This window comes from Silene latifolia, chromosome Y (genome assembly GCF_048544455.1).
Source record: "Silene latifolia isolate original U9 population chromosome Y, ASM4854445v1, whole genome shotgun sequence".
In the NCBI taxonomy this organism is placed as follows: Eukaryota; Viridiplantae; Streptophyta; class Magnoliopsida; order Caryophyllales; family Caryophyllaceae; genus Silene; species Silene latifolia.
In genome coordinates this window covers 401,262,408-401,406,586 of record NC_133538.1, presented here as the reverse complement: position 1 = coordinate 401,406,586, position 144,179 = coordinate 401,262,408, and the positions used below count along the sequence as shown (strand labels likewise).

The 144,179-nt window shown below is 36.6% G+C and overlaps 6 protein-coding genes across 6 annotated transcripts; 3 read left to right on the top strand and 3 right to left on the bottom strand.

Annotated features, from left to right (window-relative positions):
- Positions 1 to 2,080: 2,080 nt before the first annotated feature.
- LOC141632199 (uncharacterized) lies at positions 2,081 to 2,593 on the bottom strand. Its single transcript, XM_074444765.1, has one exon. It carries the CDS (start codon positions 2,591 to 2,593, stop codon positions 2,081 to 2,083), a length of 513 nt encoding a protein of 170 aa, XP_074300866.1.
- Positions 2,594 to 33,610: 31,017 nt separating this feature from the next.
- On the bottom strand, positions 33,611 to 92,417 carry LOC141632198 (uncharacterized). Its single transcript, XM_074444764.1, has 5 exons — positions 91,723 to 92,417; positions 90,517 to 91,564; positions 90,300 to 90,398; positions 90,059 to 90,186; positions 33,611 to 33,956 (listed from the first exon to the last, which is right to left on the bottom strand). Exons 1-5 carry the CDS (start codon positions 92,415 to 92,417, stop codon positions 33,611 to 33,613), a joined length of 2,316 nt encoding a protein of 771 aa, XP_074300865.1.
- A 13,627-nt stretch (positions 92,418 to 106,044) lies between these two features.
- On the top strand, positions 106,045 to 106,889 carry LOC141632197 (uncharacterized). Its single transcript, XM_074444762.1, has 2 exons — positions 106,045 to 106,401; positions 106,794 to 106,889. The coding sequence occupies exons 1-2, from the start codon at positions 106,045 to 106,047 to the stop codon at positions 106,887 to 106,889; spliced, it is 453 nt and encodes a 150-aa protein (XP_074300863.1).
- A 5,421-nt stretch (positions 106,890 to 112,310) lies between these two features.
- On the bottom strand, positions 112,311 to 112,943 carry LOC141632195 (uncharacterized). The gene has a single exon (XM_074444761.1). It carries the CDS (start codon positions 112,941 to 112,943, stop codon positions 112,311 to 112,313), a length of 633 nt encoding a protein of 210 aa, XP_074300862.1.
- A 1,249-nt stretch (positions 112,944 to 114,192) lies between these two features.
- Positions 114,193 to 115,293, top strand: LOC141626231 (mannan endo-1,4-beta-mannosidase 2-like). The gene is made up of 2 exons (XM_074440159.1): positions 114,193 to 114,398; positions 114,737 to 115,293. The coding sequence occupies exons 1-2, from the start codon at positions 114,205 to 114,207 to the stop codon at positions 114,924 to 114,926; spliced, it is 384 nt and encodes a 127-aa protein (XP_074296260.1). The 5' UTR covers positions 114,193 to 114,204; the 3' UTR covers positions 114,927 to 115,293.
- Positions 115,294 to 122,904: 7,611 nt separating this feature from the next.
- Positions 122,905 to 126,831, top strand: LOC141632194 (protein FAR1-RELATED SEQUENCE 5-like). The gene is made up of 4 exons (XM_074444760.1): positions 122,905 to 122,938; positions 123,292 to 123,842; positions 124,392 to 125,544; positions 125,787 to 126,831. Exons 1-4 carry the CDS (start codon positions 122,905 to 122,907, stop codon positions 126,395 to 126,397), a joined length of 2,349 nt encoding a protein of 782 aa, XP_074300861.1. The 3' UTR covers positions 126,398 to 126,831.
- The last annotated feature ends 17,348 nt before the right edge of the window (positions 126,832 to 144,179 follow it).

Sequence of the window (144,179 nt, the reverse complement as noted above, 5' to 3'; positions counted from 1 at the left end):
TTCAAGAGCGGAGAGTTGAATTGGAAGAGATGCGGGCTTCTCTGGATGTTGATCCATAGACACTTAGATTTTTTTTTTTTTTTTTTTAAGATTATCTAGATTTCATCCTTTTTTTTGTAGCCTAATGGACCAAATGCTTCTAAGATGTTTGTTTGTCTTAATCGTTTTCTGCGCAATAACACCCTTTCAGCGTGTTACATTTTATTATATTTATTTATACAAACAAATATTTACAATACTGTTTATTTAGCCGTTCACAGTTTAAACTCTTGCGGGCCAGGAGTAATTATTTTGATGTAATTTTTTTTTTGGTGTGGCTGCACTTGAACAAAGTGTTTGCTCAAACTGCCTACGTACTTGCAAAGCTACCAAGATGACAACTTGCAAGATCAAGCCAACGTAGTTCAAGAGAGGGATCTTTTTTGTTTGGAGGTGTGGCTGCACTTGAGCTACATGTTCACCCAAGTTGCCTACGTACTTGTGAAGCACAAAGTGTATTTCACAAGATCAAGCCGACGTAGTTCATAAAAGGAAGAAAGGAGTATTTTTTTTTTGTTTTTTTTGTTTGTTTGTTTGTTTGTTTTTTTGTTTTTTTGTTTTTTTTGTTTGTATACAGTTTAACCTCTTGCTTAGGAGCTTGGACTTGCAGTTTACGCTCTTGCTTAGGAGCCTTCACTGTTGGGATTTAAGAATAGTAACGCTTCAAAAACTTCCCATTGATTGGGCCTACTCGAACGCCGTCTTCATCCACGATTTTGTAAGCACCATTTGTATAGACCTCCTGTACCACGTATGGACCATCCCACTTAGAGGTGAACTTGCCAACTGGCTTGTGAGAGGTGATGATTGGTCTTCGCATCTTTGCAAGGACGAGGTCTCCTACTTGGAAAGAACGAGGGCGCACCTTTTTGTTGAATGCGCGTGACAACCTTGCTTGATAGCACTGGAGCTTTTGTTGAGCCTCTAATCTCTTTTCATCGAGAGCTTCCAACTCTGCTAATCGCAATTTGTCATTCTCATCATCTGTGAGTCCCTCCTGAATAGCAATGCGTAAGGAAGGAATTTGCAACTCCAAAGGCAACACGGCCTCCACTCCATACACCAACGCATACGGGGTTGCCTGAGTAGGTGTTTTGTATGTGGTACGATATGCCCACAACGCCTCTCCAATTCTTTCATGCCAATCTCGCTTTGACTTTGCTACTACTTTTCTCAACAAGTTGCAAAGAGTTTTATTAAAGGCTTGAGCCAAACCATTTAGAGAGGCATTGTACATGGATGACTTGTATTGTTTGAACTTGAATTTTCTCCCGGACTTGTCATCGGATGGTTGAAAAATTGTTTCCCATTATCGATTGTGATACGTTGAGATACACCATATCTGTAGATGATTTGGGTTCTAATGAAGTCCACAACATTTTCTTTCTTCACTTCCCGTAGTGTGATGGCTTCTGCCCATTTTGAGAAGTAGTCAGTGGCAGCGAGGATATACTCGTGTCCATTTGAGGCCTTTGGAGTAAGAGGTCCCACAACATCAAGTCCCCAAGCTTCAAAGGGCCATGAAGAAACTTGATGAGGATGCAACGGCTCCGGTGGTTGGTGTATGAAGTTTGCGTAGAACTGACAGGGTTCACATTTTTTTGCAAAGTCCATACAATCTTGCACCATGGTTGGCCAGTAATATCCCATTCTCTTTACGCGATCATGAAGTTTAGGCCCAGATTGATGAGCACCACAAATGCCAGAATGAGCTTCATGCATTGCTTGATGAGTTTCGTCCTTGCTTAGACACCTCAACCATTGGCCGAGAAAAGAACGTCGTAGAGTGTCCCTTTATAGTGAATGAACTTTGGAGCACGTCGACGTATTTCTACCTTGTGTCTGGGATCATCGGGTAGTCTTTGGTGGTCCAAAAAATCAATGATAGGTTGACGCCTTGATCATCTTCATCAATCTGTGTAGACGCATATCATGTTGGTTGTATCTACATTTTCCTCTTCTTCAAGCAATGATACTACCCAACGATTGCGGTAGGACTTGCATAGACTCTTCTCGCCCCAGTGCCAAAGTGGTCGCAAGATTAGCAAGCGCGTCTACCCAACTTATTGGCACTCCTTGGTACATGACCAACATGGATGTCGTCAAGTTGATTCAGCAGTTGTAATGCCTGTTGATGGTAGGGAATCAAGTCTTCCTTTTTTACTTCATATTCACCAAGGACTTGGTTGACCACCAGCTTCGAGTCGCCGTAGATGTCCATATCTCTAACACCTATTTCGATCGCCATTTGGAGGCCGAGTATGAGAGCTTGGTATTCTGCCATATTATTTGAGCACAACTGAGTGAGCGTAAAGGAGTATGGCATGAGATGATTTTGTGGAGTTACGAATACAACTCCGGCTCCAGCTCCGTCCTTCCTTGCAGCACCGTCAAAGTACATTTGCCATGGAGGTAGGACGTCCACATAGAAAATTTCTTCTCCTGGGAGGTCATCTGAAATTTCCCACTCTGCTTGGCACTTTGGATGATCAAGCAAAGAAGTCGGCGATAGCTTGGCCTTTTTGACCTTTTGAGGCACGAACAAGCAAGTCATCATCGCTTAAGTAACATTGCCCATTTCGCAAGTCTTCCAGACAAGACTGGTCTTGAGAGTATGTACTTGATTGGATCAGCTTTTGAGACCACGTGTATGGTATGCGCCTGCATGTAGTGTCTCAACTTCTGGATGGCGAACACCAAAGCAAGACATATCTTCTCTATGGGCAAGTAATTCAACTCGGCTCCAACCAAGGTACGACTCAAGTAATAGAGTGCTCTCTCTTTACGGTCTTCAATTTCTTGAGCACACATTGCCCCAAGTGAGCGTTCTTGTCTTTGCGATGTAGAGGACAAGTGGCTTTCCGGAATTGGTGCCCCAAAGATCGGTGCAATCGCCAAGTACTTCTTGATGCTATCAAAAGCATTTTTGCATTTTTCATCCCATTGGAATGGAGCATCCTTTTTCATGAGATGGCTGAATGGTTGGCAACGTCCAGCTAGGTTAGATATGAACCTTCGAATGTATGCCAAACGTCCTTGCAATCCGCGCAACTCTTTTAACGTCTTTGGTTCCGGCATTTCGTTGATGGCTTTAATTTTTGTTTGGTCAATTTCAATGCCTCTATGCCTGACCACAAACCCCAAGAACTTCCCAGATGTGACACCGAACGCACACTTGAGTGGATTCATCTTGGTGACATTTTCTAAGTCTTTCAAAGACGGTTCGAAGGTCTTTGATATGGTCTTCTCTTTTCTTTGATTTGACAACCACGTCATCAACATAACACTCTATTATTTTATGCAGCATGTCATCAAAGATCTTTTGCATTGCGCGTTGGTACGTAGCGCCAGCATTCTTCAATCCAAACGGCATGTTGTGCAGCGAAGATCCCTTTTGGGGTTCGAAAACCTGTTGCTTCTTGATCTTTAGGTGCCATATGTATTTGATTGTAACCAGCAGTACAATCCATGAATGAGAGGGCTTCATGACCAGTGGTTGCATCAATCATCAACTCTGTAACTGGCAAAGGGAAGTCATCCTTCGGGCATGCATCATTAAGGTCTCTGAAGTCGACACATATGCGCAGTTGTCCATTCTTCTTTCTGACTGGGACAATGTTTGCTATCCAAGTAGAATATTTGACTTCTCGAATGAAACCTGCTTCAATGAGTTTATTGACTTCCTTTTCAATTTCAGGTACAAGCTCCGGCCAAAACGCGTTGAGGTTGCTTTTTGGGATTGGTGCCTTTCTTGATTGCTAGACGATGAAGCGCAATTTTTGGGCTGAGTCCAGGCATCTCTTTATAGCTCCAAGCGAAGACATCTTTGTACTCGACCAATAACTTGTAGTACTCCTCTTCTTCTTCCTTAGTCAGCAAAGCACTGACATAAATGGGGCGAGGATCTTCAGTAGTTCCCAAATTGAGTTCCTTGAGTTCATCCACAGTCGATTGCCCCCCGTCTTCAAGTGTTTCAGGGGCCTCATCGGCCTCAACTTCTTCATTCTCGTCGGTATCTCTTCTTTGTGATATGATATGATGACGTTGTAACTTCTAAATATCTTGGCTTCTTTACATCAGAGGGACGTGAAGAGGAAGGAATAGGCTCAACATTTTTGACCGGCTGTGAGGACTAGTACGCGCCTCCTTGCTTTGAGTGGCTCATCTTTGGATGATATCCACTACTTGCATACGCTTCATGCGAGATGGTATTAGGCTTCTCAAATCATCACTTACTCTTACTTCTTCTTCATTTTGTGTTGCAAAAGTTGAGAGAGGACGACCCTCACCACTATTCCTCTTGAGAGCCCCTAGTCGACTGAAGACTGTTTTTGATGGACCACCCAAGCGTTCATGTATTGCGCCCTTTTTGTTTATGCGCAACGAAGGTGTTGACACTTTGACCTTACTTTCTCCTTGATTGCCAAGCCTAGCAAAGACAGAAATGTGTTTGGTTGAAGAATTTGGTCTCCCTAACCTTGTAAATATAGAAGGACGACACTTCTCTGCGGGTGGACTTATTCGATCAAGACGAAGATGGATGCATCTTTTCCTCTCCTTCTTCATTTTCTTCGACCTCTTCTACTGTGATGTGCTGAGAAGATGCAGTAGCCCCTTTTCTACGAGCACCAATCTTCACAGGCGCAGGAGACTCATATCCGAGGCCGGCCCTGGTCACCATGAAGCTCCCATCTTGCTTGAACACTTCATGTTGCGCTTTGTTAAGACCGTACGGCTCAACTTCTATGACTTTGCCGAGAGGAGTCGGATTTGTAAAGTCATATCCAGCCTTCGCAAGTAGCTTGTAAGCATTGGAATCAAATATCCCCTTGTTTCTTTCACTTGATGATTGACTGGATGAACAGACAAAGCCATTCGGAGGAGGTCTCACAATCTTCGTTTGAGATGAACTTGGTAGAGGTGTAACGACTTTGGCTACCCATTCCTGCTTGAACACCAGACTTGACTTTTTATCCTTAGGCTCTATCTTTGGTGTTAGACACTCTGCAAAAGGACTCTCCCCATCTTTGCGGCGAGACTTCGGGATGTAGCGTAGATCTGGTGGTGGTGTAGTTTTTCGCGGCGTCTCTTGCTTCTTGGGTGACGCAACAGAGTAGCTGTGTTTTGTTGACCTTGTCTACATCTTTCTTAACATCATTTTCTTTAGCAGGACTTGCAGCTTCATCCTCTTTGATGATGTTCTTTTCCCGCTTACCTCCTTTTCCTGTTGAAGAGATGGTGGTTGGCATGAATTCACTGGAAGTACCATTTTCTTCAAAGAATTTTGCATCAGCGAAGAAAGAGTCGACCTTAGAGAAAGGTTTGGCGTCTCCGTCTATTTTCCTTTCGCCACCACGATAATATTTCAAGCATTGATGGAGGGTTGAGGCGACAACTCCGTTTTCGTGCTTCCAAGGTCGTCCCAGCAATAGTTTGAACGATGTCTTGCCATCCATGACATGGAACAATGTGTCGGAAGAAAGATCACCCATGGTAAGGTTCACACGGATCATGCCAACCGCACGCTCCCCATTCAAGTTGAAACCATGAATCATTGTTCGACTACTCGAGAGTTCATCCATTGTGATCCCTAATTCATTCATGGTGGATTTTGGCATGAGATTGACTCCTGAGCCTCCATCTATTAAGATGCGCTTGACCTTTGCCCCCGGATGTACCCCGACACATAAAGTGGCCTGTTGTGAGGCTTGGATCCAAGAAGTAAATCCTCATCTGAGAAACTCAAAGTCGCATTGCAGAGACACATCCAGTTGATTGCTCGGGAGGCTCGCATTTTTCCTTCATCTTGCCTCGCGTACAACCCCGGCTTCTCAAGTCCTTGAATTATCGCCTTACGCTTATCTTTAGGTAGATGAAAGATTTGTTTCCACCCCATGTTTGTAGGAAGGGCATCGAGAGCAGCCACTATTTCGTTCTCTTTTTAGAATGAGACCTGTTGTGGTGATACCGCATCATCTAGGCCCCTTTCCTCATTCTTCTTTTCATCGTCGCCACCTTGATGGCGAGATGGTGCACGCAGATAACCTTGTTCATGAAATCTCGCGGGAAGAATTCTTCTAAGGTGACGGGACTTGGTGGTTCTTGTTCCAGCAATTCAATTGGCAAGACATGTGGTTTGACCACTATTTTGGACTTTTTCTTTCCCTTCGTCTTGCGAGGTTTCGTCTTCTTTGATTGTTTTCTTCGACGGTGAACAGGTTGCGTCATTTGCGCCTTGTTTGTTTCTTTGACTTCTTGCGCGTAACCAAAGTCCAACCTCCATCGTCATCTTCATGCTTCTTTTCCTCATTCTTATCCTGAGGAGGTAGTATTTCTTCCAATGACGTTGGAGGTAGTGACGGCAATGACCCTTGGATCTGTAATGCCACAGGCTCAAAACTTCCGAACTGCAACATATACACACATTGTCCTTGCCGTATAATCGGCTCGTCAAGTTGCTCCAGGACTACAGTAGTTTGATTTGTGGTTACTGTGTCCTCCAAGTCAAGAATGATCTTCCCCTCCTTGGAGAGCCGCATGATCTTCTCCTTGAGTGTTATACACTTTTCAATAGGGTGACTCACCAGACTGTGATAACGACATGAATTGGGATCGTTTGTCTTGTTTGCTTGCTCGGGCGCCGACTCGGGCAATTGTATAACCTTCTTCTCTAAGAGGTCATCGAGCATTCCAGACATAAGTCGAACTGGGAATGGATATTTCTTAGCCTGCAACTCTTTCAATGTAGGCTTGTCTCGTTGGTAGTTGTAAGAGAATGACTCTTTCTTCTTTTCATACTTAGGCTTTGACGAGATTTTGACAGTGCAATTCGCTGGTTTCGACGACCATTGTTTCCTTTGTCGACGATTTGGAGTTCTTATCAGTTTTCTTTAACTCCTTCTTTTCACTTGGCACCTTAGAAGAACTTGGTCGAGCACTACCATGTTCTTTGATTGTGATCTCCATGTCATGGGCGCGGGTAGCCAGGTCTTGGAAGCTCTTTGGCATGATCCCTTTCAGGATGTAAAGAATGTCCCATTTCATCCCGTTGACGCACATTTCAACTGCTGACGCTTCACTTAAGCGATCCTTACATTCCAGACTCAGCGCACGCCACCTGTTGATGTAATCGGCGATGGCTCATCTTGCCATTGAGATGTCTTTGTCAATTCGCTCATCGACGCACACGCCTGGTGTCTTTGTAGAATCTGTTGAGGAATTCATCTTCCATGTGACCCCAGCTGTCAATTGACTCAGAGTCCAGATCTGTGTACCAGTCGAACGCGATCCCTTTGAGCGAACGAACGAACTGCTTCACCAAACGATCACCTTCTGTTCCAGCATTGTTGCATGTCTCGACGAAGTGGGCGATGTGTTGCTTTGGGTTCCCCTTCCCGTCGAACTGTTGAAATTTTGGAGGCGATAGCCGAGATGGCATGCGCAGATCGTCAATCCTCTTAGTGTAAGGCTTGATGTAGCGTCCACTACTTGTCGAGCTATCATCCAACTGACACTTGATCGTCTTGGCTATTAACTCCTGCACTTCTCTTGTGAAGTTCTGATCTCATTCTTTGGCTTTTCCCTATCCTCGCCAACTTCTCTATCGCTATCAACATCCCTATCGGTGTCACCATGCTCGCTCTCGGCCTTCCTGTCACGGAGTGCCACCACCTCTTTTTGGAGCTCATCAATTTTCTTGTTCTTTTCTTCACTCTCCTTTATCATCTTTTCAAGGAGATCATTCATTTTCTGCATTCGATCCTCAAGAGTATCACCACTTATCACCATGACTGAAGCGACGCTAGGAGTTGATGTTTCTTTCTTCTTTGGCGACGCCTTGGATTTGCAGGGGGAAGCCTTTTTGTCAGCCTTAACACTTCTACCCTCCTCGCGTGAAGGAGATGAGGCAGCCAAGAGTGCTGTAGCGGCAGCAGCTATGGAGGCGGAGAAATTGCGCGGCCTAGTTGGGACGTGTGCGGAGCGTAGATCGGGCAAGCAGCAGCAGCGGCATTTGCAGGCCTTCTTCGCCATTCTTCTTGTGGAGATGCTAAACCGATCGCGTAGCAGGGGAGGTAGCAGCAATGGGGGTACCCTGCAGGATATCTGCGTAGGTCTTCTTGGATGGACTGGAGGAGGTGCTTTGCTTGGTAGACATCTTCTTGTTTTGGTAGACTTGAATAAAACGGCAGTAGAGATGAGAGGTAGAGATTTTCACGTCGGGTTCACCAAAATTTGTAACAACAAATTTTGTATTGCGATAACTTGTTCTCTCTAGCTCCTTTGCAATTATGAATTTCCAACCCTTTGAATGAATGAGGAGAGCTCTATTTATAGAGTTTCAAATCCCCTTGTTGGACTTTGATGGTCACAGGCCCATTTGTGGGATTATTAGCAACCTTGGCCCAAGTTTGATTCTTTCTGGGTTTAGTGATCCGAATAACCCTTTTTGTAATCCGAATCGACCCACATTTCATTTAAACGGGACAAATTAATTAAATTAAGTTAAAATTTAGTATTAACTCAAAATAATTAATTTATTTTATTTATTCGGCACATTAATAAATTTTCCGTGCCTACAACTTGTACTACCCAATTCCATATAATCCAAAGATAACTTGGAGTTACAATCACTGTGAGCTAACGTAGGTGGGTGAGTCTTACTTCCGGTGTCGTGATCCATGTTTACGTTTGAATTAGTGCCAGGTCCGTCTTGAACACAACCTGCATCCACATTCAAAGCTTTACAAGAGGCTTCACCCATTATTTTCGAAGAAATAGAACTTTCATCCTTAATAACCGATCCTACCACCCCAACTTCCAAGACTGGCTGGGAAGGAGCTGACCGTTTACCCTTTATAACATCAAAATCCAAAGACTTCTCCACAACCCGCTTACCATTCAGGTTAATTGCTTGTATATTCCTAACATCATTCAGCTCTTTTATTATGTCTTTATTTCGAGGTTCAAGGGAAGCTGCTGCCTCTAAAGAACGCAGTGCCTCCGGGAGTCTTTTTAAACCTTTAAGAGCAACGGCGTTACGAAAAAGAGCTTTAACATTATGAGGGAAAAACTGCAGTACCATAGAGTAGAAGATCAATGCCCTATCAAACGCTTGTAATTTAATGGCATAGGCTGTTAAATTCAAGCATAATGAGATGGCAAGGTTTAAAACAGAATTTAATTCTAACTCAAACAATTCTTTGAAAGCAAAACACAAGAGTCGACACGCATAACTGTAGCAATCACCAGCATGGATGTATTGATGCTGTTTGAATAGGCCATTACCTAAATATTTAAGGATATGAATCTTATGAAGTGTAGGACAATCCATATTGTCAACGAAGTTCTCGAACTCATCATTAATATCCGACAACCCATTACAATTGTGAACAAATGTAAACAACTCAAAAAATTCTTCTACGGCAGAAGCAGGTTCCATGAGATGGAAGGCGATTCAAGGAAAACGAGAGAGTAACAAAACCACACAATAAACCACTATAGACTAGCAACTATGTGGATGAAGGGAAACCAACAAAAGGCAGAGGCCAAGTAATTGGCAGAAACCACAAGTGAAGAAAAAGTTACCAGGTCAAGGTAGTACCTCCAGGTAGTACCTCCGTGCAACCCCGGACGACAGAAAATTCCCTGCAGGACTCGGAGAAACCAAAGGTTGCTGGAGCTAGCGAGACCGCCACAACAACTACACAATTTACGATTAATTCGGTTTTGGAGAGGAAATGAGACTCTCGCCGGCGACCCGTGGGGACTCGGTGAGGCCGCCAGCGAGATAAGTTGAAAAGGGTTGGTGGTGGGAAGCGAAATTAATTAGGTTTTCTATTTAGAGAGGTTTTTTTTTTCCGATTTCATTCTTTGTTTGCAAATTCGCATTTGTGACGGACTCTTTTTCGTCACAAATCATGACAGACCCAAATATGACTATTTTAATGAAAAAATGTGACCATTATTTAATAGGTAACATTTTTATAAATGGTTTCTTTTTATCTTAATATGGTCACATTTTGAGCCATCACAATTTGTAACCGTCACAAGAGAGACTAACTGTTCTTTTTTTAATGTAATAATTTGGTTGTTTGATCCACCATTTTTGGATGATGATTATATTTGTATTAGTAGTTATCTTAGGGTTAATTTATACTTATTTCTGCCTGTGTTTTTCACTATATTTTAGTTTGACATAAAAAAGTTAGTGGCTTAATAATGTTGATCATGTGTGGCATCTCTCTTAGTTTTATGTACAATAATTTGAATAGGGAACATGCAGATTTTTATTGAGGCCTTCGTTAGTATTCGAGTTCTCGTATAGTGAATTCAAGACATTATATACGATGGTTGATACTCCCTCCCAATATTTTACCCGAAACTGACCCGAACAAATTCGATATACCTAAATTAACCTGACTTGAAGTACACAAAATGACCCAATGGACCCGAAATGATTTATTTTAAACAAAATCCTGACTCGAAGTGACCCTAAATGACCTGACCTGGAGTGACGCAACCCAAACCTGACCCGAATGAGCCATTTGCCAGATCTAGTACCGCGTAAAAAGATGTAAACATCAGCATTACCATGTAATACTTTCCCGTCGAAAATTTCAATGATTTTAAATAAGATAAATAAATTCATGATTCACTTAAGCAAAACTATGCACTCTAATATTGAGATATTCATCCGACCATTAAAATTAAGCGTCAATGTGAAGGCGACTCTAATAGTGACTTACTAATTTGAATTTTTTTTTGGTATTTTCACATGTTATAAATAATGAAAATTATTAACCATGACGATAATTTTAAATCATGACCACAAGCAATAATTAGGCACGATGTCATTTAATTCTTGGAAGAATAAAATAACTAGCCACAGACGTGGCTAAACACAATTATTTGCCACGGAAGTGGCTGAGTTCGTGGCTAAAACAATTATTAGCCACGGTCGTGGCTTAATGCGTGGCTAAAAGCAATTATAGCCACAATCGTGGGTTAATTCGTGGCTAAAAACAATTATTTGACACAGACATATATTTTCCGTGACTAGTTTTTCATACCCATTCCCGTGGCATATTTTTCCCGTGGCAAAGCAAATTTTTGCCACGAATTACAAATTCCCGTGGCATATTTCGTGGCTCAAGTGCCAATTTGTTGTAGTGCCTGTTTTTCGAGCCCAAACCCGATACCCAAACCACCACCCAACCCAGCCTAGACCACACCATCACCTAACCCATTAACCCAACATCTATTCCAACCCAAACCCGCAACCACAACCCGCGCCTGTGCCCTGCTTTGCCGCGTCAAAACAGGGACTTCCCAAGTCTCTTTTTGAGCCCCCATCCCAACCATTCCCTTCCCTCATTTCTCTTACTTATTCCCCAAGTAAGAAAAGATATTTCCCCTATTCCAACCAGCTCACACAATCTCCCCAAAACCGAAACATAATCTCCTTCCATATCCTTTCCAAAACCGAATTATCCTCTCCACCTTCCATATTTCGACCAAACTCTCTTACCTCTTCCACAAGCCAACTCCTAAGTATCCAAATAACCTAACCCTAGCATCCCCATTCTCGTTTCCTATATAAACCACACACATGAACACCGAAAAGAGGGACGAAACAACACGGCTTTGAGAGCTCTCGAAATCCTAACAATTGCCTTCCTTTCTCATGTGAAAAAAAAACCCTAAACTTCTCTAATACCCAGAAACAAAGTACAAAGTTCACAAAAGAGATTAGACAACATTAGAGCATCGATTTGCTCTCTTATTCGTGTTCTCTCGCGTTCTAGACAGCACATGTTCTCGTTCATTTTGAGTCGTGCTTTAACCATGTTTTACCTCTATTTTTTGCTAAAGTTTGAATCTTTAGATTCTAAGGATTCCAGAACATCTTTCGGATTTAAATTTGAGTAAGAAACGAAGTCATAATTTTCGTTTGAAAATCGGTGCACGAAGTGCCTTTTATGCGAGAAATTGTTTTTGTTTTTCAAAATTGATTTTGTTAAATTGTTTCGATATTTTTTTTACAATCGTCGAAGACGCGCATTTTAAGCAACACTTGCATACGGGATCCCGAGCGGTGTCCAAGTCTACATGTAAGTTGAGGGTGCACAAAATCCCGTCTCTTTTCTCCTCTTTTTTCTCATGTATGCCACGGCCTCATGGCCTTTTTGTCTCGTTTTTTCATCGTTCGTTAATTATAGTTTCATTAGTTAATGTTTCGTAATTATAATGTTAATGATGGTTTAATTGCTGTTAGAATAATAGTATATTAATCATATGTTTCTTTTCAGTTTAGGACGATAACATGTTAGTTAGAATAATTATCATGTTCAAATTATAGAATGAAACAATTTGTTAATTGTATGACGATAACATGTTTTAAATTAATTAAAATGAAATTTTGGTTAGTTTAATTCATTCTCACATGTTTCACACTTGTTTACGAAGTAATTAGATCGTTTCCACATGTTTTAATGACTTGTTTTAATTTTAATTATGAAATAGTTAAGATTAGTTCACATGTTAGATTTGCTTTATTTGATTTATGATATATGTATGTTTATTTGTATCGTTTATCGTTGTTAAATCACAACTTGGCCAAATCAATATGTAGAAAGCATGTTAATTGAATTAGACATTCATAGGTCATAAAAAACCCGACATAGGATTTTAAATGGATTTCTTTAAAAGTTTAAATGAATTCATCTCATCTTATGACGATTTCTCGCTAGTTGAATCCCGCATGCTTAGCATCCGATTCATGACACTCGATGACTATAATAGTCAACATTGACCACCCGTATTGGCCGTGTAATGCCTCGGCCTCCGTGCCCATTTGTCTTGGCCTTCGTGCCACTTTGGTTCAGTTTGTTTGGTTTTATTTAATTATTGCGGTTTTATTTCAATTGTTATTGTTATTAGTCGTTGTAATTATTGTAATTCATTTCAAGCAATGTAATTTGTACTTTAAATATGGGTCAAGTTAGTCCTTTATTTTGAGTCAAAGGATTTTACAAAACCTTTGTATTAGTTGGTTAAATTGAAGTATTTAATCAATTAAGTCGAAGTGGGTGCGCAAAACGATGATGAGGCTAAGGACGAAGTCCTATGTGAGCCGTGGACTCATCATTGGCACGTTTTTCAAGGCGCCTAGATAGGCGTGTCAAGCGTGTGTCAAGTGTCATGTTTTAGCAATTGTATTTAGATCGAGTTGTATCTTTAATTCAATTGTTTACAAATCGAGTCGACGAGAATCGTCTGGGTTGTAATAGTTTAGCCCCCCAACGGCTCCCCCACTCTCATCTAAGCCATGTTTGTGAATGCTTGTTAGTATAGTTCAAACCAACCTCACATGCTAAATCACTTGGACAAAGTAGATTAGATGCATTAAACGATTTGAAACCAAGATCACATGATAGGTTTAAAATGGTGTTTTGCACTCTCATACAACAATCGTAGTCTGGTCCAATTAGCCATCATAGTCCCAAGTAGAGGCCGTTATTGCAACGGGCGGGGGTGGGTGTTTTATTAACGAACTTCCCACCACGTACTTTCAACAACGAACTCAAATCTCGTTTTTCAAAATGGTTCCCAAATTTCCTAAAATTTGGTGGCGGCTCCAAACGATTTTCAACCCGTGGATTACATTCAATTTCCCACATCCACAACATAACAACTGTTTTATGAGATTTGGACATGTTGATGAAGATGAACAAGGCAAAGTAGTCTTTTTCATTTGGTAAAACACTTGGTGAAGATATGATTGAAAAAAATGGAAGGAGATGACAAAGAAATGAAAAAGAAGAAAGAAGGTTAATGATGAAAAGTTACCGATGGAAAGAGAAGAAAGAAAGAACAAAGAAGGTTAATAAATAAGAAGAAATCAATAAACCTGCTGATAATTAATCTTCATCGGATACAACAGGTGAACATTTAAGGTTGGTCTAATAAGAGATAAATGAATGCAAAGATCGGATTAATATGAGATAAATCATAGGTTGGATTAATTTGAGAAGAGGATGCATATGATGGATTAATCCCATTAGATTACCCAAAAATTAAAACAAGTTTATACAAATATTCCTTTAATTAAGAAAATGTGTCAAAGGTAGAAGTTAAGAAGGAGAAACAAAATAAATTAAATTAAATGAGGAAAAAGTAAGTGTCTTTATGGTAATATTGGGCTTGATGCACACACATTTGCAAAATAAGATGGGATTGTCAGTGTATTATTTTTTGGGCCACAAGTGATGGTTCTTTTCCTTCTACACATTAAAGAGCTGGACACAAATTTCGGGGCCCTTTTTCTTATGGGCCCTGTTGCGGCGAGCTGAATCGAACTATCTATTAACTAACTATGTTATCAATTGATTCGTTGTAATATGAAATTGATGTAATTTTAATTGTTCTTATTAATGGAAAAAGCTCACATTTTACCAAAAAAAAAGTTACTCCCTCCGTCCTGGTCAATTGTTGTCCTTTAGTTTTGGCACAAAGACCAAAGAAAGAGGAGGGAGTCAATTATCAAATGACAAGTTGACCAAATTGAGTGTAAATGATCAAATTGCTCATAAAATGTATTCCTAAAATAGAAAGGACAACAATTGACTGAGACACCCTAAAGTGGAATAGGACAACAAATGACCGGAAATCTTATTTGTTTTGAAAATATTTATATATTAGTTAGAGTCAAAAGGCAAGAAAATAAAAAGAATATAATGACAAAACGAGCTTGATTCCAACTCGAGCCGAGCTCGAATTTCAATTTTTTTGGCTCGACGAGCTTTGAGTCGAGTTCGAACTCGAACTCAAAATTCTGAGCCAAGCCTAATCGCACATGAATCCGAGTTCAAACCTGCTCGTTTACAGCCCTAGCTGTAGTCAATTTATTTTTACTTGGAAGTCATAGGTTTCAATTCCTCCCCTAAAGTTTTTATAAATTGCTACCTCTTGTTTATTATCCCTCCATTATTTTTTAGGGTTATTTAATGACAATAATCCAACCTAAGCCTCATCTTTCCTATTTAATCCAACCTATTAATTATTCTCTATTAATCTGATCTTTCACATCATTTAACTTATTTCTGTGTTAATTAATTGAATTGGTATTGAATAGTTTTTCGTTTCATTCAAGAAGTAAAAAAACCCTTATTTCTATTGAAGGAGTTGGTATGAGGTTAAATGGGGAAATTATGGAAGAAGATGAAGAATTGAAAATCAATTGATTTGTTTTTTCCCAGAAAGTCTAGTTTGAGTATGCTTTGAGAGTGGAGAAGAAAGAGAGTTTCTTACAACCTGAATTTTGGGATTATTGTTAGGTATCAATTACATGGTTATACATTCTTTTTCACTCTTTCTTTTATCTAATTAGATTGATTTAAAACTACCAGATTAACCCATTTCAATGGATTGGTGTTTGTGATAGTGTGGTGGTCACAACATTTATTTGATGATTTGGTGACAATGTTTGGTGATGGAGTAAGGGAGGTAGGGGATGAAGTAAATTTCAGATTTAAGAATGACTATATTCCCCAAAACGAAATCAATCAAAGTAAATGTACCTTATCCATGTTATAACTGCAGAGAGAGCTGTGGAGGATGAAAAAGGAAGGTGGAAGAAGGTGAAGAAAGGTGGAAACTGTGAGAATGAAAGGTGAAAAAATAAACAAACTCTAAAGAAAAAGATGATAAAGGTGTTTTAACATAGAAGTGTAACCTGTTTAATAGGTTGCCCTCCCAAAGTATCAAAATAAGTTAAATAATAGAAAAAATCATATTAATATAGAATAATCAATAGGTTGCATTAAATGGGGAAGATGAGGCTTAGTTTGGATTATTATCATTAAATAACCCTATTTTTTATAGGCGATTTTAGCATATTGCACATGAATTAAATGGAACATTGGAAAAGTTAAAACTAGCACTTATTATGCATAATTATTGACACGTACATCGATTCGTCACCCAAATTAAGAATCCAAGTTTGACCTATAATTAGACTTGACAAACGGGTCAACCGGGTCGAGTTAGGATCAAACCAATTCGGATCGGTCAATTTCGGGTTGGTAAGAGTTCGGGTCAGGTCGGGTGGGTCTGGTCATTTCGGGTTCGGGTTATTTATGAATAGTAATTAGTTTGCAACAACAAACATTCGGGCCGGGTTATATTAAGTTTGATTAACTCGGGTTCGGGTCAAACCCGGGTCTTGAGTTCGGGTCAATGTCAGGATTAATTAACTCGAACCCAAATTACCTAACCCGATTTGGCTCGAATTCTTGTAAACCCAAAATGACCCGATTCTACCCGACTTATACGTGACCCAACCCAAATTGACTCGACTTACTGCTGATCTAACATGACTGATCCGTTTGTCATGTCTACCTTGACTCCACCACCTAAGTTGGCGGTGTAATACTACGGTTTTATGAGTCTCTAGGTACTCTATCGAGTGGGGCTTACTCTGTCGAGTAAGCATGTTTTGATTTACGAAACAATGTTCTGCCTGTAGGGTACTCGATCGAGTAGGCTTGGTACTCGATCGAGTAAGTGGCACTCGATCGAGTATGTTAGTTACTCGATCGAGTAAGTCGGTTAACGGCTTATATCTCGACGGTCTTTGTTAATAATGCAAATTAGTATTTATATTACGCCGTCATCTTTCATAAACACTTTTTATAAACCTAATACACTCAAAAGAGATTGCAAACTACGTTGGTCTTCCTATTCGCATTATTGGCAAATCCCGGAGCTAGAGAGGTCGGTTTCATCGGTATCATTGTGATCCTTGCGTCAAGGGTAAGTCCTACGTACCATTTTTATAGCATTTGGTTAAGGTTGTTTAAACCTTAATTTTGGGATTGGGGGTTTTCTATGTTTATGTTGATGTGGTAGTGATTGTATGATTATGTGTATAGGAGGAGGGTTCGTAGAGGAAAGGTTTTGTGACAGCTGCTAGATCGTCTGCTATTTGTGTTGCATTCCAGGTAGGGTTTCCCTACTCAGTATTAGTTACATGATTGTGTGGTGATTGTTATTGAGTAATTATCGTACTGGAATTGGCTGTTGGTAATTGTTGGTGTTGTGACCGTTGTTGTTTATTGTCGTTGACTGTTGTTGTATCTGTCTGTGTTCTTCGGGGTGCATCCCTGGCTGAGTGGAGTCACTTGCGGGAGTGGCTTCACGCCCTTGATTCGCCTCTTGTGGAACCCGCCACAGGAGGGATGTGCACATTAATGAACATGGGTTTATCGCTCGATGGAGATAAGCGGGGCTTAGATGGGAACGGATGCGGTCCCCCACTGGCGGCGAGGAGTATCTGTTGCGATGGGTACTCTGGCAGGGCTACACACTTTAGTGTGTATTCAGTTATGAGGTGATTGGAGATGGAGACTTGGATTGTGTGTGAGCTGTTTGTATGATTGTTTCGGTGTGACTTTGATTGTGTAATTAATCGACCCCATTTAATGTTTTAAAATCGTGGTGATCCATTCGGGGTGGTGAGCGGTATTGAGCGGGTATGATATGACGCGTATGGGATAGCTGGGATGAGTCATAACATGGCGATTAGAAGTCATCCGTGTCGACGATGTTTTTCTGATTTTGTGATTTTATCGATGGCGTCCGAGAACCTTGTATTTCATTTAACAGTTTTGGTTTTGATCATGTAATCACTTTAAACTATATTGTTATTTAAATTATGTTTCTTCATTGTCATTTGATTATCATTGCCTCGGGTAACCGAGATGGTGACGTTCTTATACCTTAAGTGGTCCTGGTAAGGCACTTGGAGTATGTGGGTGTCACAAAGTGGCATCAGAGAGACGATCCGGAAACCTGTAACCAATGAATCTAATGAACATAGGGAGTCAATTAAAATAAACCCGGGGTAGAAGTTGTAGGAGCTAATGCAAAGGCTTGGGAGACATCTTAAAGTCGCGAACTCGCCCTACAATTTTGAACCGGTCACCATGAGATATGAGTCGGGATCGCTATGTATTTATCTTGTGAATTGTGCATCTTTGTAGCAAAGTGTGGTATGAATCGGCGGATGTATGTATGTGGAGAATGGGGAATGTATAGAGAAAGATGATAATGAAGTGATTTTATACATTATTGATTGAAAGCATGACAAGTTGTTTTACGATATGGCATTATAGAAATATGGAAAGGAAGTTTGTTTGGTTTGAGTTATACATAGAGTATGTATATATATGTTGTTGGTAGTGTTGTACGAGTTTATATAGCTGAAAGTTTGAGTAAGAGCATGAATAATTGGTGGAAAAAGATGAATAATTCTTGCATGATAATATGATTTATGATTAAGCATGTTATGTAATGGAAGTTATTTCATAATGTTGTTATGCTAGTAACATGTGAATAGGGGACTTGATGTCATATTTTTGTGATTTTGTTCACGTAAAGTTATATAATAAAAACATGCGGGTAATATGTGATTGGTAAGTTGAATGATATACGTGGATTGAGTTATTTGTTGCTTGGCTTTTGAAGATAGTAACATGTGGTTAGGGATAGAGGCTTTATGAGTATTGAGTTGTTTTTGTTTACCTTGTTGTTGTTTAAGTTGTTTGGAAGTAAAAGTCAAATAGTTATGTCGTCTGATTTCAACAAAGTTATCTTTAAACTGTTATAACTTGAGATTCATAAATGATTTTGAGGTGATTACAATTGAAGGTGAGAGCTTGTTCTTTTAATATTCTAACAATAGGTCACACGCCCAAAACGACCAAGAAACGAGTGAGTTATGACCGTTTTACGAAAATTGGACAGTGCTGAGAAATGCGTGGGGTACTCGATCGAGTAGCCCCCACTCGATCGAGTGCACCTCTTGTTACTCGATCGAGTAGTCCTGGTAATTTGTTTTACGTGATTCTGACCTTCACCCACTCGATCGAGTAAGTCACTCACTCGATCGAGTGGCCTGTACTCGATCTAGTGACCCCTGTTTTGGGTCATATGCTTATCATTTGACTTCGTTGCATATTATGTTTGATTCAAATGTGTTATTTTACTTCGTTATGCATTGTTTTACGTATTTAATGATCCTGATGCGTAAGTTACCCAATCCTATGATGTAAAGAGTGGCACTTGTGGCGAGTGTGAGTTCGGTGGGGAGTACATGAGTGATATGCGGTTGTGATAGGCAGTGGAAAAGAAAAGAAGGATTGGTAAGGCTTATTAAGGCATGAAGCAGGTTTTATGAGAAGAGATGAGTGATATGATTTTGTATTGAGTAATGTAAAAGTAAGTAAATATGGACAAGGGATGATGGGAGTCTAAGGAACGCGAGAATGAAAAGATTGAAAGGAAGGATGTGGATGGTGACAACTTGAGATGTGTAAGGAATTATGGAGGGAGATGGTTAGGAAATCGTGTGGGTTAAGAATATATGTAGTGAAAGGTCATTTTAGAGGAATTGAGAAGAGTGGTATATAGTGAACTTAATGGAGACATGTCGCGACGTGGATTTGCAGATAGTGAGTGAGTTTGGGAATTTGTGTTATCAAGAGGTGAAACTAATGTGTAATTTCCTTGGGCAATTAACGGTATAAAATGAATTTTGATTTCCAGAGATGTAAAAAGGGAGATGCAATTGTTTGAACAAGTAAACGTTGATTCTATGGATGGATTAGTGGCAAGGGTGAATGATAGCATAATAAGAGAATATCTATGGTAAGAAAGAGTGAGATGATATCGATATGAAATAGTGAGATGTTAGTTTTGGAGCAATGAGAATGTAATGGGAGCACTAAAGAGTTAGGTAGAAGTGATAAGGAGTTGAATGGTTAATTGCATTTGTCGAGTGTAAAAAGAAAAGAATGAGGGGAGTAAAACTAGGAAAATGTTCACCGGAGTTATGTGGTATAAAATTAAGGAATCGTCGAGATGTATGATACTATCATGAGGATTTGAGTTAACAGTTATATAGGAGTTCCAGGACGACATGATAATCATGAGTTTCGAGAAATTAAGTAAAGTAAAAGTTGGGTAATTGCACGATATGAGATCTTGGTGGTGAGTCGGGTGACGATACAATTAAGGATGGAATTGGAAATAGTGTTGAGGTGATTTTTGTTGATGTATTTGATATTCGTTATTTGGGATGATAACCAAAGATAGGAAAGAAACTGTGATGTTTCGAGATGAGTGTAAGAGGTTTGATGTATGAACGGTGGTAGTGTGGGGGTGTTGTCACTAGTGGTTAAGGGTGATGATAAATATGAAAGATGTATGGCCAATCTAAAGAGGTTGATTTAGTAGAGACCGGATTGATATGTATGGCTGTGAGGAAGTATAAGACGTAGTCTTAGGAGGCGGTTCCTGGTAGTGAGTGTTAGCTGTATGGTTATGTATGGCAGAAGGTGCTGGTTATGTGAATGGAAGAATGTGTTATGAGGGGCATACGAGTTAAGCTCAAGCAAGAGGTAACCTTTATCAGGTGGTAACTTACGTGATCAGGATTAACTAGTTGGATGTGATTACGGGTCTATGATGTGTATAAATGTTTGTGTGAGGTTCTGACCTCACAAGAAGTAGTATGGTGTGATAATTATAAAGTTGTTATCTGAATTTTCTATATGTTGAGTACGGTACCCTAATTGAATAAAAAAAAATGGTAATAATTTGATTGATCTGGCATGGCTAGTTATAATTGTATGTGTATTTATAATACATGTGTATTCCGTGAAATGGTAAGGATGATGTTCATGAGATTCTTGTCTGTTTATTCCGCATAATATGTTGTGTTGTGATTTAGTAAAGCAGTTTTGAGTAAGTTTTCTAGTCCGGAAAGTTATACTAAATCAATGTTTGTGGGAATTGTATGTGATTGTGATGTCTATCGATGTGGTTGTTGTGCCTCGGGTGGTGATCCGGGCATGGTACTTCGTGTTGTGATGTGGGTATTTTTGTGCTACGGTGCGGCTGTTGGTGGCGGTGTTGCGATGCCGTCACCGGTTGTGGTGGAGTAGGTGGGATGATTACGATACGATTTTTCGAAAGTACATACCAGTTATACATAGATTGTTGTTTATTTACTGTTGTTCCTTGTGAGTTTCGGTTAGACATATAGACTGTTATTTTGTTTGTTGATGTTTCTTGCTAGTTTCAGCTTGGGAGTGAGGGTAGAATATGGTATGAAAGATAGTTGTATATGTTTTCGTTGTTGTCATAGTATAGTGATATTCTGTTGATGGGGACACGGTTTGAGAAGTTGTTCTGAAGAGAGTTGATCTTGTTGTAGATGAGGCATTGGTGCACATAGTCATGACAAGTGATTCGTAGAACATGTGTGGTAATGATCCAAAGTGCAGGTGGTTCATAATCTTTCGTTGAGACAGTGAGTGTAGGGTGTTGGGAATTAGTGTCATGTTAAGTTATGTATGAGTTTTGCGGTAATGAAAGAAAAGAACTTGAGGATCTAGTGTGAGTGCATGTAATTGTTGGGGCTGGTGTCCTCCACAGTTAGTGCAATGACATATAAATCTCTAAAAGGATCAAAGGGTATACTTTTGTATTATTATCAGTTAGTCCACGTTTATCAATAACGGTTGGCTTGCTAGATAAGTTTGACGTTATTGTCATACAAGATGGCGGTGATCAACTGTCCCTAAAAGTCACACCTATAGGATACGTTTGAGAGATGTGACGGTATAAAAAATACAGTCATGTTGATGCCTAATATGACTAAGCGGTTAGTCGGAGTTATTGACTAATAATTAGTCAAACGCGATGTTGAGATATTTATTTAATACGGATTAAATAATACTGGCTAAGGTGAATTAAGCGGTTAATTCGCAAATTGAATATAAACGGTTATATTTAATTAATGTATATTGAGTTGATTAATTATACAATATTGTCATTGTCGGACAAGTATTAATATGTCGACTGATTCATGTTATTAGTCGATATTTTAATATCCGATAACGAGTGACGATTTATAATTAAAACCCGTCATATACATTTAGCAAGACCACGAGTTGAATAAGGAGAAAGTGGAAAGCCCACTCCCTCCCCTAGCAACCTCACGGCCGAACAAAAGGAGAGTCCCTCTCTCCTTTTGACCTAATGATTCTCATTTGCACAAAAATTAGGGTTTTGGAGCATTTTTTTCTCTCTGAAATTCTAGATCTCACATCAGAAAACTCACAAATAGCTCTCTCAATATTGCAAGGCAATTAGAGAGTAATTTCTAGCACAAGGGGCATAGTCTCAGACGATCTTGGGTGCAACAATTAGGAGGAAATCTAATTTGATTTCTGTTCTTAGGCCGCGTTTTTACATAGGACCCAAGGTTGATTCTTATTCTTTTATCGTTTCTTTTGTTTTTCGTTTATGACAATTAATCACATGATAAAATTGCGTTATAGTCCTTAATTTTAAGGGAATTTTACGGATATTTCCCCACAAGTGGTATCAGAGCTAGGCCACGTAAATTTTTCATCGTGATTTTCATAAAACGATTTGAATCGATATTTTTTTGCCTTGAAAACCGTGCCATACGGCTCACGGCTGATCAGTCGTTGGTTTTGTTTTCAATTTGTTTTTGCATATTGTTATTATAATCCGTCTTCAAAGCAATATGTTTAGGTTTTGTCAATTGTAGATTTATTTTAATACGGATTAGGTTTAAATTGCAATTGGTTTTTTGTCAAATCGATTTTGTTTGGGTTTGTTGTTGCTCTCGGTTGAGCTGCTGAAAAAAAAAAAAAAAAAAATTTCGAGGGTTTCCATGCTCACGGTTTTGGCCGCTGAAATTTGTTTTTTTCGTGTTTAGCTCTCGGTCCAGCCGTGAAAGAAAAAAAAAATATTTTCGTGTTTTATTTTTTTTCGGCCATATTTTGTACACAATACGAATTTTGTAATTACAGTTTTAATTTAGAATGTAAATAGGTTTATATTTTGTAAATTTTTAATTGTAATTTTGAGAAGACCAAAGATGGAGATCGGATGCTCACTCCCGCTGCATGGATCAAGATGGAACATCAAGACAAGCTTCTCGGGTCCAACGGTGGATTCCAAAGTTGTATTATGTTCTTTTTGCTAGGATAGGTCACACTAGGACTTTTATTTACGTTTTGCATTCTTTTATGTTTTTCATCGTAACGATAGTTTGCATCATATTCCGCCTAAAACCAAACCACCTAATATTTGCATGAAAACTGACTCATATAGAGGTTACGCGTTAGTTTTCTATGACATACAGATGTCACACGGTCTTTCTAAGCCATCACCTAAGTTAATTCATTCACGTAATGCTAGATTTTCGTTCACTTTATATGAATTAAAACTAAGTTGATGGGATCTTCCTCGTATAACCAAAAATTGAGAATAGTTGACAGGCTAAAGTCGTATGCCTCAAATTAACAATTTATATCACTTAAATCCAAATACTAAACAGTAGTAAAGCGGAAATAAGGGTCGAACCCAAGGGAATCAGATTAACAATTTATGCAATTTATAATGTAGGAACAGTCGATCTTAAATGTAATTAAAGATCGTAGTAACAAAAAGGGGGGATTTGAGTTGATTTTCTAACAAACTAAGATTAAAAGCTAATGCAATTTGAGTAATAAAACTAATGATTTTTGGTGTATCAAATGGTTTAAAAGGGTCTTAGAGCCAAGCATATATCCACACTCAATAACAATTGATCACTGTAAGACGGTTTCAATTACTAATCTTGATTACTCTATCGTGAATGACAAATTCCAATTCTCCTTAAGAATAGTTAATTAAAACGAATCCCGTTCTTAATCAACCCTAACTGTTAAACAACCTTAACAATCCAGTTCAAGATTTAATTTAACAGCAGCAATATAATTTAGAGAACTCGATAGAGAATAAATAATGCATACAATCCAGTTGCACTTTAGATATTTATGTGAATCGCTTCTAAGTACTAATATCAACGTATCCCGTTCAATATTAAGTCCTAGTTGTTACTAGCGTAGAGTTAATCAATAAATCCTATTCAATTAACAATACTAACAATAGAATGAAGAAATCAATCACTAGTTGTACACCTAGCAATAATCAATCGACATTCATAAAATTAATAACTAAGCAATTCACAATAATCAAGACGAGAAACTAAAACATTCAAACTCACAATCGTATTATGAGCGCTTCAATTGCTTGAATCCAAGAAGAAAGATTAGTTACACATAAATGCTAAAAACAATAATAGGGTTTCTCTTCTCAAAGTTCTCATCAATCTTTTCTAAAACTAAAAATAATAAGTTATATAGTAATAAGGTAAATAATTAAAGTAGGAAATAAAGTACTAAAAATAATAATAATAATAATAAAATTCATCGGAACAAACCGAGTCAAATAAGGAAACAAAACACAAGCCTTTAACTGGACGCAAAACTCGACGCTGAAACAAAGCACGCGCACAGGTCGCGCCTCGGTCGCGCACAAGTCGCGCACAGCTCAAATGTAGGTTGAACGCAGGGTCACGCATAGCTGCTGCCGCTGCCCTTTTCTTTTGATTTATGCGCGCTCAATTAGCGCACTTTAAGCGCACACGTCTCATGTATCTCCATAGGTATCCGGGCCTATCTCTCCTCGGACTTGGACTCCGTTCTAAACTTGTAAAACCGGCCCAATAGCTAACCAAAGCTCACTAACAAATAACCTGCAATTAAGCTTCATAATACTACTCCAAGCCATTAAAACCATACTAAATCGCTCCAAATAACTACGACTAAATGAGTCGTATCAAATTCCCCATGCTTGAACTTTTACTCGTCCTCGATGTAAAACCAAAGAACACAATGAAAAAGCATACCAACACCAGCTCAAACTCAGCACATGGTAGAAAAATGACAGACAACAAGACCGCTCACTTCCCTCTCACGCCCTCCAAAACACCCTCAAAAGTGTAATCATTTCCACCGCCTAGCAAAGAGTAACAAACCCACATCCTCAAAAGACAAAAGAGCAAAGTAACAATAATTAGTGACGGTAGTCACCACAAAACAGCAATAGAAAACAATGCTACGCCCCTTATCGCTCCATCCTAACCAAAAATTCACATGGCTCACAACAAAAACCAACTAGCCATGTGTATAATCCTAGACACCTCTACTCCACTCACTAGCACAAAACCAACAACAACATAGCACCGCGGTTCTCCTCACCTTAGCCACTAGTCCTACCCAACCGACCTTCTTTAACACCCTTCTTATGACGCCACACCAAAAACAGGACACAAAAATTAGTGTGAAATGGATTATTTTTTTTTTTCCTAAATCTCTCATTTTGCCTAGAGCGCCCGCCCTTGCGGGTTTTCACTCTAGCTATTTTCCTCACACTACTCTCGTGGCACGCATCTCAATTCTTCATTTTACCCGGAGCGCCCTTTCGGGTTTTCACTCCGTCCTCGGCCACTTTTCCCATTTTTGCCTAGGCGCCCTTTCGGGTTTTCACCTAGCCGGGTACTTCTTTTTTTGTTTTTCCATTTTTTTCATTTTTTTCGTTTTTTCTGTTTTTTTTTTTTTTTTTTTCAAACTCAAAGCAAATTAAATTACAAGTGACGGACTAAAATATGTACAATAGTGAATATACCCCTCCCCATGCTTGAACTCAACATTGTCCCCAATGTTGTACGGGAACACAAAAGAAAAGGGAAGGGACATACCACTAGCTAGGAAGGAGGAGACCCGAAGCGACGGGTCTGTCGGGCTCTAGCACGAGCCTCTCTGTCAAGACGTCTCTTAGCCAACTCCGCATAGAAAGAGGCCCCAGGGGCTTTGTAAGACCCCGGATACATGGCCTGAAACATGTCACTCATCGCCCGATGAAGTGCCAAACACTCACTGGTCGCATCATGAACACGCTCAATCTCATCCCGCAATTCCTCTAACTCAAGCTCTACATGGTCTCTCCAAGCAAAGATCACCAAACGCCTCCCTACCACTACTACCTTCACCATCAGGAGCCTCCTCGTCGTCATCATGCTCAGGTTCCTCCGAACCATCAGCCTCCGCCATCACCAAATCCGTACTAGCAACTCCAGTAGTACTCTTCTTTTTTGAGGTGACTAGAACAAGCAGCTCCGGAGGGTCCATGGGAATGAATAGATCGCTGTGACGCGGTCCCACTTTGGAATCGCATTCCCTCCGGCGAGGTAGTCTCAAGTAAGTTGTCTTCTCAACGGTGCCTCAATCGTAAAGCATATGCCTCCTCCTCACAAGCAATGCGTCCCAACATCTGCATATGGCGACACATGGACTCAATGTTCATAGAAGAGATCCCGCGGACTTGATCTCTAGGGTCCATCTCATACCCCAAATGAGTAGCAATTAGTGTCACCATTCCTCCCATAGCAATCTTACCGGTCTTCGCCCCGAATATCAATGCACATTTGAACAAATTCACCCACCCAATCTGGCCGACCCACTCCTTAGGGCCCATACCCCACAACATTTCAATCTCGGGTAGGGTAATATTGGTAGGTTCCCTTGGCACAAGAATGTCATGGCGAGGACACGGTGAGTAAAGCGGAATGCCGGGTGAGGTATCCTAGAACTCTTCTGAGTGTGACCATCATTACACTGATGAGTAAGTGCATACCAAAACTCATTCGTAGCTGCCCAAGAACACCTGCCCAACTCTCCGTATCGCTCTTGGGGCTACACCAAATATTTCCCTCAAAGTAGGATAGGATAAAACGGTTTCTTTGTTCACTAACTGAAATTTAATGCTAGGGGGTCACTCTCGGGCACCCGCTCAACGGTGGATAAGAATTCCGGGGTTAATCTCTTATACGTGTCGGCCTTCTTATTCAAAAATTCACTCAACCCGACCCGTTCTAACAATACCTCCACCGCCTCAAGGACTCCCAACTGTCTCAATGCCTCTCTGTCAAGAAATTTGGTTACGCGGGTGGTTCTTTTGGGAAGTATAAGGGCTCTCCAGTATTTTTGTTGAACCTCGGTCAGTACATCCCATATAATCGACGACTAGACGGTTAGCACTAGCACGTGAGGTACTAGTGCTTGGCCTTTGGGGTAGTTTTTGTAGCTTTTCGAGGTGGGTTTTTTCGTTTTGTGGTCATTTTACTAAGACCTTTGTCAGGAACCCGCAACAAAAATACAGCAATAATAACACACTCCCAACACTAATTCAGCGGCTCCAACACAAAGAACTCCACGATACAACAAAGTAATAACGCAGAACAAATTCACAACAACTCAATCTAACAAAGACTCACGACAACTCCTTGTAATTCCAGAAATTCACGACCTATCAATAACACAAAGAACCCAAGAAACACACTCGGCGACTCCAACAACAACTCACGACAGACCACTACCTTACTCGCGACAAAACCCGACACCTAAACCTTACGACGGTTCAACAACAAGATTCATCAAAAAAGGACTCACAATGCTCGACTTAAACAATGAAACCAGAATTTATGCAAAGAGGTAGAGCATGAAATTATGAGGACTTACAGACCAATCAAAGCCGCTTGAAATCGACGCACAAGACCCAACTCAAAGACCCCAAAATCGTCAATTGAAGCATCAATTTTCGAGTTCAAAAATTAGGGTTTGTGAAACCCAGATTTCGCCCCAAATTCAAGAAAACACAGACGAAAATTCAGCAATAATGGACCAAACTTACACGAATTGGGGAAGAATTTGTTGGGTTTGTTTCAATTCCAGAAGTAGGGTTAGAAAACCCCCAAATTTTCGGACAAATTGCAGCAATTAAGGATGAAATCTCAGCAAAATAGGAGTGAACAATCACGTTTTGGGAAGAATTGCAGTAAGAATCCCCAATTGTTTCAGAAATTAGGGTTATAAACCCCAATTTTTCGCACCAAATTTAAGTAGTATAGAGATGAATTTGGAATTTGAACAATGAATGAACACGAAGCAACGATATTGTGCGGATTATATTTTTTTTTTGATTTATTGAGCATCAATTTGTGGGAGAGATTTGGAAATAAGAAGGATTTATGTTTGAGTAATTTGAGTTTTAGGAAACAGGAAGAAGAAAGGGAGGGGATTTGTCGAAGGAAAGGGTTAATACCTGATATGAATGTAAAGTGTGTCTTGAGTGGGAGTCGCGCGCGTCGGATGCGCATAGGGTGAATGCGAGAGCGCAATAGAGACCGCCTCGTGTGTTTTTTATCTGCGTATGCGCGACCAATTAATGCGCCGAGGCACACTTTACATTCACGACTTGTATGTCTTTCTTTCTCCGTCTCGAAGCATTGTTCGTCATTCCTATTACATATAATAAACCGTCAAAATAAAATTAATTAAAACAAGTAATAAAAAGAAACATAATAAAATTTCTAACTACTAATTAAACCAAATAAATTAACTAATTATAAAAACTAAAGAAATATTACAAAGAAAAAGGATACAAAACCCCGGGTTGCCTCCCGTTAGCGCTTTTGTTTATAGTCGTTTGCTCGACTTAGTGGTGAAATTAATCTTCATAAATGGGGTCGTAGAGATCCAGTGACTCTACCACCTCAATCTCGACACCATCATGATAGGGCTTCAGTCTTTGCCCATTTACTTTTAGCACTTTATCCGTCGTCGGATCTCGTACCTCAACTGCACCATGAGGATAAACATTAGTAATTATAAGTGGACCGATCCAACGGGATTTCAACTTACCTGGAAATAGACGAAAGCGGGATTGGAACAAAAGGACTTTTTGACCAACTTTAAAGTCCCGTCGCAATATCATCTTGTCATGCCAAGCTTTCGTTCTTTCTTTGTAAGTAGCTGCATTATCATATGATTCAAGTCGGAGCTCTTCCAACTCTTGCAATTGCAACTTACGATGCAACCCCGCGTCATCCAAGCTCATATTAAAGCTTTTTATTGCCCAATATGCTTTATGCTCCAATTCTACAGGTAAATGACACGCTTTCCCAAACACAAGTCGATAAGGTGACATACCAATTGGGGTTTTATAGGCCGTTCGATATGCCCATAATGCATCATCTAATCTCAAGCTCCAATCCTTCCGATTAGGATTCACCGTCTTCTCAAGGATAGACTTGACTTCTCTATTGGACACTTGACTTGTCCATTGGTGCGGATGATATGCCGTGGAAACTTTATGAGTAACGCAATACTTTTTGAGCAAAGCACTAATTGTCTTGTTGACAAAATGAGTTCCACGGTCACTTATCAAGGCCTTTGGAATTCCAAATCGAGCAAATATGTTAGCCTTGATAAAATCCGCCACCACCTTGGAGTCATCGGTCTTAGTGGGAATAGCCTCCACCCACATAGACACATAATCTACCGCCAACAATATGTAAAGATTTCCATATGAACTTGGAAAAGGACCCATGAAATCGATCCCCCAAACATCAAAAATCTCACAGTTAAGCATGTAACTTTGCGGCATCTCATTCTTTCGGGAAATATTGCCTACTCTTTGGCAATTGTCACAAGTTTGACAAAATCCATGAGCATCTCTAAACAAAGAAGGCCAATAAAACCCACAATCTAGCACTTTTCTCGCAGTTCTTCTTGCACCAAAGTGGCCACCGCAAGCATGTGAGTGGCAAAATGTAAGGATAGAGGCCATCTCATTCTCCGGTATACACCTCCTTATGATTTGGTCGGAACAATGCTTCCACAAATAAGGCTCATCCCACACATAATACTTCGCATCACTACGAAGCTTGTCTTTTTGAGATTTGGAAAAACCTTGTGGAAATTTCGAAGAGCAAAGAAAATTTACAAGATTGGCATACCATGGCTCTACGGATCGAATAGCGAACAAGCTCTCATCAGGAAATAATCCTTTCACCGGATTTTTCTCATGTGGATTTGCATCAACATCCACTAACCTGCTCAAATGGTCCGCTACAACATTTTCTGCTCCCTTCTTATCTTTCACCTCCAAATCAAATTCACTAAGCAATAGAATCCATCTTATCAATCTCGGCTTAGATTCTTTCTTCGCCATCAAGTGGCGTAGCGCGCATGATCGAAAACACCACCACTTTTGTACCAAGTAAATAGGACCGGAATTTTTCCAAGGCAAAAACAATTGCTAGAAGTTCCTTCTCAGTTGTGGTGTAATTTCGTTGTGCTTCATTTAGGGTCATGGATGCATAATGAATAACATGGGAAGCCCTCCCATTCTTTTGACCCAACACCGCTCCCAAAGCATAATCACTCGCGTCACACATGATCTCAAAGGGAAGAGACCAATCCGGTGCTTGAATAATTGGAGCGGAAGTAAGCCTACCTTTCAACTCATCAAAAGCCTCCTTACAAGCCTTGTCAAAGATGAAATCTGTCTCCTTTTGCAGCAGCTTGCATAAGGGTGAAGCGATCTTAGAAAAATCTTTAATGAACCTGCGGTAAAAACCTGCATGACCAAGAAAAGATCGAACTTCGCGAACATTAGTAGGGTAAGGTAGAGAAGAAATAGTATCAATCTTAGCTTTATCTACCTCAATACCTCTCGAAGACACAACATGTCCAAGTACTATACCTTGTTCCACCATAAACCGACACTTCTCGAATTCAAAACAAGGTTAGTATCAATACAACGCTTAAGAACAAGAGATAAATGATGTAAACAAGTATCAAAAGAATCACCATGCACCGTAAAATCATCCATAAATACCTCAATGAAGCGTTCAACATACTCAGAAAATATGCTAACCATACATCGCTGAAAGGTAGCAGGTGCATTACAAAGACCAAAAGGCATACGTCGATACGCAAAGGTACCAAAAGGACAAGTAAATGTGGTTTTCTCTTGATCCTCAGGGCAATAGCTACTTGAAAATACCCCGAATACCCATCTAGAAAGCAATAATAAGCCTTACCCGCTAGTCTTTCGAGCATTTGGTCAATAAAGGGAAGAGGAAAGTGGTCTTTTCTAGTTACCGCATTCAACCTACGATAATCTATACAAACCCTCCACCCGTTTTGGATCCTAGTAGGTACAAGCTCACCATCTTTGTTCTCAACTACGGTCACCCCAGACTTTTTAGGGACTACTTGGGTAGGACTCACCCATTTACTATCAGAAATAGGATAAATCATACCTACTTGAAGCAATTTGAGAACTTCTTTCTTCACTACCTCCATCATAGGAGGATTCAATCGACGTTGTGGTTGCCTTACCGGTTTAGCATCATCCTCTAGCAAAATCCGGTGCATACAAGTACTTGGACTAATGCCCTTGATGTCGGCAATAGTCCAACCAATAGCTAATTTGTTCTCCACAAGTACATCTTTCAACCTTGCTTCTTGTTCCTCGGTGAGCTTACTAGAGATGATAACAGGAAGTGTTTTCCCCTCACCAAGGAAGATATACTTCAAATGCTCGGGTAGAGCCTTAAGTTCTACCACAGGTGCCTGCAAAACAGATGGCAACAATTTCTCCGAAGGAACAGTTAATGGCAATTTAGTATTAAAATCCAAAGGAAGCTCCTCCAACTTATGTAAATCGGCCACAACCTCCTTCAAGTTAGCGGAAAAAAACATATTCTATCTCTTGACCATCCACACTATTTTCCAAAGCTACCTGCAACTCATCATCACCATTAAAACCAAAGAAATCTTGGGCCAAAGGGTCAATAATGTCAATAAAATTCAAAGAGTGGTAATCATCAAGATATTTCATAGCATCATAGATGTTAAAACGCACCACTTGACCACTAGACTCCATAGTCATAGACCCACTAGATACATCAATCTTAGTGCTAGCAGTTTTCAAGAATGGCCTACCTAACAGAATAGGAGCCGCATGTTTATCATGTTCCATGTCTAGCACATAAAAATCAGCAGGAAAGATAAGATTATCAACCAAAACAAGCACATCCTCGACAATCCCTTTCGGGTAGACATTCGATCTATCACTAATCGGATAACAACACTAGTAGCATGTAGAGGACCAAGTTTCATAGATTCATATAAGGAGTAAGGCATCACATTAATAGAAGCTCCTAAATCTAGCATGGCCTTTTGAATCTTAGTGTTTCCAATGATGCAAGGGATAGTGAACATGCCCGGATCGCTACACTTAGTGGGTAATTTTCTTTGAAACATAGCGGATACATGTTCACTAACCTTCACTTTCTTCACCCCTTTCAACTTGTTATTCCTTTTAATAGTACACAACTCCTTTAAGAATTTTGCATATTTAGGAATACTTTTCAAAAGATTAAGAAGGGGAATATTTACCTCACACTTCTGGAATACCTCATAAATGTCCTTGTCGTGCTCAAAGTGGTGAGTCCTCTTAAGTGCATCAGGAAAGGGTACCTCCGGTTCGACCACCGATATAGAAGAGGGAATATGCTCCTTCTCCTTAACAATAGAAGCTTCTTCACCTTCCTTGATCACTATCTCTTCCTCTATTTCATGAATCACCGGTTCCTTGGCTTTTCTTTTCACTTTCTCAGCCTCCACTAATTGTCTCCCATTTCTCAAAGAGACTGCGCTCACATTCTTTGGATTCACCACCGTTTGAGATGGTAATGCATTAGAATCTCTAGCCTCCAACCTATTAATTGCAAAGAGCCGGTGACTAACCTGATTTTCAAGATTCTTAAAATTTTGCTTATTATCCGCTTCTATCTTGAGTAACATTGAGAGTAAGAGCCCGAATCATATCCTCCGTGGACATTGATGAACTCGGTGGTGCTTGTTCATTGCTTGTTGAGGCACTTGTTGATTAAATTGTTGTCCTTGTGGTCTTTGGAGAAACTGACCTCTAGGAGGGCCAGACGATGAACCGGCTTGAGAATTTCCCCAACGAAAGTTAGGGTGAGCCTTCCATCCTTCATTATAGGTCTTGGAATATGGATCCCATTTCATGTTATTTGTAGTACTCTCCCAAACACCATTCACTTCTTCTTGGCCATTTTCTCGCAAGTAAGGACACAAATCATTAGGGTGACCCTCGAGCGCAAATGCCACAAACAAGAGCCATCTGTCTCCCGGATAACATGTCACGGAGAGTGGAAACAATATTATCAACCTTTTCCTCTAAACCAGGACTAACACCCATAGCATTCACTCCTCTTCGTGATGGTTTCCTCTCAAACTGTCTAAAGGTCTCGGCTAGCTCGAAATAACCTCCCAAGCCTCATCGGATTTTTGTTGGCTATATTTCCTCCACAAGCGAGTGAATCATGCGACGGTCATCTTGGTTGATCCACCACAAAAATACATAATGAGATCCCGATCGAGTAACCATGGTAAGGGCAACTAGCACAGAGCTTCTTAAATTTCTCAAGATACTCATACATAGTTTCCCGTCTTCTTTGTTCAACATTATCGATGGCTCTTTTCAATTTGAGATGATCGAGAAGGAGGAAAATATTTCTCTAAGAACGCCTTCTTCATACCTACCCAAGTAGTGATACTTCCCGGTGGGAGATAGTTTAACCAGTCTCTCGCATTGTCCTTCAAGGTGAAAGGAAATGCTCTCAATTTCAATCGCTCGTCGGTAATAGCAGTGGCTTCATACCAAAGTGCACACAATATGAAAGTCCGAAAGATACTTATTCGGATCCTCAATGCTCATACCACCGAAACTTGGTAAGCGATGTATCAAACGATTTCAGTTCAAAAGTGACTCCATCATCCAATGCTGGAAAAGTGATGCACAATGGTTGAACGTTAAGATTTGGAGCTGTGAGCTCCCTTAGAGTGCGGGTTTCTCTAGCCATATTCAAAGGTTCAGGTTGTTCAGAAATTTCAGAATATTCAGAGTCTGAATGTAGATCGTCGAACTCGCTGCCTTCAGGAACAGCCACTATTGCACCTCGTTTGTTCTTTCGTAACCTGAAAAGAGTATGCTCAATCTCTGGATCGAAAGGCTCGAGATTCAGGTTAGAAATACGAGTATTATGCATAAACCTACACTAAAACACAAAAATAATTAATGCCAATTCCCAAGAACGGCGCCAAAATTTGACAGGCTAAAGTCGTATGCCTCAAATTAACAATTTATATCACTTAAATCCAAATACTAAACAGTAGTAAAGCGGAAATAAGGGTCGAACCCAAGGGAATCAGATTAACAATTTATGCAATTTATAATGTAGGAACAGTCGATCTTAAATGTAATTAAAGATCGTAGTAACAAAAAGGGGGGATTTGAGTTGATTTTCTAACAAACTAAGATTAAAAGCTAATGCAATTTGAGTAATAAAACTAATGATTTTTGGTGTATCAAATGGTTTAAAAGGGTCTTAGAGCCAAGCATATATCCACACTCAATAACAATTGATCACTGTAAGACGGTTTCAATTACTAATCTTGATTACTCTATCGTGAATGACAAATTCCAATTCTCCTTAAGAATAGTTAATTAAAACGAATCCCGTTCTTAATCAACCCTAACTGTTAAACAACCTTAACAATCCAGTTCAAGATTTAATTCAACAGCAGCAATATAATTTAGAGAACTCGATAGAGAATAAATAATGCATACAATCCAGTTGCACTTTAGATATTTATGTGAATCGCTTCTAAGTACTAATATCAACGTATCCCGTTCAATATTAAGTCCTAGTTGTTACTAGCGTAGAGTTAATCAATAAATCCTATTCAATTAACAATACTAACAATAGAATGAAGAAATCAATCACTAGTTGTACACCTAGCAATAATCAATCGACATTCATAAAATTAATAACTAAGCAATTCACAATAATCAAGACGAGAAACTAAAACATTCAAACTCACAATCGTATTATGAGCGCTTCAATTGCTTGAATCCAAGAAGAAAGATTAGTTACACATCGCTAAAAACAATAATAAGGTTTCTCTTCTCAAAGTTCTGTCAATCTTTTCTAAAACTAAAAATAATAAGTTATATAGTAATAAGGTAAATAATTAAAGTAGGAAATAAAGTACTAAAAATAATAATAATAATAATAAAATTCATCGGAACAAACCGAGTCAAATAAGGAAACAAAACACAAGCCTTTAACTGGACGCAAAACTGGACGCTGAAACAAAGCACGCGCACAGTCGCGCCTCGATCGCGCACAAGTCGCGCACGGCTCAAATGTAGGTTGAACGCAGTCACGCATATAGCTGCCGCGCTGCCCTTTTCTTTTGATTTATGCGCGCTCAATTAGCGCACTTTAAGCGCACACGTCTCATGTATCTCCATAGGTATCCGGGCCTATCTCTCCTCGGACTTGGACTCCGTTCTAAACTTGTAAAACCGGCCCAATAGCTAACCAAAGCTCACTAACAAATAACCTGCAATTAAGCTTCATAATACTACTCCAAGCCATTAAAACCATACTAAATCGCTCCAAATAACTACGACTAAATGAGTCGTATCAATAGTCTTTATAGATCAAACTCCAATGAATCCCTTCTTCGTCGGTAGGCATAATATGACCCCTTCTACGTCGGGTAAGTTGGAACTGATTGACCTATTTTATCTCAACACTATGGTCACTCGTACGATCCTGTGATTATGGTGGACTAAAGATAGGATTTACGGAAATCTATCGACCAAGAGTTCTAACGGTAGAACTGGCCAAACAGCGGGCTTATCAATTTACGGAAATTGAGTCTTGGGATCATTTGTATAATTCTTGAGGTAGATCGATTATACAAGTGTAATGAGTCTACACGTTAAAATGAATTTTAAATAGACTTAAATCACCTCGATGAGTTGCTTATTTCGTTTTGTTTTTTCTTTCTTTTTCAGTGTAGAACACGATCATTTAAACTGCTAATAACAAAATGGCTGGCCGTATGAACGACCCAATGCCAAGTGCCACATTGGACCGTGAGTCCTGGCTTCGGATCTTCATGAATCAGATGAATCAGTCTACTCGATCGAAGAATGATGGATCAAACTTCGCGGATCGGGAGGCGGCATTACGGAATGCTACCATCGGCGACGGGAAGCTCAAATATCGATAGAGCCCATCCCGCCAAACCCAGGCCCCACGGGCCGAGCTAACGAGATCGCCACGTATAGCGATTTCGTCATGGAAGCGGGTGCGATAAAGAACGTACTCATTTTTGCAATGGAATCCAATTTGCAGAAACGCTTCATAGCCCAAGGTGCAAACAAGATTTTCACCACGCTCACTAAGGAATTCTCGAAAGCACCGAGAATCGTAACCTATGAGCATACCTGTCGCTTCTTTGAGGCGAAACTCCAGAAGGGCCAACCGGTTAGCCCATACATTCTCAGCATGATTGAGAATGTCGAGAAACTGGAGGCACTTGATTGTAAGATCAGTGAGAACATCGTGATTGACCGCATGCTTCATTCACTCCACGATGGTTTTGCGCTCTTTAGAGCCAATTACTATATGAATGATTTGAAGAAAAGTCCTCATGCACTACACTCCCTTCTCGCATGCACGAGAAGGACATGAAGTTTAGTGGGAGCCTAAAACAGGATGTTCTCGTTGTGTCAAACAAGGGCAAGGGTAAGGGCAAAGCTCGGCGAGACCTAGCGTAGAGGTGTCGAAGTTTAAGAAGTCGGGATCAGGTAAGAGTGGGCCTGGTGAGTCAAGCACCTCACCAGGCGCGACAAAGAGCAAGACCGGTAACATGGAATGCCACCATTGCGACAAGATCGGGCATTGGAGGCGTACATGTCGTATACCATGAGGACATAAAAGCGGTCGCGTTACTCTGTTGGTATGTCTTCTTCTTCTTCTTCTTTTATTCATATGATTGAGATTAACCACGCAAGTTACGGAACTTGGGTACTAGATCCTGGTTGTGGTTCTCATCTGTGTAATCATATGCGGGGGCTCGAAACATCGAACCCCTCGTAAAGGGTGAGGTGGACTGCGTGTCGGGAATGGAGCACGAGTGGCTGCCGTCTCGAGGGGAACATATGTGATCCAGCTTCCTAGCGGATTTGAGTTATTTTTATATAAGTGCTATTATGTACCAGTCTATCTAAAAACATTATTTCGGTTTCGCACTTGACAAACTTGGTTTTTCATTTGTAATAGAGAATAATAGCGCATTTTCTCATTACACGATATGATTTATGGCAAGGCAGTCTCCATGAATGGAATTTATGTTTTAGATCAGACCACCGAAATATTGCACGTAATGAATAAGAAGTTAAAGGTAGGTGACAAAGATCAAACTTATCTATGGCACTGCCGTATGGGACACATTAATTAGAAACGCGTTAAACAGCTCATACAGAATGGAGCTATCTCGGCCTTTGATTTTGAATCATTTGGCATGTGTGAATCATGTCTCATTGGCAAGATGACTCGAATTTCCTTCAAAGGTGTTGGAATGCGCGCTGCTGACCTATTAGGACTCATACACACGAATGTGTGTGGACCTATGTCAATCACCGCACGAGAAGGTTATAGGTATTTCATCACTTTCACGGACGATTTAAGTAGATATGGCTATGTCTACTTAATGAAGCATAAAAGTGAGTCCTTTGAGAAATTCAAAGAATACGGAACAGTGCACGTAACCAACTGGGTAGAAAGATTAAAACACTACGATCGGACCGTGGTGGCGAGTATCTTTCACACGAGTTTGATCAACACCTTAAAGGATGTGGGATTGTCTTACGATTAACTCCACGGAACACCACGGTTGAATGGTGTGTCCGAACGGAGAAATCGAACACTACTTGATATGGTTCGATCCATGATGAGTCACATCGTATTGCACGATTCATTATGGGGTTATGCTCTTGTCATTTGCTCTAATACTTAACCAAGTCCGTCTAAAGCTGTTGACAAGACTCCATATGAACTATGGAAGGGAACGGTCCCTAACTTGTCCTTTATACGGGTTTGGGGCTGCGAGGCTTATGTCAAGTGGAGACACGAGGATAAGCTCGGCCCGCGATCGGTCAAGACATACTTTATAGGTTATCCTAAAGGAACATTTGGTCATTACTTCTATTCGCCAACCGATCAACGTGTATTTGTTGCGGCTAGTACGACATTCTTAGAGAAGGAGTTTCTCGAGAACGCGAAGAGTAATAAAACCTTCGAGCTGTCGGAGATTCAAGAACCAAATACCGAGCAACCATTGGAGGAACCAGTTCCTTCAATCCCGGCTGCGGTTAGTATTCCTGAGGAACCTAGGAGGTCGGGAAGAGTCTCTATTCCTCCGGACAGATACATTGGTATGGTCGAGGAACATGACATAGATGACATTCTGCTCTTAACGAGTAGTGAACCCGCAACCTATAAAGGTGCCATGACTAGTACCGACTCAAAGCTATGGCTTGAGGCCATGCAATCCGAGATGGACTCCATGTATGAGAACAACGTATGGGATCTTGTTGACTTGCCTGCTAAGGTTCGTCCCCTTCAATGCAAATGGCTTTACAAGATAAAGCATTCTGTGGAAGGTCAACAAGATATCTATAAAGCACGACTAGTTGCTAAAGGTTTCACCCAAGTGCCAGGTTTGCACTACGATTAAATTTTTGCACCCGTGGTCATGCTGCGTTCCATTCGGATTATCTTAGCGATTGCCGCTTTTTATGACTATGAAATTTGGCAGATGGATGTAAAAACCGCCTTCTTAAACGGTTATTTGGAGGAAGAGTTGTACATGGTACAACCCGAAGGTTTCATCGATCCTGAACATCCTAAGAAAGTGTGCAAGCTTAAGCGTTCCATTTATGGACTTAAGCAAGCTTCTCGGAGTTGGAATCATCGTTTCGACCAAGTGATAAAAGAAAATGGATTTACTCGATCGGTCGAGGAACCATGTCTATATATCAAGTCGAGTGGGAGCAAGATTGTCTTCCTAATATTGTATGTTGATGACATACTCCTGATTGGGAATGACATACCTCTCTTAACTTTGGTAAAAGTATGGTTGAAGAACCATTTCCAGATGAAAGATCTGGGTGAGGCACAAAGAATTTTGGGCATCCGTATCTATCGAGATAGATCACGTCGGATGTTATCTCTCAGTCAGGAGTCTTATATAGACAAGATTCTAGAGAGATTCAGATGAAAGATCTGGGTGAGGCACAAAGGGGTTTCTTCTTATGGCTCCAGGGGTGCATTTGAGCAAGTCTCAGGCACCAGAGACACCGGAAGAGAAAGAGCGCATGACACGGATTCCTTATGCCTCGGCTATAGGATCAATCATGTATGCCATGATATGCACACGTTCGGACGTGGCATATGCATTGAGTATGACGAGTCGATTCCAACAAAGATCCAGGTGAATCACATGGATGGTCATCAAGAACATTCTTAAGTACCTACGTAGGACTAAAGATTGGGCATTGACTTATGGAGGCGAGCAAAAGCTATGCGAACCGATTCTGTGAGATGCTAGCTTCCAAACAGATCGAGATGACTCGAAATCTCGACCTGGATTCGTTTTTACTCTTAATGGCGCTGATCATTTGGAATAGTTCCAAACAAAGTGTTACAAAGCAGATTCTACGATCGAGTCCGAGTACTATGCCGCGTCGAAGCCGCAAAGGAAGCGATATGGATGCGTCAATTCTTACAAGGACTATCCGTAGTGCCTAGTTCGAATGACCCGATCACCATCTATTGCGACAATAGAGGTGCCATCTTCCAAGCTAAGGAGCCTAAGTCTAGCAACAAGTCTAGACATGTACAACGGAAAGCTCATCTAATCCGAGATTACGTGGAGCAAAAGGAGGTGGTGATAGAAAAGATTGCTACAGATGATAATATAGCAGATCCTCTCACTAAACCATTAAGACAAGATAAGCATGAAGGGCATGTTATTTCCATGGGAATTAAACGTGTTCCTGAGTTGTAGTACTCTTTTATGGATTAGTTTCATTTTCTCGTGTACTCTATACGACATCATCGTTTTGATATTTATATATTTTGTTTTTCATGTGGAGTTGTACGACAATCTTGAACACCACAAAGTGAACTGAACAAACATTATATTATGGTCCTTAATTGCCCACGTGAGCTGATAACTCTGGCAATTATTTTGTGACGTTGGTTGATGGTGGGTTCAACGAGCCATAAGTCAAACGGTTGACTGACCAATCACAGAGGCGAGTTATACGGATATCTCGTAGGACACAATTGTGACAACGACGTGGAGTCCTAAATGTTTTATAACATTCGGTGCCAGGTCGTGGATAGGACCTCCATGGTGATCCTAAGAGTCGATTCTTTTGACTATCGTCTGTCTCTTGAGACTAAGGCAGATTTTGGGTGACTTTGGTTTCTTTCTCACGGTCATCCGTGAATCGGGGGCCAAGTAGATTTTTTTTCGGGTCATTTCACCGTGCTTAGATCGGCGGGAGTCGAGTTGAAGGAAATATTCACCTTTATCGGTACTCGATATTTCTCGGGGCCACTCGAGGAGTCAGAATCAAAATGCATGGCCATGCTCGAATACGGATTTGTTTTATCGTTAAGTTACTCTCTAGTCGGGGAAACCACTCTTGATACAGATCGATTGTAAAAAATACGACCTTTGCGAGATACGAATCGCAAATTGTTTTACATTGAGTGGGAGAAATTTTAAATGGATATGAGAATCGGTTATCGCACATACACTTGTACGGACAAGTGGGAGTTTGTTGGAGCTGGTGTCCTCCAGTTAGTGCGGATAAAGTTATTGCACATACACTTGTACAGACAAGTGGGAGCTTGTTGGGGCTGGTGTCCTCTACAGTTAGTGCAATGACATATAAATCTCTAAAAGGATCAAAGGGTATACTTTTGTATTATTATCAGTTAGTCCACGTTTATCAATAACGGTTGGCTTGCTAGATAAGTTTGACGTTATTGTCATACAGATGGCGGTGATCAACTGGTCCCTAAAAGTCACACCTATAGGATACGTTTGAGAGATGTGACGGTATAAAAAAATACGATCATGTTGATGCCTAATATGACTAAGCGGTTAGTCGGAGTTATTGACTAATAATTAGTCAAACGCGATGTTGAGATATTTATTTAATACGGATTAAATAATACTGGCTAAGGTGAATTAAGCGGTTAATTCGCAAATTGAATATAAACGGTTATATTTAATTAATGTATATTGAGTTGATTAATTATACAATATTGTCATTATCGGACAAGTATTAACATGTCGACTGATTCATGTTATTAGTCGATATTTTAATATCCGATAACGAGTGACGATTTATAATTAAAACCCGTCATATACATTTAGCAAGATCACGAGTTGAATAAGGAGAAAGTGGAAAGCCCACTCCCTCCCCTAGCAACCTCACGGCCGAACAAAAGGAGAGTCCCTCTCTCCTTTTGACCTAATGATTCTCATTTGCACAAAAATTAGGGTTTTGGAGAATTTTTTTCTCTTTGAAATTCTAGATCTCACATCATAAAACTCACAAATAGCTCTCTCAATACTGCAAGGCAATTAGAGAGTAATTTCTAGCACAAGGGGCATAGTCTCAGACGATCTTGGGTGCAACAGTTAGGAGGAAATCTACTTTGATTTCTGTTCTTAGGCCGCGTTTTTACATAGGGAACAATTGAACTTTTGGTTAAGCTAAAAATTTTGAGGTATAGGTTAGGTGGTGTGATGAGTGAATTGAAGTATGAGAATTGTTTAAGTAAGAGAGCCTTAGATATATGCATGACGAGTGTTTAGATTATAGGTGGTTATCTTTGACATGCGGTGGTGATGGGGATAATGAGAAGAAATAGCTAGGATTTAGTATTAGTGAGTTACGAGGACGTAACATTTATCTTAAGAGGAGTAGGATGCGATAAAAGAGATTTTGATGGTTGTGCATATGGTAGTATAATTGGAAGTAGAGTGTTGGTGTAGCATAAAGGATGGATATTTGTTTTGATTGATTTTATTAAAGGTCATGACCGTGCTTGTAGTAGTTCGATGTTTAGGAATGGGAGAATATTTCAATAGTGTTGACAGTTGGATGATGGTGTTATGAGTGTGAGTAAACTTTGAGGACGAAGTTCCTTTTAAGGGTGGTAGAATGTAACATTCCGTTTGATGTTTATGGGTGTCTTGGTTTTGGATTTGCTGGTGGATAATATGTTAGTGAAATGGAGCTAGCAGCGTTTGTAGATGGTAGTTGCTAGTGTATGGAGTTAGTGTCGAGAGAGGCTATAATGTGGTTGATACGATATCGTAAGTCATGTTGTGGAGATAGACGTAGTTGGTGGAGTTGGTGTTGAGAGTTCATGTTTTATAGGTTGGGTTTTCGTTTGAGTTCTTAGCTATGTTGTTGTGTCTTGGTCGAGTTTGTGTGTTTGTTTTGAGTATGGGTTGAACTTCGGGAACGAAGTTCTTTTTAAGGAGGGAAGACTGTAATACTACGGTTTTATGAGTCTCTGGGTACTCTATCGAGTGGGGCTTACTATGTCGAGTAAGCATGTTTTGATTTACGAAATAGTGTTCTGCCTGTAGGGTACTCGATCGAGTAGCCTTGGTACTCGATCGAGTAAGTGGCACTCGATCGAGTATGTAAGTTACTCGATCGAGTAAGTCGGTTAACAGGTTATATCTCGACGGGCTTTGTTAATAATGCGAATTAGTATTTATATTACGCCGTCATCTTTCATAAACACTTTTTATAAACCTAATACACTCAAAAGAGATTGCAAACTATGTTGTTCTTCCTATTCGCATTATTGGCAAATCCCGGAACTAGAGAGGTCGGATTTCATCGTTCTTTGTATCATTGTGATCCTTGCTGTTGGGAAATGTGTCCTCAACAATAGTGCGATCACATGATTTAAATATCATTATTAAATCTCATTTTAAGAATACATGTGGGATGTAATATTTTACAAGTCAACTGGTCCACACATATCGGTAATGATTGGCTGACTAGAGTTTGACATTACTGTCGTGCGACGGTGGTGATCAGTTGATCCCCTTAGGTCATACCTATAGGGAAATACTCTTAATTGATTATTTAATTAATCGTATACCGATACGAGTTAATTAAATTGCTTAAAATTGACGGATAATTTTGTGAGTATAATTTACGTATCTTATTGTAAATATGATTAAATAAGACACGGTCTAAGTAATCGAATTGTTTTATTACTTAGATGAAATTATTGTTTACAGAAACAATTGAAACAAAATGAATAAATTATTATAAATACAGAATGTTGTAGTTTATAATTTGGAAACTTTTGGTACAAGTAATTACGAATTACTAGTCGATTTTGTAAATGACATATTTTATGAGTATGTTGATTTTTAATATGTTAAAAATACATTACAATTTCATATGTCAAGTAACATGTCACATATGTTACAATTGACAAATGACAAAATAAAATGGAGCATCCATTTTATGTTGTATATGCCGAAATAATGGAGGGAGTATATGATATACATTGTGTTTTTATCTTGAGTGGAAAACACAATAATTATACCTAAAGGAGTAGCCATGCACACCTATGCTTTTGAGAAGAGCAAAAATAAAAGGTATTGGGCTACCTACCCAAGGCCCTCTCTCTCTTCTCTTTTCGCCCTATCAAAAGAAAGAGAGCAATTTTTCCTCTCTAATTATTCATTCATTTTTGTGATACACAATACAATTTTCTAGTGTAAGAAAATGGATAATCTCTACAAAATATGATTTTTCTAGAGAAATAAACTCACAAAAATTACTCCTCTCTTGACCGAAATATTCAAGAGTAAAATTACAATTTATATTGTGTCAATTTTATAGTAAAACTAATATTATTACTAGATCTAAATAATATTAGTTATTATGAGTATTCCTTGGGTATATGCTTTTGGGAGGGATTCTATACTTGAATCCTTGTTCTTCCATTTGGAGAGCTCAAGAACAAGTGAGTAGGAGAACTCACTTGTGCCCATAAGAACCGAAATTACAATGTAAGAGTGATTTCTTCTTTATTTTGCTACCTTGTTTGCATGCATAAGACCTTTATTTAATTTTATGACAAATTAATTTATAACATATATGAGTATGTTTATGTATATAGATCTACATTTCCTTCAATCGGTATAATGAGCCACGGTTGTTTGCATGCAAATCGGTTAAAAGTTTTTCCGAGTTATAAGAATAACAAATAAAACTTGTAAAATTTGTGTTATTATGATATATCACGAAATTAATTCATGCATGTTAATATTTCTGGTCCTAAAATGTTTTAGGATATTTTGGTTAATTTTACGGATTTTTATTGTTCATATTATACATTAATGGCATTTAAATATGATTTTATGAGTTAAAATGTCATTTTCGGTCTAAAATTAGCTATACTTCGAATTTTCCATTGATTTTTGGATATGTTGTCAGACATATTATTTTGAGATAACCTGTAAATTTTCATAATTTTTGGACTTGTTATGCTCGAAAAATGGATTTTTCATTATTAAATTCGGATTTAGGTGAAAAAAAGGTTAATATAAATTAAATTTTGAATCTGGTCATAGAAAATTAATATGTTGTCACATGCAATTTTACAAGATGTGTGTAAAATAATTGGCTATAAAGAAGTCTTTTTGCATGATTTATGGATTTTTGAAGAAAAATAGCATAAATAGTGACATTATTAGTGAAAAATTAATAAAACATAATCTATGACTTAGAAAAAACGTCTAATGTTGCATTTTATTATCTTTTTCAGATCTAAAATTGAAAAGTTAATGAAAATAATTTTTCCCATGTTTTTATGATTATTTTAGTTAAAATCGATAAACCGCAACATTGTTTTTCCGGAAAAATTTCGAATTTTTTAACCTAAGTTTTTGAACATTATGAGTGTCATGGTATTTTTCCAGAATGTTCATGAGTTTAAATTTCAAATTTTGAATTTATTTGAAATTTTGTGATTTATTTGAAGTTTATAGCTTATTTTTGTAATTTTTGGTCCATTTATGAACGATTTTATAAAATATGGGTTAATTATGGTCAAATTATTAGTGAAGACTAAATTTTGAGTCCTAAGAGGTTAGGGTAATTAACTTATGCATAAATATGAGTTTGTGTATTTTTGTGATTGTAAAATGTTGAAATCACGCAAATCCGTAAAAACCGAGTAATATACGATATTGGCTAATTAAAGGCGATTTAGCATAAAATTGAGCATGTTCATACATATTATAATGCTGCATTTTCTTTATGATTGTCATAATTTTAATTTATGTAATTTTTGAATTATGTAATTTTACTTAGTATGGCCTTAGATTTTAATTGGTATTTCCCGAAATGTATGGGAATATCGATTCGGTTGTAATTTTATTGTGATCTCGTATCACCGTTTTGTAATTTAATAGATTTATTTTATTTTAGTTACAAATGTATAATAGGAAATTATGTAATTTATTATGTAATTTAAATTCATCTCGGAGTTCCCAAAGACGGATTTCTTCAAGAATGGTGACACATAAAGACGGTGTTACCTCGAGATGCGTGTCACAACCGAAGTTCAAGGGACCAATGGAGTTGGTTTCCGAAATGTAATAGTTAAATAGTTTTTCTATTTTAGGAAAGGCCATACTAGGATTTATTTACTTTTATGCTTGCATTTTATTTTATGTCACATGCATTGCTAAATCGCCATAACTAAACATGCATTGTCTTTTTTTATCGAGTTTATCGACCGTGTCAATTAGAATTATCGTAGTTCACCGCTTTAGTTCACTTAAAACGTGATAGATAATAAATTGACATGACCTCTCGCTAAAACAATTAATTGAGACATAGCCTTACCAAATAGTAGAAACCATGAAAACCTATTTCGCGAGGGAGTGCGCTCGGCCCCACCGGGGTACAAACCTTGTTGCGTAGGGGAAGTGGGTGATAAATGTCTATCCACCGAATTCATGTTGATACGGGATGTATCGGCCACACCGTGCCCAAGTTAATGTGGGTTTGGATCATGGACACATTTATTCGAAATTTGGATTGAACTCAACAAAAGTTTTTGATAAGGGATGTATCGGCCCCACCGTGCCCTTTTCGGATGTGTTTTGGGCTAAAAGATAAATGTTAATGTAATATTATCGACCAAGAGTTCTAAAAGTAGAATCGATTAAACGTTAATCCACCGAGTTGTATTGATAAAGGATGTATCGGCCCCACCGTGCCTAAGTCAATATGAATTTGGGTCTTGGAATCATTTATCATAGTTGGGTAGAGGTCACTATGTAAATGCTATACTTGTTTTTCAAGTATTAATAAAACGATAAATGTTAAGTTTTCCACTATTCCGTTTTTATATTGTTCTATTTCTTTACCACAATTCATATACGATATCATTTCGATTTTGATAACGAATCTCCATTAAAACATCGTAACTAAAGACAAAATTTGAATTTGCTTCTAAAACCTCAAACGAACCATTGCTAAGGATCTCTTGTAAAGAGTATAGATTAAAGTTATTCATTATCAAACAGGTTTTTGATTCTTGACTAACACTTCTACTTACAATGGACTATGTTTCATATGCTTAAATGAATTAAGTACCTTGAAGCGATAAATTGTTTTGGTGATTAGATTTTCAGAATTCGTAATTGACCAAAATAACGCAACCACTTCAATGAGAGTTTTAAGACTAAAACGAACAAATGAAGAGTAATCTTCATGAATTCAATTTTGCTTCTCAAAGCAAAGACTCATTGAAATGAGTGGGAGCATTCTCTTAAACCGTTAAGATGAGGACGAGGTTCAAGAAGTAAAGATAATAATGGAACTGATACAAGGTAATGTTAAAAGTAAAGTCATTGAGGAATGACGATACTAAACCTATCAATCCCGACCAATAAAGTTTCCATTGTCTTAAATGTTGGACACAAGAAAGGAAATCGCCCCAAATTATCAAGAATCAACAAGTTAGTTGTGGGACATCTAATGGGACCTTCTTCTTTAAATGTTTATTTGATTAAACATAAATTTTGCTAGTACCACTTTGTCAATATTGGAAACCAATGGAGGTTTTCATCATTGTACTTGATACATAGGATGATTAGAATATGACGACTAGCAACAATAATGTCGAGAGATAGAGTAATTGTGTACTCAATCTAGTTTTTGGATTTATAGTTGTACTTAATTGTGACTATTAAGTGCATAAACTCTAAATAAGAATATAAACTTGTTAAGATACAAAAAGGGTTTTCACTTTTGTGACCCTATACACCACGATTTGATGTATGGCTAGCCCATTATCAAGGTGATTATATTCTAAAACAAACTAGAATGATATATCATGTAGATGATGTAAGATTCAAATTGGTAACCCAAGATTAAACCTTAAATTTTGGAATGATGAACGTAAAGAGTTATCGAGTACTCTTGAAACCATTAGATTGTTAATGGTATATGCGTATCTTGTATTCAAAGCAAGATGTCTCATGCCTTTTGGTTGAAAAGGAGATCGAGGTTGTAAATCATCTATCCAAAATAGGTTGATCATTATCTTTTACCAACGATTTAAGTTGACACTAATATGTTCACTTAATAAGGTAAATAGAGAAATCTTTGAAGAATTTCAAAGAGTTCAAGGAATCACGATTTAGTCGTGATGGGATTATCAAAGTGAAAACTTTGATATAAGCCAAATGAATTGTGATATAGTATCACAAATTAATCTCTCTTAACACGCATTATGGGATAATGTATGATTGGATAAGAATTCAAACGCTATTCGATAAGGTTTGGACTTCGATCAAGTTATTTTGAGTTACTTGATCCTTTTGGGGATTTTATCATTTTGTCTAAATTATTTTTCCACTAAATCGAATCATATGAGATATGAAAGGGTAAGGGTTCCATGTTTGTAAGTCTTCACAAGAAACAAATGCTCATTTTTCCCTCTTCAATTATCACGAGTACGACGGGTTTGCAGCTCGTGAAGCTGTCTTTCTAAAACACAAGTTTATTTTTAGAAGACAGAGTGGGAGAAATTATTCAAGAGCCACAAAGAATGCCACAAAAAATGTTATGTCGCAAGAAACTGGTCTTTCTTGGCTACATGAGACGTTTTGTGTAAGACGTTGTTTCTTCAAAACCTAGGAGGTTAAATTCGTCACTTGTTAAAAATGATGAATTCATGCTACTTTTAAGAAAGTAAAGAGCTTATAACTTACAAAAGAAATTGTTTGATTCAAGTTGATTACTTCTGGAAAGTAATCGACAAAGGACTTACATAAGAGTGTTTAAGTCACAACTCAATACAAGGCTTAGAGCCATGAAAATCCGAAATAAAAGGCTTGATTAGTGACAAAGTGTTTGATTCAAGTTGATTACTTCTGGAAAGTAATCGACAAAGGACTTACATAAGAGTGTTTAAGTCACAACTCAATACAAGGCTTAGAGCCATGAAAATCCGAAATAAAAGGCTTGATTAGTGACAAAGGGTTTTGCACTAATAAAGAGATATTTCATAGCAAGATTAGTTGCAAAGGGTTTTGCACTAATTGAAATGCTTAAGTCTATTTGGATCTTCTTAGGGATTGTGTTTCATTATAAGGTTATGAAATACACAGCAAGTGAATCTAAAACCCACTTCTTCAATAGAAGCAATGTATTCAATACATGTCTTGAGTTTTGTAGATTCTTGCCATCCTAAGATAATGTGAAACTTAAGAGAGAGTCTTAAGTAGGACATCAATGAGTTAGAATCAACATTTTGATCATGTGATAAAACATTTCTCGATAAGTCGAGAAGTTGTGTTTATACATGGAGTTTAGTGGGAGTTACGGAATTTTTAATTAGTCCGATATGTGGATGACATATTGATCATTGAGAATGATTTAAGACTTTTGGAGTATTGTAATACATCTTGAATATCCGGATTTATGAAGATAAATCCACATGATATTAGCGTCAGTAAGAAGTCTTAAGTTGATAAGATTCATGACTAGTTCAATTAAATTGAACATATTTGATTGATTCCATTTGCTTCATTCCTTAGGATCAATTAAATGAGTAATGATGTATAACACTTCATATACTTTGAGTATGATGAATTGTTTTCAAAATCAAATTTAAGTAATCTTTACCAAGTGAGCCATAAAGATTACCCTTAAGTGCTTGCAGAAGCATTAAGGAAGTAAAGCAAAGTGTTTATGATGCAATTTTGTGTAAGGGTGTTACACAAGTGACAATTGACAATTGAGATTGCGCATGGTTTCCGACAAAACCATAATCAAAACACATTAGGATGGTTAAGATACCATTGTGGCAATGTTAATTAAGAAGTAGATTTTCTAGAATCGTTCTAGGAAATAAAGAACAATGAGAGATATTTATAACGAAAATTGAGTACACTTGCGATCATGAGATGTGCAAGAAGGATGAGTTCCGCACATCGTGAAAAAAAGTGGGAGCTATTCTTAGGCTAGAGGGCCTATGTCTTGATTGGATCTCGACACGTACTCAGAAAGTTTTGTAATGCAAATGTATACATTACAAAGGAAAACGAGTATGTAGTGAGGTTGAGTAAGGTACAAGAAATTGATAAAACCTACTAACCAAAGCCTTCTCAAAGGCTAAATATGATGAGTCATGTCATTTCAATTGAATTGAAATGAACAACTACGTACAAGATCAAATTAGATTATAGAACATGAAATAGTAATCAGGCATTGACTATTCATATGTGATAATCGCATTTGTCGTTCGAGTTTTACTTTAAAACTCTTTTATTATACTTTGTTACATCCAAACGGGTTGTGGAGACAATTGAACCCCGTTAAAGTGAACACGGATTAACATTGTATTTGCCCATAGTTACTTGTATGAGGTGACGTCTCGAAGTGACTAGAGTGTGTTGCGATTGATGGCAAGTTCAAGTGCCATAGAGTCATGTGAGATGACTAGTCGATCACATAGGCAGACTGTTAGGAATATTTTGTCGGGCCCTATGACCGCTTATAGAGTTCTGGCAATTTATATAGCCTGGTCGTGGCGAGAGCTACTATAGTATTCAAATGAGTCGATTCTTTTGACTAAAGACTATTCGCCTAAGATGGCATAGTTTCAGATTAACTTTGATTTGTGTTACTACGACCTTCGTAAATGGGGTCAAATGGGCATATTTTGGGTTATGATGGTCGTGGCTAGTCGAAGGGAATGAGTGCGATAGGAATTGTCCATCCCTTGTCAGGGTTAAAACAATATCTCAGGGCCACTCGAGGAGTAATGAACGGAAATACGTGGCCACGCTCGGAAGGTATCTATGATAGATAAATCCGGTCAAACAGTTATTCTCCAGATCGAGGAAACCACTCTCGATATGATCACTTGCAAGTACGACCTGAAAGACACCTTGCATTGAGTGGGAGATAGTAATAGGACAAGAGAATTGGTGACGCACACTTGTCGAGGACAAGTGGGAGATTGTGGGAAAATGTGTCCTCAACAATAGTGCGATCACATGATTTAAATATCATTATTAAATCTCATTTTAAGAATACATGTGGGATGTAATATTTTACAAGTCAATTGGTCCACACATATCGGTAATGATTGGCTGACTAGAGTTTGACATTACTGTCGTGCGACGGTGGTGATCGATCCCCTTAGGTCATACCTATAGGGAAATACTCTTAATTGACTATTTAATTAATCGTATACCGATACGAGTTAATTAAATTGCTTAAAATTGACGGATAATTTTGTGAGTATAATTTACGTATCTTATTGTAAATATGATTAAATAAGACACGGTCTAAGTAATCGAATTGTTTTATTACTTAGATGAAATTATTGTTTCTAAACAATTGAAACAAAATGAATAAATTATTATAAATACAGAATGTTGTAGTTTATAATTTGGAACTTTTGGTACAAGTAATTACTAATTACTAGTCGATTTTGTAAATGACATATTTTATGAGTATGTTGATTTTTAATATGTTAAAAATACATTACAATTTCATATGTCAAGTAACATGTCACATATGTTACAATTGACAAATGACAAAATAAAATGGAGCATCCATTTTATGTTGTATATGCCGAAATAATGGAGGGAGTATATGATATACATTGTGTTTTTATCTTGAGTGGAAAACACAATAATTATACCTAAAGGAGTAGCCATGCACACCTATGCTTTTGAGAAGAGCAAAAATAAAAGGTATTGGGCTACCTACCCAAGGCCCTCTCTCTCTCTTCTCTTTTTCGGCCCTATCAAAAGAAAGAGAGCAATTTTTCCTCTCTAATTATTCATTCATTTTGTGATACACAATACAATTTTCTAGTGTAAGAAAATGGATAATCTCTACAATATATGATTTTTCTAGAGAAATAAACTCACAAAAATTACTCCTCTCTTGACCGAAATATTCAAGAGTAAAATTACAATTTATATTGTGTCAATTTTATAGTAAAACTAATATTATTACTAGATCTAAATAATATTAGTTATTATGAGTATTCCTTGGGTATATGCTTTTGGGAGGGATTCTATACTTGAATCCTTGTTCTTCCATTTGGAGAGCTCAAGAACAAGTGAGTAGGAGAACTCACTTGTGCCCATAAGAACCGAAATTACAATGTAAGGGTGATTTCTTCTTTATTTTGCTACCTTGTTTGCATGCATAAGACCTTTATTTAATTTTATGACAAATTAATTTATAACATATATGAGTATGTTTATGTATATAGATCTACATTTCCTTCACTTGCGTCAAGGGTAAGTCCTACGTACCATTTTTATAGCATTTGGTTAAGGTTGTTTAAACCCTAATTTTGGGATTGTGGGTTTTCTATGTTTATGTTGATGTGGTAGTGATTGTATGATTATGTGTATAGAAGAAGGGTTCTTAGAGGAATTTTTTTGAGATAGCTGCTAGATCGTCTGCTGTTTGTGTTGCATTCCAGGTAGGGTTTCCCTACTTAGTATTAGTTACATGATTGTGTGATGATTGTTATTGAGTAATTATCGTACTGGAATTGGTTGTTGGTAATTGTTTGTGTTGTGACGGTTGTTGTTTATTGTCGTTGATTGTTGTTGTATTTGTCTGTATTCTTCGGGGTCCGTCCCTGGCTGAGTAGAGTCACTTGCGGGAGTGGTTTGACGCCCTTGATTCGCCTCCTGTGGAACCTGTCACAGGAGGGATGTGCACATTAATGAACATGTGTTTATCGCTCGATGGAGATGAGCGGGGCTTAGGTGGGAACGGCTGCGGTCCCCCACTGGCGGCGAGGAGTATCATTGCGATGGGTACTGACAGGGCTACACACTTTAGTGTGTATTGATTATGAGGTAATTGGAGATGGAGACTGGGATTGTGTGTGAGATGTTTGTATGATTGTTTCAGTGTAACTTTGATTGTGTAATTAGTACTGACCCCGTTTAATGTTTTAAAAACTGTGGTGATCCATTCGGGGGTGTTGAGCAGTTATTGAGCAGGTATGATATGACGCATATGGGATAGTTGGGATGAGTCATCACGTGGCAGTTAGAAGTCATCCGCTGTGTTAGACGGTGTTTTACAGTTTTGACAGTTTTATCAGTAGACCTGAGAACCTTGTATTTCAGTTTAACAGTTTTGGTTTTGATCATGTAAACACTTTAAACTATATTATTATTTAAATTATGTTTCTTCATTGTCATTTGATTATCATTGCCTCGGGTAACCGAGATGGTAACGTTCTTATACCTTAAGTGGTCCTGATAAGGCACTTGGAGTATGGGGGTGTCACAGGCGGAGTTGGCGTACTCGCCCCCTCCCTTCCTGTTCCGCTACCACATCTCCCAAACCACTAAACTAAACCAAATTAAAAATCCAAGTTTGACCTATAATTAAACTTGACAAATGGGCAAACCAGGTCGAGTTAGGATCAGATCAATTCGGATCGGTCAATTTCGGGTTGGTAAGAGTTTGGGTCAGGTCGGGTGGGTCTGGTCATTTCGGATTCGGGTTATTTATAAATAGTAATTAGTTTGCAACAATAAACATTCGAGTCGGGTTATATTAGGTTTGATTAACTCGGGTTCGGGTCAAACCCGGGTCTTGAGTTCGGGTCAATGTCAGGATTAATTAACTCGAAACCAAATTACCTAACCCGATTTGGCTCGAATTCTTGTAAACCCAAAATAACCCGATTCTACCCGACTTATACGTGGCCCAACCCGAATTGACACGACTTACTGCTGATCTAACATGACTGATCCGTTTGTCATGTCTACCTTGACTCCACCACCTAAGTTGGTGGAGTTGGCGTACTCGTCCCCTCCCTTCCTGTTGCGCTACCACAGCTCCCAAACCACTAAACTAAACCACGATGCAAATATAGGATAATCAATAGGTTGGATTAAATGGGGAAGATGGGGCTTAGTTTGGATTATTGTCATTAAATAACCCTATTTTTTATAGGCGATTTTAGCATATTGCACATGAATTAAATGGAACATTGGAAAAGTTAAAACTAGCACTTATTATGCAGAATTATTGACACGTACATCGATCCGTCACCCAAATTAAGAATCCAAGTTTGACCTATAATTAGACTTGACAAACGGGTCAATCGGGTCGAGTTAGGATCAAACCAATTCGGATCGGTCAATTTCGGGTTGGTAAGAGTTCGGGTCAGGTCGGGTGGGTCTGGTCATTTCGGGTTCGGGTTATTTATGAATAGTAATTAGTTTTCAACAATAAACATTCGGGTCGGGTTATATTAGGTTTAATTAACTCGGGTTCGGGTCAAACCCGGGTCTTGAGTTCGGGTCAATGTCAAGATTAATTAACTCGAACCCAAATTACCTAACCCGATTTGGCTCGAATTCTTGTAAACCCAGAATGAACCGATTCTACCCGACTTATACGTGACCCAACCCGAATTGACTCGACTTACTGTTGATCTAACATGACTGATCCGTTTGTCATGTTTACCTTAACTCCACCACCTAAGTTGGCGGAGTTGGCGTACTCGCCCCGTCCCTTCCTGTTCCGCTACCACAGCTCCCATACCACTAAACTAAACCAAATTAAGAATCAAAGTTTGACCTATAATTAGACTTGACAAACGGGTCAACCGGGTCGAGTTAGTATCAGACCAATTCGGATCGGTCAATTTCGGGTTGGTAAGAGTTCGGGTCAGGTCGGGTGGGTCTGGTCATTTCGGGTTTGGGTTATTTATGAATAGTAATTAGTTTGCAACAATAAACATTCGGGTCGGGTTATATTAGGTTGTATTAACTCGGGTTCGGGTCAAACCCGGGTCTTAAGTTCGGGTCAATGTCAGGATTAATTAACTCGAACCCAAATTACCTAACCCGATTTGGCTCGAATTCTTGTAAATCCAAAATGACCCGATTCTACCCGACTTATACGTGACCCAACCCGAATTGACTCGACTTACTGCTGATCTAACATGACTGATCCGTTTGTCATGTCTACCTTGACTCCACCACCTAAGTTGGCGGAGTTGGCGAACTCGCTCCCTCCCTTCCTGTTCCGCTACCACAGATGACGTATTTGTTAACTTCTCGTATAAAGCGGTTTGATACGTATTCGGTCCGTCGAATACCTTATTGTTAAGCTGCCCCATAAAATAATGGGTTACAAGAGAAAATATCTACCATATTCTTTGGTAATTAGGATCCTTTCAATTTCTTTATTTCCATTTCTTCTCACAAACTTATTTAATAATATTTTTTTCTTGAAACACTATTATCCTTTTATTTCTATGTGTAAATGTACAACAGTTTAATATTGCAATGATACAAACCGTTCAAAAAAATAATAGGTCTTGATATAGACGGGTGGGGCCAACAGACGGGTAAAGACCCCTAATAAAATGAGTAGGGGGATAAGGTGGGACACCCCCATGTGTTTCCCACTTTATGGCAAATGGGTATTTTGTGAGGGAAAATGATATCCGTCTATACGTATAGACGGATAGTGTCCGTAATGAGAATTTGTGCAAAAAAAATGGACTCTTTATTTCTTTTTAGAAAATAAAAAGGATTTTGACTCATTCTTCCGTGCATTGCATAGATGCAAGAAATACAAAGAAACAATAATCGACAAGACTGATTATGTCATTATTTGCATGTTCCTCTAGATCTCATTTTGGTTTGTGTGGTGCATCAAAGCCATGAATGCCGCCAGTAAATTTCTAACTTTGACGGCAATAATAATAAAATAACACCACTCCTAAGTCTCAACGCTCCTAATAATCACCTTTTTTTTTTTTTTTTTATAAGGAAAGGAAACTAGGTTAAGTGAAATCAACCTATAATATCCTCGCGAATGAGAACGATAATAAAAATCAAAACTTTTAATTTACCAAGGAAATCATAAAATAAAACCAAAAAAAAGAGGATTTACTAGATAACGGGTATCTTAAACTTAAATAAGCCTAGTATGATTCTACCTATATCGTAGCCCATACTTTCATAAAATCATACGCTTTGACAATTCGATCTGAGATTGAGATCCCGTAATTTCATGAAACAAGTTGATTTGTTCGATACCGGAACTGCACTCGTTCCAACATCCAACTCTAGCCCCTCGCTCTGGAACTGCACTCGTTGCATAAGCTGAAGGACGGCTTTCTTGAGCTTATAAGTCTGAAGACTATCCACCCTCAGCGAAATACTAAATGGGAAACTCTCAATGAGAGAGTCAGAAGCTTTAAAACCCCCAATTAAAAAAAAAAAACCAAGAAGGAACAAAAAAAGATCTACCAACAAACCATCCAAAAGAAAAAATTCAATAAGAACTGTGACATAAATTCCTGATAGAAATCAGGAAAAAGATTTAAAAAGAGAGATAAAAATTACATCTAGAAAGCTGTTAAGAAAAGAAAGATTTATGATATTAAATCTTCCCAAGTTAACAATGATTTGCTAAAAATATGATAATAATACTCGGAAAACTTTCTATTTTAGTTCTTGAATTAAACCCCATTCTTAAGATAAATGACTGAAAAAACTCTCCTAAGCTAAAATGGAGAGTAATTAAAGTCGAATCTTGAAAAAGGTAAAACTCAAAACAATGGCAGAAGAAGTTTCTAATCAAAGAGATAAAGAAAGATGGGGAACAGGTCAAGAAGGCAAAATGCAAGAAGTTTACAATCCATTTCTTATTTTTGATTTTTTTTGCTTTTGAGAGAAATTTCTCTCTCTAATAATCACCTTATTTAGACCTCTTCAATCTTCTACTCCCTCCAATTTACAATAAACCTCCCATTTCATTTTGACACAAAACTTAAAGAAACACACTACCCACCATATAATTAAATTTGGACCACACAAATACACTACCCCACCATACAATTAAATTTGGACCACACAAACACTTACCAAAAAAGGAAATAGGGAGGTTATTGTGAATAACCGAAAAAGGAAATAGGGAGGTTTATTGTGAATTGGAGGGAGTATTCAACTACTCGTATACGTTACGACAATATTAGTTTTTTCTTTTCTAAAAATTTTTAAGGTACAATGTCTTTCTTATATTGCGCAATAAAGCCCAAGTGTTGATTTCTCAATTCTCAATTTCTTTAGTTTCTTTAAAATATACTCCCACCTATTCACTAACATCTTCCACATTTCCTTAACCGATAAGTCACAATAATTTTCCGCTTTCCTTATTTATCTATTAATTTGTGGTTAATATTATATGTAACCCTACATTCTCTCTTACTTTTATTTTCCTCCACATAATATCATTCCAGTAAATATTTGTCTAAAAGGATGTGGAAGAAGATATTCCCTCGTATTCTCTATGTTCTTCTACATTAGTTTTTGGGTAGAATTTAGTGGTGTGATGATACGTGGATGTAAATGAAAGTAGAAGAGAGAGTGTGGGGTCATAAGTTATTATAACCACAAAAGATAGACAAATAAGGAAAGTAGAAAATCTTTTATGAATTTGCCGTTGTAGAAAATGTGGAAGATGTTAGAGAATAAGAGGGAGTAGAAAATAAGAGGGAGTAATACTTGTATTAGTACTTTTATAGTCCGAATCATTTATTTACATTTACTCGGGACGGACCCGGCATGTTTATATATAAACCTGGCAAAAGCAACCCGACCCGATTGACCCGACCCGAAAAGTTTGACCCGAGACCCGAAGTGACCCGAACTACATCACCCGAATGTGACCCGAAAACCCGAATTGACCCGACCCGACCATGACCCGAGCTTTCTTGACCCGAACAGGCCTGACCCGAAAATGACCCGATTCGAAACCACCAAACCCGAAAATGACCCGACAAAATATAACTCTAATTGAACCGAAAAGACTTGAAATGGCAATCTCTATTATTCATTGACCTGAAAATGACCCGACCCAAAACAACCCTGTAACACCCCCGCACTACAGGACGCCTTACCAAGGACCATTCCAGTGTATGACGGTGTCACCATCTCGGTTTCCCTAGGAAGTAGATCAAATCAGACAATAAAAGAACAATTATAAAATATTAATGTACCTTATACAATACGACTCAATACAAACTCTTTATACCAAAGATAAAAACTACAACGCTCGTGACACAGCACTTCTAGACTGGTAGCGTGATGACTCGATCCCTCCAATCCTAGCAGCCACAATCAACAGTACCTGCTAAGCCAACTGCTCACCATCCCCGAATGGATCACCGCAGATACCAAAAAACAACACGGGGTCAGTACCGACTAATCAAACGTATAACAGGTAAACAATGTAACCAGCTGATCATCCTCTAACCCAGTCTCCCGATGTCGCACAGTAACCGACTACACCGAAGTGTGTAGCCCTGCCAGATTACCCATCGCAACGGGTAATCTCGCCGCCTGTGGGTGACTGCACCCATCCCACCTAGTCCGGCTCATCAACGAGCGACTAACAATCCCTGTCCCTTAATGTGCACATCCCCTCCCGTGGCGGGTTCCACGGAGGGCGAACTAGAGTGTGAAGCCACTCCCGCAAGTGACTCCACCACAATCACAAAACACACAACACCCCAGCTGTCACCACACCTCCACACCAATATCGTCACAACAATGCCCAAACACCGATGATTAGCAGATAACAAAAGATATGAAACAATAACAGTCACAATCAATTAACGGTACAGAGTAGGAAAACCTACCTCATCACAACCATGAGAGACATCTATAACAGCCAAGCAGGACTCCAGTACGCATCCTACAACGATAACCATTCCTATTACACAACTATCCTCAACGAACTACCCAAAAGAAGCACAAGGCAGAACTTACCTAACACACGCCTCGACGGCGACACAGACGACAACCACGCACGCCACCCTTCTTAAGTGAATCCCGTCCTTCCCATGGTGAAGGTTTAGCATATACTCATGAGAGTGTGTAGAAATGGGTGATAGGAGAGGGAGGCAGGCTAGGGTTAGAGAAAGAGGAACTGTCGAGAAAATGGGAAATGAAATAAATCTCGCGAACTTGCGTTTTATATTAACGCGTCAACAGCAGCCATACTCGGTCTAATACCAGAGTACTCGGATGAGTAGGCTCTACTCGGTCGAGTATTGAAGATACTCGGCCGAGTAGCCTCTGCTAGGTCGAGTAAGTCATCCTATAGAATAAGTGTTGTAAGTCTGGTCCTTCCCCCATTCCTCCCCAAGGTCGGTCTTGGTCAACACAGTCAGTCAACAAGGTCCTTAAATATCCTGGGTATTACAGTCTTCCCCCCTTAAAAAGAACTTCGTCCCCGAAGTTCCGTCTCCACGACATCAACAACAAGGCCATGCAAAACACAATCCACACACATAAAGACATACGAACTCTGTCCGTACTCGACACTACCACCACATCATATTATTTAACCAACAATCATACCACCACAGTTACCACGTACAAAATATACGGGAAGGATACTCCATCATAGACTCACAGCAAGGTACGTTCAAATCCCATACCACATGTTTTTCGTATACTAATCCGGTGAAAGCAACACAACGACTACCAAAAGAACACATCCTACACACCCATACAGGATTGCACGTTCATGCTACTTACAATATAACATAGATACAACTTCAAAGAAACGTAATGAACTTCAATAACGTGTAACATAATGTGATTCCAAATACCAACATAGAAGTGGTTCAAGTATTATAGACATAATTCATCATTTGTCCTCGCAACATTACTCTTCCCCTCTTAAAGGAACTTCGTCCCCGATGTTCACCGCTAGCTACTTCCCGTACCCAAAGCCAACGCACACATCATGACTGTGACATTACCCACAAACTCTTGTTGCACAACTTACTTTATGACATTACACGCTTGTGACTCATAGAGACAGAATGTTTCAGCAATTAAGTAGTGTATATAAATCCAAATATGGGGTTAGAAAATGATAGCAGCTTTATTCATAAGCTTTTAGGTTAGACATATACCGGCCACTAGTTTCACTCATCCAGTTGGAGCGATTATAACTGTAACCAAACATATACACGTATAAGACTGGTGACAGCTGTTGGAATATGTGTCCTCCGACAATAATGCGATCACGACTGTTGATCATGATGATCACATGTTTAAGTCTCATTAAAATGAATACAATTGGGAAGTAATTTTTTGTTATCACAATGGTCAACATATATATCGGTAATGATTGGTGACTAGAGTTTGACATTATTCGTCGTGTGACGGTGGTGATCGTTGACCCCTAGGTCATACCTAAAGGGCAACACTCTTAATTGATTATTTAATTAATCGTATAATGTTACGAGTTAATTAAATTACTTGAAAATTGACGGACGATTTTGGAAGTAAAATTTACGTATCATATTGAAATGTGATTAAATAAGATACGGTCTGAGTAATTGAATTGTATCATTACTCGGATGAAATAATTGTTTAATGTAACAATTAAATTGAATGAATTATTATAAATACAATCAGTTGTGATTTATAAATTGGTAAAATTTTTGGCATAAGTAATTATGAAATTACTAAGTCAATTTTTGTATGTGACGTATTTTTATTAATACGTTGATTTTTGATATGATAAAAATTACATAACAAATATATGTGACATGTGACATGTAACATATAGACAATTGACAAAAATAATATGGACTCTATATTATCCATTGTGCCGAAATAAAAGGTTAGTGGAAGCTAATATTGTGTTTGTTTAATTATTATAAGAACACAATGATTACCTACATTCCTAGCCATGCAACCCTAATATTCTTGTGAAGACAAAGGTGTTCATGCATTGGCTCCCAAAAAACCCCTCCTCTTACCCGGTTTTGAGAAGGCAAAAGCCATCATGGCTTTTGTTTTATTTTTACCTAATAATATACAAAATGTTGTATATCATTATTCATTCTATTCCATCATCAAATATAGAGATTTCTAGTGAGATAAAATCCTCTCTTCTTCTCTCTTAAAAACCGAAACAAATAAGTGTTTTATAAAAGTTTTGGTTCAATTTTCTACCTTTGATTAATATTATAACTAGTATTTGTAATATTAATTATATTAAGAGGAGCCTTGGGTATAATACATAGGGAGAGATCTTACACTTAGATCTTTATTCTTCCATTGTAAAAGCTCAAGAACAAGAAGAGAAAGGTGATCTCTCTTGTGCCCTAATAGCCGAAATTTACAATGTAAGGACATGATTTCTCCTCTATTTATATTATTGTTTGCATGCATAAGATCCGTTTTAATTTTATGACAAATTAGTTTTGACATATTTGAGTATGTTAACATGTATATGAATCTACATTTCCTTCAATCGGTATCATGAGCCACGGTTGTTTGCATGCAAATTGGTTAAAAGTTTTTCCGAGTTATATGAATAACAAAATAAAACTTGTAAAATTTGTGTTATTATGATATATCACGAAATTATTACATGCATGTTAATATTTCTGGTCCTAAAGTGTTTTAGGATATTTTGGTTAATTTGTCGGATTTTTATTGTTCATAATTTACAATAATGGCATTTAAATGTGATTTTATGAGTAAATATGTCATTTTTGGTCTAAAAATAGCTATACTTCAATTTTCACTTGGTTTTTGGATATGTTGTTACATATATTATTTTGAGATAACCTGTAAATTTTCATAATTTTTGGACTTGTTATGCTCGAAAAATGAATTTTTCATCATTAAATTCGGATTTAAGAGAAAAATAGGTTAATATGAGTTAAATTTCGAATCTGGTCATAGAAAATTTATATGTTGTCACATGCAATTTTACAAGATGTGTGTAAAATAATTGGCTATAAAGAAGTCTTTTAGCATGATTTATGAATTTTTGAAGAAAAATGGCATAAATAGTGACATTATTAGTGAAAATTAATAAAATATAATCTATGACTTAGGAAAAACGTCTAATGTTGCATTTTATTATATTTTTTTCAGATCTAAAATTGAAAGGTTAATGAAAATAATTTTTCCATGTTTTTATGATTATTTTATTAAATATCGATAAACCGCAACATTGTTTTTCCGGAAAATTTTCGAAATTTTTAACCTAAGATTTTGAACATTATGAGTGTCATGGAATTTTTCCAGAACGTTCATGAATTTAAATTTCAAATTTTGAATTTATTTGAAATTTTTCGATTTATTTGAAGTTTAATGGCTTATTTTTGAAATTTTTTGGTCCATTTATGAACAATTTTGTAAATAAAGGTTAATTATGGTCAAATTATTAGTGAAGACTATATTTTGAGTCCTAAGAGGTTAGGGTAATTAACTTATGCATAAATATGAGTTTATGCATTTTTGTGATTATAAAATGTTGAAATCACGCAAATCCGTAAAAAACCGAGTAATATACGATATTGGCTAATTAAAAGGCGATTTAGCATAAAAATTGCGCATGTTTATACATATTATAATGCTGCATTTTTCTTTATGATTGTCATAATTTTAATTTATGTAATTTTGAATTATGTAATTTTACTTAGTATGGCCTTAGATTTTAATTGGTATTTCCCGAAATGTATGGGAATATCGATTCGGTTGTAATTTTTATTGTGATCTCGTATCACCGTTTTGTAATTTAATAGATTTATTTTATTTTAGTTACAAATGTATAATAGGAAATTATTTAATTCATTATGTAATTTTATTCATTCCGGAGTTCCAAAAGACGGATTACTTCAAGAATGGCGATACATAAAGACTGTGTTACCTCGAGATGCGTGCCACAACCGAAGTTCAAGGGACCAATGGAGTTGGTTTCCGAATGTGTAATAGATTAATAGTTTTTCTTTTTAGGAAGGCCATACTAGGATTTATTTATTTTATGCTTGCATTTTATTTTATGTCACTTGCATCGCTAAATCGCCATAACTAAACATGCATTGTCTTTTTATCGAGTTTATCGACCGTGTCAATTAGAATTATCGTAGTTCAACGCTTTAGTTCACTTAAAACGTGATAGATAATAAATTGACATGACCTCTCGCTAAAACTATCAATTGAGACATAGCCTTACCAAATAGTAGAAACCATGAAAACCTATTTCGTGAGGGAGTGCACTCGGCTACCCCGGGGTACAAACCTTGTTACGTAGGGGAAGTGGGTGATAAATGTCTAATCCACCGAATTCATGTTGATGAGGGTTTCATCGGCTACCCCGTGCCTAAGTTAATGTGGGTTTGGATAATGGACACATTTATTCGAAATTTGGATTGAACTCAACAAAAGTAATTGATAAGGGTTTCATCGGCTACCCCGTGCCCTTATTGATGTGTTTTGGGCTATAGATAAATATTAGAGTAATTTTATCGACCAAGAGTTCTAAAAGTAGAATCGATTAAAAGGTTAATCCACCGAGTTATATTGATGAGGGTTTCATCGGCTACCCCGTGCCTAAGTCGATATGAATTTGGGTCTTGGAATCATTTATTCTAGTTGGGTAGAGGTCACTAGAAAAATGCATAAAACTTGTTTAAATCATTCATTTTTACGAGTATAATTAAAACGACATATGTTTTACTCCTTATATTTTGTTTTGTAGACCACTTCTTATTCATAACAAATGGCAACACCAACTCCTAATGCTACACCACTCGCTACTTCATCTTGGCTCCGATCCTTTATGGATCGATGTAAACTTGAAAAGAATGGGTCAAATTTCTCCGAGTGGGATGCCCAACTCAAATTAGCCGCCGAGGGTGACGACAAGCTTCGTTACCTTACCGAGGCCTCTCCACCCGAACCCTCCGCTAGGTCCACCGCGGCCACTAGGGAAGCCTATGAGGCTTACCAAAAGGAGTCCGCCGCAATGAAAAATGTATTGATATTTGCAATGGAGGCGGAACTCCAAAGGAGAGCCTTCAAAATGGGCAATGCTAATGAGATTTACTCCAAACTTGTGACCATGTTTTCACAAACTCCGCGGATCGTCCAATATGAGGCGGCCGCGGCATTCTTTGATCTCGACTTCAAAGAGGGCCAAAAGGTTAGCCCTCATGTGCTCAAACTCATGGAGCTTGTCGAGACCTTGAAAATTCAAAAGGTTGAAATCCCCAAAGAACTCATCGTAGATAGGATTCTACACTCCTTGTCTAAAGTCAAGGCATATGTGCAATTCCGGGTGAATTTCAACATGCAAGACAAGGATGTGTCTCTTGAGGAGTTGCACAAGTTACTTGTGCAAGCCGAGAGGGACATGGGGTTAAATGTGAACCCTCCCAAGGATGTGCTTAACATAAGCACAAAGAGTAAGGGAAGTTCAAGAAGAATGGGAGAAAGGGCAAGAAGCAAGCTCCCACATTCACCAAAGCTAAGTCTTGTGAAGCTAGCACATCCAAAGTCAAGAAGGGTCCTCTTGACAAATGCCATTATTGTAACGGCATGGGTCATTGGAAAAGGAATTGTTCCAAATACCTTGGTGATATCAAAGCTGGAAAGATCACTCCAAAGAGGTAAATGACTAACCTTCTTTTATGTTTCTAAATTCAACTATGGTATTATGATGCAAAGTTGTGATAATGTATCTCCTTTTTATTGTAAATAGGGCCTCCACCAAGCAAAGACAAGGGAAAAGAAAAACAAGCATGAGAAACCATGGAGAAGCTAAGAATAGCTTTTATGGAGCTTTGTTTTTCATTGTCTTATTTTAAGTTATGTTTTGGATTCTAGAACTTTGAGTTTCCGTGTTCGACATGGAAAAGTATTTTGGATAATGAGTTGTATTTTGGATGATAGTGACTTGGTTTGCAACCCAAGTCACCCGTTTTATCATTTATCCTTTTAATGTTCTAAAATTCATCTTTAAATGCTTGCGTTTTGAAACATAAGATCATTCACTTAAAGGTGATCTAATAGACAATTATAATGACGGGTTTCATTATATATCCACATGCTTAAGGCTTGTGTATGATCATTTATGAAGTGATTTTGAGTCTATGAACTCTCTTAAAGGTATGTCAATCACCAAGTACACACATGAAATCAATTACTATTAGTCTGTCTATGAGATAGTTCTCCTTATACTTCAACATCATTGATTAGTGTCTCATATGCTATCTTTGAATATATAGTGTATTTATTCTAAAGATAGAGTGGGAGAAAAATGAGGACACAACACACAAGGCAAGATAAAATTGTGTACTTGTGTAAATGTAGATCTACACAAGAGAAAATGATTTGAATAAAGGTATATCTATTTACATAGTATACCAAATAGATGAGATCTATGGTCTCAAGTTAGTTCTATATAACTAATGAGACCAAGTGTAGTAATCATAAGAGTAAATTCTCAAAATAACTACACGAGGAGACCAAAAGAAGTTTTGGATAAAAATGACTAATGTAAAGTCTTAACAAGTTTTGACTAAGTTCTATATGATAAATTTTGACCAAATAGTTTCAATCATGAGTTTTACTTAAGAGCCTAAATGAATCAAAGTAACATACTAGTTATGATCAAGATTAAGTTGCAAAGATTGATATTCCGATATCTTCAATAGCCAACGTTTTAACCACGCAAATGTCATTGCTTAACCTCGCTATGAAATGGTTAAATCTCCTTCCAAAAGGGTATTTGCGAGGGACGTATTCTAGATATTGTTTATATTTGAATAATGACATTACTACACATCATTATGACATGAGTGTGTTAGAGATTTAAAAATCTCTTTCTGTAAGGTTGAGATGAGACCACTTCAAAATAGGCTTTTTGAAAGGATATGATGGGAACATATATGGTTTTATCCTAGTAACTTGGCAAAGCAATTTATATTTATATCTTTGACAAATTTCGATTGAGAAGTCAATTTCAAAATATGTTGAATTGAGTGGGAGTTAGGAAATTCTCATGTGAAGACATGGAATTTAGTGGGAGCTATCATCCTTGAATGTATAAAACTCATTACTCATTAAAGAATGACGAGCTAATGCCTTCTTTCATAAAGAAGCGTTTGAGTTTTCAATTCTGGATGAAAATGGACAATGATGAATCCAATTGCATCAGGAATGTTGGATTACTATTAAGAGATACACATCATATCAACATATACATAGGTTATTCATATGAATGAAAATGGGATTACCATTAGCAGTCATGGTAGTTCATTGAACCGATGAACGGTTGATCTCATGATTATTAGTAACTAATGTTTCCGCCATTAGAATGATCATGTACGTGTCCAATTTTGAATCATATGCATAAGAGCATGATGATTGGTTGGTGAGCCATAAAAGAAACGTCATGAATTCTCGAGTAGAATCCGATGAGCGATTTCGGTGTTTGACGGAATACTCAATTATGTGACAATAGGTTGCACATATATATGAAATCCGAACACAGGTAAGGATTTATGAGAATCCTAAAACTTTCGAGCTAGAAAGAGAAATGAGAAGCTTTGGAAAGATGCTTGGTTGAATAAGAAGTTATTCAAAAACAATCTTTCCTAGTAAAGCTAGGACTTGTGAGAAGTGCTAAGTTGAATAATCTTGTAAATTGTTACAAGATTCTACAAAACATATACCTAGTGCATTGTGTGTGGATGGAACACTTGATCAATACAAGTTGTATTATTCATCGCAAATTCGTTCGTTATGAGATGAGCGATAAGAAAGTTCTTTCAAGTTAAAGAACCAAAACCAAGGTCGAGAACCTTGATGTGTACTTGGTAAGATTCATGCTATGAGAGAAAACATGAATGTAAAGGAAAATGCAAGTGTAAGAAGTTTGAACACATGGACACATGGGATGTTAAACTTCTATTGCAATCAATAAGTGTTTATACTTATGATAAACATCACAAGGTTGTAATATGATATTGACTACCCGAGTGTGATGTCGACACTTGTCGTTTGAGTTATTATTAACTCACTTTGAACATTGTTATATCCAAACGGGTTGTAGAGACAATTGAACCCCGTTAAAGTGAACATGGATTAACATTGTTTTTGCCCATAGTTACTTATATGAGGTGACGTCTCGAAGTGACTAGAGTGTGAGGCGATTGATGGCAAGTTCAAGTGCCATACAGTCATGTGAGATGACTAGTCGATCACATAGGCAGATTGTTAGGAACATTTTGTCGGGCCTAATGACCGCTTATAGAGTTCTGGCAAATTTATATAGCCTGGTCGTGGCGAGAGCTACTATAGTATTCAAATGAGTCGATTCTTTTGACTAAAGACTATTCTCCTAAGATGGCACAGTTTCAGATTAACTTTGATTTGTGTTACTACGACCTTCGTAAATGGGGTCAAATGGGCATATTTTGGGTTATGATGGTCTGTGGCTAGCCGAAGGAATGAGTGCGATAGGAATTGTCCACCCCTAGTCAGGGTTATAACAATATCTCGGGCCACTCGAGGAGTAATGAACTGGAAATGCGTGGCCACGCTCGGATGGCATCCAGAGTGGATAAATCCGGTCAATCGTTATTCTCCGGATCGAGGAAACCACTCTTGATATGATCACTTGCAAGTACGACCGAAAGACACCTTGCATTGAGTGGGAGATAGTAATAGGACAAGAGAATTGGTGACGCACACTTGTCGAGGACAAGTGGGAGATTGTTGGAATATGTGTCCTCCGACAATAATGCGATCATGACTGTTGATCATGATGATCACATGTTTAAGTCTCATTAAAATGAATACAATTGGGAAGTAATTTTGTTACTGTCAACTGGTCAACATATATCGGTAATGATTGGCTGACTAGAGTTTGACATTATCGTAGTGTGACGGTGGTGATCGTTGACCCCTAGGTCATACCTAAAGGGCAACACTCTTAATTGATTATTTAATTAATCGTATATTGTTACGAGTTAATTAAATTACTTGAAAATTGACGGACGATTTTGGAAGTAAAATTTACGTATCATATTGAAATGTGATTAAATAAGATACGGTCTGAGTAATTGAATTGTATCATTACTCGGATGAAATAATTGTTTAATGTAACAATTAAATTGAATGAATTATTATAAATACAATCAGTTGTGATTTATAAATTGGTAAAATTTTTGGCATAAGTAATTATGAAATTACTAAGTCAATTTTTGTATGTGACGTATTTTTATTAATACGTTGATTTTTGATATGATAAAAATTACATAACAAATATATGTGACATGTGACATGTAACATATAGACAATTGACAAAAATAATATGGACTCTATATTATCCATTGTGCCGAAATAAAAGGTTAGTGGAAGCTAATATTGTGTTTGTTTAATTATTATAAGAACACAATGATTACCTACATTCCTAGCCATGCAACCCTAATATTCTTGTGAAGACAAAGGTGTTCATGCATTGGCTCCCCAAAAACCCCTCCTCTTACCCGGTTTTGAGAAGGCAAAAGCCATCATGGCTTTTGTTTTATTTTTACCTAATAATATACAAAATGTTGTATATCATTATTCATTCTATTCCATCATCAAATATAGAGATTTCTAGTGAGATAAAATCCTCTCTTCTTCTCTCTTAAAAACCGAAACAAATAAGTGTTTTATAAAAGTTTTGGTTCAATTTTCTACCTTTGATTAATATTATAACTAGTATTTGTAATATTAATTATATTAAGAGGAGCCTTGGGTATAATACATAGGGAGAGATCTTACACTTAGATCTTTATTCTTCCATTGGAAAAACTCAAGAACAAGAAGAGAAAGGTGATCTCTCTTGTGCCCTAATAGCCGAAATTTACAATGTAAGGACATGATTTCTCCTCTATTTATATTATTGTTTGCATGCATAAGATCCGTTTTAATTTTATGACAAATTAGTTTTGACATATTTGAGTATATTAACATGTATATGAATCTACATTTCCTTCAACAGCTACAACATCGTCTGGGTATTGTGTTACATTTCTATATTGTTTAAAGGCTCATGTATCACCTTGAACAATTTAAGTTCCTGCATATTAACCAATGCTATATAACTAAACATTCAAAAATTAATATGTTATCCAAGCAATCGCATACCTGTGACATGATCATAGTCCATCTTTTGGACAATTGATTACACAAAACGACAATACAAGGCACCCACAGACTCCGTCATACAATTATTCACATAACTCTTGTAATTCGTAACTATCACACGTCATGGTCTCTGTATCAGCAATAATCGGCCGAGTATGAATGGCTACTCAGTCGAGTATACTTGTATACTCGGCCGAGTAAGCTCTACTCGGTCGAGTAGTGGCTATACTCGGTCGAGTTATGACAGGCAGAGGGCTTTTGACGCCATCACATAGAGCATTCACAAATTAACCTGCAACCAAACTCTCCACAACGATTCCAAACATAACTAATTTCTACCATAACGAAATCCAACACGTCTCCACATGATAAGTTAAGTAAATAACGGCCTTATGGACGAGTACAGTCATCCAACAGTAAATAATAAATCCCGAAAGTAAACATCCAACGCAAAAGTAATAAATCCAACACAAAAGAAATAAATCCAACACTAAAGAAATCAATCCAAGAAATATAACAACACTCGATCAATAACCAGGACCCTCCTCCATGTCATCGTCACCACCGCACTTAAGTACCGCACTTGAACCGCCCGCTCCCGAAAGCCGCCGCCGCCGCCGAGGAATCAACCCCTAGCTGACTACCATAGTTGGCTCCCCACCGTTCCGCGAGGCAGCCAAACTCAGTCTCCTCCGGAGGCCTCCAGTAACTGGGGTCGACGCCAAAGTTATGGAAGACTCATGAGTCCACTCCAGGTCCCCTCCACCAAACAGGCTGTGCTAGCTGAGTCCCTATGCCCTGGTTATAAGCCATCTCATGCATGTTGCGGAGCACCAAAGTAGTGGAGATCCGCTCACCAGTCACTCGGCCGCATGTCTTTGGGTCATGCATGCGTGGGGTAGGGCGAGTACTTGTAAGAGTAGAAGTCAAGGGCGGAGTAAGAGGGCTCAGGTACAACCGGGTCTGCCCTAGACTGCCTCATCCTAAAGCGCTCTCGAGGTGGGGGAGGTGCTGCCTTGTCCCTCGGCACGGTGGTGATGAGCTCGGGTAGGTCCAATAGAATCCTTGGGTCAATCGGTAGGTCCGGGGCTCGTGCCTAGGAATGGCACAAGGCTCCCACTCGGCCTAAATGGTCAACAACAGGAGATGGGTCGGGTCCGGGAAGCACCATCGACATAGATCCCCTCACCCTCCGGGCATAAGACCCGTCATCCAACTTCCTCAACCATCCGTTCGACGCCGATCGAGCGTCCATGGTAGGCACAATCTCTACATACTCATCCCCCTCAGGAGGTGGGGCCTCAAAATCTGTTAGGCGCTGAGCTAGGTGGGTCACTATGGCCCCGCAAGCAATGTGTCGGGTATCGGACTGTGCCATGCGCTCAAGACTAGAGCACACTACCCCTGGAGCACTATAATAGAACGGTTTTTGATGGTGTAGGTTAAGGTAAGACATAAGCAACATGACCTCGTGAGAATTAAGCTTACTCACGTCGTCCCTCGCATACAACAGGCATGTCATCATCCTCAAGAACATACGGAGAACAACATGCTGAACATCGTTAATTAGCATGGAACTGGCGCTAGGAGTAGGTCGGCCAGTCAAGTATGGAAGATAAAGAGGGGCACCGCTGTTCTTGGCCACATCACTAAGGTACCCTTCCCCCTCGGCCTCTAGACCCAAATGGTCGGCAAACTCGTCTAGGGTAAGCTCATAATCCTCATTCATGAGGCGAAAAGAGACGGTCTTTCCCTTCTTGTCATAAACATAGGAGCTCAAAAACTCCAAGGTCGTGGGGGGTAAGATTTCTTCCTCGTGTGATATAACCCCTCCATACCCAGAATCCGAAAGATGTGAAATATGTCCTCTTTGATCCCTAAAGTGTCAAGAATACCAGGATTAATACAGCGGGTGGGACGAAAAGGACGACGCATAAGGGCCACAAAAGCCTTACGTTGCTTGAAATCAAAGAAAATTACCGATGGATGTGCCTCCACTAGTGGAACTACAGGCTCACTGCTTGACTGACCCGTCTCAAGCTGGACATTAGCACGAGTTCTTTTGTTGGGTAGGCCTCTGGTTTTCACTATGCTGCAAAAGGACAATCTTTAACAGAGGATTGACACACCAACTCTTATCGCAAAAAGACGGACTGTTTTCAATTGTATACAGATTTTGAAACGAACTTTTAAGACAAATTTTATCAGGAAGTCACCAAATTCCTTACAAATTATATGGTTACAAGCTTCAAGTTGTCTCAAACCAAAGGATAAACAACAAACAGAGAGTGTTTCATTTTTAGCAACCCTAGAATACAGAAATCAAATTTTAAACCATGAAATTGCTCAAACAAGGGCATACACGAGGTTTATATACGATTAAATCCAAGAAAAAACAAGATAAAGACTCAATTTCAGTTGCCCAAAATGAAAATTCGAAGTATAGCTGAAATTATACCATAACTTTGAAAACAAAGAGAGGAATCGAATTAAAACCTTACCTTGGATTGGTTTATAGCAAGGGAGAATAAATTAATCACCAAGGATTGACCCAAAAAGCTTGAGAAAGGAAGGATATGGAGTTTTAGAGAGAGAGGGATGTGAAGATGGGAGGCGGAAATAAGAAAGAATGGGACGAGAATAGGGTTTTTGTATAACCCACTTAAGTCCCGATAAAGCAATACTCGGTCAAGTGTTGGGCATACTCGGCCGAGTGTCGACTACTCGGTCGAGTATCCTTCTTGCTCGGTCGAGTTTTCAAGGACAGTAGCGATTTTAATTTTCACCAAACGGACACTCGGTCGAGCAGCTTAATACTCAGCCGAGTATGGTCTACTCGGTCGAGTACAGTTATCTACTCGGTCGAGTTTCCAAAAGTGAAGACGAAATCATATTTTTCATTGTTCCTGCAAAATAAATAACATCGTTCGGAGTTTCGTGTAACCGGCTCGTCACTATTAGAGCCTATTTCTACCACAATAACACGCACCAACACGAATTTTTTTGTACATACATCATCAATTTGTCGTTACTTCTACCTACATAGCTTACTTTTACTATAGAACAATTCACATGTCACCTTAAACATATGTAACTATTTAACCACAGTACCCGCAAGGTTTAACTTATGTATTACATTATTACACGTTCCGCTAATCATAATATACTTACCTTTAACCAACATTTACAAGAGAGCCATTATCACATACGCAACCATTGTGGAACAATTAATTGGCTTACCTCTGATCACTCATCACCACGATTCATTCACCAACCCTAGACTTTTCCATACACATTGATACGCATCACCATAAACATAGATGCACACAACGACCACCACTAAGCAACCAACGACTCTTACTAGCTACCCTTATTCCCGTGTCTGGCTTAAGTTCGATGGGGCCAGCGCATATACACCAGGTTCATTTTGTTAGAAATCTATATCTCATAATACTCGACATATTCTTATATGTTCCATTTAATTTAGTCATAAAATTAGTTAGATCTTATGCATGCAAACATAAGTAAATATAGTGAAGAAATCATCATTCTTACATTGGAAATTTCTGATTATTGGGCACAAGTGAGTTCCCCTACTCACTTGTTCTTGAGCTCTCCTAATATGGATGAACAAAGGATTCAAGTATAGAAACTCTCCCAAGGAATAATACCCAAGATAACCTCTTAATAAAATTAATAGTATTGATAATAGAACAATATTAATTTTGAATAAAATTGACCCAAAAATATTGTTTTTGGTCTCTTAATTTTCGGTTTAAGAGAAGGGAGAAGAAGAAGTAATTTATCTCTCTAAAACTCTATATTTTAGATGATGTTTGAATGAATAATACCCTAAGATGCATATAGTGTATATTAGACAAATTATAGAGAAAAACCCTTGGCTTTTCTCTATGACAAAACCGGGTAGGGTGGGGTGGTGTTGGCCAATGCATGATCAAGTTGCTCTTCACAAAAACAACTAGGTTTGCATGGCTAGCAATTAGGTAAATGATTATGTTTTCCACTTAAAATTAATCAACACAATATTTAGCCTAATACACCCCTTATTTCGGTCGATTTAAGATAAAATGGATTCCATTTTATCTTTGTCAATTTGTCACATGTAACAAGTCATGTAAAATTGTTATGCATTTTTAACATATTAAAAATCAACGCATTAATAAAAATACGTCATGTACAAAATCGACTTTAGTAATTCATAATTACTTGTACCAAAATAACTTACCAATTATAAATCACAACATCTTGTATTTATAATGAATTATTCATTCTAATGCAATTGTTTCCTTAAACAATAATTTCATCTAAGTAATAAAACAATTCGATCACTTAGACCGTATCTCATTTAATCAAATTATAATGAGATACGTAAATATTACTTCCAAAATTGCCCGTTAATTTTAAGTAATTTAATTAACCCGTATCGTCATACGATCAATTAAATAATCAATTAAGAGTGTTACCCTTTAGGTATGACCTAATGGGATCAACTGATCACCACCGTTGCACGACAGTAATATCAAACTCTAGTCAGCCAATCATTACCGATATGTGTGGACCAGTTGACATATAGGTTCCTAACCTAGGTTTGAGTTCTTTATCTTGAAAGAACTTTCTTGTTGTTTATCACATAACCAACGAATTGTGGTGGATGATATAACTTGCACTGGTCAAGTGTTCTACCAACTCACAATGCACTAGGTATACGTTTTGTAGAGTCTTGCAACAATGGTCAAGATGATTAGCCTAGCACTTCTCATAAGTCCTAGCATATTAGAAAATATCAGTTTTGAGTAACTTCTTACTTCAACTAAGTATTTTTCAAAGCTTCTTATTTATCCTTTTAGCTTGAATAGCTTAGGATTTTTATAAATCCTTACGTGTGATCGAACTTCAAAACGTGTAACCTCTTGGCACATAACAAAAAGTTCTGTCCATCACTCGAATCGCTCATTAGTTCTCCTCGAGAATTCATGACGATTCTTCTATGGCTTGCCAATGATTCATCATGCTCTTATGCATATGATTCATTATTGGACATGTGAATGATTATTCTAATGGCGGAAACATTAGTAACTAATAATCATGTGATCAACCATTCTTAGGTTTAATGAACGACCATGACTGCTAATGGCAATTCCATTTTCATTGACATGAATAACCTAGGTTTCTCGTTGATTCGATGTATATATCTCAATACCTATCCAACATCTCATGATGTGATTGGATTCATCATAATCCATTTTCATCTAGAATTGAAAACTCAAATACTTATTTGTGAAAGATAGTATTAGCTCGTCATTCTCAATGAGTAATGAGTTATAAATTTTTATAAGATGATTGCTCCCACTAAATTCCATGTCTTCACATGATAATTTCCAACTCCCACTTAATTCCACATGTTTCGCAATTGACTACTCAATCGAAATATTTCAAGAATTGAAATATATTTTGCTTTTGCCAAGTTATTAAGATAAAACCATATATTTTCTCAGCATATCCTTTCAAAATACCTATTTTGAAAAGGTTTCAATCTTAAACTTATGGAAAGAGATTTTAATCTCTAACTCATTCATCTTGTGATGATGCGTAGCAATGTCATTATTTAAATGTGAATTAGATCTAATACACGTCCTTCAAAATACCCTTTTCTGGAAGGAGGTTTAACCGTTTTATTTTCATAATGAGGTTAAGTAATGACACTAGCGTGGTTAACAATTAATTTAGCTTTTGTAGATATCGGCATATCTTTCTTTGCAACTTTTAGTCATAAATCACATTTTTTTTTTCAGGATGCAACTTTGTTTCATTTAGGCTCTTAAGTAAATATCAATATTGAAACTATTTGTCAAAAGTCGCTCATAAACTAGCCAAATCTCTTGTTAAGACTTTACATTAGTCATTTTTCTTCCAAAATTTTCTTTTGGTCTCCTCGTGTAGTTATCTTGAGAACATATTCTTTTGATTACTTCACTTGGTCTCTTTTGTCATGTAGATTTTGTTGGGAAATGTGTCCTCAACAATAGTGCGATCACATGATTTAAATATCATTATTAAATCTCATATAAAGAATACGTAAGGGATGATTCAATTATATAGTCGACTGATCAACATTAATCGGTAACGATTGGCTTGCTAGAGTTTGACGTTACTGTCGTGGGACGGTGGTGGTCAGTTGATCCCTTAAGGTCACACCTAAAGGATGATGCCCTTATCTATAAAGTTGATTAATTGTATGACGATACAAGTTGATCAATTCCTTAAAATTGAACAATTCGATTTGTGAGAGAGAATAAATATCTTATTGTAATAGGATTAAATAAGATTTATTTTAGTAATAAAATGCTTTGTTACTAAAATTATTTATTGTTTGAGAAACAATAGAGATATGAATGAATGGTTAATTATAATTACAAGATATTGTGAATTATAATTACATGACCCATTTTATTTATGTGATCAAGTATCACTAGTCAAATTATTGGATGCAATTTAATTAATTCATAAAATGATATTTATGTGATAAATATGCATTAAAATTAATTAATAACATGTAGCATACTACATATGACATATTGTGTGACAAATGACAAATTGACAAAAATAAAATGGTAGTCCATTTTATAGAAGTGGACCTAAATATTGTGGGTGGTAGGCTTTAGTGGGTGATTATTTTATGTGATAAGAATAAATTAATAAAACCTACTCTACCTATTCTTACACACCTATAATATTGAGAAGAGCAAAAGGAAAAGAAATGATGCCATTTTGGCACTACCAAAACCGTGACACCCCCTTTGTGTGGAGGGGTTGTTGGTTATTATTTTCACTCTTACACATTCATATGATGATAATTCATTCATAAGCTTTTTCTCTCTTCTCCTTCATTTTCTCTAAAACTTGAGAAACTTTGATCCAAATTTTTCAAGAAATTACTAAAATTATTAATGTAATATATGAGTGTTAGTAATCAATTTTAAGGTAAATTACTAAACTAATATCTAGCTAATATTATTTAGTGGGGATAAGGGATAGTCTTGGGTGCAATCAAGAGGAGAATCTCTACTTTGAGATTTTGAATGTTCATCCAATATTGGAAGGCTCAAGAACTAACAAGAAGGAGATCTTGTTGGTGCCCATTTGATCGAAATTTAATTGGTGAGAAATTGATTTTCTTATCTTATCTATTTTAGTTTGCATGCATAAGATTTCCAATTAATTTTATGACTAAATTAATTAGAACATATATGAATATATTGTATAATAAGATATAGATTTCTAACAAACGGTATCAAGAGCACAAGGTTGTTTGCGTGCAAATCGGTTATAGTTTTTCCGAGTTATACGATTAACATATAAAACTTATAAATTTGTGTTTATTATGATATATCACGAAATTTATTGTGCATGTTAAAGTTTCTGGTCCTAAAATGTTTTAGGATATTTTGGTTTAATTTATGAATTTTATTGTTCATTTTATATAATATTGGCATTAAAATGTGATTTTTATGATAAAAATGTCATTTTTGGACGAAAATTAGCTAAACTTCAAATTTTCCAGTGGTTTTTGGATATGTTTTCACATATATTATTTTTAGATGATCTGGAAATTTTCAAAAATTTTGGAGTTTTTATGCTCGAAATATGGATTTTTCATGATAAAAATCGAATTTAGATGAAAAATAGATTATTATAAGATAATTTCGAATATGGTCATAGAAATTTAGTATGTTGTCACATGTAATTTTACAAGAAGTGTGTAAAATAATAGGCTATAATGAAGTCTTCATGCATGATTTATGGATTTTTGATGAAAAATAGCATAAATAGTGACTTAATTAGTGAATAATTACTAAAACATACTTCATGACTAAGGAAAAACGTTACATGTTACTTTTTATTATCTTTTTCAAAAAGTTGATAAATATAATTTTTCTCATGTTTTTATGATTATAATTGATAAATCCGATAAACCGCAACGTTGTTTTTCCCGATAAATTTCGAAATTTTTAACCTAAGTTTTTGAAGATTATGAGTGTCATGGTATTTTTCCATAATGTTCATGAGTTTAAATTTCAAATTTCAAATTTATTTGAAATTTTTATGATTTATTTGGAGTTTATAGCATTTTATTGTAATTTTGAGTCCATTAATGAACAATTTTAAGAAATATAAGTTAATTATAGTCAAGTAGTTAGTGGAGACTAATTTTGAGCCTTAAGTTGGTTAGGGTAATTAACTTGTGCATAAATATGATTTTATGTAATTTATTGTGATTTTAAAAGGTTGAAACACACAAATCCATAAAAACCGTTAAATATACGATATTGGCTCCTTAAAGGCGATTTAGCATAAAATTGGGCATGTTCATACATATTATAATGTTGCATTTTATTTATGATTGTCATAATTTTATTTTATGTAATTTTTACTTAGTATGGCCTTAGCTTTTAATTGGTATTACCCGAAATGTATGGGAATATCGATTCGGTTGTAATTTATTGTGATCTCGTATCACCGTTTTGTAATTTAATAGATTTATTTTTATTTTAGTTACAAATGTATAATAGGAAATTATGTAATTTGTTATGTAATTTATTTATTTCGGAGTTCCTTGAAGACGATGTCACTCAAGAAGGCGATACATAAAGACGATGTTACCTCGAGATGCGTGCCAAAACTGAAGTTCAAGGGACCAATGGAGTTGGTTTCCGAATATGTAATAGTTAATTAGATTTTCTATTTTAGGAAGGCCATACTAGGATTTAATTTATGCTTTGCATTTTATTTATATGTCGCATGCATCGCTAAATCGCCATAACTAAAACATGCATTATCATTTTAATCGAGTTTATCGACCGTGTCAATTACAATTATCGTAGTTCACCGCTTTAGTTCACTTAAAACGTGATAGATAATAAATTGACATGACCTCTCGCTAAAAATAAACAATTGAGACATAGCCTTACCAAAAAGTAGAAACCATGAAAACCTATTTCATAAGGGAGTGCACTCGGCCATCCCGGGGTACAAACCTTGTTACGTAGGGGAAGTGGGTGATAAATGTCTATCCACCGAATTTGTGTTGATGAGGGTTTCATCGGCTATCCCGTGCCCAAGTTGATGTGGATTTGGATCATGGACACATTTATTCGAAATTTGGATTGAGCTCAACGGAAGTATTCGTGACCGTAGTCGCATGTGTTCCGGGCTATAGATAAATATTAGAGTAATTTCATCGACCGAGAATTCTAAAAGTAGAATCGATTAAAGAGTTAGTCCACCGAGTTATATTGATAAGGGTTTCATCGGCTATCCCGTGCCCAAGTTAATATGAATTTAGATCTCGGAATCATTTATCATAGTTGGGTAGAGGTGACTATGTAAATGCTTTACTTGTTATCTACAAGTATTATTATAACGATGAATGTTTTTGTTTTCACTATTCCGTTATCATATTGTTCTATTTCTTTACCACAATTCATATACGATATAATTTCGATTTTTGATTCAAATCTCCATTAAAACATCGTAACTAAAGACAAATATGAATTTTCTTCTAAAACCTCATATTATCCATTGGAAGGATCTCTTGTGAAGAGTATAGATAAAAGTTATTCATTATTGTTTTTCATATACTTAATTGAATTAATTACTTTGAAACGATAAATTGTTTTGGTAATTAGATTTGTCAGAATTCGTAATTGACCAAAATAACGCAACCACTTCAATGAAAGTTTTAAGACTAAAACGATTGAATTGAAGAGTAATCTTCATAAGATTCAACTTTGCTTCTCTAAGTAAAGACTCTTTGAAATGAGTGGGAGCATTCTCTTAAATCGTTAAGAAAAGGATGAGGTTCAAGAAGTAAAGATTATAATGGAATTGATACAAGGTAATGTTAAAAGTAAAGTTGTTGAGAATAGCGATACTAAACCTATCAATCCCGACCAATAAAGTTTCCACTGTCTTAAATGTTGGACACTAGAAAGGAAACTACCCCAAATTATTGAAGAATCAACAAGTTAGTTGTGGGACATCTAATGGGACCTTCTTCTTTAAATGTTTATTTGATTAAACATAAATTTTGCTAGTACTACTTCGTCAATATTAGAAACCAGTGGTGGTTTTCATCATTGTATTCGACACATAAGATGATTAGAATATGACGACTAGCAACAATAATGTCGAGAGATAGAGTAAGTGTATACTCAATCTAGTTTTTGGATTTAAAGTTGTACTTAATTGTGACTATTAAGTGCATAAACTCTAAATAAGAATATAAACTTGTTAAGATACAAAAGAGGTTTCACTTTTGTGACCCTATACACCACGATTTGATTTATGGCTAGCCCATTATCAAGGTGAGTATATTCTAAAGCAAACTAGAATGATATATCATGTAGATGATGTAAGACTCAAATTGCTAACCCAATATCAAACCTAAGATTCTGGAATTATAAACGCAAAGAGTTATCGAGTACTCTTAAAACCATTAGATTGTTAATGGTATATGCGTATCTTGTATTCAAAGCAAGATGTCTCGTGCCTTTTGGTTGAAAAAGAGATCGAGGTTGTAAATCATTGATCCATAATAGGTTGATCATTTTATTTTACCAACGATTTAAGTTGATACTAATGTGTTCACTTAATAAGGTAAATAGAGAAATCTTTGAAGAAATTCAAAGAGTTCAAGGAATCACGATTTAGTCGTGATAGGGGTTATCAAAGTGAAGACTTTGATATAAGCCAAACGAAATGTGATATAGTATCACAGGTTAATCTCTCTTAACACGCATTATGGGATAATATGTGGTTGGATAAGGAATTCAAACGCTATTCGATATGGTTTGGACTTCAATCAAGTTACCTTGAGTTACTTGATCCTTATGGGGAATTTATCATTTTTGTCTAAATTATTTTCCAATAAATCTAAACAAATCATATGAGATATGAAATGGTAATGTACCATGTTTGTAAGCTTACACAAGAAACAAATACTCACTTTTCTCTTTTAATTATCACGAGTACAACAAGTTTGTGGCTCGTGAAGCTGTCTTTCTAAAATACAAGTTTATTTCTAGAAGACAGAGTGGGAGAAATTATTAAAGAGCCACAAATAATGTTATGTCACTATCAACTGGTCTTTCTTGGCTACATGAGACGTTTTGTGAAAGACGTTGTTTCTTCAAAACCTAGGAGGTTAAAATCATCACTCGTTGAAGATGATGAATTAGTGTTACTTTTAGAAAGTAAATAGATTGTAACTTACAAAGAAATCATTTGATTCAAGTTGATTACTTCTAGAAAGTAATGGACACATGACTTACATGAGAATGTTTAAGTCACAACTCAATACAAGGCTTAGAGTCATGAAAATCTGAAATTAAAGGCTTGATTAGTTGCAAACGGTTTTGCACTAATAAAGAGAGATTTAAAATCTTGATTGGTAGCAAAGGGTTTTGCACTAGTTGAAATGCTTAAGTCTATTTGGATCTTCTTAGGGATTGTATTTCATTATAAAATACATAGCGAGTGAATCTAAAACCCACTTCTTCAAAAGAAGGAATGTATTCAATACATGTCATGAGTTTTGTAGATTCTTGCAATCCTAAGATAATGTGAAACTTAAGAGAGGGTCTTAAGTAGGACATCAGTGAGTTGAAATCAATGTTTTGATCATGTTATAAAACTTTTCGCGATAAGTCGAGAAGTTGTGTTTATACATGGAGTTTAGTGGGAGTTACGGAAATTTTAATTAGTCTTATATGTGGATGACATATTGATTAATTAAAAATGATTTAAGACTTTTGGAGTAATATAATACATCTTGAATATCCGATTTTATGGAGATAAATCCACATGATATTAGCGTCAATAATAAGTCTTATGTTGATAAGATTCATGGCTAGTTCAACCAAGTTGAACATATTTTATTGATTCCATTTGCTTCCGCTGTCGGATCAATTAAATGAGTAATGATGTATAACACTTCATATACTTTGAGTAGATTTTCTAGAATCGTTCTAGGCAATAAAGAACAATGAGAGATATTTATAACGGAAATTGAGTACACTTGCAATCATGAGATGTGCAAGAGGATGAGTCCCGCACACTGTGAAAACAGTGGGAGCTATTCTTAGGCTAGAGGACCTATGTCTTGATTGGATCTCGACACGTACTCAGAAAGTTTTGTAATGCAAATGTATACATTACAAAGGAAAACGAGTATGTAATGAGGTTGAGTAAGGTACAAGAAGTTGATAAAACCTACTAACCAAAGCCTTCTCATAGGCTTAACATGATGAGTCATGTCATTTCAATTAAATTGAGATAAACAACTACATTCAAGATCAAACTGGATTATAGAATATGAAGTAGTAATCAGGCATTGATTATTCATATGTGATAATCGCATTTGTCGTTCGAGTTTTACTTTAAAACTCTTTTATTATACTTTGTTACATCCAAACGGGTTGTAGAGACAACATTGAACCCCGTTAAAGTGAACCCGGATTAACATGGTATTCGCCCATAGTCACTTGTATGAGGTGACGTCTCGAAGTGACTAGAGTGTGATGCGATTGATGGCAAATTTAAGTGCCATAGAGTCATGTGAGATGACTAGTCGATCACATACGCAGACTGTTAGGAACACTTTGTCGGGCAGTGACCGCTTATAGAGTTCTGGCAAATTTATATAGCCTGGTCGTGGCGAGAGCTACTATAGTATTCTAATGAGTCGATTCTTTTGACTAAAGACTGTTCGTCTAAGATGGCACAGTTTCAGATTAACTTTGATTTGTGTTACTACGACCTTCGTAAATGGGGTCAAATGGGCATATTTTGGGTTATGATGATTGTTGCTAGTCGAAGGGAATAAGTACGATAGGAGTTGTCCACCCCCTTGTCAGGGTTAAAACAATATCTCAGGGCCACTCGAGGAGTAATGAACTGGAAATGCGTGGCCACGCTCGAAAGGTATCTATGATAGATAAATCCGGTCAATCAGTTATTCTCCAGATCGAGGAAACCACTCTCAATATGATCACTTGCAAGTACGACCCGAAAGACACCTTGCATTGAGTGGGAGATAGTAATAGGACAAGAGAATTGGTGACGCACACTTGTCGAGGACAAGTGGGAGATTGTTGGGAAATGTGTCCTCAACAATAGTGCGATCACATGATTTAAATATCATTATTAAATCTCATATAAAGAATACGTAAGGGATGATTCAATTATATAGTCGACTGATCAACATTAATCAGTAACGATTGGCTTGCTAGAGTTTGACGTTACTGTCGTGGGACGGTGGTGGTCAGTTGATCCCTTAAGGTCACACCTAAAGGATGATACCCTTATCTATAAAGTTGATTAATTGTATGACGATACAAGTTGATCAATTCCTTAAAACTGAACAATTCGATTTGTGAGAGAGAATAAATATCTTATTGTAATAGGATTAAATAAGATTTATTTTAGTAATAAAATGCTTTGTTACTAAAATTATTTATTGTTTGAGAAACAATAGAGATAGGGATGAATGGTTAATTATAATTACAAGATATTGTGAATTATAATTACATGACCCATTTTATTTATGTGATCAAGTATCACTAGTCAAATTATTGGATGCAATTTAATTAATTCATAAAATGATATTTATGTGATAAATATGCATTAAAATTAATTAATAACATGTAGCATACTACATATGACATATTGTGTGACAAATGACAAATTGACAAAAATAAAATGGTAGTCCATTTTATAGAAGTGGGCCTAAATATTGTGGGTGGTAGGCTTTAGTGGGTGATTATTTTATGTGATAAGAATAAATTAATAAAACCTACTCTACCTATTCTTACACACCTATAATATTGAGAAGAGCAAAAGGAAAGAAATGATGCCATTTTGGCACTACCAAAACCGTGACACTCCCTTTGTGTGGAGGGGTTATTGGTTATTATTTTCACTCTTACACATTCATATGATGATAATTCATTCATAAGCTTTTTCTCTCTTCTCCTTCATTTTCTCTAAAACTTGAGAAACTTTGATCCAAATTGTTCAAAGAAATTACTAAAATTATTAATGTAATATATGAGTGTTAGTAATCAATTTTAAGGTAAACTACTAAACTAATATCTAGCTAATATTATTTAGTGGGGATAAGGGATAGTCTTGGGTGCAATCAAGAGGAGAATCTCTACTTTGAGATTTTGAATGTTCATCCAATATTGGAAAGCTCAAGAACTAACAAGAAGGAGATCTTGTTGGTGCCCATTTGATCGAAATTTAATTGATGAGAAATTGATTTTCTTATCTTATCTATTTTAGTTTGCAGGCATAAGATTTGCAATTAATTTTATGACTAAATTAATTAGAACATATATGAATATGTTGTATAATGAGATATAGATTTCTAACAGATTTCATCTATTCGAGACCATAGATCTCATCTATTCGTGTACACTATCTATATAGGTATACAAATCATTCTTTCTTGCGTAGATCTCATATACACAAGTACACAAATTTGCTTTGTGTTCTTTGTGTCTTCATTTTTCTCCCACTCTATCTTTAGATTAAATATACTAGAGATTCAAAGATAGCTTATGAGACACAAATAATGATTTTTTAAAGTATAAGGAGGACTATCTCATAGGTTGACTAATAGTTTTAAATTTGATAAGTGTACTTGGTGATTGACATTCCTTTAAGAGAGTTCATCAACTCAATAATCATTTTATAATTGATCATACACAAGCCTTAAGCTTGTGGACATATAATGAATCCCATCATTATAGTTGTCTATTAGATCACTTTAAGTGGATGATCATATGTTTCTATGTGCAAGCATATATAGACGAATTTTTAGAACAAGAAAAATACGATAAAACGGGCGACTTGGGTTGCAAACCAAGCCACCATAATCCAAAATACAACAATTGTTTAGAAAGGATCAAACATTTTCATGTCGAACACGGAAATCAAAAGGTTCTAAAAATCCGAAACATAAATTAAAATAAGACAATAAAAAGCCAAGCTTCATGGAAGCTACTCCTAGCTTCTTGATGGTTTCTTAAGCTTGCTTTTCCTTTCCCTTGTCCTTGCTTGGTGGAGGCCCTATTTACAATAAAAAGGGGATACATTATCACAACTTTGTATCACAATACCATAGTTGAATTAGAAACATAAAAGAAAGGATAGTAATTTACCTACTGGAGTGATCTTTCCAGCTTTGATGTCACCAAGATACTTGGAACAATTCCTCTTCCAATGTCCAACACCATTACAATAATGGAATTTGTCAAGAGGACCCTTCTTGGTCTTGGAAGTGCTAGCTTCAAAAGTCTTAGCCTTGGTGAAAGTGGGAGCTTGATTCTTACCCTTCTTCCCATTCTTTTTGAACTTCCTCTTGCTCTTGGTGCTTATGTTAAGCACATCCTTAGGTGGGTTAACATTTAACCCCATGTCTCTTTCGACTTGCACAAGTAACTTGTGCAACTCTTCAAGAGACACGTCCTTGTCTTGCATGTTAAAATTCGCCCGGAATTGAACATATGCCTTGACTTTGGATAAGGAGTGTAGAATCCTATCTACAATGAGCTCTTTGGGGATTTCAACCTTTTGAATCTTCAAAGTCTCGACTAACTCCATCAATTTGAGCACGTGAGGGCTAACCTTTTGGCCCTCCTTAAAGTCGAGATCAAAGAATGCCGCGGCGGCCTCATATTGGACGATTCTCGGAGTTTGTGAAAACATTGTCACAAGCTTGGAATAGATTTCATTAGCGGTGCCCATTTTAAAGGCTCTCCTTTGGAGATCCACCTCCATCGCAAAAATCAACACATTTTTCATTACGGCAGACTCCTTGTGGTAAGCCTCATATGCTTCCCTAGTAGCGGCACTCGACCTATCATTAGGTTCGGGTGGAGAGGCCTCAGTGAGGTAACGAAGCTTGTCGTCACCTTGGGCGGCTAAATTGAGTTAGGCATCCCAATCGGAGAAATTTGACCTATTCTTTTCAAGTTTACAACGATCCATGAAGGATCGGAGCCATGAAGTATTAGTGAGAGGTGTGGCGTTGGTATTTGGAGTGGCCATTTGTTATGAGAAATAGATGCGATCTACAAAACGAAATTGAAGGAATAAAACATATGTCGTTTTCTAAATAATAATACTCGTAAAAATTAATTTAAACAAGTTTTATTGCATTTATCTAGTGACCTCTACCCAACTTGATAAATGATTCCACGATCCAAATTCATATTAACTTGGGCACGGTGTGACCGATTCATCCCTTATCAATATAACTCGGTGGATTAACACTTTAATCGATTCTACTTTTAGAACTCTTGGTCGATAAAAAATTACATTAACATTTATCTTTAGCCCAAAACACATCCGACAAGGGCACGGTGTAGCCGATTCATCCCTTATCAATACTTTTGTTGAGTTCAACCCAAATTTCAAATAAATGTGTCCATGATCCAAATCCACATTAACTTGGGCACGGTGTAGCCGATTCATCCCTTATCAACATGAATTCGGTGGATAGACATTTATCACCCACTTCCCCTACGTAACAAGGTTTGTACCCCGGTGTGGCCGAGTGCACTCCCTCACGAAATAAGGTTTTCATGGTTTCTACTTTTTGGTAAGGCTGTGTCTCAATTGATTATTTTAGCGAGAGGTCATGTCAATTTGTTATCTATCACGTTTTAAGTGAACTAAAGCGGTGAACTACGATAATTATAATTGACACGGTCGATAAACTCGATTAAAAGATGATGCATGTTTTAGTTATGGCGATTTAGCAATGCATGCGACATATAAATAAAATGCAAAGCATAAATTAAATCCTAGTATGGCCTTCCTAAAATAGAAAATCTAATAAACTATTACAAATTCGGAAACCAACTCCATTGGTCCCTTGAACTTCGGTTTTGGCACGCATCTCGAGGTAACACCGTCTTTAATGGATCGCCTTCTTGAGTGGCACCGTCTTCAAGGAACTCCGGAATAAATAAATTACATAACAAATTACATAATTTCCTATTATACATTTGTAATTAAAATAAAATAAATCTATTAAATTACAAAACGGTGATACGAGATCACAATAAATTACAACCGAATCGATATTCCCATACATTTCGGGTAATACCAATTAAAAACTAAGGCTATACTAAGTAAAATTACATAATACAAAAATTACATAAAATAAAATTATGACAATCATAAATAAAATTCAGCATTATAATATGTATGAACATGCCCAATTTTATGCTAAATCGCCTTTAAGGAGCCAATATCGTATATTAATCGGTTTTTACGGATTTGCGTGATTCAACCTTTTAAAATCACAATAAATTACATAAAATCATATTTATGTATTAGTTAATTACCCTAACCATCTTAGGACTCAAAATTAGTCTCCACTAACATTTGACAATAATTAACTTATATTTCTTAATATTGTTCATAAAAGGACTTAAAATTACAATAAAAGCCATAAACTTCATATAAATCATAAAAATTTCAAATAAATTTGAAATTTAAAATTTAAACTCATGAACATTCTTGAAAAATACCATGACACTCATAATATTCAAAAACTTAGGTTAAAAATTTCGAAATTCATCGAGGAAAAACAATGTTGCGGTTTATCGGATTTATCAAATAACAACCATAAAAATATGAGAAAAATTATATTTATTAACTTTTTACTTTTAGATCTGAAATATATGATAAAATGCAACATGTGACATTTTTTTCTTAGTCATGAAGTATTTTTTAGCAATTTATACTAATTAAAGTCACTATTTATGTTATTTTTCATCAAAAATTCATAAATCATGCATAAAGACTTCATTATAGCCTATTATTTTACACACATCTTGTAAAATTGCATATGACATCATACTAAATTTCTATGACCAGATTCGAAATATTTCACATATTAACCTATTTTGTCATTTAAATTCGATTTTATCATGAAAAATCCATATTTCGAGCATAATAACTCATAAAATTATGAAAATTTACAGGTCATATAAATATATTATATGTGAAAACATATCCAAAAACCACTAGAAAAAACGAAGTTTAGCTAATTTTAGTCCGAAAATGACATTTTTATCATAAAATCACATTTTAATGCCATTATTATATAAAATGAACAATAAAAATCCATAAATTAACCAAAATATCCTAAATACATTTTAGGACCAGAAAATTTAACATGTATAATTGATTTCGTGATATATCATAATAAACACAAATTTATAAGTTTTATATGTTAATCGTATAACTCGGAAAAACTATAACCGATTTGCATGCAAACAACCTAAGGCTCTGATACCACTTGTTAGAAATTTATTCTCATAATACTCGATATATTCTTATATATTCCATTTAATTTAGTCATAAAATTAATTAGATCTTATGCATGCAAACATAAGTAAATATAGTGAAGAAATCATCATTCTTACATTGGAAATTTCGGATTATTGGGCACAAGTGAGTTCTCCTACTCACTTGTTCTTGAGCTCTCCTAATATGGATAAACAAAGGATTCAAGTATAGAATCCCTCCCAAGGAATAATACCCAAGATAACCTCTTAATAAAATTAATATTATTGATACTAGAACAATATTAATTTTGAATAAAATTGACCCAAAAATATTGTTTTTGGTCTCTTAATTTTCGGTTTAAGAGAAGGGAGAAGAAGAAGTAATTTATCTCTCTAAAACTCTATATTTTAGATGATGTTTGAATGAATAATACACTAAGATGGATATAGTGTATATTAGACAAATTATAGAGAAAAACCCTTGGCTTTTCTCTATGACAAAACAGGGTAGGGTGGGGTGGTGTTGGCAAATGCATGATCAAGTTGCTCTTCACAAAAACAACTAGGTTTGCATGGCTAGCAATTAGGTAAATGATTATGTTTTCCACTTAAAATTAATCAACACAATATTTAGCCTAATACACCCCTTATTTCAGTTCATTTAAGATAAAATGGATTCCATTTTATCTTTGTCAATTTGTCACATGTCACAAGTCATGTAAAATTGTTATGCATTTTTAACATATTAAAAATCAACGCATTAATAAAAATACGTCATGTACAAAATCGACTTTAGTAATTCATAATTACTTGTACCAAAATAACTTACCAATTATAAATCACAACATCTTGTATTTATAATGAATTATTCATTCTAATGCAATTGTTTCCTTAAACAATAATTTCATCTAAGTAATAAAACAATTCAATCACTTAGACCGTATCTCATTTAATCAAATTATAATGAGATACGTAAATATTACTTCCAAAATTGCCCGTTAATTTTAAGTAATTTAATTAACCCATATTCTCATACGATCAATTAAATAATCAATTAAGAGTGTTACCCTTTAGGTATGACCTAAGGGGATCAACTGATCACCACCGTCGCACGACAGTAATGTCAAACTCTAGTCAGCCAATCATTACCGATATGTGTGGACCAGTTGACAGTAAATATTACTTCCCACATGTATTCTTAAAATGAGATTTAAACATGTGATCATCATGATCGACAGTTGTGATCGCATTATTGTCGGAGGACACATATTCCAACACATTTTAGTTGACACCCTACATTCATTAGATTCATTGGTTCAGGTTCCAAAATCGTCGGCTCTGATACCACTTTGTAACACCCCCGCACACCAGGACGCCTTACCAGGGACCATTCCAGTGTATGACGGTGTCACCATCTCGGTTTCCCGAGGAAGTAGATCAAATCAGACAATAAAAGAACAATTATAAAATATTAATGTACCTTATACAATACGACTCAATACAAACTCTTTATACCAAAGATAAAAACTACAACGCTCGTGACACAGCACTTCTAGACTGGTAACGTGATGACTCGATCCCTCCAATCCTAGCAGCCACAATCAACAGTACCTGCTAAGCCAACTGCTCACCATCCCCAAATGGATCACCGCAGATACCACAAAACAACACGGGGTCAGTACGGACTAATCAAATGTATAACAGGTAAACAATGTAACCAGCTGATCATCCTCTAACCCAGTCTCCCAATCTCGCACAGTAACCGACTACACCGAAGTGTGTAGCCCTGCCAGATTACCCATCGCAACAGGTAATACTCACCGCCAGTGGGTGACCGCAGCCCATCCCACCTAGTCCAGCTCATCAATGAGCGACTAACAATCCCTGTCCCTTAATGTGCACATCCCGTCCCATGGCAGGTTCCACGGAGGGCGAATTAGGGTGTGAAGCCACTCCCGCAAGTGACTCCACCACAATCACAACACACACAACACCCCAGCTTTCACCACACCTCCACACCAATATCGTCACAACAACGCCCAAACACCGATGATCAACAGATAACAAAAGATATGAAACAATAACAGTCACAATCAATTAACGGTACTGAGTAGGAAAACCTACCTCATCACAACCATGAGAGACATCTATAACAGCCAAGCAGGACTTCAGTACGCATCCTACAACAATAACCATTCCTATTATACAACTATCCTCAACGAACTACCCAAAAGAAGGACAAGGCAGAAGCTTACCTAACACACGCCTCGACGGCGACACAGACGACAACCACGCACGCCACCCTTCTTAAGTGAATCTTGTCCTTCCCATGGTGAAGGTTTAGCCTATACTCATGAGAGTGTGTAGAAATGGGTGATGTGAGAGGGAGGCAGGCTAGGGTTTGATAAAGAGGAACTGTCGAGAAAATGGGAAATGAAATAAATCTCGCGAACTTGCGTTTTATATTAACGCGTCAACAGCAGCCATACTCGGTCGAGTACCAGAGTACTCGGCCGAGTAGGCTCTACTCGGTCGAGTATTGAAGATACTCGACCGAGTAGCCTCTGCTAGGTCGAGTAAGTTATCCTATAGAATACGTGTTGTAAGTCTGGTCCTTCCCCCATTCCTCCCCAAGGTCGGTCTTGGTCAACAGAGTCAGTCAACAAGGTCCTTAAATATCCTGGGTATTACAACCCCGACCCGCTTGCCCCAGAACTGACCCGACCAACAAACCCGAAACAGATCCGAAACCCGAAATGATACGACCCGACCCGAGGTAACCCGAAATCAATGAGAAACCCGAATTGACTCGACTCGAGCCAGACCCGTTGACCCGTTTTGCCAGGTCAGCCCGTGCCAAAATTCTGTAATTTACTGAGCTAACTTTCCTAGATTTTTCCTCCTGTTTCACCAACTTTCATTTAAGATTCATAGTAGATATACTTTTTTTTTTGGACAATAATGAACTTCATATATTAAATAAACGAGTACATACAATATCAGCCAGTAGCCAAGCTAACTGACCAGTAAACATACATACGAAGGAAACTACGAATTGTGCACAAAGAGTGACGCAATTCGATTGGTACTGGCTTTGTGGAGGCCAGAACAGAAGATAATTTTTTAGACGTAACTTTGAAAGAAACGGAAGGTTGCGAAGCTGAGTGAGCTCTATACATGGTGAGAAGTAGGCCTTTCGTTGATGCTGCAAAAACCGTGGATGCACGCACATGCTAAACAAAAGGAGTGCAAGAGAGCGTATCCGAAGAAGAGACGATGTACCGATCCTGAAGAGATGACATGCAAACAGGAATAAAGTAAGTCACAACAGAGAAAGGCAGAGCACAGTCCAAGGTCGGTATAGAAAGTTTGGAGGCGGCTGCAGAATAGGAAGACAAAAGTACGGCCAGCTGAGAATGAGATACAAGAAGGTAGTCAAACAGATGTAAAATCTGAACCGGATTGACATTGCAATTGTCAAAGACTACAGAGTTGCGAACCGTCCAAATAGCCTTTATAATACAAAGAAATCGAAGTAGGCACTGATCTGCAGTTTATGTGACCCTGTGAAAATATCCAATAAAATCAGCAATCCATCGTTGCAAGCAAACACTAGGGTTAGCTACAGAATTAATGCCAAGAGCCAAAGATAGCCTAACATGTCTAGAAACAGTACAAGAGCGGAAAAGATGATCTAAAGACTCCGAATGTGAGTGACAAAAAACACAGGAAGTACTAACCTGGATGCCTCTAACAGAGAGATTTTCTAAAGAGGGAAGGATATTATGTACTATACGCCAAACAAGTAGAGTGAACTTAGGGGAACAGCGAAGACTCCAAAGAACTTTCCAAGGAAAGGCAGAGTAAAATGAGGGAGAGCAGGAAAAGGATATATGGGACAATAAAAAATCATATCCTGAGCGAACTGTATAGACTCCATCTTCCGTGTATTTCCAGTAGAGGAAATCATCGATATCAATATGAGGAGGTTCCATAGCGAGAATAGCATTGGCACAAGGAGACTGAAACCAACGATAAACAGTGAAAGGATCCCAATTACCAGAAGCAGTGAGCATATTAGAAAGATCAGGCATTGCAGCAGCCGAAGATAATCTCACAGAGGGGGTATTCCCGTTCACCCAAGGGCTTGTAAACAGGTTAACAGAGGAACCATTACCAAGCTTCCATGAAAACCCAGGAGAAAAAGCATTAGCCGCTCGACATAATCCAGCCCATAAAAACGAAGGATGAGAGACTTTTGATTTTGAAGCGGGAATAGGTAGATCCTTCCTGTACTTGGGAGTCATAAATTTTGATAATAAACCAGACGGATGATGATGTATACGCCAGAAATTTTTCGTAAGGGATGTCTGACCTAACAAAGAGACAGATTTCAAACCTAGGCCTCCACTTTCAAGAGGAAGCTGCAGAGAGTCTCGAGAGAGCCAGTGAATAGATCTATGACGAACATCTTTGCGCCACCAAAAATACGCAATCAGAGAGTCAAGCTTCTTACATATTCCAATCGGAAAAGGAATAGAAGTCATCAGAAAACGGATTGAGCCCAAAATAATAGAGTTGATGATAAGAAGCTTACAAGGCTGGCTGAGGTGGAGAGAAGACCAAGCAATAATACAAGTTGTCATTTTATCCACCAAAGGATGAAAAGCTAGAGATTTCTTAGAAGGAAGATCGACCGGGACACCCAAATAATTCCCAAAGCAATCAGATGTTCGCATTTTCAGAATGGATGCCATGTGGGACTTGAAATCAATCGGTGCATTTGGACTGAACTTAATAAAAGACTTATCCAAATTTATCATCTGACCCGACGCAAGCTCAAAGCACCGAAACAAATCCTAAGAGTCTCAAATGAAGATGGATTTGCTTTACAGCAAATAAAAGCATCATCATCGTAAAAAAGATGCGTGATAGGGGGAGCATACCGAGAAATATTGAGGCCATGTAAGGTGCTAGTCTTCTCCGCCGTACGTAACTGGCATGATAAAATTTCCATGCACATGATAAACAAATAAGGTGAAAGTGGATCACCTTGCCTCAGACCACAAGAAGGTCTAAAGGTACTAGAGGGCTTGCCATTGATAACGATATTATAAGTGACAGTTGATATGCATTCCCAAATAATATTTTGCCAGAATATTAGGAAACCGAATTTCTTCATAATCGCAATAAGGAATGGCCAAGAAACACGGTCGAACGCTTTATGCATATCAAGTTTCAGAGCAGCATAAGAAGCCGATCCTTTCTTCGTTTTATTAAGATAATGCATAATCTCTTTAGTAATAAGACAACCGTCTGACATAAGCCGAGAAGGAACAAAAGCTTGCTGAGACTCCGAAACAATTGATGAAATAACAAGCTTGAGTCGATTAGCAAGACATTTGGAAGCCAGACGATAAATAACATTGCAGAGATTGATAGGAGGATACTGAGAGATCAGCTCCGGCTTCTCAACCTTAGGGATAAGAATAATATGGGTATTATTCCATTCTTTCAATATAACACCCGAGTTAAGGAATCGAAGAAGAGCCAAAGTAACCAACTGACCAATCTGGGGCCAAAACATCTGGAAAACTTTTGGGATAATTCCGTCAGGCCCAAGTAATTTGGACTCATCCATACCATTGAGAGCATGTATAATATCAAGTTCGGTAAAAGGAGCAGATAACAGCAAACAGTTTTGGCTTTCTTTTATTGTGGGCAAAACTACCCTTCATTCCTTAAAAGGGTGACCCGTTATTTTTAAGTGATTTGAGTTTTCTTCTGATAGTTTGAAGCCTACTCAAAAGTATCTAATCTAACTCACTTCAATTGCAACAAAACATGATCTTGGTACTTCAATTTTGTGCTCTATAACTCAATTTAGGATCTGGGTTCCTCTCAAAATTACCAAAAAAAGTCTCAACATTTTTATTTCTTGAGGTTTTTGTGGGGTTTAGTTTGCTGTAATGTTTACATAAACAAAATGTTGGCAATTAATGGACTGTTTTTCCTAGTGATTGGGACAACAACATTGATTACATTCATGTTTATGTCACTTGGTGGTGTTGGTAATATGTTTAAGTAACAAAATTATAGTTTTGTAGAGAGAGTTGGACACCAATTAATGTTGGATGGAAAGCCATTTTACATAAATGGGTGGAATTCATATTGGTTAATGGATCATGCTGTTGATGAATTCAATAAGCCAAAAGTTAATGAAATGTTGTTAGCTGGATCTAAAATGGATCCCACTGTTTGTAGAACTTGGGCCTTCAATGATGCTACTTACCATGCTTTGCAGATTTCACCTGGTCAATTTGATGAGCAATCTTCTCAGGTACATTTTTGCATGCTTATCTCGCAATTTGCGCGAGCCCTTGACGCACTGGGGTAATGTTGATGTTGCTGTTGATTAATGTCTTTAATTGGATGTTGTAGGATCAAGAAGTTGGTTATAAGAATCAATTGTGGAGTTGTTAAGTCGGTTAGGAGTTTGTTAGCTGTCAATATTGTAAGTCGGTTAGAAGTTTGTTAGTGTTAATGAGCTGGCAGTTAGTTGTCATTAGTGGCAGTTTGTTATAAATACCAGAAAGCTGTAACAAACAATTCATTCATATAATCAAATATACACATTTCAGTTTACACTTTATATCTCTCTCTACAATCTCTCTCTACTGTTCTATCTAGGGTTCTTCATCATCTTCAAGGTTGAGCTCGGTTCCATTGAAGGTGTTTGTTGAATTGCAGTACTCCATCTTGTGTGCTGCAACATTGGTATCTGCTTTTTACGATCCTGGCGCCCAAAACAAGAACGAAGAAGACAGCCATGGATGAACAAATCAAGGGTTTACAATCTCAATTGGCAGCTCAATCACAGCATACACAGAAATTGGAGACATAAATTTCCCAAATGATGCTGATGATGCAGGGTATTCAGACTACTTTGCAGGAAAGACCACCTCCTTCTACAGAAAGACACCCACATTCTGAAGTCAGCACTCCCAGACCTTTAGGGTATACTCCTAAACTTGAGTTTCCCGTTTTTGATGGTTCCAATTCTTCTATGTGGATTAAGAAATGTGCTCGCTATTTTTCACTTTGTCGTATACATGATGACCTTAAAGTGGATTTGGTTGCATTGAACATGGTAGGGAAGGCTGAGACTTGGGTCATTAGTTATCTTGCTATCAATAAAGGAGTTGTATGGGATGAGTTTATAGTTGACTTGATGGCTAGATTTAGAGATGAAATGAACCATAATGTTGTTGAGAAATTTAATCGCCTGCAACAACTAGGGACTGTTGAGAAGTATGTGGATGAGTTTGAAGCATTAAAAGGGTTGTTATTACAAAAGAATCCAAGATTACCCCCTGATTATTTTTTGGATTGCTTTGTGGGTGTCTTGAAACCAACCTTAAAGTCTTTTGTGAAAGCTTTTAAACCCCAGACTATAGCAGAAGCCATTGAATATGCAAGATTACAGGAAGAAACCATTTTTCGCATCGCAAGGTTTTCGGGTTTGAAACCCTATCGAGTTCTCGCTCTCGAATGCAGAGAGTCATACCCAGAAAACTATTGTCTCTGGTGAAGGTAGTAAATATAACCCTAGAATATATATACCAGCTTCTGTTAGGGCTGAAAATCAGGCTAAGGGGGAGTGTTATTACTGCAATAAACCTTAGGACAGAAATCATAAGTGTCAACTAAAGAAGACCCAATTGTTCACAGTTGAGGTGTTAGGGGAAGAAGAGGATATTGTGGATTCCCTAGTAGATGAAGAAGTTATTCAGGATGACAACATTATAATGGAGCCATGTATTTTAGTTAATTCATTATCTAGAAGTCAAGGGTTTCATACAATGAGAGTGGTGGGAACCCATAGACAGAAGCCCTTACACATACTGGTGGACTCAGGGAGCACACACAACTTCATGGATTTATCTATGGCCAAAAAATTAGGGTGTTCACTTGAGAAAATACCTCCCCAAGCTGTGGCAGTGGCTGATGGGAACCATTTAGCTTGCCAATATGTTTGCAAGAATTTTTCTTGGATGCTTCATGGACATACATTCACCAATGATGTAATGTTGATTCCATTGGGCAACTGTGATATGGTATTGGGCATACAATGGTTAAGCACATTAGGGCCTGTCAAATGGGATTTTAAGAGGTTGGTAATGGAATTCCAGTGGCAGGATGTGTGGGTTAAACTTCAGGGTATACCTGCTCATCAAATTAAGGTGCAGAAAGGGGAACTTTCATAGAAGTGGCTGTTACAAGCTTCTCAACTATGTTTCTTACAACTAGTTACCCCAGAAACTGGTGAATCAATGGAATAGTGTAGTATGACTGTGAGTTCAACTCAGCAACCTCAACCAGGGCAGTCTAGAGCAGGGCTGCAAGAGTTATTGGACAAATACAAGGGGGTTTTTGAGGAACCTAAATCCTTACCACCTTCCAGGGGAGTGTTTGATCATAGAATTCCATTGATTTCAGGAGCCTCCCCAGTGAGTATCCGACCCTACAGATACCCTTTGAAGCAAAGGGATATGATTGAAAAGTTGGTTGGGGAAATGTTGGACAATGGAATAATACAAAACAGTAGCAGTCCTTTTGCTTCTCCTGTAGTGTTGGTTGGTAAGAAGGATGGATCATGGAGGCTATGCATTGATTACAGAGAACTTAATAAGAGGACTCTTAAGGACAAATTTCCAATACCTGTAGTAGATGAGCTCATTGATGAATTGTCTGGGGCAGCTGTGTTTGTGGGATTTATCTGTATGCATCCCTTTAACTTTAAGGATTATAATGAAATTATTGTGATGATAACTAGTCATAAAATAAATTGCATAAACAAAATCGAAGATGAATAAGAAATAACCTTCGGTCCTAGCTAAAAAAGGCCTATGAACAATATCGCAATGATATTCTCCTATCAGTTGCACCCAAGATGATATGAGATATGCCCTTGTTCTTTTGCTAGAATCAATCCCCCAAATTAACTGATTAACTTTAGGTTTTTTTTATGTTTTTCTTTTTGATGAGAGGAGGCTAGGTTAAAGAGAATTAGGGTAGAAAAATAATTATCTACATCTTACCTTATAAAACCGTGTATTAGGTAAAATAGGGTAGATTTTTTCTTCCAAAATCTCGGCCCAAATTTCCAAAATTAAAAGGATTATTTCTCTTTTTTTTCGGTTTTAGCAACAACCACAAATTAGGATAAAATCCTCTTATTTTTGGTTATTCTAAAATTATATATAATGCGTACATTTTATTAATTGTCATACATGTTGTCCCGTTTTAATAAGTCCATACATAACTGATTGTAGTCGATTTATTAAGTCCGCCCGACAACATATATTATAACAATCTCGTGTAAAATATACTTTAACTATAATTAAATATAACCGATTACATTTAATTACGAATTAACATATTAATTCGTCCAAGCTAACATTATATACATTAATTAAATATAATATATTATATTCAATTTTACGAATTGACAGTTAATTCGTCTTAGCTAATATTATTTAATCGGCATTAAATAATCGTCTCATCAACACATTGACTAACTGTTTAGTCATATAAGGCATCAATGTGATTACATTTCCATAATCACATCTCTCAAACACATCCTTTAGGTGTGACTTTTAGGGACCAGTTGATCACCGCCATCTGTATGATAATAACGTCAAACTTTCTAGCAAGCCAACCGTTATTAGGTAATCGTTAATCAACTGATAAAATACGAAGTATACCCTTGTGAACCTATAAGAGATTTATTAATGTTATCACACTAATTTGTGGAGGACACAAGCTCCAACAAACTCCCACTTGTCCTCACAAGTGTATGTGCGATAACCGATTCTCATATCCTAAAATTTCTCCCACTCAATGTAAAACAATTTGCAAAATATGTATTCACAAAGGTCGTATTTTACAAGTGATTTGTATCAAGAGTGGTTTCCCCGACTAGAGAGTAACTTAACTGATAAGTGAATCATCATTCGAGCATGGCCATGCATTTCAGTTACTACTCCTCGAGTGGCCATGAGAAATAACTATACCTGATAAGGGTTGGATATTTTCCTCAACTCGAATCCTGCAGATGTAAGCACAATATGAAATGACCCACAAAAAATCTACTTAGCCTCCAGTTATGGCAGACCGTGAGAAAGAAACCAAAGTCACCCAAAAACTGCCTTAATCTCAAGAGACAGTCGATAGTCAAAAGAATCGACTCTAGGAATACAATGGATGTCCTATCCACGACCTGGCACCAAATGTTGTTAAACATTTAGGACTCCATTACGTTGTCACAAAAATTTGTCCTACGAGGTATCGTTATAATCTCGCATCTGTGATCGATCAGTCAACCGTTTGACTTATGGCTTGTTGAACCCACCATCAATCGACTGCACAATATAATAGCCAGAGTTATCAGCTCATTAAGGCGATTACGGACCAAACAAAATATAATGTAATTCAGTTCACTTTGTGGCGTTGAATGTTGTCAGTACAATCCACATGAAAAACAAAATATTATATTAAAACGATGAAGTTATAAATAGTATATGAAAAACATAATGTATCAAATCCATAATCAACTACAACAACTCAGGAACACGTTTAATTCCCATGGAAATAACGTGCCCTGCATGCTTATCAAAATTCAACGGTTTAGTGAGAGGGTCCTTGATGTTATGATCCGAAGCTATCTTGTCAATCACTATCTCTTCTTGCTCCACGTAATCACGGATCAGGTGAGCTTTCCGATGTACATGTCTAGATTTGTTGCTAGACTTTGGCTCCTTAGCCTGGAAGATGGCACCTCTATTGTCACAATAGATGGTGATCGGGTCATTCGAACTAGGAACTATCGTAAGTCCTTGTAAGAATTGACGCATCCATATCGCTTCCTTAGCTGCTTCCGAAGAGGCATAGTACTCGTATTCAGTAGTAGAATCTGCTACAACACTCTGTTTAGAACTCTTCCAGCTGACCGCAGCACCATTAAGAGTGAAGACGAACCCGAACTGAGATTTTGAGTCATCTCAATCCGTTTGGAAGCTAGCATCTGCGTAACCGATTGCGCATAGCTTAGTATCGCCTCCATAAGTCAATACCCAATACTTAGTCTTCCGTAGGTACTTGAGGATATTTTTAACAACTATCCAGTATGTTTCACCTGGATTATTTTGGTACCGACTCGTCATACTCAATGCATATGCCACGTCTGGACGTGTGCATATCATGGCATACATGATTGATCCTATTGCAGATGCATAAGGAACACGACTCATGCGCTCAATCCCTTCAGGCGTCGTGGGTGACTGAGACTTGCTCAAATGCATCCCAGACGTCATTGGAAGGTTCCCCTTCTTGGAGTTGGTCATGCTGAACCTCTCAAGAATCTTATCCAAATAAGACTCCTGACTAAGTGATAACGTTCGTTGTGATCTATCTCGGTAGATACGGATTTCCAAAATGCGTTGTGCCTCACCCAGATCTTTCATCTGGAAATGGTTCTTCAACCATTCTTTAACCGAAGATAGGAGAGGAATGTCATTCCCAATCAAGAGTATGTCATTGACATACAATATCAAGAAAACAATCTTGCTCCCACTCGACTTGATATACAAGCATGGTTCCTCGACCGATCGAGTGAAACCATACTCTTTTATCACCTGGTCGAAACGATGATTCCAACTCCGAGAAGCTTGCTTAAGTCCATAAATGGAACGCTTAAGCTTGCATACTTTATTAGGATGTTCAGGATCTATGAAACCTTCGGGTTGCACCATGTACAACTCTTCCTCCAAATAACCGTTTAAGAAGGCGGTTTTCACATCCATTTGCCAAATTTCATAGTCATGAAATGCGGCAATCGCTAAGATTATCCGAATGGAACATAGCATGACTACAGGTGCAAAAATCTCATCGTAATACAATCCGTGCACTTGAGTGAAACCTTTTGCCACTAGTCGTGCCTTATAGGTATCTGGTTGCGCGTCTACAGAACGCTTTATTTTGTAAAGCCATTTGCACTGTAGAGGTTTTACCTTATTAGGTAAATCAACAAGATCCCATACGTCATTCTCATACATGGAGTCCATCTCGAATTGCATGGCTTCGAGCCATAGCTTTGAGTCGGAACAGGCCATAACACCTTTATAGGTAGCGGGTTCATTACTCTCTAGGAGCAAAACGTCATTCTCCTCGACCATAACAATGTATCTGTCCGGAGGATTAGAGACTCTACCCGACCTCCTAGGTTCCTCAGGAATACTAACCATATCATCAGTTGGAGAAACTACTTCCTCCATCTGTTCCTCAGTTGTTGGTCCTGGAATCTCCAACAGCTCGAAGGTTATATTACTTGTCTTATTCTCGAGAAATTCTTTCTCTAAGAACGTCGCACTAGCCTAAAAAAAAACTCGATGTTCGGTAGGCGAATAGAAGTAATGACCAAATGTTCCTTTTGGATAACCTATAAAGTATGTCTTGACCGATCGCGGGCCGAGCTTATCCTCGTGTCTCCACTTGACATAAGCCTCGTAGCCCCAAACCCGAATAAAGGACAAGTTAGGGACCGTTACCTTCCACATTTCATATGGAGTCTTGTCGACAACTTTAGTCGGACTTTGGTTAAGAATAAGAGCAGCTGACAAAAGAGCAAAACCCCATAATGAATCAGGCACTACCGTGTGACTCGTCATGGATCGAACCATATCAAGTAAGGTTTGATTTCTCCGTTTGGACACACCATTTAATTGAGGTGTTCCAGGTGGAGTTAACTGCAAAACGATTCCACAGTCTTTAAGGTGTTGATCAAACTCATTTGAAAGATATTCGCCACCCCGATCTGAACGGAGTGCTTTAACCTTTCTACCCAGTTGTTTCTCAACCCTGTTCTGATATTCCTGGAATTTCTCAAAGGACTCACTTTTATGCTTCATTAAGTAGACATATCCGTATCTACTCAAATCGTCCGTGAAAGTGATAAAATATCTATAGCCATCTCTAGCGGTAATTGAAATAGGTCTACAAACATCAGTATGTATGAGTCCTAATAGGTCACTAGCGTGCATTCCACACCTTTGAAGGAAATTCGAGTCATTTTGCCAATGAGACATGATTCACACGTGCCATATGTAGAAAATTCGAATGCGGGAATAGTCCCATTATCGACGAGTTTCTTTACACGTTTCTCATTTATGTGTCCCATTCGACAATGCTATAGATAGGTTTGATCTTTGTCACTAACCTTTAATTTCTTATTATTCACATGTAATACTTCTGTGGTTTGATCTAAGATATAAATTTCATTCATGGAAACCGCTTTGCCATAAATCATTTCATTGAAAGAGAAAATACAGCTATTATCCTTTATTAAAAATGAAAATCCGTCTTTATCAAGTACGGAAACTGAAATAACTCAAAACCACTAGGGAGTTGGATTACATATGTTCCCTTTGAGACAGCAGCAACTCTAGCTCCATTCCCGACTCGCAGGTCCACATCATCCTTTCCGAGAGGTGTGATGTTTCTTAGGCCCTGCAAATGATTACACAGATGAGAACCACAACCAGTATCAAGTACCCAAGTTCCGAAACTTGCATGGTTAATCTCAATCATATGAATATAAGATGACATACCAACAGGAACGACGCGACCTGCTTTAATGTCCTCACGGTACACGGGACAGTTCCTCCTCCAATGTCCAGTCTTGTGACAATGGTGGCACTCAATGTCACCGCCCTTGCTCTTTGCCTTGCCCTGTGAGCCACTAGTCTCACCAGGCCCACTCTTACCGTTTCCTGGCTTCTTGAATTTTGGCTTACCTACAGTTAGGTCATCTGGAGCTTTGCCCTTACCTTTACCTTGTTGGAAATCGTGAGAACATCCTGCTTCATGCTCCCACTCAATTTCATATCCTTCTCGGTCTGTACGAGAAGTGAGTGTAGCTCATGAGGACTTTTATTTAAGTCATTCATGTAGTAGTTCGCCCTGAAAAGGGCAAAACCATCGTGAAGAGAATGAAGCATACGGTCAATGACTATGCTCTCACTGATTTTACAATCAAGTGCCTCCAATTTCTCGACATTCTCAATCATGTTAAGAATGTGTGGGCTAACCGGTTGGCCCTTTTGGAGTTTCGCATCAAAGAAGCGACAGGTATGCTCATAAGTAACGATTCTCGGTGCTTTTGAGAACTCGTTAGTGAGCGTGGTGAAAATCTTGTTCGCACCTTGGGCAATTATGCGTCTCTGCAAATTGGTTTCCATTGCAAAGATGAGTACGTTCTTTATCGCACTCGCTTCCATGACAAAATCACTATAAGCAAGTGACTCGTTAACTCCCTCATTGAGGCCTGGGTTTACCGGTATTGGCTCAGTTAAGTACTTGAGCTTACCGTCAGCAATGGCAGCATTCCGTAGTCGCCTCCCGATCCGCAAAGTTGGACCCATCATTCTTGATCGCGTGTCCGATTCATGTTGTCCATAAAAACTTTCAGCCAGGACTCGCGTCCAAGTGTGGCACTTGGCATTGGGATTTCGTTATTTCCAGCCATTTGTTGTAACAGTAAAATAAACGCGTTCTACACTGCGAAAAGAAGAATAAATAATAAGCATGTGCATCGATTTTAATTTAAGTCTAATGCAATACTGTTATAACGCGAAGACTCAAGCATTTATACAATTGACCTTCCTCGAGAATTATATAAATGATCCCAAGACTCAATTATCTGTAAATTGATAAGCCAACCTTTTGGCTAATTCTCTCGTTAGAATTCTTGGTCGATAAATTTCTGTAAATTCTATCTTTAGTCCATCATAATCACGAGAAACTCTTCGGACTATAATGTTGAGATAAACTAAGTCAACACAAACTACTTACCCAACGTAGAAGGGGTCATATTATGCCTACCGACGAAGAAGGGATTCATAGTTGTTTGCCCTTATAAAGACTAATCTCAATTTCCGTTTTAGAGGAAGATCCCATCAACTTTGTTTTAATTCATTTTAAGTGAACTAATATCTAGCATGCGTGAATGAATAAACTAAGGTGATGGCTTAAACTGAGTGACATCTGTATGTCTATGAAAACTAACATACAATCTATATGAGTCAATTTTCATGCATTTTAGTAGGTGGTTTGGTTTTAGGCCGAATATGATGCATTAACTAGCATGTGAATGAAAAACAATAAGAACGGTAAAACAAAAAAATAAAGTCCTAGTGTGGCCTATCCTATAAAAATGAACATAAGTACAACTTTGGAATCCGTTCTTGGACCCGAGAAGCTTGTCTTGATGTTCCATCTTGATCCATGTAGCGGGAGTGAGCTCCAATCTCCATCTTTAGTCTTCTCAAAAATTACAATTTAAAATTACATAATAAACCTATTTACATTCTAATTTCAAAACCGTAATAAATAAAGAAAACCAAACGGAGATACGAGATCTCAAATTACATTAAAAATTATGTTTCCATCATTACGAAAACATAATTTGACTAAGGCCACACTAGGTATTACAAAATACAACCGATTGCAAAAATATGTAAATAAAATCATTCAACGATTCATTCAACTAAAATAAAATGCATCAACTAAAAAAATTAAACATACAAGACATAATTCTTTAATTATGTAGATTAATTTTACCCAAACCACCTATTTAAATGATCAAAAAAAGTGACAATTTCTCAATTAATCACATTAATTTTAATCTTAATTCACATTAAACTTGTAATATGAATTTAATCCAATCATTATTTTAAACCTCTTTAAAATAATTAGGTATCTATGAATTATGAACCGCTTCACAATAATTAATTGGCCAAAATCAACAAACAAATTTTTTTTTTTAGGTTTTTCTCGGCAAAAAATCGAAACAGCCCCCAAAAAAATTTTTTCCTCGGTTTTTCAGCAAAAAACGAAAAGAAAAAAAAAACAGATTTTTGTTTTTTTTAAAAAAATTCTGCCCAATCGTGAACAGTAACAGAAACATAAATTTTTTTTTTTTATCTTTTCTTGGCTGAAAAACGAAACAAAAAAAAAACATAAACCCTATTTTTTTGTGTCTCGGCTAAAAAAAATTAGAACAGCCCCAATTTTTTTTTCTTTTTCTCGGCTGAAAAACCCTAAAACAAAAAAAAAACACAATTTTTTCTTTTGGAAAAACAGCCGCCATCCTTTGATCGAAAAAAACGAACAATTGTTTAAAGTTGCTATTAACAAGATTGACATATTCAACTTTTAATTTAAATACATATTCAAACTAGATTATTCAAATTTAACTTGTTAAAAGAATATCTAAATCATGATAAAACCGATTATCATTATTGATTTGAACTTTTGTTAAATTAAGTTATATGCCAAAAAAAAAAACAGCAAAAACAATTCATCAATCCGACAAAAACGATTTCCATTTACATCTCGATTTATTAAATCGAAACATCTACAAATTATCATATTATTATCTTAACTGATTAAAACAACAATATGAAAGAATCAAATGGAAATAAAACAACAACAAAAACGAAACAAATCGGCTGCAAAAAATTTCTTCTCGGCATAAAAAAAGTTTCAGCCGAAATTTTTTTTTCTTTTTTTTTCGAAACCCTAATTATTGTTTACATCCAATTTTATGAAAATCATCAAAATAAAATTCGTAACCTGGCTCTGATACCACCTGTGGGATTTATCTGTATGCATCCCTTTAACTTTAAGGATTATAACGAATTTATTGTGATGATAACTAGTCAAAAAATAAATTGCATAAACAAAATCGAAGATGAATGAGAAATAACCTTCGGTCCTAGCTAAAAAAGGCCTATGAACAATATCGCAATGATATTCTCCTATCAGTTGCACCCAAGATGATATGAGATATGCCCTTGTTCTTTTGCTAGAATCAATCCCCCAAATTAACAGATTAACTTTAGGTTTTTTTTTGTGTTTTTCTTTTTGATGAGAGGAGGCTAGGTTAAAAGAGAATTAGGGTAGAAAAATAATGATCTACATCTTACCTTATAAAACCGTGTATTAGGTAAAATAGGGTAGATTTTTTCTTCCAAAATCTCGGCCCAAATTTCCGAAATTAAGAGGATTATTTCTCTTTTTTTTCGGTTTTAGCAACAACCACAAATTAGGATAAAAATCCTCTTATTTTTGGTTATTCTAAAATTATATATAATGCGTACATTTTATTAATTGTCATACATGTTGTCCCGTTTTAATAAGTCCATACATAATTGGTTGTAGTCGATTTATTAAGTCCTACCCGACAACATATATTATAACAATCTCGTGTAAAATATACTTTAACTATAATTAAATATAACCGATTACATTTAATTACGAATTAACATATTAATTCGTCCAAGCTAACATTATATACATTAATTAAATATAACATATTATATTCAATTTTACGAATTGACAGTTAATTCGTCTTAGCTAATATTATTTAATCGGCATTAAATAATCGTCTCATCAACACATTGACTAACTGTTTAGTCATATATGGCATCAATGTGATTACATGTTTGCTAAAGCTTCCAAGTGTTCTTTTGCAATGGAAAAGGTGGAATACTTGGGCCACTTTATTTCTGGTAAAGGGGTTGAAACTGATCCTAAGAAAATTGAAGCAGTAGCAGCATGGCCTGTGCCTCAGACAGTTAAAGATCTCAGAAGCTTTTTGGGGTTAGCTGGGTATTACAGGAAGTTTGTTAGAGCATATGCAGTCATCAGCAGGCCATTAACAGATTTATTGAAAAAAGGAGGGTTTGTTTGGAGCCATGAGTCTCAGGTGGCCTTTGATACTCTTAAAAGAGCACTCACTTCTGCCCCTGTGTTAGCAGTTCCAGATTTTACCAAGCAATTTATTGTTGAGACGGATGCTTCAAATAGTGGCATTGGTGCTGTCCTTGTGCAAGAAGACCATCTTATAGCCTTCATTAGTAGAGCATTGGGTCCTAAATGGCAGAAGTTATCAGTGTATGAAAAAGAATTGCTAGCCATAGTATTTGCCGTGCAAAAATAGGAACAATACTTGTCAGGTCATCATTTTCTTATCAAGACAGATCAAAGGAGCCTTAAATGGTTACTCCAACAAAAGATATCCACTCCCTTTCAACAATTCTGGCTATCCAAACTCATGGGATTCGACTATGAAATTCAATATAGGAGTGGGAAAGAGAATCTTGCAGCTGATGCTCTCTCCAGAATGCAAGGTTCAGAAATTCTAGCAATGGCATTATCTGTGGTTTCTTCAGACTTGCAACAACAAATTGAAGATAGTTACCTTACAGATCCCTATTTGTCTGGTATTATTCAACAAATTACCCTACAACAAAATGTTCCACATTATTCACTCCAAGGTGGGTTGTTAAGAAGAAAAGGAAGGATTGTAGTAGGAAATAATGGGGAATTGAGGAAACACATTCTTGATTGGCTTCATGCTGCTGGAGAATCAGGACATTCAGAAAGGGACATTACACTTAAAAGAGTTCAGGCCATCTTTTATTGGAAGGGTTTGACCAAAGATCGATGTAGCAAGAATGGTTAGGAGTTGTGTCATTTGTCAAGCAGCCAAAGCTGACTGTGCAGCTTATCCTGGATTGCTACAACCCCTACCCATACCTGAAGAAGTTTGGGTGGATATCTCTATGGATTTCATCACTGGACTACCAAAGTCTAATGGGAAAGAGGTGATATTTGTAGTAGTGGACAGGCTGAGTAAAGGAGCTCACTTTATGGCCTTGGCTCATCCTTTTACAGCTGTCCAAGTAGCTCAAGTTTACTTGGATAATGTTTTTAAACTCCATGGGTGGCCCAGAAGCATTGTGAGTGACAGGGACTCAGCGTTCCTGAGTCAATTTTGGCAGGGTCTATTCTCTATTGCTGGAACTGAATTCAAACTTTCTTCCTCTTATCATCCCCAAACAGATGGGCAAATTGAAGTTGTGAACAGATGTTTGGAAGCCTATCTAAGGTGTGTATGTGGAGAGGCACCCAAGGAATGGAACATGTGGCTACCATTAGCTGAATGGTGGTTTAATACCCATTATTGTACTGTTACAGGCTTAACCCCTTATGAGGTAATATATAATCAACCCCCTCCTATTCACCTTCCCTACCTACCAGGTGAATCTGATGTGGAGGCTGTAGTCCGATCATTGCAAAAAAGAGAGCAAATGATTTCCTTGTTAAAAGAAAGACTGCTGAAAGCTTAGAATAGGATGAAACAAATGGCGGATAAACACAGATCAGAGAGGGAATTCCAGATAGGGGATTGGGTTTGGCTCAGTCTTCAACCTTACAGACAGACATCTGTCCAACAGAAGACAAATCAGAAGTTGGCTCATAAGTACTCTGGACCCTTTCATGTCGAAGCTAAAATTGGAAATGTGGCATACAAACTAAAACTTCCAAGTACTGCCCAAATCCACAATGTTTTTCATGTATCCCAACTAAAGAAATTTGTGGGTACTCTACCTATGGCCATACACATTCCCACTTGGCTCCAGGGTCAGCCAACTGATCACGTCCTGCAACCAGCTGCAATACTAGAAAGAAGGACAGTCAAATCTCAAAATAAAGCTCAAGTATAATATTTGGTTCAATGGGAAGGATTTGCAGATTTTGAAGCTACTTGGGAGTCTGCCCTTGCCTTTGAAGAGAAGTATCCTAACTTTGCCATTCCAGGAGTTAACTGACAAGTCAGTTTTGATGGGGGAAAGTATGTTGTAGGATCAAGAAGTTGGTTATAAGAATCAGTTGTGGAGTTGTTAAGTCGGTTAGGAGTTTGTTAGCTGTCAATATTGTAAGTCGGTTAGAAGTTTGTTAGTGTCAATGAGCTGGCAGTTAGTTGTCATTAGTGGCAGTTTGTTATAAATACCAGAAAGCTGTAACAAACAATTCATTCATATAATCAAATATACATATTTCAGTTTACACTTTATATCTCTCTACAATCTCTCTCTACTGTTCTATCTAGGGTTCTTCATCATCTTCAAGGTTAAGCTCGGCTCCATTGAAGGTGTTTGTTGAATTGCAGTACTCCATCTTGTGTGCTGCAACATTGGATGCCTAAAGATCATGATTTGGTCTGCATGATAGCAGTTTTCTGAAAAAATGACATTAACCTTGGTCTCACAAGTGTCATATGTGGCGGAGCAAGGGGGTTGGATTTAAGCGGCCTTACCCTAGTGCAGAAACACTTATTATTACAGGATGTCTAATAGCAAAATCTAAAGGATGCTATAAATTAATTTTCAGATGTTTGTTTTAAAAAGTGAGGAATGAATGAATCTTGATCTTGTCTTATTAAATAATGTTGGAGTATATGATTGTTATCAACATTTTAAAGCTTGTTATGATAAGATGAAAAGAGTAATGTAGTATGTTAATCACAATCGTGAATTGTGGTAGTTAATCATTGCCTGTGTGGACCGTAATGGTCTTATTAGGTAATTAATAAGTTGTTGTGCAAAGAGCCAAAGAAGAGTTGATTTAATCATTTGCTTCTGATCACTCCAGAATTTTCCCAAAAGTTAATTTGGTGTTGACATAATTATGACTTGCAACGATTATTTGGTCTGAATATAATCATGATGATCATTGGTTCTTTGTTGGCTGCTTTATTGTCACTCATCAGTATCACAAAGATAAGAAAAGATAATGCATTATGTATGAAACTTTCCGGTTATCATAAAACACAATTATATGTACTCAAATTGCATCAGCATTTTAACCTAGTGGGCTAATGGTTAGTGCTAGTTGCTACTGATTGTTGTGCATTTGCAGGCATTGGATTACGTAATAGCAGAAGCGAGAAGAAATGGAGTGAGGTTGATCTTAAGTTTAGTGAACAATTTGCAAGCGCATGGTGGGAAAGCACAATAAGTGAAATGGGCATGGGAAGAAGGCGTTGGAATAAACTCATCGAATGATTCTTTCTTCTTTGATCCATCCATCCAAACCTATTTCAAGAATTATATCACGGTACCTTTCTAGCTTGACTTTGATGATCTATCCTAATTCTTGGTCCTTGAGCACAGGAGTTATTTGCTTTATAATTCTCCTTAGACTGATTATTTTGATAGTTCGCTTTGTCTGGGCTTCGTGTGTCCAACACTCCCAACATTCTGACAAGACATGACACATCACTTTAGACCGAACATGAAACTCTTTTACAAAACTAGCCGTATCCAACACCCTGACATCGCTTCACATGCGAGTAGAAGCAACATCACCAGATACTATTTTTTTTTTTATGCCTCGCTGAGATTCTATCAAGGCGTCCTAGATAGCATCTTTGTTGATGCCTTGTCTGTAATTATGAATTTACACGTTATTCGTGTCTGCTACCAAAGCCAACTACAATGACGCGTCTTAATGGGGACAAGATATGAACCATTATGGAACCTTCAAATCAAGCTGACCAATCGACACAACGAGCCAAAGAGGAACCTCTGAGAAAGTAGAATAAATTTTCTTTTAAGATGCTTTACATATAACTTTATCAATGGCGCAAACTCCATTCCTTTTGTCATTCATTGTTTGTTTCAGATATAGTGATTCGGAAAGATTAGAAAACAGATTACTGTGTTAAATACTTACACTTACCAACTATGGTCATGCAACTGAAATAATTGCATTGTACAAACCTTTTGAGTTTTATCCAGTAACCTTAATTTTTCTTTTTTAATCTGTTTAGACGGTGCTTACAAGGAAGAATACCATCACTGGAATCAAGTACCGGGATGATCCAATTATACTTGCTTGGGAGTTGATTAATGAACCACGTTACATGTCTAACCCTTTAGGTGACACTCTACAAGTGAGTTTCTTAAATCTCTACAATATTGAATTTTCTGCTAAACATATTCTGTTGCAGTGTTCAGAAATTAAATATATGCAAAGTAATAATGCTTAAAATGCAAAATTCTTTTCGCAGCCTTACCCCTGTGCTAAAACTGCCCATAATAGAAAATGTGTAAAAATTGCATTGAGTGATTTTTTAACACTGGAATGCACAAGAGGCATAACCACCTTATTGAACTATATTGTTTTATTCAGTCACAATCCTTGAACGCGAAATCACCTCTGTAAACGATCAAAAACAATCCAAGTCTAACTTGCATCATTGTGGAATAGACTTCTAGGAATTAATCGAAGAAATCCAAGAAACAATTGCAGGATTGCTAATTGATAGAAAACAATCGAGCCAAAAGTTTGTTATTATTGAATGAATAATTGTTACAAGATTGGAGAATTGGAAGAGAGAAATGTAAGAATGAATATTACAATTGATGCCTCAAATGAATGACTGATATGCCTTATTTATACTAAGGAATGACTCTCCCTCCAACTATCCTAACAAACTCCTAACAAACTCCAGCTGTCATTTAACTAATTCCAGCTGTTCCCGCCTAATTCTGTTATTAATCTGTTATGCACATAACAATCCACCTCCCTTGAATTTCAGCTTGTCCTCAAGCTGCATCAAGATTAAACTCAGGAAACCTTTTTGCAATATCATCATAAGGTTCTCATGTAGCATCAGACACATCCCCATTTGACCATTGGATTAGAACATAAACCTCTGCCTGATTCCTTTTCTTAACCATCTTCCTGCTTAAGACAGCCACAGGTTCTGCTCTTAATTGTTGTTGCTCATCAATATCTGGAATTAGAACAAATTGCTGGCAAGGGTCCTTCATGTTTTTTTAACACAGAGATATGAAACACAGGATGTATTTTTGCTTCAGCAGGTAATTGTAGTTTGTATGCAACAGCTCCAACTCTGGCAATGATAGGAAATGGACCAAAATATCGAGGAGATATCTTAGCAGAAGATCTAGAAGCCAATGATCTTTGTCTATAAGGTTGTAATTTGATGTACACAAAGTCTCCCACCAAAAATTCCTTATCTTTCCTTCCCTTATCTGCCTGACTCTTCATTCGATTCTGAGCCCTCTTAAGATGAAATTTGAGCATTTTTAAGCATTCTTCTCTTGCTGTCAAACTCCTATCAATTAATTCTACAGCACTATCCCCCATGACATATGGTAAATGGAGACTTGGAGATTGACCATATACAATCTCAAAAGGAGTAGTATGAGCTGATGAATGATAAGTGGTATTGTACCACCATTCAGCCAATGGAATCCACTGTGCCCAGTCCTTTGGTTTCTCCCCTGTCATACACCTCAAATATGTTTCAAGGCACTTGTTGACCACCTCAGTTTGTCCATCCGTCTGAGGATGATAACTAGAAGACATTAGAAGATCCAATTGTTGTAGTCTAAAGAGTTCCTTCCAGAAAGTGCTTGTGAATACCTTATCTCTGTCAGATATAATTGATTTGGGCATGCCATGTAACCTGAAAATCTGATCCAAAAAGACCTGAGCCACTGATACTGCAGTAAAGGGATGGCTTAATAACACAAAATGTGCATATTTGCTAAGCCTATCTACTACTACCAGTATAACATCTTTTCCCTGTGACTTAGGTAATCCTTCTATAAAATCCATCGAAATATCAGTCCAGATAGCCTGTGGAATAGGGAGTGGCTGTAGCAGACCTGCTGGTTTGTCAAGAATAGCCTTGCACTGCTGACAAATATTACATTTCCTGATGTAATTCCTCACATCTTTTTTGATCTTCTTCCAATAAAACAATGCTGTAATTCTTTTCTCAGTAGCTTGAACCCCTGAATGTCCCCCTACTGGTGCATCATGTAATAGGGAGATGATTTTTTGCTTCAACTCCTCATTGTCTCCTACTACTAACTTTCCCTTCCTCCTTAACTCCCCCTGAGACCATGAGTAATGCGCTTTAAGGTGACCATTTTGTAATTCCTGAATCAGGGACTGTAAATGCACATCATTCTGCCAACTGTTGTGAATTTGCTGCTGGAGATCAGTATTAATTTGTGATAAAATCAGGGACATTAGTTCCTTGCAATTGACTCGAGAAAGTGCATCAACAGCTCCATTTTCTTTGCCCTTCCTATACACAATCTCATAATCCAAACCCAACAACTTAGGCAAACATTTACTTTGGAATGCTGTGGTTATTTTCTGCTCCAGCAGATACTTAAGACTAAAATGATCAATTTTAATCTTAAAGTGTCTACCACTGAGATAAGGTCTCCATTTCTCAATGGCAAATATGACAGCCATCAACTCCTTCTCATAAGTAGAACTAGTTTGTGTTTTTAGGCAAAAAGCCTTGCTAATGTAGGCAATAGGGTGGCCATTTTGAGTAAGCACAGCACCCATACCCTTGTCACAAGCATCTGTCTCTACCACAAAGTCCATTGTAAAATTGGGAAGAGCCAATACTGGTGCTTTAATCATTGCTCCCTTCAATGTCTGAAATGCTGTAGTGGCTGCAGCATCCCATTTGTACCCATTTTTCTTCAGTAAATTGGTCAAGGGTTTACTGATAATGCCATACCCCTGAATGAACTTCCTGTAATATCCAGTGAGGCCTAAGAAACCCCTTAACTCCTTGACATTCCTAGGCTCTGGCCAATCCACCATGGCTTTGATTTTAGCAGGATCAGTTTCCACTCCCCGAGCAGATATGACATGACCCAAGTACTCCACTTCCAGTGTCCCAAACACACACTTAGACATTTTAGCAAAGAGTGTATGTTGCCTCAAAATATCCAACACTAGCCTCACATGCTGAGTATGTTCCTCCAAACTTTTACTATATATCAATATGTCATCAAAAAATACTAGGACACACTTCCTCAAATGGGGTCTGAAAATAGTATTCATAAGGTGTTGAAAGGTGGAGGGGGTATTAGTTAACCCAAATGGCATGACCAAGAATTCATAGTGACCCTCATGTGTCCTAAAGGCAGTTTTGGGAATATCATCTGGGTTCATTCTGATTTGCCAATACCCAGACCTAAGATCAATTTTAGAAAACATTACAGCTTCATGTAGCTCATCCAACAGTTCTTCTATAACAGGAATGGGAAACTTATCTTTGACAGTGCATTTATTGAGCTCCCTATAGTCTATACAAAGTCTCCAAGTACCATCTTTTTTCTTGACTAGTACAATAGGGGATGAGTAAGGGCTTTGGCTTGGTCTAATTACTCCAGAAATTAACATTTCCTTCACAATGCTCTCAATAGCATCTTTTTGAACAACTGGATATCTATATGGTCTCACATTAATGGGAGTAGTTCCCTCTTTAAGGTGGATATGGTGATCATGAGTTCGTGGGGAGCGATTCGGTTGGGGTCTTAAAAATATCATCAAATTCATCTAAAATATCTTGTATTGCAGGTGGTATTGAATTACCTGCAGAGGGAAGAGGTTCCTCTATTGATTGGATAGACAAGGCAAATAATTGTGGATTTGTTTCCTTGACAATGAGTGACTGCAATTGCTTGTCATCTACCCAGCCCATTGTACCCACTTTTCCTCCCCTCAGCACATGCTTCTTTCCCCTGTATTCAAACTGCATCCTAAGCTGCTTGAAATCTCACAGCACAGGACCCAAGGAGGAGAGCCACTGCACTCCAAGGACCATGTCACAGGTACCCAATGGTACTAACATGATGTCAGTTTGGAATGTTTCTCCTTGCAATTGCCAACTGAATTTCTTAACCACAGATTTGATGTAAAGGCTTTCACCATTAGCCACAGAGACAGCCACAGGATAACTTGGTGTAATTTTACACCCTAATTTTCTAGCTGTGTTCTCATCCAGAAAGTTATGGGTACTCCCTGAATCTATGAGTATATGTAAAGAATTTCCACGAACTTTTCCTGTAACCCTCATTATTTGATACGCATCATTGCCAGTTATTGCATTTAAGGAAATTAGGGGGGGCAACTCATCACTACTATCTTCCTGCTGCCAAGTTTCTGAATTTTCAGAATTTCCCAACACATCCTCAACAATAGTAATAACCTCAATACTATGCAACTGAGCAGTACATTTATGACCAGCAACAAATTTATCAGGGCAAAAGAAACACAGATTTTTGGCCCTTCTTTCGGCAATAAACTCAGGGGTTAATTTTTGTCTGGTTGTTTTGAATTTAGAATTGTTTACTGCTGGTTTTGAGATGTTATTTGATTGTGGCTGGTATAATGAAGAGGGTTTGTTCATAGGTTTATCTAAAAGAGGTCTATTTCTCTTATTAATGCAAGATAAGGTGTTTTCTTGTAATCTAGCCAAGGTATAAGCATCAATTAAAGCTTTGGATGTCAGATTGTAATCCACTCAAGAAACAACTAATAGCTTGTTTTTCTGACAAATCAGTCCTGATCAACAAAGCATCAAATTTCTCCTGATAGGCCTCCACTGTTCCAGAATGCTTCAGATTCATCAATTCTGAAATAGGATCATCATATGGCTGATTCCCAAATCTTGCTAGAATTGCAGCCTTGTACACCTCCCAAACAGGCCATACACCATGTGGACTCGTCTTCATTAAAACTTGATGCCACAATAGGGCTTTTCCCTCCAAATGTATGGACACCAACTTCACTTTCAAGTTGTCATTTGTAGCATCCACTTCAAAGAACTGCTCACATCTATAAACCCACCCTTGGACATCCTCACCATTAAACCTTGGAAACTCAATCTTCGAAAACCTTGCAAAATTTGAGTTAAATTGCCCTCCATTGTTATGGTTAAGATTTCCACCATTGTTGGATACATTCTTTTCCAAAGTGATAACCTTGGTACCCATTTCCTGAAATTGGTTCGTAATCCTCAACATTGTTTCCCTTTGAGCACGCATTTCCTCCCTGAACTCATTCTGTTGTCTCTTTGCTCGCTAAGAACTCACCACGATTCCTTCAAACTTTTCTCGGAATTCATCCATGGTGGTGAGCTTTTGCCGCCATTGTTGCACTGACTATTTTAATGGAGTTTTTGTAAAAGATATTGGGATATTTCGAGAATGATTCGGGAGATTGCCAGAGCGAATCTCGATACCACTTGGAATAGACTTCTAGGAATTAATCGAAGAAATCCAAGAAACAATTGCAGGATTGCTAATTGATAGAAAACAATCGAGCCAAAAGTTTGTTATTATTGAATGAATAATTGTTACAAGATTGGAGAATTGGAAGAGAGAAATGTAAGAATGAATATTACAATTGATGCCTCAAATGAATGACTGATATGCCTTATTTATACTAAGGAATGACTCTCCCTCCAACTATCCTAACAAACTCCTAACAAACTCCAGCTGTCATTTAACTAATTCCAGCTGTTCCCGCCTAATTCTGTTATTAATCTGTTATGCACATAACACATTGCGTAAGATGACTACTGAAATATAATTCAATTTCTTTTATTTTTTGGCCTCTTTGAAGCAATTAGCAATTTAACTTTTAAATTGCAGGAATGGATCAAGGAAATGTCGAAGTTTATCAAAGCAATTGATGAAAAGCATTTGGTAACCATAGGCCTAGAAGGCTTTTATGATTCAAAGATTTCAAAATCAGCTCTGAATCCTTCTGAATGGACAGGGGCAACTGGATCCGACTTTATCCGCGACAATGACTTACCTTCAATTGATTTCGCTTCAATTCATGTGTACGCTGATCAGTGGTGAGCAAATTCTGTCGGGTCTATGTATAACTTATAACGCTCAATTTATCATTACTTTTGCACCATTCGTAATTGGATCTAATGCCTACCACTCCCCTGAAAATAAATCATTTTACAAAACACTACCTTTTAGCGAAATGTTGCGAATTGGCCTCTTTTAATTGCTGTTTTGTCTAACACTACTAAAACCCGGATTCTGGCCCAAAATCATAAGTATTAAAGTTTTAATTCGTTATTTATCTCTTTGTGTTATTTCATATATAGTTCTTGATATTGGGATTTCACTTCTTCACTGAGAACCTGGTTGTAAATGAGCTCATAACTACACCGATTTTCAGGCTCGCTTCTGAAAACCTTGAAGACAAATTGGAATTTGTGAAGAAGTGGTTGTTAACACACATTGAAGACGGTGATAAACGACTAAAAAAACCCGTCGTTCTCACAGAATTCGGACTGTTAAGCGGGAACAAGGACTTTGACCCTTCACATCGTGACAAGCTTAATAAACTTGTGTTTGACATCATATAAAAGTCTGCGAAAAGGAACAAGGCTGGAGCTGGTTCTTTTATTTGGCAGTTTTTTGTGAAAGGAATGGAGGAGTATCATGATGATTTCGGAATGGTTCCTTGGGAAAGGCCATCCACTTTCGAGTCCATAGTCGGGCAGTCTTGTAGGTTGGCTTGACTGCAAGTCTGCAAGGACATCATTCTAATTTGCAGGGTAGTTTCAGAGACTTGTGTCTACAAATTAAGTGAGAGTTTCGGACTTCTACCATTTCCTTTTTGTGTCTGCGCCTTTTGTGTGTTCCTGTGGTAATAATTTGAGCATTCAGAAGGAAGATAAGTAGGCGAGTTTTGTTTGTGAAATGTGGTTTGGTCCACGTTGATTAGATTAGAAATTTTGGATATATTACATGCCCTATATCAAGTACTAGTAATTTAGGCAAAAAAAAAAATTTAGAATGTTGGTTCATGAAGGATCAATATAGTATGTATAAGACTTATACAGCAACACAGCATGTTTTGTTATATATCTGTTCTCCATCAAGTACTAGTAATTTAGGATGTTGGTTCATGTAAGATCAATATAGTATGTATAAGACTTCTACTGCAACACAGCATGTTTTGTTATATATCTGTTCTCCATATATTTAAATCTCAAATACAAAGTCTTTGATTATGAGTTTACTGAGGTCATCAAAGTCAAATAGATTTGGATTTGTACCAATTCTATTCACTGCTGAATGACATTATTAACTGATGATAGAGCACCACCGGATGGTACTCAGCAGTGGCGTATCTAGAAACCGTAGACAGGGGATGCAAAAATTCAACAAATATAAAACATCGAGTTAGTAGCGGCCTTTAGATTCCGATAACGAGAAAGAGTGTACATATAAATTTTCTTAAGACTAAAACTAACTTTCACTATTGACAGAAGAGTCATATTTTATAGGACGGATCTGAAAAATTTGAAATCGAATCATATTATAGTGTAGAGTTGTGCTTATACTAATATTGAATGCAATAATATATCAATGATATTTCTCTTTAGCGACTTCGAAGCTAGCGGATTGACTTGGAATAAAATGATCCGCCCCTATTTTGCTTAAAAACAAATACTCCCTCTATTTTTTTATATATGACTTTCTCACATTTCGAGACACTCCCTTCTCTCTTCAATATCTCTTAAAATATAAGACTAAATATTATGATATGTATACTCATATGAAAGAGTTTTTCGTAAGGAATTTAATAGTGTCATTTTTATATTTTTTGAACAAATATATTTTTGTAAATATTAAAGTCAAAGGCTTACCTCGTAAACGCAAAACGTCATATATAAAAAACTGGAGGGAGTACTATTATATTGACGAGATGATATTTTATATCTCTATTATAGATAAGGGAGTATTTTATTAGACCCTTTTATTATTAACGAGCACAATCTATGAATTTTCATTTCGCATCCGATACATTTAATTATGCTATGTCATAATAAACAAATTATTTCATTAATTTGTACAACTCCACAATATTTATGACCATAGCAAATTAGCAGTCAACGAAGAAAATCACGGAGTACAAGTGTGCAACAAATTAATGCATATTGACTTCATGACTTGTACTGTACTTAATGCATTTATATTGATATGGTTTAAAAATAAAAATATTTGTTGAATTGGCGTTTAAAGGGGGTCAAATACCCGACCTTTTGGGTAAGAAAGCAGGTTCTCAACCACTGAGACACAACAATTAACATGACATTATCTGAAACTAATATGTATATGTATCTAAAATAATGGGGGATGCAGACGCACCCACTGCACTCCCGTGGATACGCCTCTGGTACTCAGTTTCAGTATCACCCTAATTAAAAATATAAAAAAAATAAAATTAAAAAAATGTAAACTTTGTTTTGGCGCAAAAATTATAAGGGTAGAAGTGTCATCTATTTTTTTTTTTTTTGAAATTGTAATAATATAAAGCATCCTCGAAAAATTTCGAATACTGCCAACCGCCGGTGTGTGTGTCTAGCTCCACCACTGCTCGAGCTCTTGTAAAGAAAATAATTCTCTTACTATACATAGATTTTTGGGTTGTTCTTGAGCCTTTCAAAGTAGTGGGTTAAAAAAGGTATTGTTACACTGTCGGCCATCTAACAAGTTTCTCTGACTAAAAAAAGTTTCTCTCTCTAAGTTCCCCAAAAAACCCTAAAACAGAACCCTCGCCTGTTCCACCGCCTCCTTTGATCACACACCGCCTTCCCCGCCTCCCCTACCCAATCGCCGGAGATGGGGTCATTCTAAGACCTATCTCCGGCGATTTATCGCATCTCAGTCCTGGTTCACTCCCTTCCGCTATGATTTGGCCTCTTGTCCCCTTGACGGCGTTCGGTTGCTGCGCTGACCGTTCGATGGTTTTAACGGCTGCTTTCCTGGTTTGATCTCCTGCCTTTTCCGGTCCTTCGATTCTCTGTCCTGTCATCAAAAGCCCTGCATGCAACCCATGGTTGTCTCCCCTTCCCTCCGCCCCTCCCCCACCCTTGGTAGAAATCATCCTTTCTTTTATGCCGTCTTGGTGTCGATGAGTTAACTCATCTCGTTTGGTTTTGTGGTCTCTGTTGTCGTGTTGTGGGCTGTGTTGGGGTCTCCCTTCCGTCGCCCCTCTCCCCGCCTTGTGGTCCCTTTTATGGGTCATTTTTTTTGTGGTTTTATGTGTGTTCTGATTGGTTGATCTAGTTGTATGTAGGGCCGATGGTCCTGGGGAGTTTTTGGTTTGGTGTCGGGTGTTGTCGTTGGTGTCGTTGTGTCAGCTCGTTCTGATTAATCGGTCTTGGTTTTGGTGGGTCCGTTGGTTCCGTCTCACTTTCTTTTTGTCTGAGGTCATGGTTGGGGTTTTTAGTCTTGAGATGTGTGTGGTATGGTGATGTCGGGTTTTCTTGGCTGTGTTGTTGGTTCGGATCGGATGTGGTAGAATCCACATCAAGCTGATGTCTAAGTCTTTTTTTATCGTTTTTTTCTATTTTTCCAAATAATAAACTCCTTGTGGTTTGGGGTGTCCTGTCCCCTTATCCACGGGTTAATTAGGCTGTCTGGTACTTTGCATCGGGTTTGTGTTGAGCCTAGCTCTCTGCGGTTTCCCGAGAGGGTTTTGGTAAGGGTAAAGTTCAAGTGGGTTTCTCAGTTATTTCCCACCTATTTACTCGTTTGTCTTAGTCACGAGTTTCTAGTCAGCGGGGGTGGTGTTCCAAAGTGTAGGAGTTTATTCTCCTTTAGAGACAGATTTTCTTGGTATGTTTTCCCCCTTTTCTTTCTACGTCCTTGGGGCATAAGTGCACTTTGTTCTCCCTCGTTGGGTCAAGGGGTTCGTTGGTTTCCTGAAGACGTGTATCACAGCCAAGGAGATGAATCTCCGAGACGCTTTTTTGGGTCTTGTTGTAGGTATTTCTCTGAAGCTGTATCGTTTAAGACGAGTAAAGACGAGATTATGGGGGCTCTTTGGTCTACTGAGGAAGTATATCACAGCCAAGGAGATGAATCTCCGAGACTCTTCATTGGGTCTTAGCTTGTTGTAGGTATTTTTTCGAAGCTTCATCAATCAAGACAAGCAAAGATGGATGTCTTCCTTTGGCCAGCGTTGCTCGTCTATCGAAGATTGTAATGGATGGTTTTGAAGTCCAAGTCTGTGGCCTGACTACCGTCGTACGCCACCAACACAATATTGACAGCCGATGCATTTACTTTGTTGTTTTAGATTATGTTATTAGTAGTATTTTATGCTGTTGTTTATAGGTATGGTTTAGTGAGCCGTACCACCACAATGTAAAACACTTTCTTTACTGTTGCCAAAAAAAAAAAAAAAGTAGTGGGTTGTTTGTTAGCTAATTATTAGATAATAAAATTGCGCAAACTATATAGGAGTACTTATTATCTAATTAATTAATTTGTCGATCAATTAAATTACGTGATCTTTCTCATGGTGGCTTAAAAAGCTAATGTAGAAAGTTAAATTAGTAGTTTTGTAGAGAAGAAAGTTAATCCGTTGTTTATAAATTTGATGTGAAAAGTTTAGCTAATAGTATTGTACCTCACTGTTGAAAATGCTTTAAATGGTAACGATCCCTAAAAAGCTACCTTAGGAATGAGTACACCAGGGTTGGTCAAACATGCATGCGATTTGATCTAATTGCTTGATCGCCCATCAATAGCGATGACGAAAATACGCAATAAACGAGTAAAAACTATGGAAAATGAAGCACCAACAATGTTCATAGACTATACATCTGAGGTAGTACCTCTTATTGTTTACTAGATTTTGTGCCCGTGCGTTGCACGGGTTTCAAATTTGTCCTTCCTCTAATTGTTTAGACCTTTTAATATCATTTTGAATTATACGTAAAAGTTGTATTTCAATTACTCAAATAAGATACTCCGTATAAATCTTCCTATCTTATTAATTTGAACACCTTTCAATAAAGTTTCTTTGAATCCGTTTTTAAAACAATGCTCAAAAATAAAATATTTGTCATTTTGGGTCGGTTTTGAAAATATTTGCCAAAATGGTGTCCATGTAGGTTCGAGTTTTCAAAACCTAAAATACAGCGTAAACACGCCATTGGCAATGGCGTGTTATAAGTTAGTAAGAAAATCCGTCTTAAATAAAATAACAAGACAAGACACGCCACTACGAATGACGAGTTTTATCTAGTAAACACGCCAATGCCATTGGCGTGTTTGTTCAATTGCAATGAAAAGCAAAGCTTTGCTCTTAAAGGATACTGTAAAGCCTGCAACTCTTTAAAAAAACCAAGTCAAAGTGTAAAAATCAACCATTCTCTTCAATTCATCCTCTCAACCTCAAACTACTTGACCAAATAAAAGTACCATCACCACAAATCAAAGTACCATGGCAACCATCATCCTCCACTTCATACCTCCATCTACTGTTAACTTCCATAACAAATCAAAACACCTTACCTTTTCATAAATCCGCCACCAGACCAAGATGATGGCGATTCGAAATGGTGATTGATGTCGTTGGTGCCTGATATCGAGTTTCGGGATCCGAATATTGGCAAGAGGAGATCGGCTGGTGGTTTTGCTTGTGGTTGATTAAGGGGAGGGGCCATGGTGGCTCGATTGCAGTGACGGTGGGTGATCGAAGGTAGAATTGGCCCTCAACGTCTTAATCATCACTTCAAGCTTACAAATGACAACAACATAATAGAGAAATTCAAGGGGGGGGGGGGAGTGGTTTTTGATGGGTAAGATCCAATCTGAGACGGTAGTAGAAGATGAAGAGAAGTGAGACACTGATTTATTCATGCATCTAAATACCAAATACACCCCATTTGCAATGGCTTTTGTGTTACATTAGACACGCCGATCCGAATGGCGTGTCTGTTTTGCTGCACTTTCTGTCAGTGTAACTCCCATTAAACACGCCATTAGTAGTGGCATGTTTATCCCGTGTTTTAGGTTTGGAAAACCCGAATCTACGTGGACACCATTTTGATAAATATTTTCAAAACCGACCCAAAACGACAAATATTTTATTTTTGAGCATTATTTAAAAAACGGACTCAGTTTCTTTCTTTTCAAAAATTTATCTTATTAATTTTATATAAGATTAAAAAGTACGTTTATGTAAGGATTCTAGGAATAGAAATTACAATTTGTTAGAATAAGAGGATAATTACAAATTATTTTAAAGTTTTATCCTTTAAATTTTCACTTTTCAAATTTTTAGATAAATTTTTTAATGGAATATAATTTAGTAATTTGTAAATTAAGTTAGTTATCCGTACGTAAAACACCATATAGTTATAGTAAATGAAACTTTCATTGAAAACTTTGCTTATCACCCAAATACTTAGCTTAACGATTGTCATCACCTTATTATACAATGTAAACTCCTCAAAACTGCAAGTCGTTTACCTTACTATGTTGTTTATCCCCATTGTTTATCTTCATATCAAATTAATAAATGTACAAACCCCTCAAAACTCGTAGCTGTTTACCAATTTCTTTGGACTTTTTGGTTAATTAAGGAGCATTAGAACGGTAGAACTGTAGAAATGTCAAATTAACGGGAAGAGTTTCATCTAATAATGTAGTTCTATTTTTTAGATAAATGGAAAAATACAATAAAATATTATACTAATTGTGTTCAAGGAAAAATCTAAAAAAAAATGATAATAAATGATAATTTCTTTTATGAGAGAGGTCTTTTATTGAGATTAATGAGAGACCATCTTTCCTGAGAATTTGTGCTCTTCCCGTATAAAATTGTAGGTTGAAAAATGAAATATTTTTATAACAAAACAAAATCAATAAAAATGAAAAATATTGTTACACCACCACAGTAACTCCGTCATCCTCACTGTTCAAATTGCGTGCAATTAGGGTTTGATAACTTTATTCATCTTCTTAGAGTATTAATTATTTTGACCCTTTCAATTTGAAGGGTCAAAATTCAAAAAAGCAAGCTTGTGGAATTTATATTCTTATATACCTTACTATATTCCTTGTAATTATGATTATATATTGGCCGACATTGGACTGAAATTGAATTCCAACTAGTTTTAAACCCGTGCAAAATTGCACGGGTATGTATTAGATCGATATGAATATTTTTTTGATGAATATTTAAATTTGCATTTCTATTATAATAATTGGGCAATAGATGACATTCCGTGATGTACATGATTAATGTGTAATAGATAATGTTAACATTAACAAACTGAATTAACAAATATTAACATGAACAATTAGCAATTAACAATTCAATCCCGTAAATAAATGTAATTCCTTCTCGTAATTATGTAATTTTATTATTATTATTATTATTATTATTATTATTTTTAGATAATGTAATTCATTTATTTGTAATTAGTTTCATTTATTCCGATTTGTAATTCATTCCGCTTATATGCCATTAATTTCATTTATTCGGAATGTATAAAATTATTTCATAATATTATTTCATAGTATTTGTTCGAAGACGGAATTTGTCGCATGTTTGTATAGCCGGAATTCTGAAGAAATAATACATTGCACACTAACGGGTTCCACCATAACATGAATTTTCCAAAAAAAAAAAATGAATTAATGATGTGGCACGTCCTGGATTGAGTATTGTCTTCTGAATGAATAAAGATAAGATTGGAATTTTGTAAAGTGTTGGAGCTTGTTTGAAGGGTTATTCCAAGATTACAATAAGTTTATGAAAATATGAATTTCATCTTTTGATGGTATATATAGCCATATAAGTTTATAATTTTCCACTGGTAGATAACTTATAAAACTCTATTAGATAGAATTTGCACAAATATTAGATAGAATTTGCACAAATATTGGGGATAACTAACTATACATAAAATTATTTTAAATAAAAATTAATAAAACCGTATGTAGATAGAATTTGCATAAATATTGGGATAATTATACATAATATTATTTTAAATAAAAATTAATTAGGTAATTTTAAAAAGTTGGAGTATCTAGAATTGCCTGAAAAAAGCCTCTTATATATATATATATATATATATATATATATATATATATATATATATATATATATATATATAGAGATAGGTTCATATGAGTCCTTAGTTTTAGTTGAGTCCATAAGTCCCATTATTAGCCATAGGATTAAAAGAAATGGATGGTGGAGATTAGATGGACAAAAGCTAGTCATTAATTAGGGAAAAAAAAAATAAACGTGTGATTACTTGTAATTAATAGGTCTTTAGGTTTCCAACAAAACCTCAATCATAATTATAGTTTTGTTCACGTCTTTTGAAGCCTACATTCTCTGTAAAACATTCACCTTCATTATTCAAATTTTTTTCTTATTCATCTTCTCCATACTGCCATATTTTTTTTTGGTGATTCATCTTCCCCTTTGTAAACTGTTTTGCATGGTTGTTAAAGAAACAAAAAATCAAACTCTTACACGTTTATTGTTACTCATCACTATATTTTTCAATGTCGACATTAAACATGAATGATATGCAGATTGTGGAAGTAAACAATGGTAAGTAAATTGTTCTTCAACTTTTTTTTTTCTTTTGTTGTCATTTTTTAAGAGGAGTTGTAGAAGGTGAATAGGTAGAAGATGAAAGTTTCATGAGTTGCTTGTTAAGTTCTTAAATTTGTGGAAGAATAGCGACGTAATTATTGTAAATACTGAGTTTTTGGTGCAGGCTGTTTATAAAAATTGAGTTTAAGCTATAACAAAATCCTTTTTGGTGGGTAAACAAATTTCGTTGAAGTTACATAGTTAGTATTCTAGAATTACATATTAGCGCACTAAAGTTTGAATAAAATTTGATTGTTAATATTAAGGTGTTATTTATGATAAAAAGCTATGGATTTTTTTTTCTACAGTGGAAGAATGTTGTGGGGATGATGAAGCGGTTGGGGAAGAGGAATTTTGTCAGGCATTGCAAGGAGTAGGTGAGGATGAATTTTGTAGGATAGTTGAAAGCCAGTTTACGCCATATGTTGGGCAGCAGTTCGAACGCATAGAAGAAGCTGTCGAGTTCTATAAGATGTACGCTTTAGCATGTGGATTTGATGTGCGTAAATACACCACGAAGAAGTGGCGTGACGGAACGATTAAATCGAAACTTTTAGTATGTAACCGGGAGGGATTTACGTATGCAAAGAAGGTTAGCAAATGCAAAGATTTAGAAGTCTGTGAAAGCACGCAGGAGGGGGTTGAAAATGATGGAGATAAGCAAAGGAGGAAAAGTAAAGTAAGGAGGGTTGGGTGTAAAGCGAGGGTTAGATTATTGATGAAGAAAGGCGTTCTAGTAATTGACCAATTTCATGCCGGCCACAATCACGAGATTGTAGAAGTTAAAGATAGGGAGTTTCAGAAATTATCAAGGCGCCTACAGAAGTATCACAAAGAGCTCATAGTCTCTAATTCAAGGGTTAGTACAGTAATTTATATGTTGTTTATTATTGTTTTTTTATGTGGTTAAAGTTACATATTTTCGGAGTAAAATTACAATTTACATCGTTAAAGTTATATTTCAATTTTATGTGAAAATTTGATATAAAATAAGTATTTTTTAGCAATTTCTGACCTAAAATTACAGTAGTTATTTAGTTAAATTACATTGTTCAGTGATAAAGTTACACTGTCTTTTATTTGAAAAGTTACACTTTGTTTGACTTAAAGTGAAAGTAATTGTGGAGTGAAATTACACTGTAGCTGACATGTCACAGAATTGACTCGAAATCAAAGTAAAATGACAATGGTTGTGAAATGAAGTTACAGTATTAAGGGTTAAAGTTACACTTTATGTTTTTGGTAAAAAGTTAGTTGAAATTACACAATTTTATCAGCATTATATTTTGTATTGTTTGTATATAGGTGAAATTACATTTGAATTGAAAGTTATAGTTCATGTGAAGTAAAGTTACATTATTCTTGGTTTCAATTACAGTAGAAGAACTGACATTGTGTTTAAATGCAGCTGAAGATAGGTGCTACAAAGACATTCAAAATGTGCAAGGAACATGTGAATGGGTTCGAGAATATTGGAGCGAATCTTACGGACTTCAAGAATTTTCATAGAAACGTAAAGTGCTACATTAATGAAAGGGACGGTCAGTTGTTCATAGACCGGTTTAAGATCATGGCTGAAACACGGGAAGATTTTTACTTTGATTACGAGGTGGATGTTGATGGGAGCCTAATCAGGGCAATATGGGTGGATGGTGTTGGTCGAAGAAACTACTCGGTCTTTGGTGATGCTGTCTCTTTCGACCCCACATACTCAACAAACAAGTACTCCATGGTATTTACCCCTTTCACCGGCGTTGATAACCATAAACGATCGGTTACTTTTTGTGGTGCGTTAATTTTTAGGGAGAAGGATGGGTATTTTAATTGGGTGTTTAGCCGGTTTTTGCATGCGATGGGTGGTAAGGAACCAGAGTATATTATAACCGACCAAGACCCAGGAATTATAAGCTCTGTTGGGCAAATATTCAAGACGGCTAGACACCGTTTCTGCATGTGGCACATCATGAACAAAGTTCCTATAAAATACGGGAGCAACGCGAAAGATTATCCGGAATTCGTGAAGAAGTTGAATGCCATTGTGTGGGACGAAGATATTGAAGCGGATGAGTTTGATAGTCGTTGGGGTGAGATAATGACGGAACATGGAGTTGGTAAGGAACGTGAATGGTTTGAGGAAGTATACAATAAAAGAAGGCAGTGGGTGATGGCCCATTGTAGGGACTTAAAAATGGGAAGTGTTATGAGGACAACACAAAGATCGGAGAGTGAAAACAGTTTTTTTAAGAGATTTGAGAACAATTCTGGAACTTTAGTCGAGTTTTGGATGAGATATGAAAGTGCTATAGACCAACAAAGATATACACAGAAGAAGCTTGATAATGAGAATAGGTATACATCACCAAAATTGTTAACTCAACTTCCTATAGAGAGTCACGGGGCTAGAGTGTACACACATGTGGTGTTTGATGTGTTCCAAAAAGAGGTAAATCTATCAACGAGCGGACTTAGTGTAAGGGGTTTCACGGAGCGGAATGGTGTAGAGCTGACAAACCTAAAAGATGGCTTGACGGGAAGAGTGTATGACATTCAGTACAAACCAGGTATTAGCGCTGACTTTGTACTTTTGAAATTTTAGTTTGGAAATTTGTAACTTTAATTTACTGATTGTGTAATTTAAACAGGATATTCTGTAACTTTATCAAGATTATGTAGTGGAGCAGAAACTATTTTTATTTCCTGAAGTTACACTTCAATTACTATGCAGTCAGACGTATAATTTTTTTTTAAATGGATGACTACACTCTATTAACTTAATTTTGTTTTTGGTTTGTGTGGAAACCAGGAACAAATGAGGCGAAATGCACGTGTACAATGTTTGAACGTACTGGAATCCTATGTAGACACATAATTTCGATATACTTAGGTCATGGTTTGAAACAAATACCGGAATGTTACGTGGCTAGAAGATGGACAAAGGATGCAGCCGGCGATACCTCTGACGTGAAGAGTATAATTGATGGGAAACAAATTGAAATGACAAGGTTGTGGTCAGAAGTATATGAAACAGTTGGATTACTAAGGGATATGGAGAAGAGTTATGTAGAGAGCTTGTCCAGTTTAATTCGGGAGTTTAGAGAAAAAATAAGACCATCGGGGGAGGAATTGACGAAGCAACAAGAAATAGAACAGTTACTAGGTTGTAAGGCCAGCGGAACCATTACAATATTGCCTCCTAAGCAGGCCAAAAACAAGGGGACGGGAAAAAGATTGTTGTCTAAGAGGACCACAGCTGCTGCCAAATATGCCAAACCGAAACGAATGTGCAATAATTGTAAGCAAATGGCACACCATGACAAGAGGAATTGCCCAAATCCGTTTGCAGAGAGTCCACCAACATCAGTTCAATATTCTTCAGAGGAGAGTGAGAATGAGGAAGAAGATGTCTCGGAGTAGTTGTTTGAATCAAGTTTTATTTGGTTACTCCAGGTTGTGGAAATGTTTATTTTGGGATTATGGAGAGGAGTAAATTTTTATATTAAGGTGGTTTATGACTGTAAGCTAAGAGTATAAACTGTAGTTACACAATGTGTGACTGAAGTTATATGTTTTGTGACTGAAGTTATATGTTTTGTGATATGAAATTACAGTTAGTTGTTTTGGTTTTTTCAAAACTTGTGTTTAAGTATGACCATCAACTTGACATTACATAGCTGAATTGATGAAATGGCACTGAAGTTTTATTGAAATATAGTTTGTAATTGTTTGAGTAGTAGCATTTAAAAGTGTAACATTTTAACTTAATTGTGTAACTAAAGATGGAGTTACATATTGTCCAACTTAAGTTACACAAAATGTTGAATGAAATTACCGGAAATATAGTTGCTTAATATCTCAAAGGTGAGTAACTTGAAGTTGAAAGATTGTAACTTCAGACCGTATAATCTGTAACTTCAAGCGAGAAGAGTGTAACTTCAGGTTGCAAGCTGTGTAAATGTAAAACAGAAAATATAGTTTATAAATTACAACTATGCTAAGTTGATTGTTAACTATTTTATAATGAAGGAGTAGTTAATTTTTATACTAATGTGGTAATTACAGTTTAAAAAATTTTAAGCATTTAGAAGTGTGTAACTAAAGATGGAGTTACATATTGTCCAACTTAAGTTACACAAAATGTGACTGAAATTACAAAAAATATAGTTTCTTAATATTTCAAAGCTGAGTAACTTTAAGCTGAAAGAGTGTAACTTCAGACTGTATACTCTGTAACTTCAAGCGAGAAGAGTGTAACTTCAGGTTGAAAACTTTGTAACTGTTAAAAAATATACTTTATAAATTACAACTTTATAAAAAATATATTTTTTTGAAACTGAAAATATACTTTATAAATTACAACTATGCTTAGTTGATTGTTAATTATTTTATAATAAAGGAGTAATAAATTTTATACTAATGTGATAATTACAGTTAAAAAAATATTAAGTTTTTGAAGTTACACAACGTATGAGTAAAAATACAAGTTTTTGAAGTGGAGTTATTTATAATTAGTCTGTAATCATTTCATATATTAAATTATTAATTTGGACTGAAACTTTGTTGACATATATTTGTAATTGTAGGTATAATAGTATGTAACAGTGTCTCTGTACAACTTTACTGTGCAACTTCAGTTAGAGTTACATGTTGTGTGACTTAAGTTACAGAACATATGAACTGGAGTTACAAAAAAAATAGCGTACAAATAACTAAAGGCAGAGTAACTTCAACCCCTAGTTTTGTAACTTCAGTGTGTGTATTATGTAATTGTAAGCCATAAGTGGTAGACGACGAGATATATATACGATGAAAATGGTAACTCAAAACAAAGATTGATAATCTTAATTTGAGGACACATTGTTTGCTACATAGGAAAAACGTTTTAAGCGGAAGTTTGCTACAAAACAAAGATAGATAATCCTTATTTTAGGACATATTGTTTGCAGGAACAAAACGATTGACCTCTTTATCAAGTTTGCAACATATTCAGACATAATCTAAGAGGTTGTAGCCTTCTTCTGTGATCTGGATGGTTTTGCAAGTATCTTGGCAATTTTTCGCCTAGCTTGAATTGACTCCCAGAGTTGGTCTTTTCCAGCAACAAAATGATCGACCCTCTTTAAAACTTCAGCTCGATGGCTGTTCATATCAGCTAGTAAAAGGGAAGCAGCCAATTCGATTACCATGTAACGCCGATTCGTCTTACTGCCAAGGTCATCGTGCTTGAAAGGCTCACCTTCATACATCAACATGTGACTCATGGTGAAAATGCCAGACTCCTCATTATTAGCGGCAGGACGGGTCCATTCAAACTTAATCTGACGATGATTAAAATCGGTAACCAGGCTTCCTCTTCCCTCAAAACCTTTGTAGTCCAAGTAGTCGCTCATTGCGGAAACCTGCACATAATTTAGTAATTAAGAGGCTTTACAAAAAGAGGGAGTCTGCCATAAAACTTAATATCGGAATAAAACTTACTAGTATAGAAGCCGCTTTGCAAACGTTGGATTTCTTCGGGTCGGAGTGTTTCTGGTTGTCAAGGATGTCCACCGTTCTTGCATTGAAATTAATACACACGCAGGCCATATGGTCATCTACGTTAATTGGTATGAAAATAAAATTTGCACCCAAGTTGATCGTGCTGCCACATTCGGTGACGAAGATGTCCCAAACTTTGAAAAGCATATCGTAGTTGTTATCGTTGGGGGTGGATTGAGAAGGTATATTCATTAGTTGCATGAGAACATCCTACGAAACAAAATGAAAATGATTAAACATAAGTGACAAACATGATGTCAATAAGTAAGGAAAATTTTCGCGTGAAGTTACAAAGTGTAAGCACTTAAGTTATAGGAATTTCCATTGAAGTTACAACACAAGAAATGAAAGTAAAGTTATTATATTCCTGGAAAAAAGTTATAAAGTAGGTGCACTAGAGTTACAAAAGTATGAACAAACTTTGAAAGACTTGAATTCAGAGATGTATATTTTAATTACGACTAAGAAAAGACTATGAAAGTCGTACCGTGTGACCTAAACCAAAGAAAGCCATCCTTGCAACTCCGCTCTCCTCTGACTCTATCTTGTTCAGCAACATTGCCCAACACTCTATGACAGAGGATGACATCAATCTATCGGGTAGCATAGAAAGAACGTCTATCCTTTGAAGCTTAGCATTGGGTCCGTAGTAAGCTGCTTCCTCTCTGAGTTTATGATAATAAAATTAGCCAAACGATTAAAAATTAGACTAAGAAGAGAGAAAGTATTGGGTTATGAGAGAAAGTTAAGTTACGCGTTTGGCAATTGGTAGTCGTCTAGGAAGAAATAGTCGACCACATTCCTCCTCAAATCTTTGACATCCTTGAACAATGTTAGATTATTACGAAAGAAAATAGACACAACAGTCAAGCCAATACCAGTAGCCTCCACGCGATTGAGAGTACAACCAAGGCCATCCCCCTTACCACGACGTCGGCTACTAATAGCTGAAAGGGGTTCATGAAGAGGGGAATTCAAAACAGGTTCGTGTAGAAAATCGGGTGTCGTGCGTCGGGGGTAGTTGGACGACGACGTTTGTACGTAATTTCACAGTTGGCATCATCCTCAATAATCCTCTTAGAACCATTTGTCCTTCCATCAATATCAAGATCGACGTGACATTGACGAGCTCTCTTGTATGACCGACCTCGTTCCCACCTTCCTCAACAGACCACGTCCTCGTCACCCTTTCATTCTCAATCGAGTTAATCGAATACTCTCATCAATCTCGGCGGCGGAATAACCCACCTCCTCCACTGCACGAGCATCGATTTGATTGACTTATTAGGTGATCCCTCCCCCTCCGGACCAGGAACTACATCTTTATTGCCTAAAAAATTTCATTAACTTCACCGTGCTATAAAATGCCCCGGTGTAATTAAATACATCGAGTCGGTCCCGAACATTTGTGCGACACTTCATCATTGCCTAAACGAACAAAGATCACTATCCAAAGCCCCTTTGCCCGCCGATTCATCAAACTCGAAAAACCTTTTTAAGGTCATGTAGAACTTCACTTACTTGCAATCGTAGCAACGTCATCTTCAACATTAATATTATCGATTGCAAGACGATGCGCTCTGCAATACGGGAGCATTGGCGTAGATTGCTTCATACGTGCGCCTACATCTTCAACTTCATCACAAAATCTATGCAATTCCTCACTTTCCCAAAACTCTTGGGTTGGATTGTGAGGGTAAAAGGGCGGTGGGACAAGTTTTGCCAGTTGTGAGGTGTTTGATCATGGAAATTGCATGGGAATACCAAGCATGGAAGGCGACCGAATTCCTCTGAATCTTTAAGTAATTCTCATGTACATCCTAAATAAAACAAATAAACATCAAAAAGTGAAGTTCCAGATTAATATCAATTAATCAAGCATCTATACAATTAAATTACATAGTATAATAAATGAAGTTACATAATTTGAGGTTTAGGTCGGACAGCAGAAAAAAATAAGTTCATAATGAAACAAATAAAATTTTTATTTAAATAGTTTAAAATTTTTTATTTAAATAATTTAAATTAGTTGAAGTTACAAATTTAGTGTGGTAGAGTTACATATTTTGTTTATAAAGTTACATATTATGGCGAAGGTTTTATTTAAAAAAATCTAAATGACTAATATATAAAAGTCATAATTAGATATTTATTTTAATACTTTAAAAAAACAACTTACATCCACAGCACGGGCTTTCAACTCGTCGTCATCCTCAACTCCTTCAGGTAGTTCAATTTGGATGAACTTTTTGTCAGACTGCGGGCGAGAAGAAGATCCAATAAGAAACTGACGACCGGCGGTTAGAGTGACCGGCGTAGTTGTGGGCTCATGAATGCAGCGCGGATACCTAACCGTAGACCATGTCTGGCGACCCAAACCTCCGTCCCCAACCTCACCCTTTATCCTATTCTTTAACCTCGCTTCATCCCAATGCTTGATAAGCGGCAAATCATGGGCACAAGTATCACCACGGTAATCAAACCGCTGGAAGTAAGTAATCATAAGGAAGGGAATACACCCAAGCAAATGCGTGTGTCTTTTTTTGACGTCTAGGCCAGCAGTAACAAGGGCTTTTAAAATGTAAGAACACCAGTCCAACTGTGAGATGTCGCTAACATCTCCTACCGCCCTTAGAAGTTTGAAATCAACACCGTCATTAGACGTCGGGGCAAGAAATGACGACATACAGAACAACACAAACAGACGACAAAAGTAATCTCCGCCTTCTATGTCAGCTTCAATAGCCTTTTTAATAATTCCTAACGGAATCGTACCGTTTGAACTTTTCACACCAAACCGCTCTCTCCAACTATCTTTCAAGGACTTGTTTTCAGGGCTATTAGAGCCTTTCATTTGTCCAGTAGGAACAAGATCAAGCTCTTTCGGACCAAACGGTAGAAGGAAGCAATCATGTACATCATGTTTGCTCACCATAAATTCCTTCGACTCAGATGCCCTAAAAACGTATGTGCCATCATTAAAAGCTTCCAAAAATAGTAGTACATGTTCAAGAGGGAATTTCGGGAACCTCAACTCCAACATGCCACCAAACCCAATTCTCCTCACAGATGTCCGTTGAGCTTCATTCAACTTAGGTAGTAGTTGAAATAACCTTTTCGCACGACATTTGATAGAGATTTGTTGCGTAGGAGGGTCCCCCTCTTCAACTTCTTCAACTTCTTGGTCATATTCTTCATCAGACATCTACAATTCAAAGATTGAACAATTTTAGAAGATGAAACAGACAAAAACTTTAGAGAATGAGCATTAAAAAAAGGAAAATCATGAATATAAAAAGTTAACAGACATGGGACTTGACAGGAGTTACAAACTCAAGCACTGCAGTTACATAAACAAGCCATAAAGTTACAAAACTTAAAAACATGGGACTTGACCGAAGTTACAACATCAAGGACTGGAATAACATAAATATGGCATAAAGTCACAAAACTGAATGCCAATAAAGGGTCTGCAAGTGGGGAAAAGTTCCACAACGAACTTGGTTGTAGTTACAATGGAACTTCAGTGGAGTTACAAACTTCACGGCTACAGTTACAAAGGTAACGGCTACAGTTACAAAGTGTTTTGTGGATTTAAATTGACAGATTTACAATTTTAATAAACACAAAAAAAACGAGCTTGGCTACAGTTACAAAGGAACTTCAATGGAATTACAACCTTAACGCCTAAAGTTACAAAATGTGTTTTTTTGTTTTAAATTGACAGATTTACAAATTTAATGAACACATACACAAAAAAAAAAAAAAAAACAAATTCAAGCGAAATAACAGTTAAAAAAAAAAGGGTAATTAGTATCTTCTTCATTATTTTAGTCCGAACAAACCAAGTGAGTCTTAAGTGTAAATGGTGTATAATGCCAACTTTAGCAGACAAAACATGATTCATACACAGATTTAGCAAAAAAAAATGATAAAGAAGATGAAGGGTTAATGGAGATTAAGCAAAACATGATTGATACACAGATTTAGCAAAAAAAAAAAAAAACACACACGGATTTTACATAAAATAGAAAGAAACATTAGAACTACAACATAAATAAAAGTAAAAAAACAAAAAAAACGAGCAAAAATACCTTAACAAAGCGGGTTTATGCAATTAAAATGGAGAAGATGATGCAAATGGCGGGATGAAGGAGATGATGATGCAAAGACGAAGGGTTAATGGAGATGCAGATGCAAATGGCAGTTTGATGAGTTTGATTTTGTGAAAAATAAAAAATGATAAAGAAGATGAAGGGTTTGATTGAGGTTTTGTTTGATGAATATCAGTTTTCCAAAATGAAAACGTATATTGGTGTGTTGAAAAATGGGATGGATAGTTAGAGTGATTAAATTAATTGCATGCATTGAAAATTGGTGTGATGTATTTTTTTAATTGCATGCATAGATTACTACAACCAGTAATCATTAGTGTGGGAGAGAGTGAAGAATGTGGGAAAATGTCAATTAATCTCAGCCATCCATCAAAACTAATCTAACGGCTAATAGTGGGACTTATGGACTCAACTAAAAAAGAAGGACTTACATGATCCTTTCTCTATATATATATATATATATATATATATATACTAGATTTAATGCCCGTGCGATGCACGGGCCTACTGATAACATTCTACCATGTATAATGTATAAAGTAGTATCCGACAAATAAAAGCATCAAGCTTATAGTAGCCAATCTCCAATATTGTTGAATCAAACGCATGGGGATAAGGATAGCAAGGCATATGGGGATTACGTCGATCGTCCTTAAATCTTACTCGCCAATGCTATCTTGATTACATGGTTAATTAGGAGAGGTTTTTTGTTAGGAACTTCCATTTTAAGCTTTTTTTTTTTCGGCTGAGTTGAGCTGAGCAGAACTAAATAAAGTTGAAGTAATAATTAATTTGAGAAGAGTTAAGTGGAACTAAACTGAACTGAATGGAGCTGAGCTGAATGAACTGAATAAAGCTGAAGTAAGAGTTAATTTGAGGAGAGTTGAGCGGAATAGAACTGAGGTGAACTGAACTGAACTTAATGAAGCTGACCTGAACTTAATGGAGTTGGAGTAAAAGTTAATTTGAGAAGAGTTCAACAGAACTAAACTGAACTTAACGGAGCTGAGTTGAGCTGAAGTGAACTGAATGGGGTTGAATTGAATTGAATGAAACTGAAGTGAGAGTTAATATGAGAAGAGTTGAGTTGAGCTGAACTGAATGGAACTGAGTTGGGCTGAAATAATAGTTAATTTGAGAAGAGTTGACCTGAACTGAACTGAATGGAGCTGAGAATAACTAAATTGAACTGAATGGAGCTGAGCTTAACTAAACTCAACTAAAATTTAGACTGAAAGAACAGGACCTTAGTCTGTTGAATTTTCTTTTAATAAATGAGCCAGTAATGCATTACATGACATTATATATAATCAACGAATAGATGAAACTCATATTGATTTTTTAAATTTTTTTTGGGATTTGAATGGTTAACTTTAATTTAATAATTTAATAAATTAATTAAATTTGCTATTTAACGATAGAAGATATGAATAATCACATGTTAGGTCTCCCACATCGGAGAAAGAGAGAAATATAATCTACTTTATAAGTCAATAGGGGTACTCCACTCATTGCCAACTGTCTTTGGATGGAACCTCCGTAAGATTATAAAGTGGAACATCTCTCCTCCTCGATGGGCGCGGCCCAAACCTATGGGTGATCTAACCGATGATATCTAAAAGATACAAAATAGGGTAATTAATATATAGTTTGTATAACAAATTAACAATTTAACAATAATAAAACTATTATACATAGATCCCTATTGACTTGTAATTTTGATCTCCTAATCAACATCTTTCATCTAACCGTATCTAGTTCCTCTTTTGACATACGTTCCTTTGGTAACCATTATTTTGTTTTTCCTAAGATAATATTTTTGTAAGGATTACACGTACAAAATGTTAGATATTTATTACTCTACTAATCATTCGTTATTTATCATATTTTTTTTTATATAATTTGATACGTAGTACTGTATTTTTTTTAAAAATAAATTTAGGATTTATAGTATATGTGCCAGATATGTATAATTCAAGATTGTTCTATCAACTTTTAGAGTTGTTGATAAAGTTTATATATTTTCAAAGTGTTGTTTGACTTCCAGTTTTAATGTTATGCATATGTTATCTTGAGTACAATTATCGGAATTATATCATTAAGGTTTTAAATTTACAGTCAAAATATTCATAAATATTGTTTTGTTGTATGTTTTGTTGTATTAACAGAACTTAGATGCCTCAATCAGCCAACTAACATCAAGTAGGCGAAACATAGATGGGAAAAAGAGAGAACAAAGTGAGATGCCACTTCTATGATAAAGATTTCCGCGAGCTTTTTTGTTTTCTATTCGGATTCCTATTTACTACTCTATATAATACTCCTTATTATCTAACTGAATCATATTTTTTCCCGGCAAACACAAGATTTTTCAAATCACTTTTATTTGAATATTATATATGAACTTAATCAGTAGTAGAGTTCTTTTAAGCATTAGGTTTGATAGATAATTATTCAAAATATTATTTCTCATATATAAGATAATAATTTAGGTAGTTCTTAAAAGTTGGAGTCGCTGTAATAGCTCGAAAATATATTTTTTTCCTAATAATATAGGAAGTTCACTTGCGCCGTTTCGTAGAACCTTGACTCTCTGTAATCACCCGAAAGTGCTATACTAATACAAAAAGATATCAGCTGATTGTGACTGTGACGATCTAAAACCCATGTATCAGACTTGCTAATTTCTACGAAAAACCCATTTTATAAAGCTACTCTATATGAATGCAAAACACCATAGTATTATCTAATTTGTACTCCATTTATTCGTAGGCTAGCGATTGCTCACGATAGGGAACAAATAATAAATAAATTATCTTAATAGTGCATGTGCTTTAATCTTTATCAGTTGTTTACTGAAGTCGTTCAATTAAACTCTCTATAATCGCTCGGAAAAAGCTTTCTTTATTAATATAGATAGATAGATGTAATCGTTCCGTTTCCATTTAGTTTTGCCGTTACATGTGAGATGTCAATTTATGTACCTCAAAAGATTTGAAACTGCAAAAAATAAAAAAGAGTTGACAAACTACTATAAGTTCGTAAAATATTACTCGGTAAAGGCACAGAAAGCGAAAAATACAAATTGAGTCATTAGTTCATACAACTTTCATTTACACGAAGGGGAAGATACAAATATATTGTAGTCGATAGAACTAATTAATTTAATATTGACTCGATTTTAACCTGAATCAATCTCAAAGTATGAGTATGCTTAAAAAAACATCTAAAATTGATCTCATATCAAATTGGACTAAATTTTTTAAGTATTTCATGCTCGATAGAATTACTCACATTAGCCGAAACTGTTACACGACTTCCTGAACTAATAGTTCTTAGAATAGTCACCTGGTCATCAAAAGAGAAAAGAGAATTATAATCATATTCAAAATAACATAATATAAAATTTTAAGTAAACAAATATGTCTAATGCATGCATAATAATAAGCATATAAGCAATACTATACTATATATCCAATGGTTGCCGAGCTAAGGTTTGACATATTTTGCTTTATATAGTCTATGCTCATCATCAAAATAATGTAGTTGATTGTTGTAAGGAGTCCTAATTGAGAATAAAATATCATACCCTTTAAAATTTTATCCAAACTATAATAAAATCCTACTAAAATTATGATAGGAAGGTCTTATGATAGGAATAGAATTGCAATGGCTATAGGTAATTTATTATGGGAATAAAAATGCAACGTTGTGTTGGTGGTAACACTGTACGTTTCGTATGTTTCTTTTTTTTTTTTTTTTTTTTTTCAATTAAGATTTAATTTGAATAATTTATTCCATCCTTTTTTTCCATTTAGATTTAATTACTATTATCTATTAAATTTAGGTAGTTCGACAAAATTGGAGTCTCTAGAATCGCTCGTAAAAAGCTTCCTTTATTAATATAGATAGATATATACTAGATTTAATGCCCGTGCTCGCACGGGCCAATTGTTAGAATCGTTTGTATCGATTTTAGTTTTACTTTGAACTTATTTTATTATCGAAACTCTGAGAATGATTTATTCATGCAACTTGATAAGATCGTTGTAGTAATCCTAATTACACTAATATTGGGAGAAGAAAAAAAACGAACATTCAAATGGTTTTTTCATTACTATATGGCGGACAACATAGAATGAAGGATTCATACTTCGTTATATATAATAGACTATTAAGTGTCTTTTATATTAGCTTTAAATAAATTTTCATAGACTAAAAAAATGTTGTCTTGCTCCGTCGCGAGTATATTGTTAAAATTGGTGTATTATAGTAATGGAAGATGAAATGAGTGAGAAATAATTTCTTAGGCCCAAGCAAAATATCAGCTCCACCTAATCGAGTCAACACAACTAATAAGGTTGTACACGAAATAAATGGGAATTTTTTTTGGGTACATAAATAAATCAGAATTTGTTATAAACAATATGACATACTCAAATGAAATACAACTACTCTCCATACGAAACAATATGGCGATAGGCGAGAGGCGATAGCATGCTCTCATGAGTTTCGTCAGATCTTTTGGAAAATCATTGTTATACTTCCAGTTATTTGTTTAACTATTTCATTTTAGGGTGTTTCAGTCAATTGTTTACCTTTCTATTTTGGGAATACTTTTGATGAACAATTTGATCATCCCGAGAGTTAAAGTGTGTCTTTAGGCACTCATTAGAAAAATCGTATATATTAGATAGAATATTTGAAATATTTTACAAATAGATGATTGTTAACATTACATCCAAAATGAGTAATTACGATGCTAGTGATCGTAATAGTCATAGGATAAGGTTGGAGTATTAGATTACTTTATAAACTCCTATAATTTGTAGATATTCAAGCCTCGATCAAATTACTCAGGTAGTTGTTATCTAGTCAAATGTACATTCCTCTAAAACAAAAAAGTTGTTTTTCTCTTGTAAAACTCATTAGGTAGTGTAAATGATATCAATATACCAAAAAAGAGTAGCGCGTGTGACCGTGTGAGACATAGTCAAATTTTCACACCAACTTTGTACAGAAGTTAAAGATTAATATTTTTTTCAAATTTTTCTGTTCCCTTATAGATAGTAGTAGTAGTAGACTATATATTGTCCATTTACGTATTCAAAGCCTGGAAAAAACAATATGAATTTTCAGCAACAATAGCTTATTTTTCCTATAGATTGTTAATTGCTAATTCTTGATCTAAGTCTCAGTCTCTGTCGTATACGAATTTTTAGCAACAATAGCTTATTTCTTGCTACTCATCCCGATATTGTTGAATAACCACATCGTCCACATGATTAGATAACCTGCTAGATCCCAAATAAAATAGTGTTAATATTATAAGAAAGCTAAAACAAATACAGATGTATAAGAAAACTATGCTTTTTAGGAAAACATTCAAGTAGAATAAGGCGAAATCGAAAGACTTTGGAGGTATTTTCAATGATATGAGGCCAATAGGGTATCCCCAGGATATACTTCGTAGTAGAAGCTTTCCTAAATTCTAACCAACAATACAAAAACTATAAAAACTTGTATATCATTTGTTTACCTATTCTATTTTTAGTTCATCAAGGGCACTTGAAAACATAAGTCCTAAATTTAGGCCACATACAACACTCTTAACTCTTACTCTCGCAAACAAAAATATTAGGATGCAATATAGAGTTGTAAGAATTCGGAACATTTGTTCATTCAATAAACAAATTAGATTCATCAACTTACTTTAAAATCCTCTCCTTGACCTTTTGTCAATTCTTTCTCCCGAAATCCTGCAAATAAAAATCAAGCAATTGATTAGTTCTCAAATGAAAATTAATCACACAAAATCAAATCAATGAAAAAATAGGTTGCTAGTGTACCGTGTACGCATATTATGATGGAGTAGGACAATATTGAAATTTGGTTAGTATTTATACAGGTTAGAAGTTGATAACTACTAATGTTCTAGCTCAAGTAGAATTTTTGTTGCGTAAATGTTTGATCATATAATGGTTTTATTTATATATCAATTCTTTGGTAGTTCTATTTCTAATCAATGTAGCTACGTAGGAGTAGAATTTTAGTAGCACAACACTTCCTATACGATTGGTTTATGACTATGATATAAAATATTAGCTTCATCTTTGATAATTATTATCTCTAAAATATAGTAATTAAAAAAATATTTTTGGTAGTGTTAAAAATTTGGACTCTTTATAATCGCTCGAAAAAAGCTTCCTTTATTAATATAGATAGATATATACTAGATTTAATGCCCGTGTGATGCACGGGCCAATTTGTAATGTTCTTATTTATGATTTAACCTATAATAATTGGATTATCAAGCACTTACGTGATTACGTCATATTATTTGGTTCTCTCTTAATAAAATAATCAATCTACTCGATTTGGTTTGTTTATTTGTTATTTTCCCTAATTATTTACTCTACCACGTACGTACTAATACTAAATTATTATTTATAAATCGACCACATGTTTCAAACTCTCAAATTTAACTTAAGTTACGCTGTACTCCCTCCATTCAACTCCACTTTACATGTTTGCTTTATCACGTTTGCCAACGCGACTTTTACGCGGTAAATATTTTTAGTTACGTATTTGCAAAAATTATAAAAGTTATATATTTTTAATGTACTCTTAAAGACGAATCAAATAAGATCCCACATGAATATATTTTAACTTATGTATCGAGAGAAAATTGAAGTTGAATGTCCGCTTATAAAAAATAAATAAAGTGTGCGAAAAGAAAACCTGAAAGTGGAGTTGAATGGAGGGAGTATAATGGAATGTAAGATTATCAAAGTGCAATATAACCAAGCGCTTATTGAAAAAAGAAATCAGAGTCTTGTAAGCTTAATCATATGAAATACGGAGTATATGAGTATGAGTTTTTAACATTGTCACCCAATAAAATCAAATAGTTAATCCTCTTGAATGGAAAAAGTACTGCAGTGTTACGAAACTGTACGGTAATGACTTTCGGAAAAAATCCAACACTGAGTGAGGGAGTGCGATAGACAGAAGTGAACACTTGATAGGTTACATGAATAGGATCGTATATGGAATTTATTGTGAGAGCAGATTGCAATTCGTATTGAAATTTGTAGTATAAAATCTAACAAACATTATCGTAAGTATGCATGTAATTATCTTTGTATTCAATTAGAACAAAACAAAATATGATCTTTCATTCTGGTCACACAATACTACTCACAAGTCACACATATTTGTTAGAGGTAATAATTATTATGTGAGACCGTCTTATAATATAAGATGGTCGATTTATACAAAGATTACTCTTTTCTCGGTAGCAATAAATGAATAATTAACTTCTATGGCACAAACATTATCAATTTTATCATATAATATCCGTTGTATCTTCCCGGTTTTTCGTGGTATTAACGTGTATTTGCTCATTAAGACATGATATTACCATTGGGAAAGTGGAGGACGATCGAATTAATACTCAATTACTCCGTAATATGACCGAGAAGGATATGAAATTGAGTGGGAGCATGAAGCAGGATGTTCTCATGATTTCCAATAAAAGTAAAGCTAAGGGCAAGGCTCATGGCGACCTAGCTGTAGGTAAGCTAAAGTTCAAGAAGCCAGAAAACGGTAAGAGTGGGCCTGGTGAGACTAGTGGCTCACAGGGCAAGACAAAGAGCAAGGGCGGTGACATTGAGTGCCACCATTGTCACAAGACTGGACATTGGAGGAGGAACTGTCCCTGTCGTGAGGACATAAAGCCGGCGTCGTTCCTGTTGGTATGTCATCTTATATTCATATGATTGAGATAAACCATGCAAGTTTCGGAACTTGGGTATTTGATACTGGTTTAAATCTCTTAATGGGTTCACAAGGGTATACTTCTCGGTCATCCGCCCATGAAGGGTGAGGCAGCACCATACAACATGAATAATCATGCAAATAAATAAATAAATATAAATATAATCTAATAATCTAATAAAACTCGTAAATTACAACTCCTACCAAAAATAGTAGCTTAGATAATGTAATTTAAACATTGGTCCTAATTAACCCTAATCAAAAATCATGTATGGAAAAATATACTCTTATTACATAGGAGTGTACTTTAAGAGTCCTTCAATAATCCGCTGTTTACCAATTTCTGTCTCGTAGGAATATTAGGAGTAACTTCTTTATCTTTTTTTTCGTATTTTAGTAGCGTAAGCATTCTCCAACTCAATAGTTACACTATGTGTAGAGTCCTTCTTTGACTTACGTTTTCTGTAATGGTAGTATCATGCTCTTCTCGCGGCATTTTAGAGCGTTGACGGTTCGATTCCTACATAAGACTATCTTCTTTATTTAATTTTTGATTGTTTTCCTTCCTTATTGTACGTAGAGGTCACTCGGAACTCACATGTAGTCGGTACTTATCTCGTGTGTTTCTTCCGCCTCTTAGATAGTGTTTATTTACTACTTCATACGTACTATAATACTTTGTCGGTTTGTCCACAACACTTCTTAATACGGATACCCGTGCTATATTTTCACAGATAAAACTTATGTATATTGTATATAGCACAACATAGAAAGCAAAACAAATGATTAATTTGAGGATTACAGTGACGAAGTTGTATTTATATAAATAAACAAATGTCTAGTTCAAGGAGGCAATTTAAGCATATGGAGCCATGGAGGAGTGAGTTCATACTTCTCAAATTCTCATAGAACAGAAGTTTAATATATATGATTCTCTAACTAATACTCTGTTCTCCCTAAGCCGTAGTTAGGTTGAAAAAGGGGGTAAGTAAATAAGGCTGTAGTTAGGTCGAAAAAGGGAGTAAGTAAATAAGTTACTCCCTCTTAGTGATATGTATCTTCCCCTCTAATATATGTGAGGAGTATTTTATTGAAAGGGGAAGATTGATAAAACTTGGAGAGAGTATAGTATACACTGAAACATTGATGTGTTTTGATCATAGTGAAATTCTGATAGGGTTGATTTTGTGTAAAGCCCTTCTACACGATACAATAAAAAAAATTCATCACCATATTTATTTCAATGGAGATAAAAAAATTGCTCTAACGGCAACAAAGAATTAGTTTTGCTCAACTACTCTTGTTTAAGATTTGAGTTTGTGTGTAGCTCTTAGTAAAATCAGTTTTATATCTATTGAATTATATATAAAATTGATTTAAAATCTATAATAGACTACAGTTTGAAGCAATAGACTATAATGATGTAACTTATGAATCACTTTATTAGCGAAAGGCATGGGATTAAGAATATTTGAATTCACTCTAATAATACAAATCAACGCTTCTTTATCTCATCTATCATTGTGGTCATCTATCATTGTGGTCTTGTGGAAAGTGTAACAAAATTTCGTGATACGATCATACAAACATAATTAGACACTAATTGTAATTGTCATAGACAGACCATTCATAACAATAGATAGAATAACCAAACTGACTAATATGAACATTGTATAAAATCTTAGATACGTTAACAATAAGGCGATGTAAGTAATGGAGACGGAGAAAGTTGTATTCCATTCATGTCTTAATGAATACTCAATGTGAAATACGGAGTACTTACAATATGTCTTCCCTTTTCGTCATATTCTTTTCACATCCACTAATCTTCAGAATTAAGACATTATTTGTACAAATCATCCATCTATGAATTCAATCATCTCATACGCTCAATTTACGTTGTACCTGAAAATCCAATCCAAATTATTAGTATAAAAGCCGATGACTTTATATTTGTGCTTAAGAGATAACTTGTTAGAGCATAAAATACAGGTAATATACATATACTGATATACGTACATAATCTATATAAGAAAAAAAAAAGGAAGTCAACTAAGCTTGCAACTAAGATTAAGAATTAAGAATTAAGAATAAATCATAAATCCTAAGATTTGGGTTATGCGTGTGTGTATTAGTGTATATATATGGTCTTCCTGTTGCTTTGCTAAAGTTTGAAATCTCTTGAACTTCTTTTTGTTTTTTTATTGATCTTAAGTTTCATAGTTTAGCTGGGATATTGTTATTAAATTCTTATCATATTTCATTTATTTATCTAATATTACTAAATATAAAATTAGATAGTTTGTAAAAGCTGGAGACTCTGTAATCGCTCGAAAAAAGCTTCCTTTATTAACATACTAGACTAGACTAGATTTAATGCCCGGGCAATGCCCGGGCCAGTTTGTAATATCTTATGATTATGGTATAATGATATTCGTAGGTCCTGTTTTTTTTTTTTTTTGCATTTAATTATGCTGAATTGAACTTATATATAGAAGCTTAGCTTTTTTGTATTGAACTTAAATAAGCTGAAGTGAACTTATAGGAACTTAACTTATAACAAAAGGGGTATAAATTGAGCTTAAGTTTTTTTAACTGAACTTATAAGAGTTGAACTAAACTTATAGGCGCTTAACTTTTCTGAACTCAACTTATAGGAGTTTAACGTTTCTCAACCGAACTTATAATAGTTGTACTGGAAAGTGAGTGACTTTAAGACCAAAAGAAAAGAGCTTAACTACTAAAATTTTGCATCTAATTTAAATCTAACACTGATCCCAAGTGATTAAATTAGATGAAATAAGTTAAACTAAAACATGCCTAGATGCACATTCTTATATATATTGTTCAATCGTGTATAATATAGTACTGAAAGATGTCAAAGTCTGATCCAAACTTATGCTACTTCGTGCGGTGTTCTACTCGTACATAAACTGACTCCGATTCGTATATTTTACAATTATATACTTATTTCTTAATCAACATCAAAAAAAAATATACTTATGATATGCACAGAAAATATAGAGCAATTAACTATTAAAATTGATTTGTTCAGAATTGTTTAGTGAATACTTCTTCTCAGCCAATATAAAGAATGAACTTTACAATAAAAATTAGTATAGTTAAAGTCTTATAAATAATATCTACGGAATAAGTTATATTAAAGTATATGACACCGAACTAATGTCAAATTAATTTAAATTAATTTAAATTGACTTTATCAAACTTAAATTACCTTAACAAAATATAAATTTAACTAAATTTAATTAATTTAAATTAACTTTACTTAAGTATTAAATTGAACTAAATTGAGTTGCGGTAAACTGAATTTAATGAAGTTAAAACTGAACTTAACTTAACTTAGAAGTTAGAACTAAGCATTGAATTAATCTTAACTTAACTTAAGTTAAGGAAACTATCTAGTCTAAGTAAACTTAACTAAGTTGAATTGAACTTAATATGGCTAAATTAAATTTAACTTAACTTACTTAGTATAGCTAATTGAAGTTAACTTAACATAATAAAGTTGAAGTAAAATACAGTAAATTGAAGTGATTTAGTTTAAAAGTAAGCCAAACAAAACAGAGGTGTAAGCAATCATTTTTTTTTGTCCCTCTTTAATTAAAAACTAATTGACCCGTATTGTCCATAAATTCCCATCCACAAATACGATTATACATCCAGTTGTACCATAAACATTGTACAACCAAGTATAAGAATTCGAGCTTATATGTATTCTTTCTGAGTTAATTCAAAGTTCATGTTTT

Coding starts and splice junctions, on each gene's coding strand:
- LOC141632194 (XM_074444760.1), top strand. CDS start 122,905: ATGAATGATATGCAGATTGTGGAAGTAAACAATG. Junction 122,939..123,291: donor GATTGTGGAAGTAAACAATG/GTAAGTAAATTG, acceptor TTTTTTCTACAG/TGGAAGAATGTTGTGGGGAT. Junction 125,545..125,786: donor TGACATTCAGTACAAACCAG/GTATTAGCGCTG, acceptor TGTGGAAACCAG/GAACAAATGAGGCGAAATGC.
- LOC141632195 (XM_074444761.1), bottom strand. CDS start 112,943: ATGAACAAACCCTCTTCATTATACCAGCCACAATCAAATAACATCTCA.
- LOC141632199 (XM_074444765.1), bottom strand. CDS start 2,593: ATGACTTGCTTGTTCGTGCCTCAAAAGGTCAAAAAGGCCAAGCTATCG.
- LOC141626231 (XM_074440159.1), top strand. CDS start 114,205: ATGTCGAAGTTTATCAAAGCAATTGATGAAAAGCATTTGGTAACCATA. Junction 114,399..114,736: donor CATGTGTACGCTGATCAGTG/GTGAGCAAATTC, acceptor ACCGATTTTCAG/GCTCGCTTCTGAAAACCTTG.
- LOC141632197 (XM_074444762.1), top strand. CDS start 106,045: ATGGCGGATAAACACAGATCAGAGAGGGAATTCCAGATAGGGGATTGG. Junction 106,402..106,793: donor AATCTCAAAATAAAGCTCAA/GTATAATATTTG, acceptor TGTTCTATCTAG/GGTTCTTCATCATCTTCAAG.
- LOC141632198 (XM_074444764.1), bottom strand. CDS start 92,417: ATGGATGAGTCCAAATTACTTGGGCCTGACGGAATTATCCCAAAAGTT. Junction 91,565..91,722: donor CATGGCCTCAATATTTCTCG/GTATGCTCCCCC, acceptor TATTAAGTTCAG/TCCAAATGCACCGATTGATT. Junction 33,957..90,058: donor ATGTCATCTCTTCAGGATCG/GTACATCGTCTC, acceptor GTTTTAGTGTAG/GTTTATGCATAATACTCGTA.